General features: G+C 42.5%; 3 protein-coding genes and 1 long non-coding RNA gene across 9 annotated transcripts in view; 3 read left to right on the top strand and 1 right to left on the bottom strand.

Annotated features, from left to right (window-relative positions):
- Nucleotides 1-18,407, top strand: part of htt (huntingtin) — a 70,790-nt gene extending 52,383 nt beyond the window's left edge. For 2 of the 6 annotated variants that reach the window (XM_034187618.1, XM_034187616.1), the window contains 20 exons: nt 583-790; nt 1,015-1,160; nt 1,685-1,862; nt 1,999-2,100; nt 3,119-3,303; nt 3,411-3,537; nt 3,620-3,723; nt 3,918-4,072; nt 4,156-4,295; nt 4,372-4,454; nt 4,945-5,075; nt 5,466-5,598; nt 8,199-8,354; nt 8,481-8,671; nt 8,847-8,961; nt 10,401-10,614; nt 15,600-15,813; nt 15,940-16,102; nt 17,534-17,694; nt 17,792-18,407. In XM_034187618.1, the coding sequence (XP_034043509.1) occupies nt 583-790; nt 1,015-1,160; nt 1,685-1,862; nt 1,999-2,100; nt 3,119-3,303; nt 3,411-3,537; nt 3,620-3,723; nt 3,918-4,072; nt 4,156-4,295; nt 4,372-4,454; nt 4,945-5,075; nt 5,466-5,598; nt 8,199-8,354; nt 8,481-8,671; nt 8,847-8,961; nt 10,401-10,614; nt 15,600-15,813; nt 15,940-16,102; nt 17,534-17,694; nt 17,792-18,005 (3,120 nt within the window). In that variant the 3' untranslated portion in view covers nt 18,006-18,407. Of the gene's footprint in view, nt 1-582; nt 791-1,014; nt 1,161-1,684; nt 1,863-1,998; nt 2,101-3,118; nt 3,304-3,410; nt 3,538-3,619; nt 3,724-3,917; nt 4,073-4,155; nt 4,296-4,368; nt 4,455-4,944; nt 5,076-5,465; nt 5,599-8,198; nt 8,355-8,480; nt 8,672-8,846; nt 8,962-10,400; nt 10,615-15,599; nt 15,814-15,939; nt 16,103-17,533; nt 17,695-17,791 lie in introns of all 6 variants that reach the window. The other 4 variants (XM_034187617.1, XM_034187615.1, XM_034187619.1 and 1 more) reach the window with 3 other exon arrangements.
- Nucleotides 18,408-28,102: 9,695 nt separating this feature from the next.
- rgs12b (regulator of G protein signaling 12b) lies at nt 28,103-113,948 on the top strand. The gene is given in 20 exon segments (XM_034187632.1): nt 28,103-29,175; nt 29,316-29,555; nt 32,475-33,455; nt 47,843-47,962; nt 85,423-85,444; nt 100,691-100,860; nt 101,818-101,911; nt 102,037-102,179; nt 103,272-103,454; nt 104,430-104,580; nt 104,758-104,852; nt 105,059-105,265; nt 105,743-105,816; nt 109,241-109,367; nt 109,456-109,552; nt 109,645-109,715; nt 111,685-111,854; nt 112,146-112,278; nt 112,280-112,379; nt 112,382-113,948. Coding segments are annotated over 20 exon segments (4,572 nt in total). The 5' UTR covers nt 28,103-28,119; the 3' UTR covers nt 112,720-113,948.
- LOC117525704 lies at nt 34,830-54,131 on the bottom strand. The gene is made up of 3 exons (XR_004565125.1): nt 54,121-54,131; nt 41,328-41,341; nt 34,830-34,949 (listed from the first exon to the last, which is right to left on the bottom strand). It is a non-coding gene; the product is annotated as an uncharacterized LOC117525704 (long non-coding RNA).
- A 10,355-nt stretch (nt 113,949-124,303) lies between the features above and the next one.
- dok7 (docking protein 7) lies at nt 124,304-142,051 on the top strand. The gene is made up of 8 exons (XM_034188728.1): nt 124,304-124,738; nt 125,344-125,432; nt 125,590-125,740; nt 126,779-126,979; nt 137,805-137,924; nt 139,773-139,880; nt 141,098-141,912; nt 142,013-142,051. Exons 1-8 carry the CDS (start codon nt 124,543-124,545, stop codon nt 142,049-142,051), a joined length of 1,719 nt encoding a protein of 572 aa, XP_034044619.1. The 5' UTR covers nt 124,304-124,542.
- The last annotated feature ends 2,128 nt before the right edge of the window (nt 142,052-144,179 follow it).

Here is a 144,179-nt window from a genome sequence, read left to right as displayed (position 1 = left end):
GGCCGGCCCGGTACATAAACATATACGTATATGAAAAGCAAAACACGAGGGAAAAGGAGAAAATGAAACCCTCATAGCCGCTGCATTACACAGCAGCAATGAAGAAAAAAATCCCCATCAGCACAGAAAAACAATCGCACAGACAAAAACAAGGACACAGGCCGACAACCGAGATTTGAAAAGGTCCAGTTTATCAGAACACTCCGGAGGCAGCCTGTTTGGCGCCGTCAACGGCCTTGTCCGACAATCCTGGAGGGGGGAGGGGCAGCCCTGAGCAGTCTGAGCTGTCCTAAACAGTCCTGAGCAGTCCAACGTCAGAGCTGGAGAAACTGAGGGGAGGGGGGAAGACCAGGGAGCAAGGCTTAAGTGTTGATCTTCTGAGGAGGTTTTATCACAGCGACCTTGAAGTGCAGCTGTATTTGGGGAAGCCAAATGAATAGCCAGATTAGCAGACGCCTGAAAGATTCCACAGTTCTGAGAACAGAATGGCTCTCAATGCATCTGAATGTGAATCTGAATCTGAATAAAAAGAGAATAGAGGAAAAAAAAAAAATTAAAAAATCAAATGTTCTCTTTTGTCAGGGGTTCAACATCAGCCTGCTGTGTCCATGCCTAAGTGTGGGGGTGCAGCGGTCAACCCGGGGTCAAGGGTCTTTGCTGTTGGAGACGACCTTGCATGTGATGCTACATCAGATTACCAAGGTTACGCAGTCACTTCCTGTTCCACACCAGTCCTTCCTGCCACCCTCTGTGTCACAGCCCTACTGGGACCAGCTGGCTGATGTGTACGGTGAGTGTTAGAAAGATTGAAAAGGAACAGATTGTATAGTTCTATTAAACAGAAGTTTGGTAAATTCCAAATTTCTTCATTATGTTTGTCGTCATTTTGTCTCATGTTATTTTTGTCTCATGCAGGGGAAAAAGTGAGTGTGAGTTAAACGGTAATAAGTTGAGTGCTGGTCTCAAACGAAAATGAAGCCTCCTGTGTATTGTGGTCTGATTTTTGCCTTTCAGATGAGCCTAGCTTGTACCACACGGTTTTGTCTCTTTGTCGAACACTGTCCCAGTACCTCCTGAGCACACACCAGTTGCCATCCTCCCTTCATATCCCAGCTGATAAAGAACACCTCATCACTGTTTTCACCTGCACTGCCACTGAGGTAAGACAGCCATTTTTAGCACTCCCCCAGTATGAAATTTTGGGGGAGGGGGGGGATAGCGATCAGCATGTCAGTCTCTCTGCTTTTTCATTGAAACTGTCCAAACCAGATGCCAGCAGAGAGAACACATTCATACATACATAAACATAACATGATCTTAAATATAACAAGAAAATTCACCAGACTATGAACATAATAAACAATATAAACCAATAACAGAAGAAGAAGAAGGAAAAAAAAGTTAAAAACATTCGTATAATAGCTTAAAAATAAAGTAGTGACAGTGGGTATAAAAGAGTTCTTTCATGGGTTGGATTTATCAATTTCTCTCGAGTTGAGTCACCAGAATGCAGTGCTGTGTACGTATGTTCATGCATCTCTTGCAGAAAAAGAGATCAAAGCTTTATATAGACTTTTAAATAAAGCTTTGTTTGGCTTTTGCATTTTCATCATCTGCCCTTGGAATCTGCTTTCTTTTCACTCTTTACAGCTTTGCCTTTTTGCCCTCTTCTTTCATCCAAAAGGTGTTGGTGTGGCATCTGCTCCAGGACCAGCTGCCCCTGAGCATGGACCTCCAGTGGGCTCTGTCCTGTCTCTGTCTGTCCCTCCAGCAGCCCTTTATCTGGAACAAGCTCTCCACACCCGAGTACACTACACACACCTGCTCCCTCATCTACTGCCTCCATCTCATCATCACTGCAGGTAACACAACAAAAAACAAACGAGCAGGATCTTTATGTGACCTAATAAAGACAACTGCTGAGCTCATTAAGCCTGAAAATTTCAGATGAATTTCATACTTATGATAGCCTCTCCTCTGATACCTTTGACTCTTTAGTGGCTGTGAGTCCTGGAGACCAGCTTCTGCATCCGGAGAGGAAAAATGAAAAGGCAGAGCGAGACTCTGAAGGAGACCAAATGGACTCACCACATGCAGACTGTGAGCACTTCACCACAGATCTGTTTTATATTCTGTGTGGTTGGTGAAAGAATCTAGTGAGGAAAATCCAATATAGCATGCAATGTGCAAGATTTCAGAATCAGATCAGTGGGATAGGAGATGGACAACCAGTATGTGGTCAGGGGTTCAATTCCCGGTCATGCTGCCTGTCTGTGTCCTTGGGGAAGACACTTAATCTGCATTGTCTGTCCTCTGAGCTGTAAATGGGTGTTAGCCACAGCTGGGGAAGTAACCTGCATTGGCCTGGCCTCCTGTCCAGAGGGAGTTGTGGGCACTCAGCGAGTTCCCTCTGTGGAATTCCTGTTGTAAGTGCGGTCAACAATGTGTTTCTGGGCCTATTTAGGACTTACTGACTTGGCTACATTCAAGAGCAGAAGACAAACTAACACACTTACTTCAAGTAAGAAACAAAAGATTTTCCTGAAATGAATATTGCATCTACTGCGTTGCCTAGATGGCATCATACAAGCAGTTTCTGTGGTAAAATTGTACACAAACAAATGTTATTTCCAGTGTGATTGGGCAGAATGGAAAAACCTGCACCTTTGTTTGATAAAGTCCATGTGTAGAGATGCTTAATCACAAGACGTCTTCATAACGTGTCATATCAGTTTTGTAAAATCTGGTTTTTGTATCATCTGTTTCAGGTGGTAAGTTGAGACGTTCACCAGTTGTTCGAGCATGAAACAAGCTTTTGCTTTTCCTTGAAAGCTGATATTTGTAACATTAGGCTGCTAACCAGTTAATGACCAGTGGATTTTAATCTGCGCGTACACTGACAACACAATGGTGGGGACACACATGGCGTCCTTAAAGCATCAGGTTTCCAGTCCCGCCCATTTTCTTAGTGACTCAGTAAAGACTCTGCACCTCTTCACTGGATGTATTTTTGTCACCGCTTTGCTTTTTTGATTCTGAATATGTGTCAGGCTTTGAGGTTTGGTGTGGAGAAAGCTTTGGGGGCTTTGTGACGTCACACTCGCTTCTCGTGTTGCAGACATGTGCAAGTGGCATGCGTGCGAGATCATGGCGGAGCTGGTGGAAGGCCTGCAGAGCATCCTGTTGCTGGGTCACCACAGAAATGGTGCAATTCCCGCTTTTCTCACACCAACCTTACGCAACATTGTGATCAGTCTCGCTCGACTCCCTCTGGTCAACAGCTACACCCGAGTGCCTCCTGTGGTCAGTGTGTCTTTTTTTTTTTTTTTTTTTTTTTTTTTTTTTTATAAAGACTTGCACAATTTGAAAAATGGTCGTTTGAAATCCTGCTTTCAAACGGTGTGTTTTAGGTTTGGAAAATGGGCTGGTCCCCGCAGCCAAAAGGAGAGTTTGGCACCACACTGCCGGAGATTCCCGTGGACTTCCTGCAGGAAAAGGATGTGTTCAGAGAGTTTCTTTACCGCATCAACACACTGGGTAGATAAACAGCTTCATGCATGTGCATCTTGTGATGTTTCTGCAGTGTACGAAGGTATTGTCTGTGTTGCTGTGTGTTCAGGCTGGAGCAGCAGGACTCAGTTTGAGGAGACCTGGGCCACTCTGCTGGGGGTGCTGGTCACCCAACCCATCACTATGGACCAGGAGGAGGAGACTCAACAGGAGGTAAAAACACAACAATTAAAGTTTAGCATACGTATCAACATTAAAACCCAGAAGTTTTGAAATGATTGTTGCCACGTCCTTCCAGAATGTCTGAATAGAGGGACAAGATCAAAAACCGTGGGCAGGATCCACAGTCTTTATATCTGAAAAGTTGTGGATTACAAATACTTTATCATCTCTTGGTTTGTTCTAAGGAGGACTTGGAGCGGACGCAGTTGAATGTCTTAGCGGTGCAGGCCATCACCAGCCTGGTGCTGAGTGCCATGACCCTGCCCACCGCCGGCAACCCTGCAGTCAGCTGTCTGGAACAGCAGCCCCGCAACAAGAGCCTGAAGGCTCTGGAAACACGGTAGTCAACCAGTATTGTTTAACTTCTCTTGTGTCAGTGCCAACAGTAAGCAGTATTTAAATGTGTGTTTGTGTGTTTGCCAGGTTTGGTAGAAAACTTGCAGTGATCAGGGGTGAAGTGGAGAGAGAGATTCAGGCGCTTGTCTCTAAGAGAGACAACGTGTGCACTCATCACCCGTACCACACATGGGGCCCTGTACCCTCGTTATCAGCTGCTTCTGCTGGTAAGACTCCATCAACATGCACGACGTCAGTGTTTTAGTGCTGTAGTTACACCACAATTGAATTGTGTTTCAGCAGGAATTCTGATCAGCCACGAAAAGCTGCTGCTTCAAATCAACACGGAGCGGGAGATGGGCAACATGGAGTACAAACTGGGACAGGCAAGAAATGCATGAAAGGAGAGGAAGCTTTTGATAAGCAGAAAAAAATGTGTTTTCTACGACAACAAAAAATGTTTTAATTGTCTACAGTGAAGTATGGGGCGCCTCAGGGTTTGGTTCTTGATCCACAGTTATTCTCTTTATGTTACACTTTTTGGTCAAATTACACACAGTTTGGAATTAATTTTAAGCTACCATTCATCCAGAAAGTATTCACAGCACTTCACTTTTTCCACATTTTGTTATGGTACAGCCTTATTCCAAAATGGTGTAAATTCTATTATTTTATTTTTTTTCCACATTGTCATTGTGGGGTGTTGTGCTTAGAGTTTTGAGGAAAAAAAAATAATTTCATCCATTTCATCCAGTGCTGTTTGTGAAGTGAAGTGTGTGTTTTGTGTATATTATTATGAAACACTGCTGGGAGATGCCATTAGGTTTTCAGCATTCTAAAGCTAACAGGTTATTTACATGCTGTTCTTCTCTCCAGGTGTCTATTAACTCGGTGTGGTTAGGTAACAACATAACACCTCTCAGAGAGGAAGAATGGGGAGAGGATGAAGAAGATGAGACGGACACTCCAGCTCCCAAATCTCCACCCATGTCTCCTATCAACTCCAGGTATGCTTGTTTATTTTTATTTTAAAGATCTGGTTCATCTATACACAAGTTTGGACAAGATTTCTGATGATTGAAAGATTCCTTCACTCACAGTGTAAAGTTACTTTATCTCCATCTTCTTACCTCAGAAATTTTATGAATAATATTTTTTATATTATTTAATTCATTAATAGTAGTTATAGCTCGATTTCTCAGACTGAGTTTGAAACATACGGGAACAGACTTAATAGAGTAAATGACTCTGTCTCCTTAGAATGTCAAACCTCTTCTCTGTATCCAGGCACTTTGTTTTTCCAGAAACGTTCACCCTTTGACATTTGAAGTTTTAATGGATAAACAGTCAACTGTGCGGATGTGTCCTGAGTTACTGGCGTCCTCGTGCTGTTTCAGGAAGCATCGTGCAGGTGTGGACATTCATTCCTGTTCCCAGTTCCTCTTGGAGCTCTACAGCCAGTGGCTGATCCCCGGCTCCCCCAGTAACAGGAGGATCCCAACCATGCTCGTCAGTGAGGTGGTGCGATCGGTGAGACATCCATTTGCACTTTGCTGATTATAAGTCGCTTTTAATTATGTGGTTGGAAAACAGACACTGATTTCTTTTTTCCGTCATCAGTGATTCTGTGCATTTTAAAATCTGAGTTTTTCATTCATGGGTCAGTACAATAATAATAATTTATTTACAGTAGTGTTCAGAATAATAGTAGTGCTATGTGACTAAAAAGATTGATCCAGATTTTGAGTATATTTCTTATTGTTAAATGGGAAACAAGGTACCAGTAGATTCAGTAGATTCTCACAAATCCAACAAGACCAAGCATTCATGATATGCACACTCTTAAGGCTATGAAATTGGGCTATTAGTAAAAAAAAAAAGTAGAAAAGGGGGTGTTCACAATAATAGTGTGGCATTCAATCAGTGAGTTCGTCAATTTTGTGGAACAGGTGTGAATCGGACATGCCCTTGAAATGGGTGTTTCAACAAGACAATGACCCCAAACACACTAGTAAATGAGCAAAATCTTGGTTCCAAACCAACAAAATTAATGCCTCACAGATGTGAAGAAATCATGAAAAACTGTGGTTATACAACTAAATACTAGTTTAGTGATTCACAGGATTGCTAAAAAAGCAGTTTAAACATAATAGTTTTGAGTTTGTAGCGTCAACAGCAGATGCTACTATTATTGTGAACACCCCCTTTTCTAATTTTTTTACTAATAGCCCAATTTCATAGCCTTAAGAGTGTGCATATCATGAATGCTTGGTCTTGTTGGATTTGTGAGAATCTACTGGTACCTTGTTTCCCATGTAACAATAAGAAATATACTCAAAACCTGGATTAATCGTTTTAGTCACATAGCACTACTAATATTCTGAACACTACTGTATATACACTCAACAAAAATCTAAACGCAACACTTTTGGTTTTGCTCCCATTTTGTATGAGATGAACTCAAAGATCTAAAACTTTTTCCACATACACAATATCACCATGTCCCTCAAATATTGTTCACAAACCAGTCTAAATCTGTGATAGTGAGCACTTCTCCTTTGCTGAGATCATCCATCCCACCTCACAGGTGTGCCATATCAAGATGCTGATTAGACACCATGATTAGTGCACAGGTGTGCCTTAGACTGCCCACAATAAAAGGCCACTCTGAAAGGTGCAGTTTTATCACACAGCACAATGCCACAGATGTCGCAAGATTTGAGGGAGCGTGCAATTGGCATGCTGACAGCAGGAATGTTAACCAGAGCTGTTGCTCATGTATTGAATGTTCATTTCTCTACCATAAGCCGTCTCCAAAGGCGTTTCAGAGAATTTGGCAGTACATCCAACCAGCCTCACAACCGCAGACCACGTGTAACCACACCAGCCCAGGACCTCCACATCCAGCATGTTCACCTCCAAGATCGTCTGAGACCAGCCACTCGGACAGCTGCTGAAAAAATCGGTTTGCATAACCAAAGAATTTCTGCACAAACTGTCAGAAACCGTCTCAGGGAAGCTCATCTGCATGCTCGTCCTCATCGGGGTCTCGACCTGACTCCAGTTCGTCGTCGTAACCGACTTGAGTGGGCAAATGCTCACATTCGCTGGCGTTTGGCACGTTGGAGAGGTGTTCTCTTCACGGATGAATCCCGGTTCACACTGTCCAGGGCAGATGGCAGACAGCGTGTGTGGCGTCGTGTGGGTGAGCGGTTTTCTGATGTCAATGTTGTGGATCGAGCGGCCCATGGTGGCGGTGTGGTTATGGTATGGGCAGGCGTCTGATGTGGACGAAGAACACAGGTGCATTTTATTGATGGCATTTTGAATGCACAGAGATACAGTGACGAGATCCTGAGGCCCATTGTTGTGTCATCCAAGAACATCACCTCATGTTGCAGCGGGATAATGCACGGCCCCATGTTGCAAGGATCTGTACACAATTCTTGGAAGCTGAAAATGTCCCAGTTCTTGCATGGCCGGCATACTCACCGGACATGTCACCCATTGAGCATGTTTGGGATGCTCTGGACCGGCGTATACGACAGCGTGTACCAGTTCCTGCCAATATCCAACTTCGCACAGCCATTGAAGAGGAGTCACAATTGATAACCTGATCAACTCTATGCAAAGGAGATGTGTTGCACTGCATGAGGCAAATGGTGGTCACACCAGATACTGACTGGTATCCCCCCCCCCCCCCAATAAAACAAAACTACACCTTTCAGAGTGGCCTTTTATTGTGGGCAGTCTAAGGCACACCTGTGCACTAATCATGGTGTCTAATCAGCATCTTGATATGGCACACCTGTGAGGTGGGATGGATTATCTCAGCAAAGGAGAAGTGCTCACTATCACAGATTTAGACTGGTTTGTGAACAATATTTGAGGGAAATGGTGATATTGTGTATGTGGAAAAAGTTTTAGATCTTTGAGTTCATCTCATACAAAATGGGAGCAAAACCAAAAGTGTTGCGTTTATATTTTTGTTGAGTGTATGTGTAAGGATCCAGTGGTAACGTCATGTGTTCCAGCATAAAACTGTCTCATTATTTTTGGAGAACCTTGTGCTTCTAATTTAAAATAATTACTCCTGGTCAGTTTTTCACTCATCCTTTTGTTCTCTGTAGCTGCTGGCGGTGTCGGACCTCTTTACAGAGCGCAACCAGTTTGACATGATGTTCTCCACCTTGATGGAACTCCAGAAGCTCCACCCACCAGAGGACGAGATCCTAAATCAGTACCTGGTGCCTGCCATCTGCAAAGCTGCTGCTGTTTTGGGCATGGTGAGCAGCACAGCTGCTGAGATGATCTGATGTTTTCTGGGGCTTACAGTTCTTTAGATACAGTGTAACTTGTTAAAGCGTGTGGTTAAACAGACGTGTAAGGCCGTTATCAATGCCGTTTTCCAGGACAAAGCCATAGCAGAACCTGTGTGCCGCCTGCTGGAGACCACCCTGCGCAGCACCCACCTGCCCAGCCGCATGGGCACGCTGCACGGCGTCCTGTATGTGCTGGAGTGTGACCTGCTTGATGACACAGCTAAACAGCTCATCCCCATCGTGTCTGAATACCTGCTGTCCAACATCAGAGCTGTCGCTCAGTGAGTCAAAGACAACAGGACACATCACAAAGACACATTATAGAGGGATACTTAGCTCGGTTCACTTTAGCCTCTGTAATAAGGGTGCAGTACATCACCTTGCCACCGGGTGCTGCTCTTCATGTTTCGTCTCTCCTGAAGCACGTTTTTGTTGCCTTCCTTGTCTGTCTTGCAGCTGTGTGAATCTACATAACCAGCAGCATGTGCTGGTGATGTGCGCGGTGGCCTTCTACATGATTGAGAACTACCCTCTGGATGTGGGCTCAGAGTTTATGGCAGCAGTTATTCAGGTAAACATTCTTTCTTAAGCCCCTTTCACACCGGGGCTGCTCCCGGTTGCTCCTGTTTGCGCCGTGCGTCATTATGACGACGCCGCGTGGAAGCAACTCAGTGCCCAGACAGCAGCTCGGCGCCACAACAGCACGAGGGGCGCAAAGGAGGAAGCAAGTCGGGCGCCAAAAAATTTAACTTGTTTAATTTTTTTGGCGTCCTGTGCTCGACGCAGAAAGGAAGTGGTTCCAGTGCAAGTCAGGGCAAAGAGGCGTTACCCGGCGTGACTTGGAGCCAATTTGATTCCTGCTGTTCCATTGTTCCTGCAGTATAAATCACACAGGATTGTTTTTATACCATGTACTCAATGCAGTAAAAACTACATGCTGAAAAAAAAAAATGCAGACTGATTTCCAGAAATATCCAGTAAAAAGTCCGGATATCTCGAGTCCACTCATGGACGTTCGTTCACGCGCGCACATGTGAACAGTTAAAAGAAAAAAAAAAAGTCTGGCTTCAGGCATTATTTCCTTGTTCTCTGCTCAAACTCTCACATCACAGTTAAAAAAAAAAAAAAAAAAGGACAAAAAAGGACATAAGTCCTGAGACAGGACATGTCAACATCAAGTAGAACTCCAGACATCTCTGCATTGCTTGACGGTTCGCTCACGTGCATCTCGCGGTCAAAGGAGGAAAGAAAAGAAAAAAAAAATTGTCTGCAGGCAGTTAGTTCCTTTCTCTCATCACAGTTAAAAAAAGACATAAGTCCAGGACATGTCAACATCAAGTAGAACTCCAACAATCTCCACATTTGCTAAAGGATGGTCCGTGCATGCGCACATCTTGTGGTCAAGGGAGGAAAGATAAACTATAACAGAACTCAGAGCGCAGCCCTGCAGCTCAGCACAACAAGCAGAAGAGAAGTCAGAGTGCACAGTCTGTCTGCAGCCAAACTGTGCACTCTGACTTGTCTGTGCAGAGAACCTGCAGGCTGTGTTCTCACCTCTTCTCTGCCCCCTGCTGCGCGCACCTGATGCAGAAATTCCTGCGTCGTCATGACACCACAGGGAGCAACTGGGAGCAGCCCCAGTGTGAAAGGGGCTTTAGTGGGGGTTGTAAAGTCTTGACCAAATTGTGTAAAACACTGGTTTTTGGTGGTGTTTTAAGGATGTCAGAAATGTGCAACTCTAAATATTCAACAAAAACTGTCAATTGAAATGTAAAACCTGAACGCAGCATTCATTAAAGTGAAATTTAAGCTTCTGATCCCCAAACAGTTTATGGGCTTTTTTTCTTCTTCTTCTCCTCACCGTGGTCTTATTTTTTCACTGTACCTGGAAGTGCTACACCTCAATGAAAACAACACAATCATGACTCTAAAATTACCAGATCACATGAGAAGAAAAAATGTTGCTCTGGTAATTTTTTTTGTTTTATCTCCATCTTTGTTTCGTTCCAGTTGTGCGGCGTGATGGTGTCGGCCAGTGAGGACTCGACTCCTTCTGTCATCTATCACTGTGTTCTGCGTGGCCTGGAGCGCCTCCTACTGTCAGAGCAGTTATCCCGCTTGGACGGAGAAGCGCTGGTCAAACTCAGTGTGGACCGAGTCAACATGCCGTCTCCTCACAGAGCTATGGCTGCACTGGGACTCATGCTGACCTGCATGTACACTGGTAAGTCGAGCAGTTACCGTGGCGTCCGCTTTACTGTCTCTTACTAAATGTTATGTTTCATCACTTGTAAATGTGTTTGTGTTCATCCCTGTGCTCTGACCCCAAACCCTCCTCTTCTGGTTTTGTTTTTTCATTACATGCACGGGGATTAAAGTTCTCCGTCCCTACGATGGATTTCTGTCAATTGGGCTGCTAAAAGGCAGCGTTCTCGCTGTGCCTTCCCGATGCAGAATCTAGGCTGGGCGCAAGATATAAAGTTTACCGCATTCCTGGGACATGTGTGCTGTGTTCAGAATGTTCCAAAATCGATTTTTAGAATGTCGTTTTTTTTTTTCTTCCGTTTGTTTTTTTTCTGCTCACACCGAGTCCTTGTTTGTTCCTCTGTGGAACGACGCAGAGAGTTTTGCAAACATATTTTAAGCTTTTCTTTCAAAGTCTGCTCCGAGTCTCTTTGTGAGTGTCCTCGCTGTGGTTAAACTAAAAACAGCTGCGGGTGCATTAACAACTAACGCTTTTCCTCCCAAAATACATCTAAAATCTCTTCCTGAGGACAGCATGACATAAAATACGCTCATTAAACCTCCTTACCTCAATCAGGTCGCACTTTCCACATAAATACACAAATTCCTGATTGTTTCTGCTCAGAGACTGCAAACCAGAGGAACATCCAGATGGAAAGAGGGTGTTGGGGGGGGGGGGGGGGGGCACACAACGCCCCTTGATTAAAGGTCTACTTTTGAAAACATTTTTCATGCTACTACTTATAATAAAAATTTTAACAACTAAAATGTTTAAGTCAGTATCACTCTGGGCCCAAGGTTGACTTTAGTACTGGAGTTTAATCGATGAGTCATCTAAAAATAAGTTTAGTTAATTTAACTTTTTTGCATAACCTAAGTGGGATATGGAGCTATAACTTTTTTTTTTTTTTTTATGTAATATCTAAAATCAGCATTACTGGGTCTGTTTGGAGTTCCAGCTTTAAAATCAAAAGGATACCGGTTCTTGTGGTTCATAATCTTATCAAACAGTTGTCAGTTGTGATATCAATTTTAGTTAAAGGCAAAGAAAAGGTGAAAATGTGCAAAATAAAATGCAAATACACATTAAGCAGAACAACTACATTGGGAAGGATCAGGGTGAAAAAAATAGTCATCAAAAGAAAGATTCCATTTCAGATCAGGCCTGAGGTTTTATTGGTGTTGAATGAAGGAAAAGTGTTGAATGATGGAAAAGCTGTCCCCTTAAAATGCTTATCCTGAATTATTTTAAATTATGTGCATGTTAAAGTCTTTCTATAATATGACGGTTAGTGAGTGAAATACAACCCCTGGCAATAATTATGGAATCACCGCATCGGAAGATGTTCATTCAGTTGTTTAATTTTGTAGAAAAAAATCCAGATCACAGACATGACACAACTAAAGTCATTTCAAATGGCAACTTTCTGGCTTTAAGAAACACTATAAGAAATCAAGAAAAAAAAAATTGTGGCAGTCAGTAACGGTTACTTTTTTAGACCAAGCAGAGGAAAAAAAAATATGGACTCACTCAATTCTGAGGAATAACTTATGGAATCACCCTGTAAATTTTCCTCCCCATAACTAACACCTGCATCAAATCAGATCTGCTCGTTAGTCTACATCTAAAAAGGAGTGATCATACCTTGGAGAGCTGTTGCACCAAGTGGACTGACATGAATCATGGCTCCAACACGAGAGATGTCAATTGAAACAAAGGAGAGGATTATCAAACTCTTAAGAGGGTAAATCATCACGCAATGTTGCAAAAGATGTTGGTTGTTCACAGTCAGCTGTGTCTAAACTCTGGACCAAATACAAACATGGGAAGGTTGTTAAAGGCAAACATACTGGTAGACCATGGAAGACATCAAAGCGTCAAGACAGAAAACTTAAAGCAATATGTCTCAAAAATCGAAAATGCACAACAAAACAAATGAGGAACGAATGGGAGGAAACTGGAGTCAACGTCTGTGACCGAACAGTAAGAAACCGCCTAAAGGAAATGGGATTTACATACAGAAAAGCTAAACTAAAGCCATCATTAACACCTAAACAGAAAAAAACAAGGTTACAATGGGCTAAGGAAAAGCAATCGTGGACTGTGGATGACTGGATGAAAGTCATATTCAGTGATGAATCTCGAATCTGCATTGGGCAAGGTGATGATGCTGGAACTTTTGTTTGGTGCCGTTCCAATGAGATTTATAAAGATGACTGCCTGAAGAGAACATGTAAATTTCCACAGTCATTGATGATATGGGGCTGCATGTCAGGTAAAGGCACTGGGGAGATGGCTGTCATTACATCATCAATAAATGCACAAGTTTACGTTGATATTTGGGGATGATATCATTTTTCAAGATGATAATGCATCTTGCCATAGAGCAAAAACTGTGAAAACATTCCTTGCAAAACGACACATAGGGTCAATGTCATGGCCTGCAAATAGTCCGGATCTTAATCCAATTGAAAATCTTTGGTGGAAGTTGAAGAAAATGGTCCATGACAAGGCTCCAACCTGCAAAGCTGATCTGGCAACAGCAATCAGAGAAAGTTGGAGCCAGATTAATGAAGAGTACTGTTTGTCACTCATTAAGTCCATGCCTCAGAGACTGCAAGCTGTTATAAAAGCCAGAGGTGGTACAACAAAATACTAGTGATGTGTTGGAGCATTCTTTTGTTTTTCATGATTCCATAATTTTTTCCTCAGAATTGAGTGAGTCCATATTTTTTTCCTTCTGCTTGGTCTAAAAAAGTAACCGTTACTGACTGCCACAATTTTTTTTTTCTTGATTTCTTAGTGTTTCTTAAAGCCAGAAAGTTGCCATTTGAAATGACTTTAGTTTTGTGTCATGTCTGTGAGCTGCTTTTTTTTTCTACAAAATTAAACAACTGAATGAACATCCTCCGATGCGGTGATTCCATACTTTTTGCCAGGTGTTGTATAATCTGTTCAGCAGACCAGTTTGCACTTTTCTTAGCTGTCTCCACCTTGTTTTAGCTTAAGCTCTAGGACACGGATCACAAAGGGTTTCTAAGAAAAGGTCAACGGTCAAAAGCAGGTATAGAAGCAGGATCAGGTTTTTCCTCTCATGCTCTCATTGGTCTTTATCTGCAGTTTCAGTTGAGGTCTTCACTCATAATCAGTGGCATCTTGGTTATTTGATCTCTACCACTCAAAGCAGTTTTTGAAGGGCTCTAAACTGATGGGGATTATCAAAAACAGGAATCATTTAGCCAGAAAAATAACACGGTTAAGAAAAATTGTACCTGTGGAGCAGGTCTGGTATCAGTCCACATGTTCAGTTTGTTACTGGTTTGACACCAGATCCATCTGGAAGTGTACACAGAGGACAGGGTGCACTGCCTGTCCAGACATCCACCAATGAGACTGTGTGGCCACATTAATATGAACACACCTTGAGGGTGAATCCAGGAATTTTATTCGTCTTTCTGTCACTACCCAGACTTGAAGCTCGTCGTTGAGGGTTCTAAAGAGTATGTTCTGGTCATCAGATGCAGGTTACGTCTCCAGCCAAGACCGGTCTCCATTTACAGAGAGTGAACTGAGATACAAACAGGTAGCCTGAAGTAAACCCTGGCCTCTAGGTTGGTAGTTCAGCTTCTGTGCCCCGGCTCCACCTGCTGTCTCATGAATGACAGCGTAGACTAAAATTGAAAACTAGAACCTTCACCTTCTGACTTCACTCAAAGTAATTCCTGTGTCACTGCGGATGCCGCCTCATTCAGTCTGCTGGTCTTCTGCACCTTTTTTCTCTGTCCTGAACAGTGGACGTGAACCTAAACTCCTTCATGAGGGGCAGCAACCTGCTCCCAAATCGAATTGTACGATCCCTCAAAGCCTGGACGTCAAACTGCTGTACGTTTAAATAACTGACTTTATACACAGTGTAGTCCAGGTCTGTACCTGAACTACACTGATCCTCGGGATTCCACCCAACCATGTGTCACACACACAGAAGTGATTGCAGCGTATGCCGCCCCCCCAACTTGGACTTTAGAAACTTTGTAAAGAATTCGGGGTACTTTGCTCCTTGTTTTTTTGTTGCTGTGTCATAACTAACACATTTGTTTAATTCTGTCTGTTTTAATTGATCCTGTTTAAACCTCCTGCTTGCTCTCTGCATGTAATGTGTATTTATATTTCTATTTCCTGCCTCTAACCCTGACATCCGACCAACTAACCCTGTTAGCACGTTGTTGCTCTTACGCTCGCTGAATAGTGCATCCTTTTTTTGCTCAGAGCTAAACTGCACATTTTTTTAATGCAGGCTCTTGCAAATAAAAACCTCAGTTTTGGTCTTTATATATTTGGAGATTAAAACTTTATAAATGTGAGCTTGTATTGTTTTTTTTATTATTTCATTAAAAGCTTGACAGATAAAAGTTGCACAGTGGATTCAAAGTGTCTGTTGTAGTTCAGGTGCATCAGTCATTACGTCAGGGACTGTGGCTATAAGTTAGCTTGTAGCTAAATCTGGTGTAAAGCGTCTAATCTCTGTTTTGAGATTAATGCATTTTGCACATAGTCGCTGAAAAAGTGAACTTGATAAAGTAAAGTAAGAAATCCAAATATTATGATACTGTTGTAAACCAGTCAGTAAGTCATCAAAACATCTATGATGCCTCTGAAAGAGTGAGGAGCTTCATGGTCGTGTACAGAAGTGAAGTCTGCACAGTGCACTTCTTTTTTGTTCCAAAATACTGTGATAGACGTCTTGAAACTTCAGTCTTCAGATATATGTGAACCTAACTGTACTGACTTCAATCCAGTGCAACCATAAAATGACCCTTAAAAAAAAAAAAAAAAAAATTCTGAGGAATCCGTCCCCGAAATTTCTCATATTTCTGTTGAAGTCAAGAAATTTTGAAGTGACTGACATCTTGTGATGCAAACGCTTTCTCTGACTTGGACCGGCGTCCCCCGTCTCGTCCTCTCAGCGGTGCTAATGTCGGGTTCGGCGGTGACTGGGGTTAGAGGTCAGGTTGACTCCGGCTCTGCCGAGGCGGTGGGCGTCACGGCCGGTCATGTTGGTTTCTCCTCAGGCAAGGAGAAAGCCAGCCCTGCCAGCCGCCCCGCCCACTCCGACCCTCAGGCCCCAGACAGCGAGTCCATCATCGTTGCAATGGAGAGGGTCTCTGTGCTCTTCGACAGGTACAGACACACACGCCAGACCTCATCTCACTTTGTTCACCTTTAACCTGTGGGTTTTTAGTGATCAAATCTTTTTTTTTTTTTTTTTTTTGCTCCACGTCCACACGTGCCATTTGACCTTTGTAGAATCCGGAAGGGTTTACCCAGCGAGGCCCGCGTGGTGGCCAGAATCCTGCCCCAGTTCCTCGACGACTTCTTCCCGCCACAGGACGTCATGAACAAAGTCATTGGCGAGTTCCTGTCCAATCAGCAGCCTTACCCACAGTTCATGGCCACTGTCGTGTATAAGGTCAGCAGCAGAGACGCCGTGTTTCCGGGTCGTCACGCGTGTTTCCATGACATTTTGTTAATAATGATTTCAGTGCATCTGCTGCACTCTGATCAGCTGTTAAGGTTGTTCTAATGAATGATCATTAAGGCTTAATGATCGTTCGTTAAAACAACCGCTGACCTGTTAAACATGTAAAAATGTTAGTTTTTCCATCCAAGTCTTAACATTCAAGGAACAGAGTTTAAAATGAAATTTGTTTTGACCAAATGAGTATTATTACGAGTAGTATTAAAGGGCTCCTGTTGAACCAGATTCCTTTTTATCTTTATTTATTTTTTACATTTTATTGTTTTATGTTTAATGTTCACCATCTAGTTCTGTTTTTGCAGCCATTTTTCTGCTTTAAACATCACTTTGGCCTGACACAGCTTGTTGGAGACCTCTGTGAGCTATGTAACACAAGTACCAGCAAGTGCTTTAATTTTACCTCAGATTTTTAAGAAAGACTTTAGAAGACTTAAGACTTTAGAAATTTTTAATCCAAAATATAAAAGTGAAAATTGCGACACCACCTTTACCAAGGTGATACAAATATCTGAAAATTCACACATGCTCAGTGTATTTATGATTGCATTTTTAGAGTAATTGTACTGTAATTTCTTTTTAATGTGTAGATGTTTTTTTATTTATGTATTTATTTTGCTCTTTGTTTTTGTGTTCCTTAATGTCTCGAGAGTTTTATTTCTTAAAGTATGTGTGATTTATTTAGAATTGCAAATCTTATTACATATAATAATGAACCAAACATTGAATATTCAGAGATCTGTGTGTGTATGAATACAATGGAACCTCAGTTTTAGAACTTAATTGGTTCCTAAATATTCTTAAACTGAAACCAGTTTTCCCATAAGAAACAATGTAAAATGGATTAATCAGTTCCTGGCCCCAAAAATAACACTTTTTTATTTTTATTGTTTTATTTTTGTTTACCTTTTTTAACAGCACTTCATGCATAAAAGGCAGACAATATACAAAATATGCATAGCATCTTATACGAAATACTTCATAGTAATTCTAATAAAATAGGCCATTTAATTTCACCTTGAGAGGAGACCATAAGAACATCAGCTAACTGAACTTCCGAACGGATCAGCAGTGAAACTCTGGTCTGATTTAATGTTGTATGTTAATAGCATTAGCACTTTTAGATGTCGGTAGCTTCACCCTTTAGCGCCACTTAATGTATGATTTCTTTCTTGCTTCTTCTGGTGGATTGCAACCTAACGCTGTGCATTACCGCCACCTACTGCGGCAGAGGTGTTTGTGAACCAAGACTTTGTTCGAAAAGTGATGCATTTTTTGTTCAAAAAATATGTTCTTAAGCCGAGGTTCCGCTCTATTTGTGTGTTTGGAGAAGTGTCTCTACCTGGTCTGTCTCACCTCCCTCAGGTCTTCCAGACACTTCACGCCACAGGTCAGTCATCCATGGTGCGAGACTGGGTGCTACTGTCTTTGTCCAACTTCACTCAGAGGACACCGGTGGCCATGGCGATGTGGAGCCTTTCCTGTTTCTTCGTCTCCGCCTCCACGTCCCAGTGGATCTCGGCCCTGTATCCTTACATCGCTCTTGCTCAGCAGTGGGATTATAAACTATTATTTTAACAAACGCTATCAGTTTTTCCCTTAACCACCCTGTGTTTAATCCAGACTGCCGCACGTGATCAGTCGGATGGGCTCCAACGAGGTGGTGGACGTCAATCTGTTCTGCCTGGTGGCTATGGACTTCTACCGGCACCAGATTGATGAGGAGCTGGACCGCAGGGCTTTCCAGTCGGTCTTCGAGACCGTGGCGTCACCAGGAAGTCCATACTACAAGCTGCTGGGCTGTTTGCAGTCGATCCACCAGGACATGACGCTGTGAGGGCGGCGGACTCGGACTCACGTTCCTTCACGAGCAGAACGATCGACCAGAAGTTCAAACCGCGGCCGCATTCCCCCCACGGATCATTCCTGCGGACCGTCGCCGGCACCTTCAGCACTTCTCTCAGCACCTTGATCCATGTATAAAGCAAACATTAATCATCCGCAGAAATGGGGAATTATTTTGTTCTGAGAACTCACTTAAATATTGTGATGTCACTGAAGTAAATTATAGAAAATCCATAGTATAAATACTGCGTTTTCTAAATTATGATTGCATCTATTTTTAGCAGGTTTTGTTCAAGTTAAAGGTCAAAAAACGTGACGTGAGACAGAAACGCCATCTTAATGTCTATAATTTGTATCTTCCAGGAATTTTTTTTTTTTTTTTTTCCTTGTGGGTAAAAAAAAAAAAAAAAAAATAGTATAAAAGCAAATGATTGTTGAAGGCTGCAAGTTTATTTTCATGCAAATTGTTTGCACACCATTTCCAACAACTTCTTACAAATTTTTTTTTTCTTTTTTTCATTAACTGACCAAACCAGCAGGGGTGGTGGCCAAGTGGTTAATGCGCTTGGTTTCAGTTCAGAAGGTTCCGGGTTCAAATCCCACCCCTGCCACATTTCTCCATGTAATGTGGAGTTGCGTCAGGAAGGGCATCTGGCGTAAAACTTGTGCCAATTCAACATGCAGATCCACCTTGGATTTGCTGTGGCGACCCCAAGTGCAAACAAGGGAGCAGCCGAAGGGACTTACCTTTTTACCAAACCAACAACTTGGTTATTGACTGAGAGATGTCGTATAGTAAATACAAAAATCACTTAAAATAATATTATTCATGTAAATTTAACTATTTACAAGAGGCCCGATAGTGACACCTCAAAAGTTTCAAGCAAGAAAAAAAATACTAAGTTTATTTTTATTTTAATAAATTTATGGATCGATGGTGTGGATTATTTAATGTGGATTATATCTGTGCCTACAACAAGCACTCCCTGTCTTGGTTTTTACATGTTTTTATTGTGTTGATGTCAAAAGAAAAAAAAAGTCTTTATGCAATTTCAAAATGTACTGAATGTTTAAACTGCAAGATGAGCTAAATTAAATAAATGTATCAAATACAGAATATTTCAGTAATTATTCACGCCTTTTTAATCTTAAAGAAAATCACGTTTACAGCCGGTGGGAAACGAGAACATCTGTGAAAGGCAGAAGTAGAAACTGGAAAAAGTTTTGAACGGCTTCTCCAATCACAGCCGCCGACGCCCCGTCTCTGACCAGCTTTGAGTTTGAGGAGCTGCTGCTGCTGTCCAGATTAACTGTCCTCATTCATGAGCGGTTTCACTCACGCTTTGCTCAAGATGCTGCCAAACTCAAATTTATTATGCACGCTTGCCTCAGAAGTTACTTCTATTTGTTGCCTCGACTCCCAGCGTCATGTCTTTGCAAAAAACGGTTCATGCTGCAACTTCACGAATACACAAAGAATGCAAATGTATCACAGGAACGAACAATTTAACTAATTAAAACGCATTGATATCCTTACCATCTAAACAGTCGCTCTGATGACGTCACTCTGATAAATCTGAGCAAAAAATCCAACCTGATGTTTAATTTTGTTATAGTAATTTTACGAATTTATCATTTTACAACCATTGATGAACACAGCATGAGCTCCACCTTATTGTATCTGGCTGTAAAAGTGACTTTAGTTATGTTTAAAGAGGGTGTGTACTTCTGCATTTTTGTTTTAAGTGTATAAAAGCAGAAATCGTATCTCTAGGCAGTGCATGTTTTGCTGACGCAGCTGAATAATTCACTTTTTCTTGTACTTAATTTTCTTTAAGCTCAGGATGTAAAATGCAACGGTTGTTGTAATCAGACTGGAAGTAACTGTTGTCTTTGAAGCTGCAGAACTGTAAAGTACCATGAACAGAACTGTGTACAGAGTCAGAACCTCGGTGGCGTGTGTGGGGTTTTAGGATTTTTTTGGTCGTTGTGGGGTTCTGTGTAAATACCCGTTTCCTTGGATACAGACTGAACACGTGTCTGTGCTGAAGCATGCTTAGCGTTACTGTAGGCTTCTGGAAATTTATTTCTGTGGGTCCGGTTGCAGTGATTATTGTGCAGAGACACAATCCAAAGGGTGCATTGTCACCATGGTGACCAACAGCTGCTTTGACAAATCAAAGGAGGAGGAAGTTGTAGCACAGGTGATGCTGTTTTCTGTCCAGCTTTAAGTACGGTTCTGTTCAAACATCGTCCGTTGTCTGTGCACAATATTAAATCCATCTAGCACTTAAAAACTTGAACAACTTATGTGGATGTTAGGTGCGAAGAGGTCGTGTGACTAGGTTTCCTTTTATTGATCAATAAATGCTGTTGACAGTCGGAACATCTCTTCATAACTGCTTTGGATCATTTTATGGTGAGTAAAACAGCTGTGACAAAAAAAAGCGACAGTATGCAGGATTGAAGAATGTTTGCCAGAAAAGGAATGGAGCCTTTGTGTCAATCACCTGCAACATCAAATCTGTTTTTATTTTCATGTCCACATGAGAAGCTGACACCCCCCCACCCCCGTGCAGGCATGTTGCACCACCATGTTTATTATGCATTAGTTCAAAACAGACATACTGAGTCCCCCTGCCACCAAAAAAGCAAAATGGTGACACCATAATGCAAGTTGCATCCTCACCACTAGATGGCACTGTTGTACACATTGTAACTTTAATGATGGTGTAGTGAATTCTGTCTCAGGAACAACGAGGAGGTGCCCTGCTGAAGTCAACGTGGTTACCCATAAATCCTCTGACGTGGACAAATGTCCTGCTTGACCACTTTAACACGATTCTGTTTGACTTTATTGTTACAAATTTTGACTTAAAAAATATATAACTATGAAGATAAAAATGTTGTGGGTAGTCCTGGCTACTTCTGGGATGATATAACCTAAAACTCACAACATGCGTGTGTGTGTGTGGGGGGGGTGTACACCAAACATGATTGAAATCTTGTGGAGGCTGTGAATAATCCCTAAATCCTCACACACCCCTCAGCCTGCTTGTTTTTCCCCTCAAACGTTTGTGTGTTTGTATAAATTAAAAGAACATGTGAAGTTAATCACTATGTTGTAGAACTAAAGATGTCATTTGTTCATTTCCTCCCAGAGATTTCTAAATAAAATGCCTGAAAATGCTTTGAGTGCAAACTTATCAGAGCTTTTTTCCTATTTTTATTTAAAAAGCCACAACAGTGTGTATGAGAAACGCAATATAATACTTTTGAGACTTTGTAGTTTTGTTGATTTTTCAGCAAATGCTTCACGTTTTGTTCCACCCATCTGATAGACGCCCCCCTCAAAAAACCCAGCTCAACTCACACATGACCCAAACGTTAAAAACAAAGATTCTAAACTGTCATTTTTATTATGAAATTTTATTTTAGACTTGAATATATAATAATGTAGTTATATGTATACAATTAACACACTGTCTCATGGTGCTCCATTAAGGTGAATTTATCTCGTTTTTCTGTGTCCTGATGATTTTTGCCGTATCTTACTGTGGATAAAGTCACCACATTTGGTCCGTCTGCTGCAAATCCGCTTCAGTTTTTGGAGGACATTAAGATGTTTTCTTTTAATTAACACCATGGTAAACCATAGGATTACTCTGCAGCTGCCATCTGCCTTAAAAAGCCAGACCCCCCCCCCCCCCCCCCCCCCCCCGAGCAGGGCTTCCAAAAAAAAAACAAAAAAAAAAAAAACTGAATGAGGGAAGCCACCAAAACAATTTTGGAGAAGACAAGCTTGAGTTGCTGTGACTGGAGAGACATCATCAGTCACAGCTTCAGGTCGAGTCGGGAATGCAAGACTTTGTTCAAAAGAAAAGTAGGAAGCCTCTTTTTGGTGCTCCCACGTGCCTTCTAGCAAGCTTTACTGAACAAACTTTGAGACAGTAATACAAAAAATGTTTGTAAAATGTATTTTTGTTAGGTCTAATTTAATACTTTTTGCTCTGTGTTTTAAGGTTAGTGTTCTGATTTTCAGAGACCAACTAACTGGACAAATATAAACATTTTAAATAAATCATCACTTTTACATCCAGTTTTATTCAGGGGATGGATACATGAACATTTTTTGGACTTGATTTCTATCATTCATTCAGAAAGACAAACTGATGCTCTCTGACTCCTTCCTCTCCTGCTCCCCGACTCCTCCCTCTCCTGCTCCCCCTGACTCCTCCTCTCCTGCTCCCCGACTCCTCCTCTCCTGCTCCCTCCGACTCCTCTTTCTCCCTCTGACTCCTCCTCTCCTGCTCCCTCTGATTCCTCCTCCTGCTCCCTCTGACTCCTCCCTCTCTTGCTCCCTCTGACTCCTGCCTCTCCTGCTCCCCCTGACTCCTCCTCTCCTGCTCCCTCTGACTCCTCCCTCTAACAACTCCTCTCCTGCTCCCTCTGACTCCTCCCTCTCCTGCTTCCCCTGACTCCTCTTCTCCTGCTCCCTCTGACTCCTCCCTCTCTTACTCCCCCTGACTCCTCCTCTCCTGTTCCCTCTGACTCCTCCTCTCCTGCTCCCTCTGACTCCTCCCTCTCCTGCTCCCACTGACTCCTCCTCTCCTGCTCCCTCTGACTCCTCCTCTCCTGCTCCCTCTGACTCCTCCCCCTCTGACTCCTGCTCTCCTGCTCCCTCTGACTCCTCCTCTCCTGCTCCTTCTGACTCCTCCCTCTCCTGCTCCCTCTGACACCTCCTCTCCTGCTCCCTCTGACTCCTCCCCCTCTGACTCCTGCTCCCTCTGACTCCTCCCTCTGACCCCTCCTCTCCTGCTCCCTCTGACTCCTCCTCTCCTACCCCCTCTGACTCCTCCCTTCCTGCTCCCTCTGACTCCTCCCCCTGACGCCTCCAGATGGTTCTTTTGTTTACTGGTGAAGATCGGTGACGCGTTCACGGACCCGCAGATGATGTTGGACATTCTGGCGGAATGAGCTCATCAGGAACTTTACAACAAAGACCACAAGCAGCTGTTGGAGCCTTTTTTGTTTTTCGTCAGCAATAAAGTAACGGTCGGTACGTGTATTAACTGTAGCCGTCATTATGATTTATTTATTTTAGATACCCGTGGAGACTCTCGAGTCTTCGTTTGTGATGTCTCGAGCGAACTTTTATCAAATTATCCACGTTTGGATTTTTTTTATTGACATCTGGAAGAACCAATCACAGCAGGCAAAAGCCGTGTTGCCAGGTCTGTTTATAAGCGGCTTAAGACTTAGTGTAAAACATTTATCTTTTTTGTTTTTTATGTTAAAGAATATATTTTGTATGAGGAATATAGATTTTAAAGTTCCACACAGTATGAGAAGGTAAACAAATCTAAATGGCCATTTCCAGAAGACTAAGGCAATGTCTCAGTTGCTTAGCAACCTTGCATACATACTATTTTCTCTTAAATGATTTCAGATTAGAGGTTCATTTCTCTGAAATGCAGCAAAAGTCTAAATTTGAGTACTACTTCCACAATTGTGCTCTGCTCACTTCTGAATATCTTACACAGTTTCAGAATTCCTATATGGTCCAGTTTTAAAAAACCAACAAACCAAACCGAATGAGTGTGCACTCGTGAGGGAAGCCACCAGAACAAACCTGCAGCTGCTTTCTTAACTTCTGAACATTTTACACAGTCGCAGCATTTCTGTATGGTCCAGGTCTAATTCTGGAATTACCCACCTGGTCATACCACAAGACCCAACAGATACACCCACGTTTTAATTCTGTGCATTAACATTATTTTCTCTGCTGAAGACCTCATGTTGACTGATTTTTATTTATTGTTTAATTAAAGGTTGGCCCAAAGATTTAAATATTTCTGAGAATTGTCAGATTTACGTCTGTCAAGTTCGTAGCAAATGTTATGTTTTTACTTTGAGCGTTTGATGACTGTTAACATTTAAAGCAAACACTAAACCAGTATTAGCTTCTAGCAGTCATGCTACCCACGTCCCAAACAGTTAGCTTCAGGGGTTATCGTCAATAGCTAATGGTTAGCATCATCGCATATGCCAATTGTAATTGCCACACGTTGCTCCACATGCTAATCTCACGTTTTCACATTAATACAACCCAACAGTCGTCAAATGTTGCGCATCATTGCAACTTTACTCTTTTCTCCCAGAAATTCACAGAACCCCCCCCGACAGGTGTGACTGCTTTTTTCAAGCATCAAACCTGGCAACATGCTACAAGTCCGTGTGCTCCGCGGTTGCCATAGTTACACAACCGACATTCCACAGATGTGGAGGAGCAGGAGGCGGGGCTTAAAGCGAGCAAGGATGGCTGCGCGTATCAACAGTAAGTCACGACAAAAAGTAACTTTAGAACTTTTTCTAAGCAGGACTTTTTAAAGCACACGCTCTTTATAAAGTGACTACTGCCTGGTTTATCGTGCGCTGTAACGCCGACTGTCTGAATTTGGTGCTTATTTTTGCCCGCACGTACGATGAGAAAGCTCAGTGCTAACAGCTAATCTCGGCTAACTTCTCAGTGAATTTAACGGACTCTGTTAGCTCCCAAAAAGTTACTGAAAACCGGGAGCCACAATGATGTAAAGCGAATGTTAGTTTGAAGTTAGTGTTAGGTTATTGCTAAGCACAGGTGTTGTGGGCGTGTTTATCTGCGTCCAGGTGCTTTAATAGCAGTGTTGCCAGATTTCATCAAAGAAACAAGCGGCCATTTCTGTGAAAATTAACCCCAAAACAATTTATAGCTAAATAAATTTTGAAACCATCAAAATTAAACTTTTATACACATAACAAAAGTAATACTAATGGTATCTAAATGTTTAGCAACTATTTGAAATACTTTTACTCAAGAGAGGAGTCAGTGGGACCAGGAGTTCGGTCATTATTCAGTGCAATGTGCAAAGGTGGACAAACTCAGACAGTTTTGCATTCACAGTTTTGCAAGTCTGATTGAAGATTATTTTCTCTGAAGTTGGGGTATTTGGACATATTTATGAAAGACATGGGAATGGACGCTGCAGAGGTGTAGACTGCAATGCAAGACAGAATGCTTTGGAGAGCTATTATAGTTCCAGGACATTACCTCAAAGAAAGAACTTTTGCACAACAACCCCTTGAAAAGCTCTCTCCTGCAACATCAAGTAATTACAAAACAGACTTAAGTTGCTTTCAATAAACAGACATGGCAACACATAAACTCATGCAGCTGTTCTGACCCTGCCTTCTTCAGGTGTTGCCTGTTGCAACAAAATTATGCTTTATGACTGATACTTTCAAGCACATAGTGAACCTTAACCCTGAAATTTAAAATTATTCACCAGTGGGTAGGTTGAAGTCAGAAAGGAAACAAAGCAATCATATCTGTGAGGGAAAGCTAAAAAGAATGTAAAAAACAAACAAAACTGGCAATATCTTTATACAACTTTAAAAAATAAACATAACAAACGTGTACACACCACCTGGCAACACCGACAGCAGCGTACCTCATAATAAACTGAAAGTGTAGGTGACACCAAAAAATGTGCACAAATAATCACTAAAAATGATGAAATATTGATATTTAAAAAAATCCTGAGCAATAAAAGTTGATACCTGCGCAGGGGAAGGATAAACAGCAACTGTCTGAAGCCTGCGCTCTATTTAAGCCCTCAGCCGCGGCCATATTGTTGCTACGTCATCACAAGAACATCACCTGCTGATTCAAGCCCAAGTCAGTTCTAAACACAGTGGAGGTTGAGCTGTTTTCAGACAGTTTTTTTTTTTCTAGTGTGGAACTTTTTTTAAGTCCAGTCTGAAGGTGTGTCTGAATAAGCTGTGGAGGACACAGCCTTATGGTTTTGAGCCTTATTTAGACCACAATGAGGGAGAGTAAACCTTGGAGGAAAAGCTTCAGTCTGACAACAGTGAAGATATTGGCAGAGTTCAGAACACAGAATAGTGATTGTAAAATAAATAAATAATGCATTCAGTTTCGGTATGCGGTTGGAGATGATACTTGTTTTTTTGCCAGCTCTTTGGTTTAATCAACTGATTAAAAAATATATATATACATATATAGCTTTACTATCTGTGACATCACAAAAAAGTGATGGTGTGGATTTTTTATTTGTGATTTTTTTTTTCTCTCTCTCTGACAAAAAGGTACATTCAAATCTGAAACATGTCTCGAGGGACTGAAAATAGCTATTTTTAAAATATTGTTTCCTTCTTGAATACAGTTAGTGTACTGTACGTTAGTAGCGTAACACGTTATTATTAAATATTAGTACCATTCACACAAGGAGAAAATAATATAGTCTTACCTGTCCGTTTCAGTGAGATCATCTTCAGTCTGATGAAAACGTCTGAAAATAATTTAATGTGTTGTCCTGACTGAAGAAAAGTCCATGATGGTTCGAGTCTCTGCTAGGGATGGGTATTAAGATTTTATCTGTCAATGCCATTATCGATTCCGCTTATCGATCCGATTTCTTATCGATTCCCTTGTCAAAAGCATTTCCTTTCAGACATTAATGGCATGAATGTCACTCCATACCTCAGAGCTCAGCTCAGAGGTATGGAGCAGAATAATTCAGATGCATGTCAGCATCAATGGCATTCATAAAGAACACAGGACGTCTCATTTTGGGATGAAGAAACGTTGTAGTTTGTTGCCTGTGTTACAGCGTTTGGAAAGAGGTGTCATTTGATTTAAAACGGTGATTCACTTTGAAGTTATTAATTCCGGATGGACTCTAACTTGACTCGGCAGAGAGCCGCACAGCATTTGGAGCTGTGCGAACGGAACGGAGGACGAGTCTCATTTCTTGCCTGCAACAAGACAAAAATCCCAGTTAGTGACTTTTAATCTGCACAAAAGTGACTCATGATTGACATCTTTAAATGGCTTTGAGAGGGGTTAAGAAGCAGACTTGCCGCTTCTGAAAAGCATCGAAGCAGTGAACCAACAAAGCAGCAGGTTGGAACACTGCTTCGTTGGTTCAAGCTTCAAAGTGGAGACGTTACAGAAGTGGTTGATTAGAGACCCGCTGCAGGGTCTGCACTCAACGTAGAGAAATGATCATTTTCCCAACAAACACCCTCAAAAACGACGACTGCTCTGAAGGAGCATTAAGGGAATCCTTAGCAAAAAGGCTATTGATGTCGGTGCATTGAATCATTTCTTAACGATTCTCGAAAAGAAGCGGTACTTGATACCCATCCCTAGCCTCTGCTGTACTGATCTGCAACCGGCATGTCAACTGCAGGTGTAATCTGTTCATTGCGTCTGTGGCTGATGGTTGGAGTCTCTGCTGTGAATGGATCCACCTGTTCCACCGCGAGCCTCTTTGTGCTGCAAGTTAATATTCGCAGCTCTTCATCTGCTTATAATGTCTCAGTCTGCACACGAAATTATCCCATAATCCACAAAACAAGAAAATAAAGTGAAAATAGTCAGTTTTGCCTCCATGTGGAGTGGAGAATCCGCACGACACCGTGCGTACACTCTCGTCAATATAAGTGTTTCCACCTGCCAATCAAAAGGATTCTGCCGGCGAGAATTAACTGTTCTGACACCGAAAACATGGTGCAACTCTGACCTGAACCACTCGGTGGAAAATGTGCTGTCAGTAGCCTGTAAAAATCCATAAATTAATGGGGCTATTAAGGTAACTTCCAGTGCTGTGATCACTTTCTTCTTCTTCTCTGATGTTGGGACCAGCCAGGAAGTTACTGGTTTTTAGTGGGGTGCGGTTCAAAATCCAAATATTTCTCTCTTCAGTAACTGCGCACCAGGAAAGGATAAATTTCAAACTGTTGTTTAATTTAAAAAAAATTACATATCGTGTCACCTACACTTTAAGTGTACGGTCTTTTTATGGTTGTGTTTTACTGCAGGTGACTAATGGTGGGGAATTGGTGACGTGGAGACGAGATCGCAAGCAAACCTGTGCCACAACTGAGCCTGTCCTTCATTTTCAACTTCTGCGTCTTTCCCCAGAACAGCTGGACAGGAAGCCAGACGTTGAATGTTTCCTGTGTTCTTACGAGTGCACAGTCTGTGGGACGGGGATCTGCTGACTAATGAAACGAAGGACTAGACAAAGTTCCCGCTCGCCATGTTCAGGCCAACAGATGCATCATCCAGGAGACACCCATGTGGTAGAAGCGGGCTGAACTTGCCCCAGGTTCCCCTGTCATCTTCAACGTCCAACCAGCAGGGTCGGACTCGAGCTGTGGAGGTGGTGAGAGGGAGGACAGGATATGGCTTCACGCTGTCAGGTCAAAGCCCGTGTGTCCTCAGCTGCATCCTGAAAGGGAGTCCTGCAGACTACGTGGGTCTGCGATCTGGAGACTACATCCTGTCTGTCAATGACATCAACGTCTCCAAGGCGTCGCACGAAGATGTGGTCAAACTGATCGGGCGATGCTCCGGAGTCCTAAAGTTAGTTATCGCTGAGGGAGAGCGGCGCCGACGCCACAGTCACCAACATGGTGCCGCTGCTGGCCGTCACCACAGCAGCACCGCGATGCCGGCGTCCTACCTGGACTCAGGCTCCAGTGATGATGAGTTGGATTGCTTCTATGGCAACAGCATCAACAACAATAACAATCGAACTGCTGGTGGAGCCCGGGGGGGTTGGTACAAAACCAAACTGGATTCTAAGCAGCTGGGCATCAACCGAGCGGAGAAGGTGGTTGCGGAGCTGCAGTCCGGAGGGATCTTTAACATGATCTTTGAGAATTCCAGCCACTCCTCCAGCAGCTCTGACAAGGACCGGCCCAGTGCGAGCCGCACGTCTAAACCACGCCCACTGTCTGATCCGGAATTCTCTCCATATCGGACCTCCTGTTCCCATAGCGACCCCAACTTGCTCTCTGAGGAGGAGATGGCCCAAGTGCTCAATGATGATTCAGTCTTCCTGGACTCAGACTTCCATCATCTCCACCTTCATCACCTGGAAGAGCACGGGGTGGATGTTGGAGATCAGGGGGATTTGGGACTGGAGCCCAGTGATGGGATCTTGAACGTGGGCATGATTGTTGGCTATCTGGGCTCCATTGAGCTGGCCTCCACGGGGACCAGCCTGGAAAACGACAGTCTGCAGGCCATCAGAGGCAGCATGAGACGGCTCAGAGCTGAGCAAAAAATCCACTCCCTGGTCCTGATGAAGGTGTGACACTAGCTTTTAAATAACTTGGTCACTGTTTTCTCACATAATTAGTACATAACTTGTTCCCGCTGAACGTCCAGTCCTATGATTATTACTTTGTAGGGTCGGTAACATGTGTTAACTAGCGTGTGTCTTGTCAGGTCATGCACGACAGTGTGCACCTATGCAGCGACAGAGGTCATGTACTGGCAACCTATCCTGCAGAAAAACTAGCATTCAGCGCCTGTTGTCCTGATGACCGGCGGTTCTTCGGCCTGGTGACGATGCAGGTGACGGACGGCCAGGATGATAGCCATTACAGCAGCGGACGAGAGGAAGAAGGCGGTTTGAGGACTTCGTGTCACGTTTTCATCGTGGACCCTGACCTTTGTCACCACCAGGTACAACAGAAATTGATCGTTTATCACGCCGTTACACGACGTACTGTGTAGAAAATGTCAAATATGATATAATGTGGTGTTTTCTGTTTATTGCTGCCAAATTTAATTGTTGTTTTGTTGGCACAATTTTTTTACGAAACTTAGAGAGGCTGAAATAGAATCTGTAAAATTTTGGGGGTGTCTGCTACAGGTATAGACTAGTCCAGTGGTGTCCAAAGTATTCCAGAAAGGGCCAAGAGGAGGCAGGTTTTCCTTGCAGCCCCTGACTCCAGCAGGTGATTTTACTGATGAATTCATCTCATCTGCTCCAAATGATGTTAATCACTAAAATCACCTGCTGGAGTCAGGGGCTGCAAAGAAAACCTGCCCCCCTTGGTCCTTTCTGGAATAGTTTGGACACCACTGGACTTGCCAGATGTGGAGTCCCGTGAGGCTTTGGTAAAAATTTTGCACAGCAACAACATTTTTATTGGACTTAAACGGATCATTTTTTGATCACAGTGGCTTTTTAAGCACCATGTATACTCGTACATATACTACATTTACAGGTTTGCTAAACGGTGCATAAATATGACAATCAAATGTTTATAAATAATACAAAAAAATGTGCACATGTGAAAAGAATATTTTAAAAGTAAACTAGCCAAGTAAATATTAAGAACGTAACATAATAGTCTTCAAACAGCATTCTGAACACATCAAAACCAGATCAGCACAAATACTAAATTAATCATGATACTGTAAAAAAAAAAAGACACAAAGCTTTTACCAACCCCCCCCCCCCCCCAAAAAAAAAATAAAACTGGCAGAGTAATTCAGTTAAAAATACAGTAAAAATATATCTAAATGTTTTTTTTGTTGTCGACGGGCTTCCTTGAGGTTAGCGCTGGCCTTCAGCACTAGTGATTTCCACTGTGGTCTGTTGCTGCCATGTTGTTCCAGGACTTTTGGAGTTACATCACACAGATGGTTTGCTTTGACCTCTTTTGGAGCGACCCTGCTTTCGTCTGCCACACACTAGTCCACCATACAGCAGGTGTCTAGGCATCTGGTGCTCCTCCATGCAGATGATGTGTCCTGCCCATCAGAGTTGGGCCATGACAAGCATGGATTCAACACTGATTGTAGTTTGCACAGTTGAGGAGCTCGAGATTGGTGATGAGATCTTGCCACTGCATGCTGATAATGGAGCAGAGAGCATGCATATGGAAGTTGTCCAGCTTCTTGATGTGCCCGTGATACAGTGTTAAACACTGCAAAAAAGGGGGGTCTAAAAACAAGATAAAAACACTAAACCTGAGGGAAATTATCTTGCTACCTTCACAGATAATTTCACTTAAATGGTAAATGGACTGCATTTATATAGCGCTTTTCCATCTGCATCAGACGCTCAAAGCGCTTTACAATTATGCCTCACATTCACCCCTCACATTCACTTGAGAAGATGTTTTAAATTAAGATTGTTAAATCTAGAAATAAACATGTGGAACACTTAAAATAAGAAATTAACTCTTAAAACAAGATAAATGATCTAACACTTCTAAATTGAAGTGTTTTTTTCTTGGTAAGAACCAAATAATTTGTAGGGCATGATTCACATCCATAGAGGAGAGAGAGGAGAACCACAGCGTTGAACAATTTTGAGTTTTGTTATCAGGCCTACGTTGTGCTGATTTAGGACTCTACTATGGAGCCTCCCTTGTGCCTGACTTCCTTCACTGATGCGGGTGTCAGTCTCTCTGTTGAGGGAACCATCGTGGGACATTGTGCTACCCAGGTACTTGAAGCTCTGGATGTTGGAGAGCTGGTTGCCATCGACTGTGATAGGTGTTTGGAGCAGGTTGATGGAGCGCTTCAGTCTTGCTGAGACTGATTGTCAGGCGGAACAGCTTGGAGGCTTCTGAGAAGAGGTCCAGCATGAGCGGCATGTTAGAGTCTGTATGGGCTAACAACACACAGTCATCAGCAAAGATCGCTTCCTGATTGAGGTCATAGCGGAACATTGTTTTAGCGTTGAGGCGGCGACTATCATGTCTACCGTGCTTCTGTTAGGTCTAGAGCCACACTGTCCTTCAGGGAGGATTTGTTCAGAGATGGTGATCAGTCTGTTGACCCGAGCAAAGATTTTTCCAGCGATGGACAGGCGTGAGATGCTCCTGTAGTTACTGCAGTCTGCTCTGCTTCCGTTGTTCTTATACAGGGAGATGATGAGGGCATCACGGAAGATGTTTAGACTATTTAGTTTGAAACAGACATGATTTTTTTCAGAACTCCTCATATTAACATGCGCTGGGCAAATATTGTGATATTTATATGATATACAATTCATTATATTTTTAAAGTAGTTCCTGTTGTGGAAACAGTAACCATGCTGCCTCCCAACAACATATACCAGGTTCAAGGCTGCCAGAGCCCCGTTCTCCTTATACAGCTGGAGTCATGTTGAAAAACCACAACAACATGTGGATCTTATGCCAAACCTCCTGTGGCGGCCCGGCGCAAAATGGGGGCAGCACAACTAAATCTCATCGAATGATATTTATTGTACAATAAGTAAGAAACACGTGTAAATGATTAGTTTAAAAACAATATCATAATGTTAATTTAGAATTTTCTTGTTTTTGGTTTTACTGGTTTAAAATGTACCTTTTTTGTTAATTACAACAGCTTATATGGTCAAACTTACAGGTTGTGTAAATGTATTATTTACATATTTTACATAAGTTTTTTATTTTGTTAAAAGGTTGATAATACAGATTTTTAACTACTTTTAACTACTCTGAGTTTACTGTTTAAACAGTGTTGTCTTGATAAACTCGTAGTTGCACGTTACACAGGTGGTAATAATCCTGTGTCTGTCTTGTTGTAACACGTGATGGTGCATTGACTGGTCTTATGTGGCTGTCGGTGTTTGCTCAGGTCCATTTGGGCGTGGCCCGGAGGTTCGGCTTCGAGTGTACCCCCGACCCAGACACCGGAGGCTGCCTGGAATTTCCTCAGAGTTCTCAGCCACTCCTCCACTTCGTCTCTTGCCTGTACCGAGACATGGGGGATAACATCGAAGGTGTCCGGGCTCGTGCCTTCCATGATCCAGACAACGACGCCCAACAGAACCATAGCACCAGCAGTAACAGCGACAGCGGAATCGGCAACTTTTTACCAGAGGAGAAAAGCAACAGAGTGCTTTTAGTCGACCTCGGAGGTCCTCCAAACCACAGTCACATGTCCGGGCCACGCCAGTGGGACAGTCCACCTTCTTCCCAGCAGGCCTGGAGCCCCACCTTTGGCGCTGCAGTTTCTTACCCGCCTCCCCCTCCGCCCACCCTCAGAAATGGCCAGTGTTCCTACCGCCACGACCCACATTTGGCTGACCTCCCCCACCCTCTCCCCTTGTCTCACCCTGATGTCCCTGGCCGGCACTCTCAAGGAGGTCACCCACACCTACATCACTACTCAGCAGGCAAAAGGGGAGGAGCTGTGGGAGGAGGAGGAGGAGTGGAGCCACAGCGCTGGTTGCCAGTCCATGTGCTGAGAGACTGGCGTCAGCAGCAGCACCACAGCAACTTCCAGGGCCGGAGCAGCGACCAGGAGTCCTACGCCGAGTCCACCGACGGCTGGTCATCGGCTAACTGCAGCACGCTACCGCCGCCCATGAATAAGATCCCAGCCGACCGTTACCGGGCGCCACTAGCCCCCGGAGAACACCTGCCACAGTCCGGAGGGAGCCAGCCTCCTCCTCCTCCTCCTGTGCCTCCTCCTCCCTCCCACACCCACCTGGTGGCTGTGCAGAGAGAGGAGTGGGCCAGGAAGCTGTTTGGTTCTGGGGACAGGGAGAGGACCAGAGCCGAGGGCAGTGAACGAGAGAAGAAAGGAGGCAGTGCCAAGGAGGGAGAGAAAAAGGTACGTTCAACTTTTAAAAGTGTATGTGTGTGTTTGTTTGTGTGTCTTTGCTCGCGTACTGATCACGTGTTTCTACCTTTTAAGTGAGTGCGGTGGTTATTACAGTGTTATTACCTCATGGGCTTCTGCAAGAGTTGCTAAAACTGACCGTGAGCTGAGAAGCTTGGCCTCTGGTAGCTTCCCCCATCACACCTCACTGCTGTGGAAATTTACTCTGATTGGAGTGTCTCCATGGTGACAGTTTATTGATGCTATAAATCCATTTGCATTCACTCTCTTGCACTCACATGCCAAAGTTTTCAGTCACTTGGATATTTCTGACGTTCTCCCAAGTTAGCATACTCACATTGTAGAATATGGAGCACTGTGGTGACCACCCGACTTGGTGTAAGTGGATAAGTGCGTTATTTATCCTCGCCGCTCCAGTATCAGGTCATCTATTATGTAAACGTCAGGCATCAGCCTGAACCTGGAAACCACCTGTTTCCCCGAGCCGACAACCACAGTGAGTTTTAATATGACATTCACGCACTTCGAGCAGAGTTTATTAGCAACATGTCAAACTGGTAAGTAAACGCTGCAGGTAAATATCTGGTTTTATGAGTTTAAATTTACTGCTGATCTGTTGACAGAGTTGTAGATAAAAGAAGGGAGGAGGATGTATGGTAGAAAGAGTGTCAAAACAGTCTGGTTTTTTTTTGTTTTTTTTAAAGCCACAAAATCATGTCTTTAAAAACGCAAATTAAATGTTCACTTTAGGGTCCGGGCACACGGCGATAACTGGACGAAAGATAAAAAGCCAAAAAGTCAGAAATCGTTGAGAAAAGGTGGACGAAAGATCCTGCACTTCTCACATCACCGAAACGCCTACAAATAAAGAGTGTAAAAGGAACAAAACAAAAACAAAACTAACGAAAGAAAAATGAAGCACACATCGACCTCGACGCTTTAAATAAAATCAAAACGAACCGAAAGCAGGTATAAAACTAAGTACAGCCAGCCCTGTGCTCATGTCCGCAGTTTGTCTTCACAACAACGTGTCTACGCACCAGGGTTGTATCCACAGTGGGTGGTACTAGGCGAGCTCCCCCCCCCCCACACACAGGCTCTGGGGTTCAAATTGGCTGTGCCACCCAGCACAGAATTTCTGAAAAATGAACTGAAATGTTCCTGAAAATATACCAGTTCAATCGTATTTCAAGCTTATAGACTCATAGTTTTACCATTTTAAACCAATAACTAGAGTAATAAAATATATTTCTCATTTTCTTCATATCAAATCTCAAACAGCAAAGATCAGCATCAGCGCGTTCTGTGGCCACAGAGCAGCTGAAAATAGCATCTCTGCTCTGAGATGAAGGAAAAAAAAAAACACCAAGAAAATTCTACATTTAATAATCCAGAGGTCCTTCTGTGTTCGTATGTGATGATACATTCAAAAATTTACAGTTTTATTTTACAGTTGAAAGGCTTAATGTTTTCAAAAAACTTGAACTCAAAGTACAGCACACACTCTGTCTTTCAGCCGCTGGTGTGCACAGATAGTTGTAGCAACAGGTGTACGAGGCGTTTGATGCAGGGACGATTTTACACGTTTTGCACATGGTTCCTGCTTTGTGCACATTTCAACCAAACTTCACACTATGTGTGAAGGGGGCATGAGGAAAAATATTGTGTAAAGTCATGTTTTCTGAATAATTTTTAAATAGCCTTATATTTGGACCATCAAAAATGTCCTCTGACCACCAACATGTGTAATTTGGTGTTTTTTAAAAAAATCATATTTTTATCATTAGAGTTTAACAAATGTTTTTAACTGCTTTCAGAATTTTTTTTGAAGTATAATGTAACTGTTGGCTTGTTCCTTTTTAAATATATTTGTTTGTTGTTGAGTTTTGGTGTTTCCTCTCAGTAAAGGTCTTGTACACACAAGGACCGCAGCGGACAATTGTAGGAAGTATTTGCGAGGCCAACGTGGGAGCTCGTGGGGGGGAGACGGTGACAGGAAGTGAGATGTTAACGTCTGAGAGGCGGTGGCACGGCACAACATGAGTCCAGACGCTGATTCAGCTGTGACTGCCTCTGTGAAATCATTAATTTCTCTTCATTGTGCATTTTGATTCAGCTCGCTGTTGCTTGTCACGTTGTGCCACATGGTGGCGGTGTTCCACCACCTAAAACTGCAGCCTGCAGTCCTGAGAAACATATTGTGGATTTTGTAGAACAAAGACTGTATTTGTTCATAGGTAACAGATGTGACTGTAAAGCAGATTTAAAATAATTTCAAAATAGCTGATTTTTAATGTAAAAGTTACTAAAAATGGGATCATTTTGGTAATACGGGGGCTTCCGGGAAGATGGCAGGGGAGAAGGTTGTGTAGTGAGAGCTCTCTGCAGTCGGTGAACTAAAACCTCACAAATCTAAAAGAACTCGATAAAAATCTGACACAATAGTGATGAGAAAGAGTGGCACTCGAAAAGGACGTCTAAGAAACAAAGTAATGGAGAAAGAGCCTGGCATTCAAGACGAAGGTGAATACGAGGACAACATGGCGCAAGAAGCAGCACAAGAGCACCGGGAGGATTGGCAAATAGCATTAGCCAAGATTAGCGAAAATATAGATAAACTTCCAACAACTTTCCGGGCCGAATTACGCACACTTGGTGAGGAACTGAAAGCTGACATAAAACAAGAAATGAGCACACTTAGACTCGAAATGGAACAAAAACTCAAAGTAAGCAACAAAGAGCTGGAAGAACAGTGAGCGAGCTTAATTGAGGCTCAAACCCGCATCAGAGCTGGAGGACATGAACGCGGATGCTAATGACTCGATACAAAAGCTGCTAACTCACACACGTAATATGCAGGACAAGCTAACAGATCTTGAAGCAAGATCACGAAGAAATAATATCCGCATCTTTGGATCACCAGAAGGCAGTGAGGGGGACTCGGTACCAGGTTACTTGGATAAACTTTTTAAAAAGGAACTAGATATTCCCGAAGACGCCGAGCTACAAATACAGCGCACACACAGAATGCCACCATACAAACCCAACCCAGGTGACAATCCGAGGATGATTGTGGTCAACTTTTTAAAGTTTGAAACAAAAGAAATGATTCTGAAGAAAGCGTGGCAGAAAAAGATACGTATAGCAGAAAGGTTAATCCAGTTTGATCACGACTACCCCTCAGAAATAGTGAAACAGTGGCGTACATACCTGGGAATTAAGAAGACACTGAAAGAATGCGGCATAAAATTCCAGACCCCATTCACCAGAATACGCATCCACTGGAGTGACGGCGTCAAGACCTACGACAGCGCAGAGGATGCAACGCACGCAATGAAAGCGAAAGGGCTCCCCGTAACGCCATCTGACGGCGGTGACGGATGGCAGCAAGTGAGCGGGGGATCTAACCGGGAGACGGCTCAACGCGCACGGGAGAGACTGAGGGAGTATGAGAGGATGCCCAATACAGAAAAGTGAAAAAGGTAAAAACCTTCAAAAGACTATGCTAGTGTCAGGTGTGTAAACTTAATAGAAGAAGAAATAAGGGGACTGTTATGATTTTTTAGTTAATATATTTTATAATGTCGATTCAATAATTTTATAGTAACAGCCCTATCAGACTATTTAGATCTCTTTTATTTTATTTTTGTGGGAGTGTGATGACCTTTAAAATAACAAAAATGCCGACTGAGAGACTCTGGGGAAAGATGTTGGACTTTTCTAGACAATACTAATCCATCTGTAAGGTGTATTTATGGTGTCTAGGGGCAGACCCTCAAGGTTAATGAGGGACTTACAGCCCACCCACCAACAGGGGAAGATGGGTGGTTTAGGATCCACTCACAAGTGGAAGTTCTTGTTCAGGAGTTGTGTGATTTGGTTCTTTGTTCTGTTCTGTTTTATTTGCCCGGGACTGTATTCTTTATAGAAATTAACAAATTAATATGCACAACAATATAAGAATTCTTTCACTGAATGTGAATGGTCTAAATACTCCCATTAAGAGAGGAAAAATTATAACAAAATTGAAGAAGGAAAAAATACAATTTGCATTTCTCCAAGAAACTCATCTAGATAATCAGGAACACGAGAAAATTAAAAAATTTGAATTTAGGAATACATTTTACAGTTCTCATTCATCAGGCCGTAAGAGGGGTGTGGCGATACTTATATCCAATTCAACAAAATTTATTCTAGATAAGGAGATAAAAGGGAAAGAGGGACGATATATAATAGTAAAAGGGAGGCTGGAAAATCAGGTAATTACATTAATAAACGTTTACGCCCCCCCCAAAGCAATAAGCAATTTTTCAAATCATTGTTTAGTGAAATAGCTGCAGAGGCAGAGGGAATACTGATTTGTGGGGGGGACTTTAATATAATCTTAAATCACAAATTAGATACAACAAGCACATGGAAAAATAAATTACATTTAACGAAATATTTAAAGTTATCAATAGAGGAAATGGGAATGATAGATATATGGAGAACCCTTAACCCACTAAAAAGAGATTATACACATTACTCTGCAAGCCATGATGTATATTCAAGGATAGACTATTTTCTGATTAACAAACTAGATGTATATAGAGTGACGGAATGCAAAATTGGATGTGCTGATATATCAGATCACAATGCCCTATACATACAAATTAATATTAATAGTTCCAAAAGACACGTTATGGCGACTAAATGTGGGAATTTTTAACAACGAAAAAGTAGTAGAAGAAACAAAAAAGAAATTAATCAATATATTGAACAGAACAATAATGGAGAGGTAGAACCAATAGTAGTGTGGGATGCGATGAAGGCGGTGCTTCGAGGAACATTAATCTCCAAAACATCATGGTTAAAAAAGAAGAAAATGCAGACATATGAAAACTGTTCAGTAAGATTAAAGGAACTTGAACAACAGTTTCTGAAAAATAAGGAAAAAGAAATCTACTTGCAGATCCAAGAAACTAAAAAGCTAATAAATAATATTTTAATTGAGGACATGAAAAAAACATGTTTTATAAACAAAGTTACTATGAAACAGGACCCAGAGCCACAAAACTGCTAGTCATGTGAATAAAAAAAAGGCAAACATTAAACACAATAGATAAGATTAAAGAATCAGAAAATGGGAAGTTAACCTACAACCCAGAAAATATAAAAAGAGTTTTTGTAGATTTATATAGACAGCTTTACTCACAACCCCCTGCTGCGAATGAGGATGAGATCAGACAATTTTTAACAACTAGATTTACCAATAATCGGACTGTACCAAAATAATATATTGACAGCTGATATCACAAGAGAGGAGATTAAAAAAGCTATAAAAGCACTTAAAAATAATAAGTCACCTTGAAGCGATGGCTTTTCAGCGGAATGGTACAAGATCTTTACAGAGGAACTTATGCCTATTCTCCACAGCGCTCTGAATTGGACTCTAAAGGAAAACAAAATGCCGGCTTCATGATCAGAAGCAATCATCTCGGTTATTCCTAAACCAGGTAAAGATAAGGAGTACTACAGACCTATCTCAGTACTCAATATAGATTATAAAATTTTTACATCCATCATCTCTAAAACGCTTAATGTATTCCTAACAGAAATAATAGACGAAGATCAAACAGGATTTATACACGGGAGACAAACGCATGATAACATTAGAACTATTCACATAACTGAACAGGCACAAAGGGAGAATAAAAATTTAGTTATTACGAGCATAGATGCTGAAAAGGCATTTGACCGTGTTAATTGGGAATTTTTATATTTGACACTAGAGAGAATGGATTTCAATAACAAATCAATAAATATTATTAAAACAATATACAAAGACCCCAAAGCCAGAATAAAAATAAATGGTGATCTTACTGAACAGTTTACACTTCATAGGTCTACTCGACAAGGGTGTTGCCTCTCACCTAGCCTCTTCGCAATTTATATAGAACCATTGGCACAAGCAATACGACAAAATCAAGACATTAAAGGAGCAACGATAAATGGAGAGGAACATAAAATTGGACTTTTTGCAGATGATGTTTGTTGTGTGGGCCGCCAGAAGAGGAGGTACTGCTGGCCCATCACCAGAGGGCGCCCTGCCTGAAGTGCGGGCTTCAGGCACGAGAGGGCGCTGCCGCCCCACAAGAGCGGCTGAGGTGACAGCTGTTACTCATCGGCTATGACAGCTGTCACCAATCATCTACGCCTCACCCCTGATAAAAGCAGGACGACACCTCCACCACGTCGCAGAGATATCGTCCTATCAAGGAGGTAATTTGTTCTCAGCCATTGTTTTGTCTACCACAGACAGTATTTGCTTGTGTTATTTTTGCAGTAGGTTTTGTGAGTGCTTGTAGCTGGAGGCTGGGTTTGGACTGACGTCTTCACTCCAAACCTTTGATAAGTACACTTACTACTGCACGTGCCAGCTTTCTGGTGTTAAGGTGGAGGTGTTTTCCCACCTGACTTGCTGACTGTTTTTGCTCTTCGCCAGCAGTACCAGATCCGACACGCGGAGACGGTGGCCACCTGGGGGAACTCGGGACTTGGCGGCTCCAGTATTCTCCTGGTTCGGTGGCGGAGGAAATCGTGTGGTTCCGGTTCTTCTCCAGACGGACGTCTCCTATCGTCGAGCCTGCCCACACGACACCTTGATTGATTGACTTAGTATTCGTTCTGAAATCTGCTGTGTGTAGTTGTGGCATTCACAACAGTAAAGTGTTCAGATTTGACTTTTTCTATTGTCCGTTCCTTTGCGCCCCCTGTTGTGGGTCCGTGTCACTACACTTTCACAACAGATGTTATAGCCTTCCTCGAGCACCCAGATACATCACTTCCCAAGTTGATAGAGATGATGGAAAGATACGGTTATTTATCTGGATACAAGATTAACATATCAAAAACTCAAATACTTAAATTCAACTATACTCCCTCTGAACACACAAAAAATAAACTCAATTGGAAACTTAAAGCTATCAAATACTTAGGGGTAGAAGTAACACAGAACTTTAGGGAACTTAACAACAAAAACTATACTAAAGTGCAAGAGGAAATACAGAAAGATATAAAAAGATGGAATACATTACCTTTAGATTTTAGCTCACGAATTGAGATTGTAAAAATGAATATCTTGCCGAGATTTTTATTCCTATTTCAAGCATTACCAGTAGAGGTCACTACATTGCAATTTATAACATGGGACAGGATTATCTCCGGATTCATCTGGGGGGGGGGTAAAAGACCTAGGGTTGAATATAAAACTCTCCAGCTGCACAAAGACAAAGGGCGGATGTCATTACCAAAATTAAGAGAATATTACTATGCTTCACAAATAAAATATCTATATTATTGGTGCAAAACAGACTACTGTGGAAAATGGAAAGATATTGAAACAAAAATATTAAAACAGCCCATCCAAAGTATCATTGGAGATAGAGGAATGTTTGAGAAGAATAAAATATATCTAGATTCTATAACCAAACATACACTCTTTATATGGTTTAAAATAAACACAAACATCAGAAAAGTGCATCAAAACTTAAATGGATAGCATATGATGTAAACTTTAAACCCGTTTTATATGACAAGAATTATAAACAGTGGACATTTAGAGGGATAACAGCGTGGTGTGTTTTAGAGAAGAATGGGCAGCTGGACAGTTTTCAACATCTAATGCAGAGATTTGAACTGGAGAAACAAGACTTTTTTCGTTATCTTCAAATGAGAAATTTCCATAAAACTGAAATACAGGCGGCCTCCTCCATGGAAGAGAGTGAGCTAGTTGAAATTATGACAAAGGCATATGGGGATACTAATCTGAAAATAATATCATTATATAAAGCCTTAACAAACATAGACAAAAATACAACTAACAAAGTGAAATGTAACTGGGAAAAAGTTACAGATAAAAATTGGGGACACAGAATGGCAAAAAATGTGGAAGGTCCACCACACAACAACTAGCTCTCGGACATGGAGGGAGTTTGCCTGGAAAAACCTCATTAGGTTCTTCATCACCCCAAGAATCAAAAGCAAACAGTTAAAAAAACATCAAAAATGCTGGAGAGGGTGTGGAGATATTGATGTAGACCATTTACATATTTTTTGGAAATGTACAAAAATTTGCAAGTTTTGGGAAGATGTTTGGGATGTTTTGACCTCTGTGTTGGGATATAAGGTACCACTGGAACCTGTGTTTTTCTATTTATGTAATTTTTCTGAAGGAATTATACATGAGAGTGACAAATACTTAATCAAAACGATGCTGATAGCTGCAAAGAAGGCGATAACAAGGAACTGGGGAACAACAGACATACCAACAAAGGACCAATGGATATCGATAGTGGAAGACATATATTTAATGGAAAAGCTGACATACAGATGGAGACTACAGGAAGCTCAAATGGACAAAAAATGGGGAAAATGGCTTAAGTATTCAGGAAGCTGAATGACAAGACGCCACCCAGGCAAATGTGTTTATGTTCATGTTCATCTGAGTGCTGTATTTTGTTTTGTATTGTATTTGAAAAATAAATAAAATCATGAGTGGAAAAAAATGGGATCATTTTGATTTATTCCATGATTTATAATCAAGATTTATGCTATCAGTGGTACATTTTGGCACGTTGTAAATCAGACTTAATCCTCGTGGTTGTTTGTTTGCTTTTAGAAAGAATCCGTTGCTTGACGTCGCTTCCTGACAGCTGTGTGACATAAACAGGAAGGACGCCCTTTTTGTGGTTATTGATAGTTTGTCTAAAACAGACTGCAGATCAGCCAGAGTGTTCCAGTAAAACTTTTTAAAATATTTCTTTGAGCAGATTCTGGTGGCACTGATCCAACAATAGCCTCAGCTCACTTTATCCTTTTCTCTTAAAGTCCGGGTTTATCTCACAGAATTGCTCGCCATCTGCATTACTGACACCTTAATCTCTGCCGTGTGGGCGTGTCTGTGAGGTGACACACTTGTGGAGTCTTGTAGTCCATGGCCAGTGACGGTTTAATAGTTTATTTTAAACTGTCAGACGCACACACACACTCAGGATGGTTTCAGTATCCAGGCAACCACTGACCATCTCCTGATGAAACGCCAACACCTGCTGTTCATCAGCCAATCACAGTGGACCTGTGTCATGGTGTGTCCTCTGCAGCCCATCAGCATTAATCAATTATTAGGCAAAGAGATATCATTCATAGAGCACTGTGTGAACGTTTGACGCTCCCCAGTGTTCTCTGTAAAGGTTTTTCAGTGAAAACGTGAAATACTGAAATGTAAATATAAAAAAGATATATAATTTTATTGAAGAAAATTAAGAATAAAGAAAAGGTGTGGCTGTGGTTGGACGGTTACTGTGTTGCAGCAGCGCTGCTGGCAAAGTCACAGGACTGCACACGCCTGCTTCTCACGTGTGGAATTTAACATTTAAGTGAAAAATGAAGACTGGTTTAAAGAGGAAAAGGCATGTGTTCACACCCTTTGCTCAGTACTTTGTTGATGCACCTTTGGCAGCAATTCCAGCCTCAAGTCTTCTTGAATATGATGCCACAAGCTTGGTGCACCTATCTTTGGGCAGTTTGGTCCATTCCTCTTTGCAGCACTTCTCAAGCTCCATCAGGTTGGATGTGGAGCGTCTGTGCACAGACATTTTCAGATCTCTCCAGAGATGTTCAGTCGGATTCAGGTCTGAGCTCTGGCTGGACCACTCAAGAACATTCACAGAGTTGTCCTGAAGCCACTCCTTTGATATCTTGGCTGTGTGTTAGTCTGAGAGGCCTTCAAGTGTCTTTTGACAAAATCCAGGCAGGCTGCCATGTTCCTTTTACTAAGGAGTGGCTTCCGTCTCACTACTCTAACAAACAGGCTTGATTGGTGGATTGCTGCAGAGATGGTTGTCCTTCTGGAAGATTCTACTCTCTCCACAGAGGAATACTGGAACTCTGACAGAGTGACCATCAGGTTCTTGGTCACCTCCCTGAGTAAGGCCATTCTCCCCCAATCGCTCAGTTTAGATGGGTGACCAGCACTCGGGATGATGGAGGCCACTGTGCTCATTGGGACAAAATTACTCATAACCATCCCAAAGACATACCGTTATCTTTGGCTGCTTTCAGTAATGCTGGTATTTGGTTAGACTCTTTCCCTCCGATTGTTCTGTCTGAGTTATTTTCATTAGTCACTTCCTCCAAACCATCAACATGTCTATTAGACCCCATTCCTACCAGGCTGCTCAAGGAAGCCCTACCATTAATTAATGCTTCAATCTTAAATATGATCAATCTATCTTTATTAGTTGGCTATGTACCACAGGCTTTTAAGGTGGTAGTAATTAAACCATTACTTAAAAAGCCATCACTTGACCCAGCTATCTTAGCTAATTATAGGCCAATCTCCAACCTTCCTTTTCTCTCAAAAATTCTTGAAAGGGTAGTTGTAAAACAGCTAACTGATCATCTGCAGAGGAATGGTCTATTTGAAGAGTTTCAATCAGGTTTCAGAATTCATCATAGTACAGAAACAGCATTAGTGAAGGTTACAAATGATCTTATGGCCTCAGACAGTGGACTCATCTCTGTGCTTGTCCTGTTAGACCTCAGTGCTGCTTTCGATACTGTTGACCATAAAATTTTATTACAGAGATTAGAGCATGCCATAGGTATTAAAGGCACTGCGCTGCGGTGGTTTGAATCATATTTATCTAATAGATTACAATTTGTTCATGTAAATGGGGAGTCTTCTTCACAGACTAAGGTTAATTATGGAGTTCCACAAGGTTCTGTGCTAGGTCCAATTTTATTCACTTTATACATGCTTCTCTTAGGCAGTATTATTAGAAAGCATTGCTTAAATTTTCATTGTTACGCAGATGATACCCAGCTTTATCTATCCATGAAGCCAGAGGACACACACCAATTAGTTAAACTGCAGGAATGTCTTACAGACATAAAGACATGGATGACCTCTAATTTCCTGCTTTTAAATTCAGATAAAACTGAAGTTATTGTACTTGACCCCACAAATCTTAGAAACATGGTGTCTAACCAGATCCTTACTCTGGATGGCATTACCCTGACCTCTAGTAATACTGTGAGAAATCTTGGAGTCATTTTTGATCAGGATATGTCCTTCAATGTGCATATTAAGCAAATATGTAGGACTGCTTTTTTACATTTGCGCAATATCTCTAAAATTAGAAAGGTGTTGTCTCAGAGTGATGCTGAAAAACTAATTCATGCATTTATTTCCTCTAGGCTGGACTATTGTAATTCATTATTATCAGGTTGTCCTAAAAGTTCCTTGAAAAGCCTTCAGTTAATTCAAAATGCTGCAGCTAGAATACTGACGGGGACTAGACGGAGAGAGCATATCTCACCCATATTGGCCTCTCTTCATTGGCTTCCTATTAATTCTAGAATAGAATTTAAAATTCTTCTTCTTTCTTATAAGGTTTTGAATAATCAGGTCCCATCTTATCTTAGGGACCTCTTAGTACCATATCACCCCAATAGAGTGCTTCGCTCTCAGACTGCAGGCTTACTTGTAGTTCCTAGGGTTTGTAAGAGTAGAATGGGAGGCAGGCCTTCAGCTTTCAGGCTCCTCTCCTGTGGAACCAGCTCCCAATTCAGATCAGGGAGACAGACACCCTCTCTACTTTTAAGATTAGGCTTAAAACTTTCCTTTTTGCTAAAGCTTATAGTTAGGGCTGGATCAGGTGACCCTGAACCATCCCTTAGTTATGCTGCTATAGACTGAGACTGCTGGGGGGTTCCCATGATGCACTGAGTGTTTCTTTCTCTTTTTGCTCTGTATGCACCACTCTGCATTTAATCATTAGTGATTGATCTCTGCTCCCCTCCACAGCATGTCTTTTTCCTGATTCTCTCCCCTCAGCCCCAACCAGTCCTAACAGAAGACTGCCCCTCCCTGAGCCTGGTTCTGCTGGAAGTTTCTTCCTGTTAAAAGGGAGTTTTTCCTTCCCACTGTCGCCAAGTGCTTGCTCATAGGGGGTCATTTTGACCATTGGGGGTTTTCTGTGATTATTGTATGGCTTTTGCCTTACAATATAAAGCGCCTTGGGGCAACTGTTGTTGTGATTTGGCACTATATAAATAAAATTGATTTGATTTGATTTGATTGGGACCTTCAAAGCAGCAGAAATATTTCTGTACCCTTCCAGACCCTTCTGTACCTATTTGTGCCTTGAGACAATCCTATCTCTGAGGTCCAAAGACAATTCCTTTGACTTCATACTTGGTTTGTGCTCTGACTATCAACTGTGTGGTACATGGTAAAGGCTGTGAATACTTATGTACACATGACTTGTTTTTTTCATTCATTGTGGAATAACACTCTACGTAACAAAATGTAGAAAAAGTGAAGTGCTGTGAATGCTTTCTGGATGCACTGTATTCTCCTGATTGTTCCACGCTGCAAAAAAATCAAGCGCTATGACACCAGACGTGACGTCATGATGACACACTTTGTAGCTAGCAAATGTTAAAACATCTGTATGGAAGTTGTGTAGGAGAACGACATTTTTCCAAAGAAACAGCTGATCGGCAACCAGTAAATAATCAGATTGATGAGCAGAATCGATCATGGCATTGATATCGTTAAATGTTCTGAGTTGTCAGAAACCACAGTTTTTTTTTTTTTTTTTTCTTTTTCTGTGAAATTGGACAGAAACGATGCACAGTGATGATGGATCGAGACAAATCTCTTCCGTCACATCCATAAGCACCTACATATTACCATGGTGATCTCAGTGCTCATCGTCAGGTACTTAGAAATGGAAAGTATCTTCATTGAACTGCATTTGCACTCGTGTTCATGTAGTGACATATAAGAAAGCACAGTCAGAACTCCAGCCTGAGTTATATGGAATTTTTGAGTGGGCGTCGATACCGTTATTAAGGAGAAAGAAATTTATTATACCTATGTTTATGCTAATATTTACATAAAAAATGGAAATAATTCCTCATGTTTCATTATCAAACTGTTATGACAAAGAAATGTAATTGAGCCTTGATGTTTCATATGAACTTTATTATTCATTTTTTTATACTGGCTTACTTCAGTCAAGGGTCATGGGGGGCGCTGGAGCCTTTCCCAGCAGTCATAGGGTGTGAGGCGGGGTACACCATGGACAGGAAATTTTATTATAAATAACTCTAAATATAATCACAAGCAGCCAAACGTATGTGACGCTGCCCTCACTTGAATCGGCAGTTGCCATGTTCCATCACTCAGCATTTACATAAAATAGACTTCTCGTCCATTTTGGCCCCGCCTAGCTCGTAGCATAGCCACCGGTTGTCTGTTGTCACTGTGAAACACTCACTCTGATTGGAAAATGAATGTAGCTAATGAGACCAAGGGGTGATGAGGGTCCCAGCCATGCTTAAACAAAGTTGTCAGAGCACTTTTTACTGGGGAAACTACATAATGACACAGTTTCTAACAGCCAAAACATGTTTCTGTACAGTTTATGCATTCACATTGACAAAAATAACGCTGATACTGTTCGTGGATGAGTCGGCCAATCGAGGCATCAATTGGGTTCTAGCCAGAATCTTTATATGTACCTTTGTGTGATTTTACCCTGAGCCTCCTCTATTTGTTACAAATAATAAACTCAGATGTGTCTGAAACTCCAAAAGTAGTGGTCCAATGATACACGTGTCCTGACGCTGCCATGTGCTTGCAGTTTGAAAACGTATAAGTTGTTTTGAAATGTGTTGCACGCCTGATTTATTTATTGATGTATTTATTTTCTCTTTCTAAATCGATACATGCCTTGTCTGTACTGTAAAAACATGCATTAACCGGTTTTATATGCTGGTCCAAACTGGCTAAAGCTCAAAAAATTCCATCAGGATATTAATGACCATTGCAGACCAGTAATAATTATAATAATAATAACCAGTAATTTTGGTGCAGTAGGTTCCTGGTTCAAATCCCCCCCCCCCCCTGTCACATTTCTCCATGTAATGTGGAGTTGCGTCAGGAAGGGCATCAGGTGTAAAACTTGTGCCAATTCAACATGCGGATCCACCTTGGATTTCCTGTGGCGACCCCGAGTGCAATCAAGGGAGCAGCCAAAGGGGCTTACTTTTGCATTACCCACTCCAATACCCACTGTGGACAGTGTTTGGATTTCACAAAAGAACAGAACCAGAGTCACTTGGAAGCCAAACCAGGAGGTGGTGGTAAAGTTCTGACCCCCTGTGAGATGGTTTGGCTTCACCTACAAAAACTTCAGGGTTAGCCCTGAACTGAAGCGTGCGGGTGACTGCAGCAGAGTTTGTTTGAAAGATGTCTCCATGTTTCTAAAGCTGCTGTCGCACCACGTCTGTGTTCCATGTCAGCTGAACGTGTGCATCTCCCACAGGGTGGCCGCTTCCGTGGCCTGGCCATGGGGTTCCCTCCTCTCCCCCAGCGCTCCTCAGCCAGGCGCTCCTTCAGACGCTCCACACGCCTCAGCATGGCACGCTCCCTGGATGATCTGGAGGTATGACACGCATGCGCACAGAGTTTACCGAGAACACAAACCTGCCACCAGAGTGTTAACTCTCAGTGCTGTTGTCACATTGTAGCCTCACGTGCAACATCCATCTCTAATAATAGCTCACTGCGCATCATACATCCTCACATGACGCCTCACATCGCTGTGGCAACATGCATACAGTCATGGACAAAGAACACTGAGAGGAAAATGTCTGTCCAGCTGTTAAGGTTGTGATGGCAGATAAACATCAAGAGCTGAGCGTAGTGTTACTTATACGAGATCATGCAGTCAGCTGTGTCTTCTGCTTGGGTGCAGGATAACTCCTTTCTGTGAGGGGAACAAAAAAAAAAATTCTGTTTAAATTGTAGTCATGGCAACTGCTGTAAATGTCCTTGAGGCTCGCACTGGATTGTGTTTATGTTGAATATGTTTTGGTCGTATTAATTTTCTGATTTTTGCTTTGATTTTCCCGTGTGAACGGGGTAGAAGAAACAATTCCTATTTATAAGATGACACGTTAAAAAACTGTCCTTTGCTGCTGTAGTTGTGTTTTAGCTTGTCAGGGAGACAAAGATTTTTTCTTTTGCTGAGATTCAGAGCTTTGGCTTCAATCTCATCTGCTTTCCTAAGATAGACATCAGAAGAAAGCTAAATGTTTCCGCCGTTTAGTGGCTTGCTGGGACACACAGCAGATAAGCAGATTCCACACTTCAATCCTGAACTCTCGAAGGCCTAAAATCATGACAGGATTTCAAAGTAAGACCTTAAATGATGTTAAAATGTCTTAAATATAAGTTTCAAAGGGTTTAAAAGATTGCACATACTTGCAAATCAAGACGTTTCTGTGTCTGCGTGGCGTTAGCTGTTAGCGCGCTCATCTCCCAACAAGACGGCTGGCAGTTCAAGGCCACCTGTGCCCTGTTCTGCTTGAACATGTGGAATTGTTCTAAGGTAAAACCTGTGGACCAATCCATATTGGATCTCTTGTGGCAAAATGAGGGAAGCCAAAAGAAGAAAACCAGCTGATGGCAGAGCACAGCTGACCAATCAGAATGCCGGACTGCTACAGAATGTCTGCGGTTAGGAGCCCCGCCCTTTCTCAGCGTGAAAATTATGTTTTTTTTCTCTCTGCTTTCATCATCGAGAGGCTTTAGGTTTGACTCGAAGATGTTTTTGAACCAGTGAGTTGCCAGCACTCCTGAAAGAAGCAACAACACAAATTACTGGGGAAGTCTCTTTGTGTTGTTCTCTCACTCTGAAATGTGAACGTGATCACGTCACGTTTTCTCACGTACAGCTGCACTCAGCATTTCCCCCAAACTTTATTTCACACTCCATTTATTTGATGATTTTTGCATGACAGTGAGGCAGCAGCACGTTGATTTATGCGTCATTGTGTGTTTTGCAGTGAGGCTAAACGTGTGATTGTCGTCTCCTCCCACAGTGGGAGCTCTCCTCTTTTCTCCCCCTTTTCTCCTCTCTCTTGTCCCTTTTTTCTACCTTTTTCTTCCGGTCGTTAGACCTTTCTGTCTTACTGCACATGCGGTGATGACAACAAACAGAGAGGGCTTTGTGTGTGTGTGTGTGTGTGTGTGTCTGTGTGTGTGTGTGTGTGTGTCTGTGTGTCTAATGAGCTCCGACAAGCAGTGAGCTCACATTCTGCTCGTTAGTGAGGCCTGGAACACAAAAGTGCCGACAAACCCGCACTACAGCTTCGAGCCAGTCACTTAATCACACATTTAATAACAACACAATTACACACATGTGCACGTGCACCATGCATGCAGCTAACCTGTCAGCTGATTTCTTCACATATTTTAGTGTGTTCATCAACTCGTACACACAGTAACTGTGCGTGTGTGTGTGTGTATGATGCCCTTTGTGATTGGTCTGATTGTGACACACAAATAAATGGGTGATTCTTTAACTACGGGCACTATTGGCCTTGTAAATGTAATTTCCACCACACCATTGCCTTACAATATAAAGCGCCTTGGGGCAACTGTTTGTTGTGATTTGGTGCTATATACATGTGCTCTGATGTCACTGTTTATCTCCATAGAAACTACCCAAACAATCTTTCATACAAACTGTTTAAAGGGACATTACAGTGTTGTGATGTAAATTACGGCAATAGTGTGGGACAACTACATTTTGTTTAAAAAAATCACAACAGTTGTATGACATTGAATACCCCAATTATGTTTTGATTATTTTACTGATATTTTATTCAGAGATATTTGAAAACATTAGAAAAAACGTTTCTTTACCATTCATTTTTATCAGTGAAGATCAAAAGTCTGGGTGAGGGACAAGCACAAAATGGCAATATTTGCATATAATGATGCTGAAAAAAGGTGAAAAAGTCATCATAGACTACTAGAACAAATTTCTTAACACACTTTCATTGTAAAGATAACTATAAAAGTGTGAAATTTCCCCTTTTTTTCTGTTTTTCATACAATATGATCAAAGGACATAAGTGTCCGTAGTCTAAGAATCACCCAAATATTACCTCTGCACTAATTAATCAATTTATTAATTGAGTATTAAATTAATCAACAAGTATTTTGATAGTTGGTTAACTGGTTTGAGTCATTTAAAAAAAAAAAAAATCCAAATTCTGTGATTTCAGTTTTTAAATGTGAATACTTTCCTTTGTATTTTATGAGCTGTTTAATTTCTATCTGCTAGTAAACTGAGTATATTTGGGCCTGTGGACAGAATAAAATATTTGAAGGCCTCATTTTGTGCTCTGGGTAACAGTGACTGACATTTTTAACTTATTTTTGTAACGTTTTATGAACCTAACACTAATTGACTAATTGAGAAAATAAGCAGTGTTGTATGGATTATGAAAATAATTTAATTGGAGCCCGAATTAATATATTACAATATCCTCTTGAGACCCAGCAATGCATTTTTGTCCTCTGTAGGGGACAAATGTTTCACAGCTTTATTTCAAAATAATTATTCAGTTAACACATGTTTTTGATCCATTGTCTACTGCAAAGGGGTCCATAAAATAGTTTCTGACAGTGTTAAAAAATATATTGCAATACTTTTATTTCTCAGGGTCTCAGAACAATATTCCTGAAATCAAAGGTATTTTTTGCAGTGTAGATTAATTCTAAACATGGTGAAGTTGTGTGTTTTCTTCAGTTGAAAAGTAAATGTGTTATTGTTCTGTTTGCATATAACAGAATGACTTTCAGCAGAGAAGTTAGCTTTTTTAAAATAAAATATAAGCTATTTGTTGTTTACCTTGTACACAAGCAAACTGTCCATTCCCCATTCATCAAAACTATGGCAGGAAGAGTAAAAGTATTATACAAATAATGAATGTTTATAAGTTCAGTGGTACTACTATAATATTTGCCTCGTTAAATGGTATGTTCTAGGTAAAAACATTGATTATTTGTTTTATATAATGGCTAAAATCGATTCTTGCCATTTAATATTTTATTAATTTATGTACACCAGAAAAGAACTTACATTTTGGTGTGTCACTGCTGCTAAAGTCCAACACGAACTTTAAATAGGAGTCCAGTTTGTGATGTGTGGTCCAGTGATGCTGTGCACTAACTTCGTACTTCCAAAAAAAAAAAAAATAGGAACAACACAAAGTTTTGTGTTGTTCCTCAGTCCAGCAAAAAAATCATGTCAGCTTTTCATCCAAACAGCTCTTCTTGCCTCCAGACGGCTTATAGCGAAGTGGATTTTGTGTGTGTGTGTGTGTGTGTGTGTGTGTGTGTGTGTGTGTTAGAAGAACAAGCACCGTCAATTAACTCTTTCAAATCACCGTCCATCAACAACACAAACTCCGCCATGTTTGTTTTGAAGCTAAGCGCCGTCCCGCTTGTGTGAGCGCACGCACGCTCACACAAGCGGGACGGCGCTGGTGGTGGAAGCATGCTCTTCTTTTCTTCTTCTTTCGGCTGCTCCAGTTCGGGATTGCCACAGCAGAAGCATGCAATGGTACCAAATGTATGGAACCAAATTGCACTGTAAATTTAACAATGGGCCAAATAATCCATGTCATGTGACATACAAAGCACCAATCAAATGACAAGGATCTACTCAGCCGTAAGATTTCTATATTTAAGATGGGCAGCACTGTTGCCTCACAGTGAGAAGGAAGGTCATGGGCTCGATTCCCACCTGTGGCCTTTCTGTGTGGAGTTTGCATGTTCTCTCCATGTTTGTGTGGGTTCCCTCCGGGTGCTCCAGCTTCCTCCCACATCCAGTGACACGTGGGTTAGGTACAGTAGTGTTCAGAGTAATAGTAGTGCTATGTGACTAAAAAGATTAATCCAGGTTTTGAGTATATTTCTTATTGTTACTTAGGAAACAAGGTACCAGTAGATTCAGTAGATTCTCACAAATCCAACAAGACCAAGCATTCATGATATGCACACTCTTAAGGCTATGAAATTGGGCTATTAGTAAAAAAAGTAGAAAAGGGGGTATTCACAATAATAGTAGTGTGGCATTCAGTCAGTGAGTTTGTCAATTTTGTGTAACAAACAGGTATGAATCAGGTGTCTCCTATTTAAGGATGAAGCCAGCACCTGTTGAACATGCTTTTGTCTTTGAAAGCCTGAGGAAAATGAGACGTTCAAGACATTGTTCAGAAGAACAGCGTAGTTTGATTAAAAAGTTGATTGGAGAGGGGAAAACGTATACGCAAGTGCAAAAAATTATAGGATGTTCATTTACAATGATCTCCAATGCTTTAAAATGGACAAAAAAAAAAAACAGACGTGTGGAAGAAAACGGAAAACAACCATCAAAATGGATAGAAGAATAACCAGAATGGCAAAGGCTCACCCATTGATCAGCTCCAGGATGATCAAAGACAGCCTGGAGTTACCTGTAAGTGCTGTAACAGTTAGAAGACACCTGTGTGAAGCTAATTTATTTGCAAGAATCCCCCGCAAAGTCCCTCTGTTAAATAAAAGATGTGCAGAAGAGGTTACAATTTGCCAAAGCACACATCAACTGGCCTAAAGAGAAATGGAGGAATATTTTGTGGACTGATGAGAGTAAAATTGTTCTTTTTGGGTCCAAGGGCCGCAGACAGTTTGTGAAACAACCCCCAAACTCTGAATTCAAGCCACAGTTCACAGTGAAGACAGTGAAGCATGGTGGTGCAAGCATCATGATATGGGCATGTTTCTCCTACTATGGTGTTGGGCCTATATATCGCATACCAGGTATCATGGATCAGTTTGGATATGTTAAAATACTTGAAGAGGTCATGTTGCCTTATGCTGAAGAGGACATGCCCTTGAAATGGGTGTTTCAACAAGACAATGACCCCAAGCACACTAGTAAACGAGCAAAATGTTGGTTCCAAACCAATAAAATTAATGCCTGGCAGATGTGAAGAAATCATGAAAACTGTGGTTATACAACTAAATACTAGTTTAGTGATTCACAGGATTGCTAAAAAAGCAGTTTGAACATAATAGTTTTGAGTTTGTAGCATCAACAGCAGATGCTACTATTATTGTGAAAACCCCCTTTTTCTACTTTCTTTTACTAATAGCTCAATTTCATAGCCTTAAGAGTGTGCATATCATGAATGCTTGGTCTTGTTGGATTTGTGAGAATCTACTGAATCTACTGGTACCTTGTTTCCCATGTAACAATAAGAAATATACTCAAAACCTGGATTAATCTTTTTAGTCACATAGCACTACTATTATTCTGAACACTACTGTAAATTGGAAACTTTAAATTGTCCGTCGGTGTGAATATGTTTGTTTGTCTGTATGTGACCCTGCGACAGACTGGAGTTCTGTCCAGGGTGTGCCCCGCCTTGTGCTCTATGACTGCTGGGATAAGCTCCAGCCCACCTGCGATTCTTAATTGGACTAAGCGGTTGAAGATGAGTGTGTGTGTATATTTAAGACTTGAACTCCTTGATCACAAAAAGGCAAGAACTACTATCCAAATTGAATTTTTACACAGTCGATAGGTAGTGCAACTGTTTTTAGTTCCTGCTTATTTTTGGGACGTTTTGCTCTCAGTGAGTAAATTGCATCAGTTGTGCTTTGTGTCCTGGTCATTGTGGGTAAATGTGAGACAACAAAATACCCCTCACCACTTCTCAGAATTCAGTCACATCATCTCAGGAACCGGTTCTGTACATTCACTGACTGGGACTGTGCCGTGTTTCACAGATGAGCCCGACATGCTTCAGGTCACGAGCAGCTTCTTCCTTTCTCTTCACATCCTTTAGACAAGAGCTGATCTTTATCTCTTCTGTCTGTAACGCTGTTGTCCCGGAGCTGTACTTTTATACTGTCCTTACTTTTCAAGGCCTGCTGGTAGTTTCCATCCTCTTTTAAACCATCTATAAATATTTACATTGTGAGCTCTTTTCTTATTGAGAGTGTTCTTGATCTGGCCAATTGCCATGAAGGAATATTTTTACGGGTTTATTTATTTATTTTGCCATATGATGCCTGGTTTAACTGTGAATGGAAATAAATTGTAAATGGACTGCATTCAAATCACGCTTTTCCGTCTGCATCAGACGCTCAAAGCACTTTACACAAAAATGCCTCACATTCACCCCGATGTGAGGCTGCTGTCATACAAGGTACTCACTACACACCGGGAGTAGCTAGGGGATTAAGGACCTATATGACCATGTGACCCTCATCCAGTCGGGCTGAGATTTGAACCGAGGATCCTCTGATCTCAAGCCCAATGCTTTACCACTAGACCATCACCTCCCCAAGTCTACAACTTTTATCTGCTTACTAGCAAATGAAATAGTGAGTGATGAACACACACACATACAGCTGGTCACGTTGCATTATTACCAGCAGGTTAAACCGCCTCACACACTGTTAACTGCCCATTTGAGAGGAAACACACATTTCTGTGGCGCTCTGGAACGTTGAACACTAAATAGCGAGGTCACTGTGAACAAGCTGGATCTAATCTACATGACTCAAAGTCACAAAGTCTACAGACTCACAACTACATACCATAAGTCGCACAATGAGCTGATCGCTTCAGTTTCCCCAGAAACTGCAGAATAGTGATCGCTAGAATATGATGAAATCTCTCCAGCACAGCTATCGAACAAATGGATATCTGCTGGAAACCAGTGCAGGCGGTCGACTCCCTGCATTTTGAAGTTGCCAGTTAAATGAGAACAGGAACTGCGAGTAGGTGAGGATGTCTGGAGGGAGCGCATTTAGAGGATCGTCTCCTCACAGGGAATTCAGAGGTTTAGTTCCTACCAGATATCATCATAATTTAAGTACAGTTGTATGTAAAAAATTTGGGGCCCCCTGATGATTTCCATGATTTTCCTTTATAAATCACTGGTTGTTTGGATCAACAATTTCAGTTAAATCTATCATATAGAAGACAAACACAGTGATATTTGAGAAGTGAAATGAAGTTTATAGGATTTACAGAAAGTGTGCAATAATTCTTTAAACAAAATTAGGCAGGTGCATAAATTTGGGCACCCCAAGAGAAAAAATACATCAATATTTAGTAGATCATCCTTTTGCAGAAATAACAGCCTCTAAAGCTTCCTATAGCTTCCAGTGAGAGTCTGGATTCTGGTTGAAGGTATTTTGGACCATTCTTCTTTGCAAAACATCTCAGTTAGTTGGTTTCTGAGCATGGACAGCCTGCTTAAAATCACACCACAGATTTTCAATAATTTTCAGGTCTGGGGACTGAGATGGCCATTCCAGAACATTGTAGTTGTTCCTCTGCATGAATACCTTAGATTTTGAGCAGTGTTTAGGGTCGTTGTCTTGTTGAAAGATCCAGCCCTGGCGCAACTTCAACTTTGTCACTGATTCTTGAATATTGTTCTCAAGAATCTGCTGATATTGACTGGAATCCATGTGACCCTCAACTTTAACAAGATTCCCAGTACCTGCACTGGCCACACAGCCCCACAGCATGATGAAACCACCTCCAAATTTTACTGCAAGTAGCAAGCGTTTTTCTTGGAATGCTGTTCTTTTTCAGCCATGCATGCCGCCTCTTGTTAGGTCCAAATAATTTCAATCAATTTTAGTTTCATCAGTCCACAGCACCTTATTCCAAAATGAAGCTGGCTTGTCCAAATGTGCTTTAGCATACCTCAAGCAACTCTGTTTGTGGCATGTATGCAAAAAAGGCTTTCTCTGCATTACAGCATCATACAGCATCTCTTTGTGCAAAGTGTGCTGTATAGTTGAACGATGCACAGAGACACTATCTGCAGCAAGATCATGATGTAGATCTTTGGAGCAGGCCTGTGGGTTGACTATGACTGTTCTCACCATCGTTCGCTTCAGCTTATGAGATTTTTCTTGGCCTGCCACTTCGGGCCTTAACTAGTACTGTGCCTGTGGTCTTCCATTTCCTCACTATGTTCCTCACAGTGGAAACTGACAGCTGAAATCTCTGAGATAGCTTTTTGTATCCTTCCCCTAAACCATGATGTTGAACAATCTTTGTTTTCAGGTCATTTGAGAGCTGTTTAGAGGCTCCCATGTTGCCACTCATTAGAAGAGATGCAAATGGGGGAAACATTGTAAATGGCCACCTTAAATACCCTTTCTTATGACTGGATTCACCTGTATAAGGAGGTCAAGGGTCAATGAGCTTACCAAACCAATTTTGTGTTCCAATAATTAGTGCTAAATGTATTCAAATCAATAAAAAGACAAGGGTGACAAATTGATTCACCTGCCTAATTTTGTTCAAATAATTATTGCACACTTTCTGTAAATACTAAAAACTTCATTTCACTTCTCAAATATCGCTGTGTTTGTCTGCTATATGATATATGAGGTCTGTTAGAAAAGTATCTGACCTTTTTATTTTTTCAAAAACCTGATGGATTTGAATCATGTGTGCTTGCATCAGCCAACCTTGAACCTTCGTGTGCATGCATGAGTTTTTTCACACCTGTCGATTGCGTCATTTGCTTGTAAGCAGCCTTTGTGTGAGGATGGGTGTCGTCTCTCGTCGGATTTTCTTTGCAAGGAAATGGCGGAACAACTGGAGCAGCGCGACTGCATCAAATTTTGCCAGAAACTGGGGGACAGCCAATGGAAACCATTCGGATTATTCAGACGGCTTTCGGTGACGATGCTATGGGCATCACACAGATTAAGGAGCGGTACAACCGGTTTAAAGACGTCTGCACAACGGTGGAGAGCGAGCCACGCTCCGGTCGGCCATCAACATGCTGAAATGACTAGATCATTTCCAAAAGCGCCTTCGTGTTGAAGTCTCACAGGACATGTTGTGACATGCCCACCTCTTCCACAGTTTCTCGGATAGTCACACGACTGAAAAGCCACTGAAAGCCATCTGAATCTTCCGAATGGTGGAAGAGCAGGGCATGTCACAACATGTCCTGTGAGACTTCAACACGGAGGCGCTTTTGCTGCACCATCAGCTTTGTGCCAAAGCCATCAGCATGAATTTCGCTGCAACTCTTTTCATGGCAAAATCTTCTGTCACAGTGGAATCTGCCGAAAAAGTGCTGATGTCCACCTCTTCCGCAATTTCTCGGATAGTCACACGACGGTCCCACATCACCACAGCGTTCACTTTGGAAATGATCTGGTCATTTCAGCATGTTGATGGCTGCCTGGAGCGCGGCTTGCTCTCCACCGTTGTGCGGCTGTCTTTAAACCGGTTGTACCGCTGCTTAATCTGTGTGATGCCCAGAGGATCGTCGCCGAAAGCCGTCTGAATAATCCGAATGGTTTCCACTTGGCTGTCGCCCAGTTTCTGGCAATATTTGATGCAGTTGCGCTGCTCCAGTCGTTCCGCCATTTCCTTGCAAAGAAAATCCAACGAGAGATGACACCCATCCTCATACAAAGGCTGCTTACAAGCAAATGACGCAATCGACAGGCGTGAAAAAACTCACGCATGCGCACGAAGGTTCAAGGTTTGCTCATGCAAGCACACGTGATTCAAATCCATCAGGTTTTTGAAAAAATAAAAAGGTCCAATACTTTTCTAACAGACCTCGTATTTAACTGAAATTTCTGATCCAGACAACCAATGATTTATCAAGGAAAATCATGAAAATTATCAGGGGTGCCCAAACTTTTGCATACACCTGTACGTACACTTAGTTATGCAAGTCTTTATTTGTTTAGGCTGCTGATGTCTCAGTTTGATTTTTGTGACCTTAGGCAGCATGTGCCATGTTATCCACCCGGCTGCCCCAGCCAGCCCGTTCTGATCTTGCCACTCTAGATGATGTTTGTGGTTCCACCAGCAGTGCTGTGGCCCGTTTCAGGTGCATCACAGAAGTGGCTCTCTGCACCACCACACTGTGAAGGTGCAGAAAGTGAAAATCTATTTTTGACAGATGCAGCTTCTGGTATGTGTTTTCCCATCTTTCCATCTGATGGCTACGGTTTATTTTCAACAAGTCAAACACAACAATGAGTCTTTGATCTGTGGTTTTGAACTTTATGAACTTTGAAGTACAGCACAGTAATGCAGGAGATAACATTAAAGGTGGGTTTCCTTGACCCTCCAGATTGCGCAAATAGAAGTAGAGAATTGAAAATATGTTGTATGGAAGCATCTGTTTTTTTTTTTTGTTTTTTTTACGAAAACTCTCAAATATCACAAAAAAAAAAAACTTTATGCTCGCCTGAGGTGGTTTTTCAAGCAGTTGGAAAAAGTCATGTCACAAAACTTAAATGGAAACAGCTTTTCTGCTATGACAGCTCACATGACGCATAGAAAGCATCACATCTTCAATAATACACAGCATGGTACGTGTGGACGCAGTAAGAGATGGTGAGCTTACGTTAGAGATGACATCACGACAGTACTGGGTAAAAAAAGGTAATATTTAGTGGGACTTACTCATTTGTCGCCATGACGATTCTCCTGAGTCTCTTTAGAATGACAGAAATCACAGCAGAGACATTTAATAACTCCACGGAAACGCTGTCACTTTTTTGTTATTGACATTCTGAAAGTTTTGCTAAATCTTTCCATAAATCTGTAATGGAAACCCAGCTGCAGAAACGTGGTCACTGCTGCTCAGTGTGGCCGAGGTTTCTCCTTCTGTCCTGACCTCTGGACCAGAAGAAGACGAGCAGGAATTGTTTCCCTCTGATTGTCTGAGCACAGCTTGTTGCTTCACGTTAGCCTCACCGTGTGCAGATGTTTCTGCTTGTGTTGACTCTTTTTGAGACACTTCTCCAAGTTGACCTCCATGTTCACGAGTGGAGGCTAACACCTCCATGTAATGTTGATTTTTTTTTTTATGAGCTGGTGGTCCGTTCCTCAGTTGCAGGGGTCTCCGTGTGCAGCCGTGTGTATGTGTGCGTGTGTTTTTTTTTCTCAGACCGCAGCAGTGTGGGTGGAATAGGAATCACACAAGGGTGGGTGGAAATGCAAAAAACGAGGAGGGGAGCAGGAAAGAAGATAGAGGGAGGAGGAGGAGGAGGTGCGGGGGTGAGAGCGAGCCAGACAAGTGCAATCCAGCGACATTCTGTAGCAGTTTGGACATTTCAAGTTGTCTTTGGCGCTTTGTCTCCACGACAGACGTGCGCACTCTGAGCAGCTGATGACGATGCGCGCTGAGCGGAGCGCTCGCATGCAGTGCCGCTGAGGATCGCTCCCCTCTGCCTTCATGGAACAGCAAACTTTGTGTGTGGATTCTGACTCGGCCGCTGCACGCGTGAGTAGCGAGCGTTGGGCGTGCACGTGCGTGCACGTTTGATACGGACTGATGATACAGACTCGCTGGTTTCAGTGTGTGTGGTGCCGTCGTGACTGTTTTATAGTGTTGCTGATCTTTGAGGATTTTCTCCTCAGAGTGAGACCTCATGACTCAGATTCTGCAGCTTGTTTGAGTTGTGCGTGAAAAATGAATCGAGACGAGTATTTAATGCAGGCTTGTTGGTTTTATTGTTTGTGTGGACCTTAATAGAGGGGTCTGTCTCTGGAATGACAGATCATGTGACCTGGACAAGCCAATCATCAGCCTTCTTTTGACTCTTTTGAGTTAAAGGGAAACCTGTTGATACTTTGCTTTTCACTTTGCTCAGCTCATTCCATCATGATGTAAAATAAGCGAAAGCACCAGTTTTTGTTTTATAGCTGCAGGACTGCAACCAGCAGCAATTTTCATAATCTTTAATGTGTCATTTAGTTCCTAAAATGTTGGTCACACATCCTCAGATTATTTGTTTTGACCAAGTAGTAAACAAATCCAAAGTATTTAGTTTTGGAAAACCAGTTTTAATTCTAGTTTTGATGATATTCATTGGTTTATACCTGTTTAAAATTGAATTGAATTTATTTATTTTGGCACACAAACTCGACAATAACAAAAACTGATACACAAGACAATTCCACAGTGACGTGTGACCAAAAACTGCCAGTTAAAGCTTAAAATAGTTTTGAAGGTACTGTCAGTCTGTCCTGGGTGTGTAGAAGACATTAAAATCCAAGTATAGTCTCCTGCCAGTGGAGCAATAAAGACAATTTTTTTACCATCACGCTCTTATCGTTGACTTTGATATAGATTTACTTTAAATCACAGCAAAATGGATCCAGGTGCAATGCCACGTATCCCTCTATGGATTACTACTGTCTCTCTCTCTAGCTTTATCTCTCTCTCTCTCTCTCTCTCTCGCTTTATATATATATATCTCTCTCTCTTTATCTTGCTAAATCTATGTCTCTGTATCGCTGAAATAAAAGAAGCAAATGCTGACATATTTAAAAGTGGACAGTGTTTGAATAGTTATTATTTAGAGTAAACAGTGAATCAGTTGGTGCATATGTTCCCTTTTCATGCGGGGTCACCACAGCAGATTGAAGATGGATCTGCATGTTGATTTGGCACATTGTTTTATGTTTAATTCTTTTAAGTCAGATGGCCTTCCTGACACAACTCCACATTACATGGAGAATGAGCAGGGGGCGCCTTGACCCGGGAACCTTCTACTCTGGGATCAAATGCAGTAACCACTTGGTTACCACTGCTGTTATTAATTTCATTTTGCAGACATCTAATTATTTTGCACCGACCTGTAAATGGGTACTAGCTTTTGCTGGGGAGGTAACCTGTGTTAGTTGGAAAGTTCGTAGACTCATTCACTTCACGCTATGGAATCTGAAGAGGCTGACATATATAGCACTAACTTGGTTGTGATGGTAATGTGTGGCCGCCAGTATTGATGGCAGTGTGTCCGTAATATTTTTTTTGTTATTTATTTATTTATTCATTTTGTATGTGTGGTCAGTTGTCGTGTCCTGTGGGCCTGTTGTAAACTCTGTGCTTTTGAATTTTGATGGAAAGCAGCACCTGACATTCTTCCAGTAAGAATAGAAAGAAATTAAAAAGGCACACAGACATCACCTAAAGACACCAGCACATCTCAGAGTTCTTTTTGTGCGCCTTGTGACATCCCCTGGGAGCAGAGTGGTCCGGGGAGGGAACATCAGATGATAAGGTGTCATCAACGCTGCTCTGTGTTTGAAACACCTCAGGAGTCACATCGGCCCTGGAACCCTCCAAGTTCAATCGAACAAAAGTCATATTTTATCTTCATCTCGTGCCAAACGGCTGAAGTTTGCCACAATCAGCAAAACTGAGATGTCATGTGAGAGATTACAGCTAAAGTAGCTGCACAGTAACCTACGGGCTTTCCGTTCATAAATGATCCCATCAGACATGTTGGTGACATCACAAATTAAATAAATAAAATCCATCCATCCATTTTTTTTATGAGCAAAGATGGCCAGAGGCTTTCCACAAATATGTGAGAAAATCATTGAAATGTTTAAAAACAATGTTCCTCAAAGGAAACTAGGAAGGGATTTGTATGTTGCTCCCTTTAAATGCATAATATTATTTAATGATTGAAGGAATTTGAGTGCATAAAGGGCAATGACGCAAACCTAATTTGGACACCTAAGATCTCCAATCCTTCAGATGGCACTACATAAAAATACAGTTATTCATCAATAGCTGATATAGCCACATGGGCAAGGGATTACTTTGGGAAACCTTTGTCAATCTTTGTCATCTTTGAATTTCAGTTTGGTAAGAGTTCAAAATTATCCAAAAAAATTAATGAATTTTTTTTTAAATGGCATTACAATAATAAATCAGACACTTCAATTACATATTACATGTCATTACATGTTTTTTCTGAAAAATTAAATCATCTGCCAACAGCTCTCAACCAATCAGTATTTAATTCATAGTATAAAATCTAAAAACTAGAGAAGGAACCAGAATAAATGTGGAATATTTCCTTTGCTGTACTGCAGCCAAATAATATATTCATTGTTTTTGCGGTTAGTGCGTTTGTTTCCATAACAGAAGGGTCGGTGTAAAACTTAATTAACATCCATATCTGATCTACTGTGGCGAACCCAAGTGAAAGAAAAAGGAGAAGCTGAAGGGACTGACGTCTACTGCCATCAGGCAGAAGGTACAGGACCATTAAAGCAAGTACCAATAGATTGAAAAACAGTTTCTACCCAACTGCTGAATGCCACTGGAAACAAATAGCCAGGTCACATGCCACACTTGAAATGAGTGCAATATTTGTTAATGTGCAGTAGTTTTGTACATACTTCTCTCTCTCTCTCTCTCTCTCTATATATATATATACTTTTTTTTTTTGCTACTACTTACCTATAGTTTTTTAATTTTTAAATTTATTTTGCGCTCTGCACATACCTTTTTATTCTGTTCAATTTTATGTTTCTTTTCTTCTCCAGACCTTTCAAGTCTGTGTGTGGTTTACTTAGGTTTATTTTTGCACTTTGCAGCCTTGCACCTTACCTTTTATTGTACTGGTTACAAGGACAATAAATCTGTATCTGTTGTTTTAGTTTATTTTTTTTTTTTACTGTTAATTGATTTAGTCTGCAACATGGCAGAAGTGGTCAAAAATGTCTTTGATCGAGTGGAGATGACCTGAAATTACTTGTTTCATCAGTTAAATATTTTAAAATCCACTTAAAAAATAATAAAATAAATAAGCTATTCAAAACCAATTTAAATAATTTTGGTATTTTGAGACATTTTGTCGTTCTTTAGTGGTCTCTGCAACCTGAACAAAATTGGACATTGTTTGAATGAATCCACTTTGTCATTGTGTTGAACAAAATAGGAGTAAATCTGCACAGTTGGCTTTTTGTTTAGTTTTGTTTTTTGATAAGGTCAATGGGACCCTCACACTTCACCCACACACTTATTTTCAAGGTGTGGGGATCTACTGGTTGTCTGCCTGGGTGGTTCTGGAGTGACGTGGATGCGGTGAACTGCGACACCAACACATGCTGTCATATTTGAGTTGATGTAAAACTGGGACTGCCTTTTTATTGTCCCAGAATTCTGGGACTGCCTTTTTATTGTCCCAGAATTCCAGATGTTTCAGAATTGATATTCCTAAAGAAAACTTGCTTTATCCAGAACAAGATGATTCAAAGTGCTGGTATCTTGAATAAAAACCAGCAAACGCAAAAGATATCCTCCACGCTAAAGATATCACTGATGGATGGGTCCAATCAGCTGTTGTTTAGCCATGGCAACAGGCACAGCTGTCCTGTGTGTAAAATATGGCAAATGACTGATAACGTTTGATGAACAAAACAGACCCTCTGTTTGCTCAATTATTTTGATGTTTTCATCATTGTTGAACTCGAGTGTGTGAACCCGATGGCAAATCCTTTTCCTGTAATTATAAAGATGTTAATATCATCTGTTGTAGTGTAACAGTCCTTTCCTTTCTCCTCCATTCTGTCAGCAGAAAGGACTCAGAAACACCCAGAGGCCATACAGGCTTTAACGACCTGTTTGCAGATTATCCTTCTGTTGTTCCACTGTTTCACTGGAACACTGGTTTACTAAAAAAAAAAAAAAAAAAAAAAAAGAGTTTTCAAGGAAACTTCAAGCAAGAAAATCCCAGAGTTCAGATGGTGTTTTTGTTGTGTTGGACGGTTTGTGTTGCTGTGATTTTTCTAAATATAGTTGTTGTGGTTTTCCCACCGTGAGGTGAGGCGTTAAAGTTTCTGCTTTCGTCATTAGCTGTCCAGGATCAGTACAGTTCATTAATTAAAACCGGTCTGCTACTGAGTGAGTGCTTCACAAACCGTTTCAGTCACTACAGCTTAAAGACTGAGGTTCAATTCCCTCTGAGACAGCCTGTTAGAAGACACTTTATCCACATCATTCCAGTCCACCCAGCTGAAACAGATCCTGGGTATGACTGGGCAAATATAACCTGTGATAGTCGTATACTCTCATCTGTTTCATGTTACGGTATCCGAGGATATGCGGCGGCCTCAGGACCTGTATAGGACTTAATTAATATTCTTCCCTTTGGACACACACACATAAAAGCGGTGTCGTTCCTGCCTCCGGACCTGAGCAGTCAGATTCATTACTAATTGTTGATTAGTGGCAGTTTTGATCACATTGTTTTGGTTTGATTTCCCAACCAGGACATTTTCTGTAGAATCTGCTTTGCACCACTCAGTGCTTCACCTCAGTGTTAACAGCAGAGGGCAGTGTTGTGTTTTGTTGGATGTAGTTGACGGACAGGGAAGTTGGTTTGTCCCTCTGTCTGTTGCTGATTGGACAGCCAAATATGTAAAATAATGATAGACTACATTTATCTCACTTTAATGTCCAGCATCATCCACCTTGCTTATATTTTTTGTTTATATTCATTTATTGGAGTGTTTTTGTGTGTCATTATGCTGATAAGTATTTATTGTTATGCTGAAGTTCTCATTTGCATTTGATATCATTTATTCCATACAAGTCATAAACAAAAACATATGACTAATACAAATTCCTGGAATTTCCAGGATAACACAAAAAAGTCACACGACTTATTTCCATTGTGGTTCTTCCCTAAAACAACACAATTGGCAACAAGATAAACTCAAAATAAATAAAAATAATAAAAAACACATTAAATAAAATAAATAAAAAACTAAGCAGCAAATAAAATACAGTTACACAAACTGGCTGGACTTACTTTCTCGAATGCTGTTGAGCAGAAATGACTTGACCATTCTCTTAAAGCAGTTCAGATTATCACAACTTTGCACATCTGACGAAAACTGATTCCAACTAATAGCACCAATATATTTAAAAGAATTTTTACCAACATTTGGGGTGTATCTTGGAATGAATAATGATGAGTGACTAGATCTAGATCTTTTGGTGTGTACATCATAAATGTAACAAAAGTAGTTTGGAAAATGTTTGGGACAGTTACCATGAACAATGTGATGAACATTATACAATTATAGACTTTTGATAAGGCCTCGGTGAACCCCATCCTGACCAGGTCCGCATAATCACGGATACACCGAAATCAAAAGTCTGTAACTGCTTTATTATATGGTAAACAAGAAAATTGGTAGTTTGTCCAACATACTAAAACTGAAAAATCAATCTCAAGTTTCAGCTCATTATTATTACTGTCATACTGCACCAACTGATACCTCATCGATTGACTGGAGATTGTTGGGAAAGTGTAGGTACACGGACCCACAACAGGGGGCGCAAATGAACGGACAATGGAGTAGGTCAAATAACAACAATTTACTGTTGTGAATGTGCACAACAAATACAACAGATTGCAACAATAGACAAGAGTCAATTCACAAAGGTGTCGTGTGGGCAGGCTCGAAGATAGGAGACGCCTGTCCAAAGCAGAACCGGAACCACACGATTTCCTCCGCCACCAGACCCCGGGAATACTGGAGCCGCCAAGTCCCGAACTCCCAGGTGGCCACTGCCTCCGCGTGTCGGACCTGGTACTGCTGGCGAGGAACAAAAAAGCAATTAACTGAGGATGCGTTTGCACCCAGGAATCAGTACGGCAGGAAAGCTACCTCCACCTCTCGTTGGAAAAGCAGTCCAGAATATAATGCACAAAGTCACAAAGGATACTGTCAAAACAGTCAGCTGAGGTACGTTACCTTCCAGGTAGAACGATATCTCGGCAAAGAGGTGGAGACTTCGTCCTGCTGATGTACCCCTGCTGATCAGATCTGATTGCTAACAGCTGTTGCAGGTGATGTGTGACAGCTGTCACCCTGGCTGCTCCTGTGAGGCGGCTGCGCCCTCTGGTGCCTGAAGCCCGCACTCCAGACAGGGCGCCCTCTGGTGGTGGGCCAGCAGTACCTCCTCTTCTGGCGGCCCACACAACAGAGATGCCTGTTAAGTCCGTGACGAAGAGTCATCAGGCTTGTTTTCTTATAAAGTTCGCTATTCGCCTGTCTAGCTTCTGCATAAAATCGACCGAGTACTCTGTCAAGCATCCGTCTGTCATAAGTTTCAAAGTTGGGCGCATGTCCCTTTTCAGTGACGTACTTGCGAAACAGGTTGGCTACTGACTGTGTATTTCTGCGGGTGTTCTTCGCATCTTTTTTGTGTAAAATTCGTTTTAAGTTAGCGTTGCTAACAGATGGAAACCTGTCTTCTGCCATCTTGTCAACAAACTGACAGCCAAAGTAGGCGTTGTATCGTGTTATCTGATTGGTCATTATCAATAGAAGGCGTCGCTCGATTAGCTAGCGCTATGCTGCACGCGAGGTGTACTCGTTTCACACGCGCGGTCTACTCGGCTCCACCAGCGGTCAACTCGGCATGTGGTACAGCTCAGAAAGTGGCAAATGGGCCAACCAGAAGTCGGCAAAATCCCATACCATGTAATAATACGTAAATTAAAGTGAGTTACATGCTTTGCTACCGGTAACCAATTGATAGGGCTGAACCGGGCACTTGTTTCAGACGAGTATCAGGATAAAGCATTTTTGACGAGTATGAGCATGATACGAGTAAAACTCATCAATATCCTTGCTCGTACTGAAGGAAAATCCTCATTGGACTGATAAACTTAATTGTTTTTTTTGCAAATAATTGCTCATTTTGAAATGGAATAAAGTTTATCAGTTTGAACATTAAATATCTTGTCTTTGTGGTGTATTCAATTGAATATAGGTTGAAGAGCATTTGCAGATCAGTGTATTCTGTTTTTATTCAGTGGTCAACAGCAATTCTTTTTTCTTTTTATTTTCTGCCGCTCTTTCAGGCTCGCTCAACCCCAACCAGCCTGCACTCTCCTCCACACTCTGCAGCACTGTGAAACGTTGACACCAAGTATTTAAACACATCCTCCTCTACTCTTTGCCACCACATTCTTTTATCATTCAGGCATCATCTGTCTTGCTCCTACCAACTTTCATTCCCACCTTAGTCCCACAGCAGACTTCTAAATTTAGCCTCCATCAACTGATCCTTGGTTCAGCCTCACACTGGGACACGTGTGAGCTGGTTCACGCTGAGGGAAGTGCACCACATGTCCATGGTGTTGTAGCTGAAGCTGACTGTCCCTCACAGAGAGTCTACCAAAGGAATCACTTGTTTCTCACTGAGTCAAATTATTTATTGGTGATTAGTCCTTTTTGGTCCATTTGTTTCTGATCTTCATTGAAGATTCGTCTCTGTTCCTGAAATCTGTTCAGGACCTTCCAATGAGCAATTTCGTCGTCACCAGTCCAACAAAAACAAAAATTCCGGTGACAACATATCCCCTGTAATTATCCTGCGATGTCTTCTTGGCTTCAAGTTCCTTGAATAATCTTTCCTCTGTCTTCCAGCTTCTTCTGAAGTCTCTCCTGCTGGTCTTTGCCACCACATTCTTTTATCATTCAGGCATCATCTGTCTTGCTCCTACCATACCAACTTTCATTCCCACCTTAGTCCCACAACAGCCTTCTAAATTTAGCCTCCATCAACTGATCCTTGGTTCAGCCATCCTAATTGTCCTGAGATGTCTTCTTGGCTTCAAGTTCCTTGAAGAATCTTTCCTCTCTGTCTTCCAGCTTCTTCTGAAGTCTCTCCTGCTGGTCTTCCAGCTTTTGTTGGAACTCCTTCTCCATGGCTTCAAACTGTTTCTGGTAACCCTCCTCTTGGACCAGCAGCTCTTTTTGAAACCGGTCTTCTTGGGCTGCCAGCTCCTTTTTGATGAAGTCATCTTTGGCCTTCATCTCTTTGTCGTGGTTCTGCTCTTGCTCCTGCAGACATTTGTCCTTGGCATCCTGCATTTTTCTATATTCAGACGTTATGTCTTCGAGCTCTGTGATGAACTGCTTCTTCGTTTCTTCCAGCTCCTTTCTAAGTCCCGTCACCTGGAGTTTTTCTTTGAGCAAAGCGTCATTGCTGGTCTTTGCCTGTTCTTCAAACATTGTTCGGAAGTTCCTGAGCTCCTCATAGCTCTGCTCCAGACATTCTGTTAACTGGTTCATCATTTGCTCATCTTTCTCCACTTCAGTTAGTTCCCTGAGGATCATCTCTTCTTCAACTTCCTCATACTTTGGAAAACAGAAAAAATAATAATCAGTGATAATGAAGCACAGGTGCTCTGAATGCATCACTTTAGTGTCTCCACCCTGGAGCTGCTTGGCAGCACCCAGGCAGACTAGCGGTCCATCCTCAGTTCCTCAAAGTAGCATCAATCTGATGTTATCAGTAAGCATGTGGCAACTGCACAGATGATACAGGCCAGTATAAAGGAAAAGCTGTTTGAATAAGGCATTTTGATGGATTTGATGGGTGGATTTCCTGTAGGATTTTGTTCGATGCATTAAATGTCCTTCAAAATATCTGAATAGCTAACTCGTAGACAAACAGCAATGAAACCATAGTCTCCTTGGTGGAGAAAATAATCAATTTTTCAATCCAGTCAGACCTGAGAAATTTTGAAAAATGTCCTTTTTTTTTTTTTTGGAATAATTGCTTGTAAACATAAAGGTTTGTTATGACCTTTTTAATCTCTATCAGACACCAAATGCTGTTTAATGTGGTGACACTGATCCCAGGTCAGCATCAGGGAGGACGCAGTAAGGAGAAATCAGAGCATGAGAGAAGCACTGTGTTGTGATTGGCAGGCCGATGTTTGTTCCCACCTCTTCTCAAGAGCTGCAGCCCAATGGGGGGCGTGTCACTATGGAAACAGCCGCCCGTGCGTCTGCGAGAGAATGAAACTTCCCAGTCTGTCGTCTGTCTGCTGTCTGTGTGGAGGCGTGTGCGTGAGAGACATGTGTACTCTGTAGTAAGACAGCAGTAGTATGCTCATAAGAAGTATGTCTGAGTACACGCTGTTTAGTACTTTGACAGAGAGTTGAGGATGACCATGTGACATGACTCCACACGGGCCCTCTGTGTGCGTGGACAGTGTGCCTGTCGAGCGTGTGAAGCAGAGTTGGTGTGTCGGGTATGTAGCATGAGCAGCGAGCTGGTTTCTCTCTGAGAGGAGATCAGGATGAGCCTGAGGAAGAGGCTCTCCTTCAAGCGAGTCTGGAACTTCAATGCAGTGAGTAGCACACGTGCACAAATTTCTCGCCGCGCTTTCTCACACAGAAACACACAAACAAATTTAGCTGAAGTCGCTGCCGGACTCAAATATTTAAACATTTAAAGATTAAACTGGTACCAGTGGGGAAAAGTTCCCAGTTGCAACAAGAACTTAACAGCACTTTCCACGCTGGCAGGCGCCAACGCTGCTCTCTGACTTTAATTTGCCTTCTGGACGGTTAATGAAAAAAGTCAGAGCGGGAAGGAATGTGCAGAATGAGCGCAAGAAATTCGTAAAGTGCACGTCAGTGTTTTTCTGCTCACGGCGTATGAGAATGAGGGACATATGGAGGAGAGAGGTGGAATAATGTTACCTACATGGAGAACATTCACACCACGGCATCCAAAAAAACAAGCAGAGACGGAGGTGGACGCGGGCGCATAACTCTGAGCGAGGTTTGAAGACAGGAGGTGGACACAGAAAGAAGCAGGAGAACAAGTCGGCTTCAGCCTGTTTCCTCTCTCAGCCAGATGTGTTTGGGTTCAGACAGACGGTGAACGTGTCCACTGAAGGGTTCTGTCGCGCGTCTCTGTGTCGTTTGTGAAACAGCTGTGTGACAGGCAGGTTCGAATGTGTGGACAGATGTTCTGGCAGGTATTTGATCAGATTGTGTGGTTTCTGTGTTTGTTTCCTCTTCTGTCTGCAACGGAGCTGCAAGGAGCCAAGAAAACCAGACATTTATCATCAGCCTGTGAGTCACGGCCTTCACATGTGGGTCTGAACACACAGTTATGCATATTCCATTATTGTGCACACAGTAGACAATAGTTAATGATGAATTCAGCAAGTGGACACAATCTGCACAAAGTGGAGCTGTTCTTGATCCTAGTGCATGTCGCTCAGGTCTGTCTGCGACTCCACCACACCACGGAACTGCACCAGGTCCTGAACAGCAAACAGCCGGTTGATCCACCCCCCTTCTCTCTAACTGCTGTGTTCAGGTGAAACCTGGTCCTGGGCCTGTTCTGGTTCCTCGGGTCCTTACCCCTGAGGCACCTGCGTGTTGGATCATGCCCAGAGAAGCTGAAGCTGAGGCTATTAAACCAGAGCAGGATGATGCACCCTAAAGATAATTTTAAACGTTCCTCACACTGTGGGTAGCTTAGTGGGAGGGGATTTGGGCTACCACTGTGTAGACCTGGGTTCAATTCCAAGCTATCAGTGTGCATCCTTGAAGAAGGCATTTCATCTGTATTGTCCCAGTCTGCCCAGCTGTAAAATAGGCACCAGCATTCAATGGGGAAGTAACCTGCGTTGGACTGCCGTCCTGTGTAGGGGGAGGACTGTGAGGACTACATATACAACCCCTGGCAAAAATGATGGAATCACCGGCCTCGGAGGATGTTCATTCAGTTGTTTAATTTTGTAGAAAAAAAGCAGATCACAGACATGACACAAAACTAAAGTCATTTCAAATGGCAACTTTCTGGCTTTAAGAAACACTATAAGAAATCAGGAAAAAAAATTGTGGCAGTCAGTAACGGTTACTTTTTTAGACCAAGCAGAGGGAAAAAAATATGGAATCACTCAATTCTGAGGAAAAAATTATGGAATCATTGAAAACAAAAGAACGCTCCAACACATCACTAGTATTTTGTTGCACCACCTCTGGCTTTTATAACAGCTTGCAGTCTCTGAGGCATGGACTTAATGAGTGACAAACAGTACTCTTCATTAATCTGGCTCCAACTTTCTCTGATTGCTGTTGCCAGATCAGCTTTGCAGGTTGGAGCCTTGTCATGGACCATTTTCTTCAACTTCCACCAAAGATTTTCAATTGGATTAAGATCCGGACTATTTGCAGGCCATGACATTGACCCTATGTGTCTTTTTGCAAGGAATGTTTTCACAGTTTTTGCTCTATGGCAAGATGCATTATCATCTTAAAATGATTTCATCATCCCCAAACATCCTTTCAATTGATGGGATAAGAAAAGTGTCAAAAATATCAACATAAACTTGTGCATTTATTGATGATGTAATGACAGCCATCTCCCAGTGCCTTTACCTGACATGCAGCCCAATATCATCAATGACTGTGGAAATTTACATGTTCTCTTCAGGCAGTCATCTTTATAAATCTCATTGGAACGGCACCAAACAAAAGTTCCAGCATCATCACCTTGCCCAATGCAGATTTGAGATTCATCACTGAATATGACTTTCATCCAGTCATCCACAGTCCACGATTGCTTTTCCTTAGCCCATTGAAACCTTGTTTTTTTCTGTTTAGGTGTTAATGATGGCTTTCGTTTAGCTTTTCTGAATGTAAATCCCATTTCCTTTAAGTGGTTCTTACAGTTCGGTCACAGACGTTGACTCCAGTTTCCTCCCATTCTTTCCTCATTTGTTTTGTTGTGCATTTTCAGACATATTGAAACATATTGCTTTAAGTTTTCTGTCTTGACGCTTTGATGTCTTCCTTGGTCTACCAGTATGTTTGCCTTTAACAACCTTCCCATGTTGTTTAGACACAGCTGACTGTGAACAACCAACGTCTTTTCCAACATTGCGTGATGATTTACCCTCTTTTAAGAGTTTGATAATCCTCTCCTTTGTTTCAATTGACATCTCTCGTGTTGGAGCCATGATTCATGTCAGTCCACTTGGTGCAACAGCTCTCCAAGGTGTGATCACTCCTTTTTAGATGCAGACTAACGAGCAGATCTGATTTGATGCAGGTGATTCCATAATTTATTCCTCAGAATTGAGTGAGTCCATATTTTTTTTCCCTCTGCTTGGTCTAAAAAAGTAACCGTTACTGATTGCCACAATTTTTTTTCCTGATTTCTTATAGTGTTTCTTAAAGCCAGAAAGTTGCCATTTGAAATGACTTTAGTTTTGTGTCATGTCTGTGATCTGCTTTTTTTCTACAAAATTAAACAACTGAATGAACATCCTCTGAGGCCGGTGAGTCCATAATTTTTGCCAGGGGTTGTACATACATACCCAATTCCATTGAAGTTGGGACGTTGTGTAAAATGTAAATAAAAACAGAATACAATGATTTTCAAATCCTCTTCAACCTATATTCAATTGAATACACCAGAAAGACAAGATATTTAATGTTCAGACTGATAAACTTTATTGTTTTTGTGCAAATATGTGCTCATTTTGAAATGGATGCCTGCAACACGTTTCTAAAAAGCTGGGACAGTGGTATGTTTACCACTGTGTTACATCACCTTTCCTTCTAACAACACTCAATAAGCGTTTGGGAACTGAGGACACTAATTGTTGAAGCTTTGTAGGTGGAATTCTTTCTCATTTTTTCTTGATATACGACTCAGTTGTTCAACAGTCCGGGGTCTCCGTTGTCGTATTTTGCACCTGCACTCTTACTACGAAGCCACGCTGTTGTAACACCTGCAGAATGTGGCTTGGCATTGTCTTGCTGAAATAAGCAGGGACGTCCCTGAAAAAGACGTTGCTTGGATGGCAGCATGTGTTGCTCCAAAACCTGGATGTACCTTTCAGCATTGATGGTGCCATCGCAGATGTGTAAGTTGTCCATGCCATGGGCACTAACACACCCCCATACCATCACAGATGCTGGCTTTTGTACTTTGTGCTGCTAACAATCTGGATGGTCTTTTTCCTCTTTTGTCTGGAGGACACGACGTCCATGATTTCCAAAAACAATTTGAAATGTGGACTCATCAGACCACAGCACACTTTTCCACTTTGCGTCTGTCCATTTCAAATGAGCTCGGGCCCAGAGAAGGCGGTGGTGTTTCTGGATGTTGTTGATGTATGGCTTTCACTTTGCATGGTAGAGTTTTAACTTGCACTTGTAGATGCAGCGACGAACTGTGTTAACTGAGCCCACGTGATAAGATCCTTTACACAGTGATGACAGTTTTTAATGCAGTGCCACCTGAGGGATCGAAGGTCACCGGCATTCAGTGTTGGTTTTCAGCCTTGCTGCTTACATGTAGAAAGTTCTCCAGGTTCTCTGAATCTTCTGATTATATTATGGACTGTAGATGATGGAATCCCTAAATTCCTTGCAATTGAAAGTTGAGAAACATTGTTCTTAAACTGTTGGACTATTTTTTTTTCATGCAGTTGTTCACAAAGTGGTGATCCTCGCCCCATCTTTGCTTGTGAATGGCTGAGACTTTTGGGGATGCTCCTTTTATACCCAATCATGACACTCACGTGTTTCCAGTTAACCTGTTCACCTGTGGAATGTTCCAGACGTGTTCTTTGAGCATTCCTCAACTTTCCCAGTCTTTTGTTGCCCCTGTCCCAGCTTTTTTGAAATGTGTTGCAGGCATCCAATTCAAAATGAGCAAATCTTTGCACAAAAACAATAAAGTTTATCAGTTTCAACATTAAATATCTTGTCTTTGTGGTGTATTCAACTGAATATAGGTTGAAGAGGATTTGCAAATCATTGTATTCTGTTTTTATTTACATTTCACACAATGTCCCAACTTCATTGGAATTGGGGTTATATGTATGTAGTCTCACAGTGTGTTCCGGTCTGCTCCCAGTTGTTATGACCAGGACATTTCCACAGGGAATATTAATATTCCCAAACCCCTCAATGTGAAGAAGCAGCAGATCTACTCAGGGGTCTTCCTTGGTGTCTGAGCTCCTCTGGATGAATCTACCTACCCTGCAAAGGAAAATCATTTTGATAGCTATGACACATGACCTCTTACTTTTGATCATGCGCCAAATTTCAGGTGAGGGCTAGAACATAAAGTGATCGGTAACTCCTGAGCTTTGCCTTTTGACTCAGTGCTCTGATTAAAGCATCCCTATAAATCCACAGATGTCACAGTGGCACCTGTGTGTGTGTGTGTGTGTGTGTGTGTGTGTGTGTGTGTGTGTGTGTGTGTGTGTGTGTGTGTGTGTGTGTGTGTGTGTGTGTGTGTGTGTGTGTGTGTGTGTGTGTGTGTGTGTGTGTCTTTAGCAACCATGCCTAAGAAGTGAGGGTCCATGACCCAGATCACAGATGGAATCCAGAATCTGTGACCAGAGATTTTCTTCTTCTATTCCTAAATATTTCTTCACTTTTTCAGCTTTGTCTCACATTGTTTGAAGGAAGTCACCTTCAGTTTGTGCAGATGCCTGTGAAGCCTCCTGTGACTCCCTTTTAGATCAGCCAGTCTTAATCAGATTACAGAATTCCGCTCATCCTGTCCTTTCAGACTAAAACAGAGCTAAGCTCAGCGGGTTCATGCTTTCCAGTCCTGGCCGAGGGACTCTGTCTCCTCAATGCCGGCCACTATTCACCTCATATTCAAAAGTAAATATACAGGCATGTGCACGTTGAGACCGTTGGCTCAGCGGCTTCCTCCTCAGTGGGAAGTGTGTGTGTGTGTGTGTCCAGTTGGGGAGTCTGGGTCATGAGTTCTAAGGACACCATGTGTGCATTAGTTGTTCAGTTGTAGGTGTGCCTGTGTTTCAGGCGAAGAAGCTGAAGGTGTTTGTCCAGCTTTTAGTCATCTTTCCTTGCACACACACACACACACACACACACACACACACACACACACACACACACACACACACACACACACACACACACACACACACACACACACACACACACGGGGCTGGGGGAGGGTTCTCATTTCTCGCCAAAGGTGGCAGTTACAGCCCCTGTGACGGAGCCAGGATTAGCTTCCTGTGGTGCACACAGTGTTGTCTTTGTGTGTGTTTTATCCTTGACAGTTTCTCCCACAATTACAGTAAATATCTAAGCTAACTCTCGCTGATTAGTCTGTGACTCGTCCTCTTCTTTTTCCTCGAGTCGTTCCCCCTCATTGGTGCACAAGCAGACGGAATATTTGGGAACCTTGAGGTTGTTCTTTACTGGCTTTTAAAGTCTTGGTATTATGATAACAGTGTGTTAAGCCACAGTTTGAACCCTGTGCTGTGTCTCTGTAACAGTAGGTGTCAGCCATTTCTTCCCCACCAGTCACAGCTAATAAAAGGACCTGCGTGTGCACGCACGCACGCACACACACACACACACACACACACACACACACACACACACGCGCACACACACACAAACTGTGACTAACCACCACTTAAACCCAACATAGACACTGTGACGTCACATTGAAAGTACGTTCACACCAACAAACATGTTCTGACCTGCACTTTAATCCAGCAGTGTTTTCACTGGTGGAATGAAGCAGATTTCTGTTATGGCATTTAATGACAATAAATTATGCTTTGTCCATTGGAGTGTGTGTGTGTATGTGTGCATGCGTGCGAGGGTTTATTTAGCCTACAATACATTAGCTGCTTATTTTTGTAAGGACACGTAACTCTTAGCCGAGACAGAAGGAGGCATGGGCACAATTTGGTGTGGGATAGGGGTCATGTCTCCCCCAACTTTTCAACTAGGGGGGACAGAATATGGTATGTCCCCCCATCTTTTGACATATACACTCAACAAAAATATAAACGCAACACTTTTGGTTTTGCTCCCATTTTGTATGAGATGAACCCAAAGATCTAAAACTTTTTCCACATACACAATATCACCATTTCCCTCAAATATTGTTCACAAACCAGTCTAAATCTGTGATAGTGAGCACTTCTCCTTTGTTGAGATAATCCATCCCACCTCACAGGTGTGCCTTAGACTGTCCACAATAAAAGGCCACTCTGAAAGGTGCAGTTTTATCACACAGCACAATGCCACAGATGTCGCAAGATTTGAGGGGGCGTGCAATTGGCATGCTGACAGCAGGAATGTCAACCAGAGCTGTTGCTCGTGTATTGAATGTTCATTTCTCTACCATAAGCTGTCTCCAAAGGCGTTTCAGAGAATTTGGCAGTACATCCAACCATATTCACAACTACAGACCACGTGTAACCACACCGTCGTGCCGTCCAAGAACATCACCTCATGTTGCAGCAGGATAATGCACGGCCCCATGTTGCAAGGATCTGTACACAATTCTTGGAAGCTGAAAAGTCCCAGTTCTTGCATGGCCGGCATACTCACCGGACATGTCACCCATTGAGCATGTTTGGGATGCTCTGGACCGGCGTATACGACAGCGTGTACCAGTTCCTGCCAATATCCAGCAACTTTGCACAGCCATTGACGAGGAGTGGACCAATATTCCACAGGCCACAATTGACAACCTGATCAACTCTATGCGAAGGAGATGTGTTGCACTGCATGAGGCGAATGGTGGTCACACCAGATACTGACTGGTATCCCCCCCCAATAAAACAAAACTGCACCTTTCAGAGTGGCCTTTTATTGTGGACAGTCTAAGGCACACCTGTGCACTAATCATGGTGTCTAATCAGCATCTTGGTATGGCACACCTGTGAGGTGGGATGGATTATCTCAGCAAAGGAGAAGGGCTCACTATCACAGATTTAGACTGGTTTGTGAACAATATTTGAGGGAAATGGTGATATTGTGTATGTGGAAAAAGTTTTAGATTTTTGAGTTCATCTCATACAAAATGGGAGCAAAACCAAAAGTGTTGCGTTTATATTTTTGTTGAGTGTATGTGTGTACTTGAAACATGCTATGCCAGTCTTATGTGCAAACCATGTCAGAATAGTATTTTTGTATTTTTAGCAGCATTGACTTGTTTCCAACACCTGTTTCTTGTTTGTCACATTTGGAATTTTGTGGGACTGCATTTGCCCAGATTTGAAACCAAAAATAGTTGCCTATAGGGACTAGTGTCTACATATATGCTAATTTACTAAATTCTGAAAGTTAGATAAGGAAATCAGAAAAGCTATCTGGGACCTCAGAAAGCCCATCTGCAATTATTGCTTGACCTCCAAAATCAGTCTACGAGGTTTGTGAGAAAAGTATCGTACCTTTTTATTTTTTTCAAAAACTATATGGATTTGATTCATATGTTTTTACGTCAGCCAAGCTTGAACCTTCGTGCGCATGCGTGAGTTTTTCCACGCCTGACGGTTGCGTCATTCGCCTGTGAGCACGCCTTGTGGGAGGAGTGGTCCAGCCTCCTTGTCGGATTTTCATTGCGAGGAAATGGCGGAATGATTTGGGCTTTTTTTCCATCAGAATTTTTTCAGAAACTGTTAGAGACTGGCAGCTGGAAACCATTCGAAAAATGTATCTGGCTTTCGGTGAAAATTTTACAGACTTCACAGAGAATAAGGAGTGTTACTACAGCTTTAAGGATGCCCCACAATGACGCACGGCGCGCCGCGCTCAGAGCCACCATCGAGAAGCAGAAAACACCACATCATTTCTAAACGGATCGCTGTGTGGAGCCGGGACCGTTGTGTGCAATTTCTCTGGTTATCACAAGAGCTGGACATCAGCCATTTTCCAGCAGATTTCACTTTTAACAAGAGATTTTGTCATGGAAAGCCGCGCGGAGGCTTCGCGCGTCACGACCGATTCGCTGATCGAGCAAGACGAAGGAACACCTCTGTTTCGGAGTGCCAGGGGACAAGTTAGGACATGCCCAGCTCTCCACAATTTCTCTTATACTCACTGGGCTGGTAAGCATTGAAAGCCGAGATCTCTTGTTAAAAGTGAAATCTGCTGGAAAATGGCTGATGTCCAGCTCTTGTGATAACCAGAGAAATTGCTCACGACGGTCCCGGCTCCACACAGCCATCCGTTTTGAAATGATGTGGTGTTTTCTGCCTCTCGATGGCGGCTCGGAGCGCGGCACGCCATGCGCCATTGTGGGGCGTCCTTAAAGCTGTAGTAACAGTCCTTATTCTCTGTGAAGCCCGTAAAATTTTCACCGAAAGCCAGATAAATTTTTCGAATGGTTTCCAGCTGCTTGTCTCTAACAGTTTCTGAAAAAATTCTGATGGAAAAAAAGCCCAAATCATTCCGCCATTTCCTGACAATGAAAATCCGATGAGGGGGCTGGACCACTCCTCCTACAAGGCGTGCTCACAGGCGAATGATGCAACCGACAGGCGTGGAAAAACTCACGCATGCGCACGAAGGTTTAACCTTGGCTGACGTAAAAACATATGAATCAAATCCATATAGTTTTTGAAAAAAATAGAAAGGTCCGTTACTTTTCTCACAGACCTCGTATGCAAGCGAAATTATGTTCAGTATGAGTGTTGTCATTAGTGCCACTTCGAAAATTAAATTCATGATAAGTAATTTATCCTAAACTTATGATCTGTTGTTTTTTCAAACTTAGGCAAAAACAAATCTTGAGGAAAAAAATACTGTATGCGATAGTTAATAATTATTAAGAGCCTGTTCTTTCATATTTATGAATACATTTTACCACATTGCAGTTGTTTTTTAATGAAAACTCAACCTATCATTCCTTTTAGTTCTACACATGTGGTGATACTTTATTTACACAAGGATGTTAATAAAATCAATGCTGGCTATTCTCAGAATAAAGTACTTATATCCACAGTTTCAAATTGCATAAGTCAAATGGTGTCCACTTTATGGTCTTCTCAAAACATTAAAATTACTGCTTTGGATGCCCAGAATGCATCTGAGCTTATCTAGAAATCGTTGGCTTCTGGGGGCCTAAAGCGGCCCCCAGACCCCCGGCCTATGGGCTTTGGCCCTGCTGGCCTCACACTTTGTCCCCCTCAATTTCTAGTTATAAATTGCGCCCTTGGAAGGAGGTGGAATTAGTTTGGAGCAGCAGTAAAATGTGTGTTTATTTTCTATGTCGAGGCACTCGCTGCTTCTTAACACCTGAGCAAAGTTTTCAGCTGTGCTGTAGCTCGACTGCAGCAGCTACTGTGCAGGTCTGGAAGAATAAGCGACAACTAACTGTCCTCATCATCCAGAGCTGAGGACTCCTCACATCATCATGGGACTGTGGTCCAAAGTTTGAGGCAAGATCTGCTGAACGTTACATGACAAATTAGAAGAGCACTCGGAGTGCGTGCTTGCACCACTGTAATAATGGAAAAAATCTTTTTAGCTTCAACAATCAGAGTGCAGTCAGAATTCTTTTTTTTTCTTTTCATATTTTTCTGATGCCATAAGGCAAAAATGTTAGACATAAAAAAATAATCTGAGACAAATCTGGATGACCAATAACTCTCTCTTGACCATGGAACCATATAAATAAATAAATATCATATTTACGTGCCAGAGAAATGTACAGTGAAATTATGCCTCACGTCACCTCCTGCAGTCCGCAGCTGCATGAGGTGACGTGAGGTGTGGCCATTTTTCAATGCTAACCACACTGACAATATAATTTTACTCAATTGAAACATTTTGCACTGTGTTATATTAAAACTGGAAAGTCTGGCTCTGATGGCAGCTTCAAAGGTTCCTGCCTGTTTAAAACCCTCTTGACTTGCTACACTTAAATAATCCATTTCTTTTTTCTTTTTTTTTCTTGTTAAAGATAAAGCATCCATTTACCATAGGAGAGTTCAATTTTTCCACCAGACTCTCTCTGATTATAGTGAAACATCCACATTGTTCTGCCCCTGACTGCTGACATGTGAAGACTGTTTTATCTGTGCTGTTCATCTTCTGTTCGTGTCCAGAAGTGCTGCACAACTGCGTTCGATCCCAAGCATCATAACAGTCACAAAGCTAACCACTACAAAACACTTCCTGTTTTGTAGTTCAAGTGTCTTTGATAATATGAGGACATTTCAACTTAGTACACTGATGACATGGAGGAGATGAGATAAACATCATGAAAACTTTTTTTTTAATGATGTGTTGGGGTCACAAAATTCAATTATTTTAGGGTGGGCTTTTAATAAACTTTAATACAAAATTATTTAAAATTATTTATTTAAATTATTTAATTTTGGGTGGGTATTTAGCCAACTTTCTTCAAAAAAGGGAGTGGGCTGATGCTCGGCCAGGCCCAGTGCGTAGACTAGTCTAGGACCTAGCTTAGACATGTACGCACATCATTTAAGAGCGGATAACTCAACTGTTCTAGACTAATATGACCCCAATGAACAACTTGGGCTATGTGCCAAAAATGTCTATAACAGCCCAAAAATGACCACACCCTTTTAAAAAATGACCACGCTCTTTTTTGTCCCAAGTGCGGCTTCAAATACAGCTGCATTTTCTAAACTGCAGCAGCTACAGATTTTCTAAGATATTCAAAAAAGCTAGGTCCTTTACTAGACAGGGTATATGCCAAGTATAACTGGCACATAGAAAGGAGAAATCCATAACCTCCATCCCTCCTCTGTCTGTTGGTGTAAAAAAAAAGTGTGGTAATGATGTTGTAGAATTCTGCAATTGCAGTGCTGTCCACTGAAATGTGAGAAAATGATTTGACCACTGACTGTTGCACATTATAACTGACACTTTCTGCACAGTGATAAAGAGCAGTTGGGCAACAACAAAAATCCATGAGATGATGAGAAGAGTATTATTGGTGTTTAAATGTCATGTTAAGTAAACTATCGGCTCCAATCATCTTTGTATGACATCTGTGGGCCAGATCCTAAATTTACAAAATTTGTAGCCACATTCTGGGGGTTTCATGGAATTTATTTTCCTCTCAGAAACGCAGCCGATTACAAATGTGGAAAACGTGGTCGTGGCCATCAGTCATGTGTTGATGTGTCATTGTTTCAGTGCAGTTGCTGCATAAAAAACCCATAACATCTGCGGACAATCAACTTTATCCGAGATATATGAGATATAGGGTGAAGCAAATCTAGTTCACACACATGAGATGTATGATGTTTTCATGTAAAAAGGAAAAAAAAAAGCCACTGTTGGCTGCTGAAATAGAGAGAACTCTACTTTGAAAGAAATGCATGCTGGGAGCAGCACATATGGAATCTATGAAGTATCTGGATATGAGCTGCGAGAGATTTGATATTATGATTGTCTGTTATCAAAAGGATTATTATTTTTTTCCAGCAGCATGCATCCCTGTGGATGGGGTTTTTGGGAGAGAAGCTTGTGGAGGAACGAAAAACCACATTCACGCCCTGTATGCTGGAAGAGGAGGCAAGGGGATGGCCGCCGGAATGATGGAGTGAAGAAGAGGAATGACTGAGAGGCGGAGCAAGGGAGCAGTGAAAGGAGATCAGTTGTTGGAGGGAGAAGAACAGCCAAAGGGAGGGAGTTTGAAAGCAGATTGAGAGTGCAGAGGAGGATTTACAGAGGAGGAGGAAGAGTAGGAACCTGGATCAGGAGCCAAACCACTCAGAGCCGGAGTGCGTCTGGAAATGATCATGGTGAAGTCGAGGCCGTATGAGGGTGAATACACATGTGCACAAATGCAAAAGAATGAACTTGACAGCCAAGAGATGTCTCAAACAGATGCAGCCCACATGCACGCATAAACGGCGTTCTGTGTCAGTGCACAAAGTTACTCGCAGACAGATTTACGCTGTACATGTCGAGTGCTGTGATTAGCCTGTCAGCTAACCATTTTCCACTGGTGATGTTTATTCTTCACTCCTTTTCTCATGTCCTCTGATTGTTTGGCAACAATCAACTTCTATGAAGTCCCATCAGATTGGTCACACGCCAGCACCGACCTTGTCTTCAGTTCCCGATTGTTTACACAAATCGGCCCACGTGTATGAATTTTCTATAAGCCATACTGTTAGATCATTATTTTAGCGGTCTTTTATTATAGAATTACAGTTCTGTTTAATTATTATTCATTCATTCATTTTGAGCTGCTTATCCGGGGCTGGGTCGCAGTGGCAGCAGAGCGAGCAGCTCATCCCACACTTCCCAGTCCTCTGCCAAGTCCTTGTAACTCTTCCCAGGAGATCCCAAGGCATTCCCAAGCCAGCTAGGAAATATAATCTCTCCCGGTTGGACATGTTTGGAAGACAACCGGGGAGCATCCTCACTAGATGCCCGAATCACCTGTACTGGCTCCTTTCGATATGAAGATGTAACGGCTCTACTACAAGTCGAGCTTCTCACCCTGTCCAAGAATGTAAGCCCAGATACCCCATGGAGAAATCATATTTATTCCGCTTGTATCCGCAATCTTATTTTTCAGTCATTATCCAAAGTTTATGACCAGAGGAGTGTAAATCCACTGGTAAATTGAGAGCCTCACCTTTCAGCTCAGCTCCTCCTTCACCATGATGGTTGTGTACAACGTCCGTAAATTTTCAGACACAACCCCAATGCGTCTATCGCTCCCGCTCTAATTTACCCCAATCATGAACAAGACCCTGAGATACTTAAACTCCTCCACTTGGGGCAGTACCTCTTCCCTGACCCAGAGGGGACAATCCACCTTTTTCTGACAGAGGGCCGTGGGCTCAGATTTGGAGGTGCTGATTCTCCTCCCACTTACTTCACACTCTGCTTCAAACCTGCTCAGTGCGCATTGGAGGTCACTGCCTGATGAAACCAACAGAACCACATCATCTGCAAAAAGCAGAGATGCAACTCTGAGGTCACCAAACTGGACACCGTCCGGTCCCTGACTGCACCTTGTAATCCCGCCTATGAACATCACAAACAAGATTGGTGATGAGGGGCAGACCTGGCAGAGTCCAACTCCCACCAGAAACAGGTGTCGAGAGTGTGGACACAGCTTCTACTTTGGACATATCCTCCTGACTACCAGGACACACACATATATATATATATATATATATATATATATATATATATATATATATATGTGTGTGTATGTATGTATGTCCTGGTAGTCAGGATGATATAGAGACCGCATAGCACGTTGCAGTGAATCCAGTACCCCGTACTCCCACAACACCCCCACAGGATACCCAGAGGGACCCAGTCATAAACCTTTTCAAAGTCCACAAAACACATGTAGACTGGTTGGTCATACTCCCAAGACCCCTCCAATATCCTTGCGAGGGTAAAGAGCTGGTCCATGTTCAACAACCAGGACAGAACCCCCAGGCTCCTCCTGAATCTGAGATTCAACTAACGGTCTAAGTCTCCTCTCTTGTACTCTGCGATAGACTTTCTCAGGGAGGCTGAGAAGTGTGATTCCTCTATAATTCGAACACACTCTCCAGTCCCCTTTTTTTTTAAGATGAGGACCATTGCCCCAGTTTGCCCGTTTAGAAGTACTGTCCCTGACTTCCATGCATAAGGGTGTCAGCCATGACAGTCCGACAACCTCCAGACTTCAGCAACTCGGGACAGATCTCATCCGCCTCCGGCCACTTGCCACTGAGGAGTTTTTTTGACTACCTCGGTGAGTTCCGCTGGGGTACTGGCACCACATCTGCCCGAGTCTTCCATCCCTGCCTCCTTGATGGAGGCCAGGTCAGTAGGGTTGAAGAGATTCTCCAAATTTCCTCAAAGAACACTTTGATCACTTATTATGGAATTAATATGAGGATATTTTGGCTTCAACACCACCTGCCTGGATTTTACGTTCACATCTGGTCCAATGTTCACACACAGTTGTGTCTGTACATCCTTATACGAGTAGTTCTGTATCACCAGTGGTTCTTAAACTATTTGAAAATGCAGTGTTGAGGAAGCCTGAATTTTCTGTGTGATGAACCTATATCAAATATAAGCAAATATCAAACTCCTCAATTTTCTTTATTTTATTCCAGTTCATAGCCGTTGTGCAGCAGAGAAGATAATATTTTTTTGATTTGGTGGCGGTGCATGTGTGTGATGTCTTCAGTCATATAATATGGCCTGAGGGTGGATGAAGTGTCTGTTGAAAAACAAAGGTTGTCAATCTGTTCAACATTATTACACCGGTTTCTCTTGATTATTGTTGAAGTCTACCTGTCTGGGTTGAGGGATATTTTGTTGAACAAATTGACCTTGTTGGAGACTCTTTCTCCCCTAAGGTGAAAAATTGGCTATACCACACAATCTTACCTTTTAAAACTGAAGAAGTCACTTGGAGGTGTATCCAGAATCAACTTTTAGGTATTTCTGAAGCTGCTCTCACATCCGGCCAGGTTTTCCAGAGCAGTGTCTCTACATGAATCGTGTGTGTCTCGCGGGGAGGTTTTCATGTTGGGCATAGGTCAGTGCAAGTCGTGAAAGGTCTGTTGAACCCTCCCAGTTTTGAACATATTCAGAGATTTCTGGAGTTTGGCCAAACTCCCAGTGCTGTTGGTCATCTCACGTTTGGCTCCAGGTGCCCTGGTGCCCTCAGCTCAACTCAGCATCCAGTACTCACCCCGAACACAGAAATAATTACCTTCAGATATCAACAGTTGAGGAAGGAGTGTCCACCAAGTTTTCCTGTAATTGCACAGGGATTGCTTTGGGTCCTCCTGAGCAGATTACAAATGGGTCCAAGGTGGCTATGGGTCCACTGAGATCGGGGGGGAAACGTGACTTTTCCAGACTTTTGCTGAGTTGTCTGCCTGTTTGAGAACTGTTTGTGGAAACCAGCTGATGTGCATTTAGGTGTAACTTGGCCCTTTATTGTGTGAAATTTGCCAAAATTCAGCCAAGTGTGACACATGACCTGTTTAATCTGGATGACTGAGACCTTTCGTTGACTATAGTGATTGTTTACATCAGTCATGACGAATATTATGAGGCCAACATGGAGATGGATGAAGAACTGAAACGTTGAAAGAAGAGGGGCTGCGTGGGGTGACGGATCAGGTCCAGGTTCTGCTGAGAAAGTCAGCCAGATGCATCAATCCACATGGAAGAAAAAGGATGACAGATAGAAAGTATCTGAGTGTAAAATACTGATCGAACAAAAGACCTGCTGAAGATCAGATCATTGAATCACTTTGTAAATGATTTGTGCAGCAGCACACTGAAGTCTGTTTTAAACTGTACTTGTGTGATTAAACAAGCAGATATTTAATGTGAATTGGGGCTCAGGTCGGTCCGCAAGATCCCCTGCTTCTCAACAAGCTCCGCCCTCAACAAAGAGGTATTACTTGCAGAGCAAGCAAATCCAGTTCACAGATGATCACAGTTCACACCCACATGAAACACAATGAGTGTGGGCGCTAACCTGACTGATGCATTAAGTGTGCAAGTGGGCTACACGTGACAATAAACCTTTCTCATAATGCCACCAGAGCATGCCCAGGCGTGTGCTCTGCAAGCTCATGTCAACTTATTGTGTCTGTGACTCGGACGAATCTTAATCCATGTCTTTCTGTCCTTTCTTACAGTCTGCTGCAGTCTCCGATGGAGGTGAGTAGATTTGTCTTTTCGACAGCTGACATATATTGTTTAGATGTTTTTATCTTGTACCTGCTGCCCTGTGATCTCCTGATCTGCACCTCTGACTTTTGCCACTTGCGCTGAGTAATGGTTCACTTCAGTTCTGTCAGTCTCGGGTGGAGGATTGTGGCCGCGGTCACAGTGAACATGCTGCTGCTTGCTTTCACTAAATTTATAGGATCAGTCTGGTTTGACCTGCTCAGCGTCTGCCCCACCTCTGCCTGCTCCGCTCCTTTTGACGGGCTTCAGTTAGTTTTGAAATTTGTCAAGAAATTACCTACACACCACCGGGTTAGTCTGTCAAGTCTTAAACATGTCACATCTGTCAAGTCTTAAACATGTCACAAAGTGTGTAAAACATTAGCTAATCAGGTCCGTCCTTGTGTTGTCCTCCTGTGCTGGACGTGGAGCTCTATTTGTAGCTCAGGATACATTGCAGGTATATTTTCAGTTGGTTCCACAAAACCTTGTAAGCAGTCCAGCAGCCTGGCACCTCCCCAACCCCGCAAGGCGTCATTAGCATATGACAGCATTAGCGTCTGGGATTTAGGAGACATCCAATGGTGCTTTAACGTTTCACACCTGCACACGAAAAGCTAAAAACTAGGGCAGAGAAGAGATAAAAGGAGGGACAGAGAGAGTAGGAGGAGGACGAGGAGGTGAGAAACAGGTCCAAGGTGGTGTAGAGACATGTCGTCTTCTCACACCGTTTATGCATAGATGGAGAGCATGCTGTTCATGAGCTTTCTGTTGTTGCACACTGAAAGTTGTTGTTAAAAAGGTGTAAAAATACACATAAGGATAATAACAGTTTGAATAATTGCAACATGCATAATTGATTGATTGATATAGAACAACATTAGAGCGTGAAAGCTGGCCACAGGGGGGCATTTGTACTCCAACACGGTCCAAGGCCCGAGGCATTTGTACCTTATTTTTATTTGAAAACACATTTATTGTCACTTTAATTTATGTCTAAATTTTCATTTTAGGGTCTTGTGTGTAGAATGTAGAGGGGAAAAAAATTAACTCCATTTTGGAATAAGGCTGTAACAACAAAATGTGAAAGGAGTGAAGCGCTGTGAATACTTTCCAGATGCACCGTATGCACCTTGCAAATGTTTGTCTAGACTTTATTATTTACACGCCGGTCTGTCGCTGTGTACGTTTTGTCATGTTCAGCTGATAGGTTTTTTTTTTGTTTTTTTTTGTATTACGATGATCCGTGTGCAGGTTCGAGTAGCTGTGGTTTGGTTCCAGGCCTCATTAGGCTCAGTGTTGGCCTTTCTTTAACAAGCTCGCCATCAATACTGCAGCATTTGTCCCTCAGCTTTGAATTATTCATCATCTCACGGCCTGTGTGCGCTGGTATTATTTACCTGCCTGGAAGCTTATCGTGGAGTCGGCGTGCATGCTGTGATGGTTGCTTTACCAAGAACAGCCTGCCTGCCTGTGTGTCTGTGTTTCTCCTGGTTTTTACCTGCTCTGATTGTGTGAGGGCTGTATGTGTGTGTGAGAGATCTGAGGTGCTCTGACAGGCTGAGTATGGATGGAGGGGCTCGGATGCCCCTCAGGATCCGCTGGCACCACACCGGCTTCTACCAGCTCTGCCCAGGTGAGGAGACCATTTGTGGCAAAGCTGCTTTTTTTCCAACCCTAAATTCAGTTTCTGCTGCACACGATTCATGAAAAAAATAGGCAGCAGATAATTTGATGATCATCTCTTGACTTGATGCTAATTTTAAGAGGAGAGCAAAAAGAGCTACAAACGGCAGAGTGGAGTGTCGGATGATTTTTTTTTTAAAACCCGTCTGTCTGTCGGGATATCGTGGTGAGGCTTCAGTGTTCATACTTCTGTTTCCAAATTTAATTTTGGCTTGATGGGGAAATTACCTTGAGAGTGCAGGAATGACAACTGTGGTGGTTTAAATTGAATTTTAAAACATGACAATAATCATTTTCCCTTTAATTGGGTCTTCCTTTCCTGCTGCTATTCTAATCCATCTGTCACTGAACCCTGCAGAGTGTTTGAATGTTCCTTCACACTCTCACTGTGCACACGTCTTATTCTGAAAAACAAGAGGATGCTGTAAACAGTATCCTTCTCCATGGAATTGCTTTCATATGTGTAAGTTCAGAATGCTTGAAAGTGAAACACTGTGCCAGCTTTTAATTATGTAACACAGTAGATCTACACTCAACAAAAATATAAACGCAACACTTTTGGTTTTGCTCCCATTTTGTATGAGATGAACTCAAAGATCTAAAACTTTTTCCACATACACAATATCACCATTTCCCTCAAATATTGTTCACAAACCAGTCTAAATCTGTGATAGTGAGCACTTCTCCTTTGCTGAGATAATACATCCCACCTCACAGGTGTGCCATATCAAGATGCTGATTAGACACCATGATTAGTGCACAGGTGTGCCTTAGACTGCCCACAATAAAAGGCCACTCTGAAAGGTGCAGTTTTATCACACAGCACAATGCCACAGATGTCACAAGATTTGAGGGAGCGTGCAGTTGGCATGCTGACAGCAGGAATGTCAACCAGAGCTGTTGCTCGTGTATTGAATGTTCATGTCTCTACCATAAGCCGTCTCCAAAGGCGTTTCAGAGAATTTGTCAATACATCCAACCAGCCTCACAACCGCAGACCACGTGTAACCACACCAGCCCAGGACCTCCACATCCAGCATGTTCACCTCCAAGATCGTCTGAGACCAGCCACTCGGACAGCTGCTGAAACAATCGGTTTGCATAACCAAAGAATTTCTGCACAAACTGTCAGAAACCGTCTCAGGGAAGCTCATCTGCATGCTCATCGTCCTCATCGGGGTCTCGACCTGACTCCAGTTCGTCGTCGTAACCGACTTGAGTGGGCAAATGCTCACATATTGTTCACAAACCAGTCTAAATCTGTGATAGTGAGCAATTCTCCTTTGCTGAGATAATCCATCCCACCTCACAGGTGTGCCATATCAAGATGCTGATTAGACACCATGATTAGTGCACAGGTGTGCCTTAGACTGCCCACAATAAAAGGCCACTCTGAAAGGTGCAGTTTTGTTTTATTGGGGGGGTGGGGGGGGGATACCAGTCAGTATCTGGTGTGACCACCATTTGCCTCATGCAGTGCAACACATCTCCTTCGCATAGAGTTGATCAGGTTGTCAATTGTGGCCTGTGGAATGTTGGTCCACTCCTCTTCAATGGTTGTGCGAAGTTGCTGGATATTGGCAGGAACTGGTACATGCTGTCTTATACGCCGGTCCAGAGCATCCTAAGCATGCTCAATGTGTGACATGTCCGGTGAGTATGCCGGCCATCCAAGAACTGTGACATTTTCAGCTTCCAAGAATTGTGTACAGATCCTTGCAACATGGGGCCGTGCATTATCCTGCTGCAACATGAGGTGATGTTCTTGGATGTATGGCACAACAATGGGCCTCAGGATCTTGTCACGGTATCTCTGTGCATTCAAAATGCCATCAATAAAATGCACCTGTGTTCTTCGTCCATAACAGACGCCTGCCCATACCATAACCCCACCGCCATCATGGGCCACTCGATCCACAACATTGACATCAGAAAACCGCTCACCCACACGTCGCCACACACGCTGTCTGCCATCTGCCCTGGACAGTGTGAACCAGGATTCATCCGTGAAGAGAACACCTCTCCAGCGTGCCAAATGCCAGCGAATGTGAGCATTTGCCCACTCAAGTCGGTTACGACGACGAACTGGAGTCAGGTCGAGACCCCGATGAGGACGATGAGCATGCAGATGAGCTTCCCTGAGACGGTTTCTGACAGTTTGTGCAGAAATTCTTTGGTTATGCAAACCGATTGTTTCAGCAGCTGTCCGAGTGGCTGGTCTCAGACGATCTTCGAGGTGAACATGCTGGATGTGGAGGTCCTGGGCTGGTGTGGTTACACGTGGTCTGCGGTTGTGAGGCTGGTTGGATGTACTGCCAAATTCTCTGAAACGCCTTTGGAGACGGCTTATGGTAGAGAAATGAACATTCAATACACGAGCAACAGCTCTGGTTGACATTCCTGCTGTCAGCATGCCAATTGCACGCTCTCTCAAATCTTGCGACATCTGTGGCATTGTGCTGTGTGATAAAACTGCACCTTTCAGAGTGGCCTTTTATTCAAAGGTTCAAAAGGTTTATTGTCATATGTACAGTAATCAATCAATTCAATCAATTTTTTTATATAGCGCCAAATCACAACAAAGTTGCCCCAAGGCGCTTTATATTGTAAGGCAAGGCCATACAATAATTATGTAAAACCCCAACGGTCAAAACGACCCCCTGTGAGCAAGCACTTGGCTACAGTGGGAAGGAAAAACTCCCTTTTAACAGGAAGAAACCTCCAGCAGAACCAGGCTCAGGGAGGGGCAGTCTTCTGCTGGGACTGGTTGGGGCTGAGGGAGAGAACCAGGAAAAAGACATGCTGTGGAGGGGAGCAGAGATCGATCACTAATGATTAAATGCAGAGTGGTGCATACAGAGCAAAAAGAGAAAGAAACAGTGCATCATGGGAACCCCCCAGCAGTTTACGTCTATAGCAGCATAACTAAGGGATGGTTCAGGGTCACCTGATCCAGCCCTAACTATAAGCTTTAGCAAAAAGGAAAGTTTTAAGCCTAATCTTAAAAGTAGAGAGGGTGTCTGTCTCCCTGATCTGAATTGGGAGCTGGTTCCACAGGAGAGGAGCCTGAAAGCTGAAGGCTCTGCCTCCCATTCTACTCTTACAAACCCTAGGAACTACAAGTAAGCCTGCAGTCTGAGAGCGAAGCGCTCTATTGGGGTGATATGGTACTACGAGGTCCCTAAGATAAGATGGGACCTGATTATTCAAAACCTTATAAGTAAGAAGAAGAATTTTAAATTCTATTCTAGAATTAACAGGAAGCCAATGAAGAGAGGCCAATATGGGTGAGATATGCTCTCTCCTTCTAGTCCCCGTCAGTACTCTAGCTGCAGCATTTTGAATTAACTGAAGGCTTTTTAGGGAACTTTTAGGACAACCTGATAATAATGAATTACAATAGTCCAGCCTAGAGGAAATAAATGCATGAATTAGTTTTTCAGCATCACTCTGAGACAAGACCTTTCTGATTTTAGAGATATTGCATAAATGCAAAAAGCAGTCCTACATATTTGTTTAATATGCGCTTTGAATGACATATCCTGATCAAAATGACTCCAAGATTTCTCACAGTATTACTAGAGGTCAGGGTAATGCCATCCAGAGTAAGGATCTGGTTAGACACCATGTTTCTAAGATTTGTGGGGTCAAGTACAATAACTTCAGTTTTATCTGAGTTTAAAAACAGGAAATTAGAGGTCATCCATGTCTTTATGTCTGTAAGACAATCCTGCAGTTTAGCTAATTGGTGTGTGTCCTCTGGCTTCATGGATAGATAAAGCTGGGTATCATCTGCGTAACAATGAAAATTTAAGCAATGCCGTCTAATAATACTGCCTAAGGGAAGCATGTATAAAGTGAATAAAATTGGTCCTAGCACAGAACCTTGTGGAACTCCATAATTAACTTTAGTCTGTGAAGAAGATTCCCCATTTACATGAACAAATTGTAATCTATTAGACAAATATGATTCAAACCACCGCAGCGCAGTGCCTTTAATACCTATGGCATGCTCTAATCTCTGTAATAAAATTTTATGGTCAACAGTATCAAAAGCAGCACTGAGGTCCAACAGAACAAGCACAGAGACGAGTCCACTGTCCGAGGCCATAAGAAGATCATTTGTAACCTTCACTAATGCTGTTTCTGTACTATGATGAATTCTAAAACCTGACTGAAACTCTTCAAATAGACCATTCCTCTGCAGATGATCAGTTAGCTGTTTTACAACTACCCTTTCAAGAATTTTTGAGAGAAAAGGAAGGTTGGAGATTGGCCTATAATTAGCTAAGATAGCTGGGTCAAGTGATGGCTTTTTAAGTAATAAGTAAGAAACGTATTTCCCTGTGCAATGAAATTCTCTTCTTTGCTGCTCTCACCGGGTGTCTATAATAATAGTCAAAATAGGCATTAAAAAAAGCATTAAAAAAAAGCATTAAAAGCATTAAGCATTAAAAAGTAAAGTAACAATAAAGGTGCAGTTACAGTATGAAGTGAAATGAAATAATGTGCAAATAGCAAGATTCAAGTATTAACAGTTAACAGTAAAGTAACAGTAAGGTGCAGTAACAGTGTGAAGTGACCCCAAGGGGGTCTGCTCAGTCCTTAGCAGCATTCAGCAGTCTGATGGCAGTGGGGTAGAAAGAGTTTTTGAAACGGGTGGTTTTGCATTTCACACTCCTGAACCTCCGTCCTGAAGGCAGCAGTGTGAACAGTCCGTATTGGGGATGTGTAGGGTCTCTATTGTGGACTCTCCAATGGTAGATGCTCTGCAGAGATGGTAGTGGCGTCCTCGTGATCTTTGATGCGGTCTTCACTACTCTCTGCAGGCGTTTGCGGTCATTCACCGTTGAGCTGCCATACCACGCAGTAATCGAGGTGGTGAGAATGGACTCAATGATGCAGCTGTAGGAGTTGCTGAGAATCTTGGGTGACATGCCAAATTTCCTCAGCCTCCTCAGGAAGTACAGCCGCTGCTGAGCCTTCTTTACCACCTGTGTGGTGTTGAGTGTCCCAGTGAGGTCACTACTGATGTGGACCCCCAGATATTTAAAGCTGCTCACTCTCTCCGCCTTGGATAGACAGTGGCTGATGAGGTTCCCTCTCCCTCCTCATGTCCACTATCATTTCCTTGGTTTTATCTGTGTTCAGGGTGAGGTTGTTGACTCCACACCATGTCACCAGGCCTTCCACCTCCCTCCTGTAAGCTGCTTCGTCTCCGCCGGTGATGCGTCCAATCACAGCAGTGTCGTCAGCAAACTTTATGATGGTGTTGTCGGGGTGAGAGGCGGCACAGTCGTAGCTGAAGAGGGTGTAGAGAATAGGGCTGAGGACGCAGCCCTGCGGGGTACCGATGTTGGTGGTGATGCTGGCTGAGGTCCTATTCCCAATCTTGACAGACTGTGGTCTGCCAGTCAGAAAGTCCAGAAGCCAGTCACAGAGGGTGGGGTGGAGTCCAAGGACAGACAATTTGTAGGTGAGTTTGTGAGGGATGACCGTGTTGAAAGCAGAGCTGTAGTCAATGAAAAGTGCTCTGATGTAAGAGTCTTTATTTTCCAGGTGGGAGAGGGAGGCGTGCAGGGCGGCGGCAATGGCATCCGAGGTTGACCTGTTGTGCCTGTAAGCGTACTGCAGGGGGTCTGTGATGTCCGGTATGCAGCCCTGAATGTATGACAGTACCACTCTCTCGAAACACTTCATAATGATTGGAGTGAGTGCCACTGGCCTATAATCATTCAGGCAAGATGGGTTTTTTTTTTTGTTTGCGCACATTCTCTCCACATTCTCTCTTTACAACATTCATTTGATGTTGTAAAACGTGCTTTACAGTGTGCGAGATGATTTTTCATGCAGGAATTTTTTTGGACCAAGTTTCAGGTTAATCGTGCATCCTGCATCGTGTAGTGTTCATGGAGTATCAGCTGCGGTCAACATCTGACGACCACCTCCTGATCGCCGATCGTATGGTCGAATGAGAATCAAACCTGTTTGATATATTATTGTGGTCGGCCGTCGTGAGGTTATCCTGCTGCTGAAAGCTACAAGCAGCATCCAACCGTTCGCACTGTGCCTGTGCAAACACTGCAGAGCTGTCTTGTAATAATGTTGTTATTATTATTATTATTATTTTGCAGTTGTTTTGTTTTTAAACTTCCTTTGTAAAAAAAAAAAAAAAAGCCATTTGCAAAGCAAAAAAGTTGATTTGACAATCATCTGACATAACCGGGGTCAAAATAAATAGAACACTGCCATCTACTGGTTCCCAGACACTGCCATGAACACTACTGGCCAGTAGATGCTAGATGGCAGTAGAGGCTTTCAAAACAAATTCTAGATAATCCCTGTCTGCTCACATTAAAAATGCGTGGAATTTAACAAATGCAATTAAAAAAATCAATGTCTATAAATGCAGAGAATATATTCAAGAGAGTTTTAGGCACTAAAGTTTAATGCTGTTGTCCGTGGAGCCTGAACAGAGTGTCTGAAATGCATTTGTCCTGTCGTGACGTACTGAGATTACATCATCCTACCCAAAATGCACTGCGGGGCAGAGCATGTGCTCACAAAACCTTAAAAATTAGCACATTACTTTAAAACTAAAACATATATCTGATATTTTACTTTATGAAACTTCAGACATGACAGTAATTTTAAATAACTTGTCCAAAATTAGTTTGGTTAAAATTTGAACCATAAGTTAAAAATGTATGCCTCTGGATGACTTAGGTCATATTGCCATCATATCGGTATGATGTTAAAGGAAATGGTTTTTTTTTCTTTTTCCTTTTGGGGCTGTTTGTCCTTTGTTTGCAGAGGATTGAGATGCTTTTTATACAAGCAGTTCTCTTCTGTTTGCAAAGGTTATAACTATGCGTCTGTTACAAAACTTTTAACAGGTGGGTGCTGAACTAATTTTAAAAATGCTTGTCGCTGTTCAGCTTTGTTTATTTTGTTTATCGGTTTAAAAGTTATCAGACAAAAATTAATCAGAAGATAATTGGTCCGATAATGGTTTTTTAAGTTATCTAAAAAGATAATCTGATACTGAAAACATTATCTTCGATAATTATCTGTTATCAGATTATCGGAAGTGTGCCCACCACTGGTGAAGATTAAGTAAATCTGATTTGAAAATCCAACTCTGCAAGCATGAGAAACCAGGATGTGTATTTTTCTTTTTTTCCCATACTTTTTTCCTTTCTTTTTTCCTTCACTTTGGGGATGGGTGGCTCGTGGGGTGAATACAACCCCCCCGATCCATCCCTTGTGGCTGCAATTCACGTCGCATTTTTTGTGAATCTGTTTTGGTCCAAACACTCAGTTTGGATTCCGTGTGTGTTTTGCTACATCTGTAATGGCTCATGCCCGAAACACACTGCACCTCACGTCACATGTGCTTGTATATTTATACCTAGCAGTGTTTTGGCTGCTGCTGAATTACTCCACATCACTTGTCTTTGTTAAAACCTTTTATTCCACACTGCATTTCATGTCAAAGGAAATCAGGCACATACCAGCTGACATGATTGGACGAGTCATCGAAAATTTCAACGTTCGTGTTGCTGCAGTTATTCGTCAAAGAGGAGCCTGGATAGAACATATCAACTATTAAGGACAGACCACCAAAAATGTTTCAATTTCTATCAAATTTGAAGGACATAATCTCCCATCATTCTGCTAATGTTTGGTGAAAGAATTTTCAAAATATCTCATCTGAGTAATAAATGAGATCAAAAAGAAAATAGGGCTTTTTTTTTTTTTTTGACCACCCTGTATATCCCTTGAATGAGAAGGCCTAAATTATTGTGACAGAAATATGATTGAATAAATGGAGGTTCCGTAAAACAGATTAAAAATATCTTCAGACAAAAAGATGAAAAATTAACACCCAAATTATCTGCTAATTAAAACAAATTGTAAAAAGTTTTTAAATGTAGTTAAACACTTCCACCAAATGTGACTGTGTAATATTTGTATGTATTGAGTGTTTGTGAGCATTTGAGAATGACTTTGTGACAGATGAACAGACAAATGCAAATTTATGAGTCGTTTTTGGACTGTCACAGGAGCAACTTGTTGTTACATGTCTATGTGATAGTAACACCAGAAGTTCCAGGCTTGATGTGCAATTCACAGTTGTCAGAATCATCAATAAAAGTATTAATTCTCATGGACAGTCCATGACAGCAACCATCAAACCTGCATCCAGATAATTCCTCTCCTAGTTGTTGGTGCATCTTTTGCGGTGCACTGCTGTATTACTGACTGACAGATGTACACTCATCTGGTCTCATGATGGAAGCACTTTGTGTTTTTCAAGAACAGAATCAAAAAACAGAGCTGGGGTCCACAAAATCGTCCCAACAGCCAAGGGCTGTGAGCATGGACCGGGCCACCGGGCCACCCACCCTCGACCGCCACCCAATCCTCTCTGCACCCGACCCCCATGGCCCCCTCTGCAGGTGGTGAACTCACAGGAGGGTGGGCCCATGTCGCTCTTTCGGGCTGGCTGAGCCCGGCCGGGCCCCATGGGCTAAGGCCCAACCACCAGGCGCTCGCACACGAGCCCCGACCGCGGGCCTAGCTCCAGGGTGGGGCCCCGGGTCCGCCATACCGTGCGACGTCTCGGTCCTTGATTTTTTACTAGGACTTCATCCACCTGGGGTGGATGAAGTCTGTCCTGAGTACCTTAAGTCTCTGGATGTTGTGGGACTGTCTTGGCTGACACGCCTCTGCAGCATCGCATGGAGATTGGGGACAGTGCCTCTGGATTGGCAGACCGGGGTGGTGGTCCCTCTGTTTAAGAAGGGGGACCGGAGGGTGTGTTCCAACTATAGGGGGATCACACTCCTCAGCCTCCCCGGTAAGGTCTGTTCCAGAGTACTGGAGAGGAGAATTCAACCTATGGTCGAAACTCAGATTCAGGAGGAGCAGTGTGGTTTTCGTCCTGGTTGCGGCACACTGGACCAGCTCTACACGCTCCATCGGGTGCTCGAGGGTTCATGGGAGTTCGCCCAACCCGTCCACATGTGTTTTGTGGATCTGGAGAAGGCGTTCGACCATGTCCCTCGGGGCACCCTGTGGGGAGTGCTCCGGGAGTACGGGGTCCTTTGCTAAGGGCTATCTGGTCCCTGTACGACCGCAGCAGGAGCTTGGTTCGCATTGCCGGTAGTAAGTCAAACCTGTTTCCAGTGCACGTTGGCCTCCGCCAGGGCTGCCCTTTGTCACCGGTTCTGTTCATTATTTTTATGGACAGAATTTCTAGGCGCAGCCAGGGTGTAGAGGGGGTCTGGGAACCACAGAATCTCGTCTCTGCTGTTTGCGGACAATGTGGTTCTGTTGGCTTCATGAAATCAGGACCTTCAGCGTGCACTGGGGCGGTTTGCAGCCGAGTGTGAAGCGTCCGGGATGAAAATCAGCACCTCCAAATCCGAGGCCATGGTTCTCGACCGGAAAAAGGTGCTTTGCCCTCTTCAGGTTGGTGGAGTGTCCTTGCCTCAAGTGGAGGAGTTTAATTATCTCGGGGTCTTGCTCACGAGTGAGGGACGGATGGAGCGTGAGATTGATAGACGGATCGGTGCAGCATCTGCAGTGATGCGGTCGCTGTATCGGACCGTCGTGGTGAAGAGAGAGCTGAGTAGGGGGGCAAAGCTCTCGATTTACCGATCGATCTACGTTCCGATCCTCACCTATGGTCATGAGATTTGGCTCATGACCGAAAGAACGAGATCGCGAGTACAAGCGGCCGAGATGAGTTTCCTCCACAGGGTGGCTGGGCGCTCCCTTAGAGAGAGGGTGAGGAGCTCGGTCACTCGGGAGGAGCTCGGAGTCGAGCCGCTGCTCCTCCACATCAAAAGGAGTCAGTTGAGGTGGCTCGGGCATCTTTTCCGGATGCCCCCTGGACGCCTTGCTGGAGAGGTGTTCCGGGCACGTCCCATTGGGAGGAGGCCCCGGGGAAGACCCAGGACACGCTGGAGGGACTACATCTCTCGGCTGGCTTGGGAACGCCTTGGGGTTCCCCTGGAGGAGCTGGGGGAGGTGTGTGTGGATCGGGAGGTCTGGGCAGCTTTGCTTGAGCTGCTGCCCCCGCGACCCGATTCCGGATAAAGTGGAAAAAAATGGATGGATGGATGGGGTCCACAAACTCAGACCGCGAGTTAATAAGGTTGACCAAAAACTTTATAATCATCTTACCTTGCCATATTACAATAGTTTTGACCACTTGAAGCGCAACTCCTTCCTGGATGGTGATGATTTCTTCATCTGGAGTGGGTTTGGGATCTTGTTCATCCTCCTCCAGCTGCTGCACGTCAGTGATGAGGGCTTCGTCAGTGCCGACGATTCTTCAAAGTTTTTGGACGTGACTCTTTAGATCAGGGGTGCCCAACCTTTTTTGAACCGAGATCTACTTTTAGAGTTGACAGTGTATCTAGATCTACCAAGCCATATGGAACGCCACAGCGTAGCTGCAATACAGTAGTGTTCAGAATAATAGTAGTGCTATGTGACTAAAAAGATTAATCCAGGTTTTGAGTATATTTCTTATTGTTACATGGGAAACAAGGTACCAGTAGATTCAGTAGATTCTCACAAATCCAACAAGACCAAGCATTCATGATATGCACACTCTTAAGGCTATGAAATTGGGCTATTAGTAAAAAAAAAAAAGTAGAAAAGGGGGTGTTCACAATAATAGTAGTGTGGCATTCAGTCAGTGGGTTCGTCAATTTTGTGGAACAATCAGGTGTGAATCAGGTGTCCCCTATTTAAGGATGAAGCCAGCACCTGTTGAACATGCTTTTCTCTTTGAAAGCCAGAGGAAAATGGGACGTTCAAGACATTGTTCAGAAGAACAGCGTAGTTTGATTAAAAAGTTGATTGGAGAGGGGAAAACTTATACACAGGTGCAAAAAAGTATAGGCTGTTCATCTACAACAGTGGTCTCCAAACTATTGTAGAAAGGGCCGAGAGGGTACAGGTTTTTTTTTTTTTTGCAGCCACTGACTCCAGCAGGTGATTTCACTGATGAACTCATCTCACCTGCTCCAAGTGATGTTAATCAGTGAAATCACCTGCTGAAGTCAGTGGCTGCAAAGAAAGCCTGCACCCTCTCGGCCCTTTCTGGAATAATTTGGAGACCACTGATCTACAGTGATCTCCAATGCTTTAAAATGGACAAAAAAAAACAGAGACGCGTGGAAGAAAATGGAAAGCAACCATCAAAATAGATAGAAGAGGTTACAGTTTTGCCAAAGAACACATCAACTGGCCAAAAGAGAAATGGAGGAATATTTTGTGGAGTGATGAGAGTAAAATTGTTCTTTTTTGGTCCAAGGGTCACAGACAGTTTGTGAGATGACCCCCAAACTCTGAATTCAAGCCACAGTTCATAGTGAAGACAGTGAAGCATGGTGCATGGTGCAAGCATCATGATATGGGCATGTTTCTCCTACTATGGTGTTGGGCCTGTATATCACATACCAGGTATCATGGATCAGTTTGGATATGTCACAATACTTGAAGAGGTCATGTTGCCTTATGCTGAAGAGGACATGCCCTTGAAATAGGTGTTTCAACAAGACAATGACCCCAAGCACACTAGTAAACCAGCAAAATCTTGGTTCCAAACCAACAACATTAATGCCTCGCAGATGTGAAGAAATCATGAAAAACTGTGGTTATACAACTAAATACTAGTTTAGTGATTCACAGGATTGCTAAAAAACCAGTTTGAACATAATAGTTTTGAGTTTGTAGCGTCAACAGCAGATGCTACTATTATTGTGAACACCCCCTTTTCTACTTTTTTTTAACTAATAGTCCAATTTCAAAGCCTTAAGAGTGTGCATATCTTGAACGCTTGGTCTTGTTGGATTTGTGAGAATCTACTGAATCTACTGGTACCTTGTTTCCCATGTAACAATAAGAAATATACTCAAAACCTGGATTAATCTTTTTAGTCACATAGCACTACTATTATTCTGAACACTACTGTAAATTGTGCACCAATACAATAACACAATTTTCTGGCAGGTTTTAACAATAATAATGCATCATTGAAGTAAATGTGCATGGTGGAAAAGAATAAGCACAAGTAGGCCTAGGACTGGCCTCAAGTTGGAAAACTTTTTCCCTACCTTAGTGGGACTTCTGGCCCAGAGAGGAGGAAGCTGGTCTCTCCTCGTCTGGACAGTAGGAGCTGAGTGCAGCCGTAAGCAGGCACTCAGGCATTCTCTGTCTGCATTAGATTCCACATTTGGACATTCATGTGAGGTTTTGCTCTGGATTTGAGCTCAATGTCATTTTTCAGTGTGAGGATCCAGGTTGAAGAGTGATGCTACTTTGCACACTATACAGTCCACATCTATATTTTCCCCAAATGGAAAACAGAGAAAACTGACAACAGACTCTTTGAATGCAAAGTCAGTGAAGCGCCTTTTCAAATTCTGACAAGATGCTCTGCAAGTGATCATCATAATGCGCACTCTCAGGCTCCGCCTCGTTTGTGTCCATGTGTGGAAAGTTCTGCAGGTCACACTGTTGCAACTTGCTTGATAGCACATGTAATTTGCTTTTAAACTTGCTTTCAAATCCAAAAGCTGTGCATATTCAGCATGGTTTGAACATTTCAAAAATTATTTAATTTCAGGCAGAAGACCGTTCCAGAAATGTACCTCTGCTGAACCACCTAACGTCTGGGTGCAGCAGATGTGCGTCTCTTCCAGCTCTGAACAGAATAAATGTGTCCTCAGACTCCTGGCCTGAACAGAACACCGCAGTCTTGTTTACCACATTCATCACTCTTCATATTTATGGACCCTGAATCATTGTGCTGCTCGCCAACTTTTCAGTTCCTGGACTTTTCGAGCAAGCAGAGGGGATTTAGCCGGGTTAGCACTAGATGTTAGCATTGTATTTCTTGTGAATAGCCTGAAATGCCGCTCCAAATTCCCTTTCTCCAGTAAAGCGACATTTATAATACAGATAAGACAGATGGATTTGCCATTTGAATAAATGGAAGAATAATACAGGATGAAAATTATAATTTATCCACCATAGAAGCAGAGTTCTTCTTCTACTCTGGCGTTTAATGGCAGCCGGCATCCTTGTTGCTGCATCAGTCTGTTATAGCAGCACTAAGTTCTCCCGACTTAGTCCAGTGACAGATTTTTTTTTTTTCATGCTATCGACCGGTAAATCGCGATCGAGTGGTTGGGCACACCAGCTTTAGATCCTTACTGCTGGTTCAGGTTGGGCCGGAATTTACACACACGCTTGACACAGGACGATCGCATCCAAAAACTTTGAGACATCTAGAATTGTCTGCACTGATGATCCTTCCCAAAGAGGATGTTTATACAGTAGTCTAAATTTCTGGGGTTCAGAAATCAACCACGAATAAAGCCGGAACGCGCGTTAACGAGGTTTACCTGTACTGTTTTTTCTTTTTTGAAACATTGCACGTTGAATTGCATTGCGTTCCTGACGTGCAGCCCTGCGGATGTCACATTAATGTTCGCATATTGTTTCTTTGTGTGTGTGTGTGAGCAGAGCTGAACAGCGTGGAGCTGCAGGGCTGCAGCAGTGACAACAGTCTGAACAGTAACGCCAGTCTCCCCAGCGTCCAGAGTCACCGGCACCACAGCGAGCGGAGGGTGGCCAGCTGGGCCGTCTGCTTTGAGAGGCTGCTGCAGGACCCCGTGGGAGTGCGGTACTTCTCGGTACTGGACCAGTACATGACTGGTGTTCCCCAGTAAATGCACCAGTGTCGCCAACTGAACGGTCCCCACTAAGAATCGGTCCGCCCCTGCCATCACTGCGCATGCGTCATCAGCCATGGTTCATGGATTATCACCTTGTTTTTGCTTCAAACTGCACTCCAGTCATCATCTGTCTCAGCCACAGATATCTGAAGCTTTTGTACAACAATCATTGCCACATAAATTCAGCATTAGTCATAATAAAAGACGATGAAACGAGCAGAGTGGCACGGCTACACGAGCTGCGTCGGGTCATTTCAAAGCGTCACTGAGTTTCGCCTCGTTTCTGCGTAAAACAGCCTCTTTTCTGCTTAAAACTGACTTTAGAATGAGCTGTAGAGGTTTTACTTTGTCATCTGATGGCTAATAATGTCATTAATCCATTTGATCATGTGAAGACGAGCTGCTGAGCTCTGAAATGATGCATGTGCAGTGGAGGCGGGGCAGACCGTTAGGTCTGCGACACCAGGTAACAATAATATAAATGTTTATTCTTTGCAGCTGCTGCTGCTGCTGCAAAAACTTTTTGTCAACTCATCCAAATATGAAGATTCAGAAAAAAACAAAACAGATTGTGTGTTTTGTAGAAGTTGCTGCCATCTACTGTTGACTATCTCTCAAAACTTGATTTGACACGAGACAAATCACTGAAATGCATTTTCCAGATCTCCATTTACCTCATTAGAGAATGTGCATGTGGAAAGTCCATGTGTTGAGACACACACGCAGAGTGTTCATACCTCCTTTTATTAAACAGTTTGGTGGTGATTATTGGACTGTTTGTTGTCTTTTCATCGTATGAATTTGATCAGTTCTGTAATGCCACAGTGACATTTGTCTTTGTGGTTAGTTGATTAATTGGTCAGATTTTTTTTTTTTCTGTACTCTTAATCCCCATTAAAATTGTTTGTGCTGCAGGAGTTCTTAAAGAAAGAGTTTAGTGAGGAGAACATCTTGTTCTGGCAGGCGTGCGAGTTCTTCAGCCATGTCCCCGAAAATGACAAGAAGCAGGTAGTGATTGACTTCACTCACACACACACACACGCACACACACACACACACACACCACTGTAATAGAGATCGGAAAAACTGTTCACTCATTCTTCCGTGTCTCCGACGCTCACCCATTCTGCAGCTTTTCTCTACGGGCCAAAGAGATCTATAACAGCTTCCTGTCCAGTAAGGCCACCACACCCGTCAACATCGACAGTCAAGCTCAGCTTGCTGACGACATCCTCAATGCTCCCCGGCCTGATATGTTCAGGGAGCAGCAACAGCAGGTATCATACCTCACACACATCTCAGTAACATATCTTTTTTCTAGGGTCTTTTCTAAATTGATAAAAACTGATGAGTATACTTCTAGAGTTCGTTTCATAATGTCTCAAAACGTACTAGGATCCGTCAGTCTCTTGGCTCTTCACATTTTTCATCTGATGACTTCATGAATTTGTTTAGAGAGTCACCCTTTATCTCCAGCCATGACAGCAAATCTGTTATTTCCAGATGGGGCTTCGGATTGGTACTGTAATTGAGATTATGACTGCGCTAGATGTGCTGCTTGTCTTCTTGATGCATTGCTAGTCAGGCTTGTGACGATGTTTGGTGAACACCGGGCCCACTTGTTGCATATGTTCTAAACCTCCTGCTCACAAACGAAAGCAACAGCTGGAAGCTTAACGCTACTTGATAAAATGTACGAGGTTGCTGGTGAATTTTAGCCAAATTTCCATTTGTTCGTTGTTTTTATTAAAAAATTTGCAGAAAAGTGGTTGTTAAGCAACTTTTACACATTTGTCAGATGATCTTTTGAGTCTTTGCCAGTCCACATTTAGGGTACGCTCTTCAGCAGACGTGCCTGTCGTTAAAGATGGGAAGGATTGTTGCTGGATGTGGAATTTGATTCCACGTCATCGGTGTTGCTGGTTATAAGCGCAGCTGTTGAAACAATTGACGGACTGAATTGTGTTGGAAGAGGACTAAGAATTATTTTGGCATTTTTGATCAGGTACTTTCATGGTTAAGATCGTACTTATTAGGTCGATTACGTTGTTTGTTGATTCTTCACATGCTTTGGATCTCAAATTAGATACGGACTAAATGGAACCGTATTCCTGAGGTGGATAGTTAAAATGTTTAAGTTTTAACTTTTCTAGTTGTCCTTTTTGAGTTTTCTCCTCCTTTTCTTGTTTTCTTTATGAAAGTTGTTCCCCTGCTTCCTGATTTGTTTGTTCAGTTCATGTTCTGTCTTTACTCCTTGTTCGTCCTCTTGCCATTATGTTTTTTGTCCTCGCTTCCTTATTTGCTTCATCTCTCTGTATTTTCCCCCTTCATTTGTTTCAGTATTTTCTTGTGCTCTCTCATTCTTTTAGATCTTCAACCTGATGAAATTTGACAGCTACACACGGTTCCTCAAGTCTCTGCTCTACCAGGAGTGTATGCTGGCGGAGGTGGAGGGTCGACCTCTTCCTGACCCCTACCACATCCCCAGCAGCCCCACCTCCAAAAACAGCACCACAGGCTCCGAGCGCTCCAATGTCTCCACGCCAAAGAAGGTAACGCACATAATGATATAAAGGAATAAAGGGAAACATGTCAGAAAAACTGAAATTATGTCTTTCTTTGAATTAAAATGCTTCATTAACCTCCGTAAATCTATCCCTGTGTTTCAAACATTTGTCACTGCTTGCATACTGTACACTAGGGGGCCCTGCAGACCCTCTTGAATGTTTGACAGCATCAAACATGGTTGAAGTTGCATTAATGTAGCTACTGCAAAAAAGTCAAATATTTGATGAGTAGATAAATAACGTTCTTCTTATTCTTATTCTTAATGGGTGTTCATGGTGTCCTTTTGCCTGGGGATGTGTCTCGCTAGATCTTTGGGTAGACTGTCCCCGTCATTTCTGGTGGTATTGCTCCATTTTGTCCATATCAATAAGTTTTCAGAAAACTGACACAAATACAGACAAAGTGAAGGCAGAAGACAGATTGAAGGCTCTGTCTTTGTCCGTATTTAAAGTTGAGCCATTAGAATTCACCATTCACAAGTCATTATCGACACAGCGGTCGGTGATGTTGAACTGTTACTGAGAACTCGGTGATCGACCAAACTGAATCCAGGCACTGTGAGTTCACCTTTATACCACACCAATATTCCCTGCAGCAATTGTTCAGAGCAGATCTTTAATGTTGTCTTAAACTAAAAAACAAAAAACCTCTTCCACACATGGAGCCAGTGACATTCACAGAAGACAGTCGGCCCAGCAGCGGCTGAGACGGTACTACTGCGATGTGTATTTAAAGATGAATATTTACACATGTTTTTGATGAGGAGAATTTCTGTGTCACTCTGTTCATGTGGTCTCCAGCATCGTGACTATGTTCATGCCATCGTCTCTCCTCTGTGGGCTTTCTGTGGGTTTTCTGTGGTCCGACGCAGATGAATAAATAGTTGTATTAAGACAGACATTGGCAGGATGAGATACTTCTTTGCCTGCATTCAGCTATTGATCACTTTTGTCTGATAGGACGATAAGAAGAACAAGTCGGGCCGTTCGTTGAATGACGACAGTCGAGATGACACAGTAGACCGACGGAAGGGAATGTTCTTCTCGTGGTCTCGCAACAGGAGCTTTGGAAAGGGTCCAAAGAAACGAGATCTGGCCGACTTCAACTACAGTCAGTACTGTTTGTTGATTTCAATGCGTTTGTTCTGTTAAAGCAGTGTTTTCCAAAACTGGTCCTCATCACCCTCATCAAAGTAACGCATATTTTAAATGTGTCATAAATGACTCAAAGCAGATCACATATTCTTTGTCCTTCTAGTCTCTATTGATGAAGTGATTTATGTTTCAGACTTCTCTGGCACCAATGGCCGCCGCGAATCCCAGGGGTCTCTGTCTTCAGGTGCCAGCCTGGAGCTTGGACCATCAGGATTGGGGAGGAACGAGGTCAGTGTGCAAATAACGATCACGTGCACAGCGAGCACACAGTCTGAGGAAAAACAAGCTTCCTCGTCCCGTCATTTAACTTAGTTCATCTCATTTTAAAGTCCGTTCACTTCCAGCACACGAAGAGTCTGTTTGATCTTCTCTGAATTTCCATCTGGACTGTCCCTGGACTGTTTTTCACTCTCTCCTTCTGTATCCTCTTGCAGGGTGATGTTTGCCGCGGCACAGTCTCAGTGGAGCGCGGTGGGATTAGCGCCCCTCTTAGGCAGTGCAACATAAGCATGCCAGATGGCTCGTGCTGTTCTGTGCCGCTGGGGGCGGGTGTGTCCATCAGGGATCTGCTGCTGGGTCTCTGTGAGAAGCTCTGTATCAACCTGGCAGCTGTAGACCTCTTCCTGGTTGGAGGCGACAAGGTACAACATGCAAAACTGAGTACAGATCTGAAGAAATACCACACATTTGTAATGAAACAGCGCAGCAGACAAGTGGCCAATTACAACATGCTAAAATTCTGACTATTGTCCAAATACATATGGACCCAACTACTTCAAAATCTTCTCCGGTCACATCAGCTCAGTGCTCCGACAGCTCCACCGATTACTGCCAAACCACTAAACCTGTTTACAGCATAGAGAAGGTAATAAGAGTTTATAACAGTTTGGTCTGTAAATATTTAGACACAGAAGAATTTACTGTCACATATCACAGATCACCTGGTCTGCTGTCTGTTAACCGAAGGGTCGGAGGATTGATGCCCAGCAGTTGGCATTTTTCAGTTGTTTCACATTACTCAGAAACAGTCCGTAACCATGGCAGCACTGATCGACAGCCACATTAAACTTGACCAGCAGACTGAACATCTTTCTGGTTTCCTGTCTTTCTCATCACAGCCACTGGTTCTGGACCAAGATTGTATGACTTTATGCTCTCGGGACCTCAGACTAGAAAAACGCACTCTTTTCAGGTACATTAACATGAAGTGTTGTTTTTGTATTTGCACATTTGTATTGTGTATTGCCATTAATTTTAAGGTGGCAGTAATTAAACCATTACTTAAAAAGCCATCACTTGACCCAGCTATCTTAGCTAATTATAGGCCAATCTCCAACCTTCCTTTCAAAAATTCTTGAAAGGGTAGTTGTAAAACAGCTAACTGATCATCTGCAGAGGAATGGTCTATTTGAAGAGTTTCAGTCAGGTTTTAGAATTCATCATAGTACAGAAACAGCATTAGTGAAGGTTACAAATGATCTTCTTATGGCCTCGGACAGTGGACTCATCTCTGTGCTTGTTCTGTTAGACCTCAGTGCTGCTTTTGATACTGTTGACCATAAAATTTTATTACAGAGATTAGAGCATGCCATAGGTATTAAAGGCACTGCGCTGCGGTGGTTTGAATCATATTTGTCTAATAGATTACAATTTGTTCCACAAGGTTCTGTGCTAGGACCAATTTTATTCACTTTATACATGCTTCCCTTAGGCAGTATTATTAGACGGTATTGCTAAATTTTCATTGTTACGCAGATGATACCCAGCTTTATCTATCCATGAAGCCAGAGGACACACACCAATTAACTTAACTGCAGGATTGTCTTACAGACATAAAGACATGGATGACCTCTAATTTCCTGCTTTTAAACTCAGATAAAACTGAAGTTATTGTACTTGGCCCCACAAATCTTAGAAACATGGTGTCTAACCAGATCCTTACTCTGATGGCATTACCCTGACCTCTAGTAATACTGTGAGAAATCTTGGAGTCATTTTTGATCAGGATATGTCATTCAAAGCGCATATTAAACAAATATGTAGGACTGCTTTTTTGCATTACGCAATATCTCTAAAATCAGAAAGGTCTTGTCTCAGAGTGATGCTGAAAAAACTAATTCATGCATTTATTTCCTCTAGGCTGGACTATTGTAATTCATTATTATCAGGTTGTCCTAAAAGTTCCCTAAAAAGCCTTCAGTTAATTCAAAATGCTGCAGCTAGAGTGCTGACGGGGACTAGAAGGAGAGAGCATATCTCACCCATATTGGCCTCTCTTCATTGGCTTCCTGTTAATTCTAGAATAGAATTTAAAATTCTTCTTCTTACTTATAAGGTTTTGAATAATCAGGTCCCATCTTATCTTAGGGACCTCGTAGTACCATATCACCCCAATAGAGCGCTTCGCTCTCAGACTGCAGGCTTACTTGTAGTTCCTAGGGTTTGTAAGAGTAGAATGGGAGGCAGAGCCTTCAGCTTTCAGGCTCCTCTCCTGTGGAACCAGCTCCCAATTCAGATCAGGGAGACAGACACTCTCTCTACTTTTAAGATTAGGCTTAAAACTTTCCTTTTTGCTAAAGCTTATAGTTAGGGGCTGGATCAGGTGACCCTGAACCATCCCTTAGTTATGCTGCTATAGACGTAGACTGCCCGGGGGGTTCCCATGATGCACTGTTTCTTTCTCTTTTTGCTCTGTATGCACCACTCTGCATTTAATCATTAGTGATCGATCTCTGCTCCCCTCCACAGCATGTCTTTTTCCTGGTTCTCTCCCTCAGCCCAACCAGTCCCAGCAGAAGACTGCCCCTCCCTGAGCCTGGTTCTGCTGGAGGTTTCTTCCTGTTAAAAGGGAGTTTTTCCTTCCCACTGTAGCCAAGTGCTTGCTCCAGGGGGTCGTTTTGACCGTTGGGGTTTTACATAATTATTGTATGGCCTTGCCTTACAATATAAAGCGCCTTGGGGCAACTGTTTGTTGTGATTTGGCGCTATATAAAAAAATTGATTGATTGATTGATTGATTAATTATTCCCTCAATAATGAAACTCATTAGTTTTGGGCACAAATTGTATAAGTGTAGTGTTGCTTGATTTTAATTTACTTCCAGATGCAAAGTGTTGCTGTCAGAATTTCTAACAAAATATTATATTCAATTGACTCCATTCGCCCTATTGAGGTTTCAAATCCCGCAAAATCTCGCAAAACGTCAGAGAGGTCACCACGTCAGTAACATTGACAACTGCATTGAGATGCTCTGATCAGGCTGCACTTTAACCATTGCACACAGACAACAGCATGAACATCGCAACATAAAACTCTTTGTATATTGTGCCTAAAACTCTCGAGAATATATTCTCTGGGTTTTTAGACGTTATTGTGTTTGTTTTATGTAAATATGCTAGAAGCTCAAGTTGTCTCTCCGTTATTTTCAGCAGGAGTTGCTGTGAGCCGCGATCGCTTCCTGTTCATGTCATTCTGGGGGAAAGTGAAGTTTGCTCTTTAATGTCCTGATATTGTCGTTTACAGCACCGTTTGTCCTCTTTGTTCAAGAGTATTATATATAAGGTGTCTGAAATTCAGTTTATTAAATTCCACGCAGATTAAACATAGCAGACAGGGATTATTTGGAATATTTGTTTTACCAAGTTTTCAGGTTCTCATGCAGCAGTCTCTTATTAATGTGATGAAAAGCAGAAAAATTTTGGTAGTTTAATGTTCATTTGCAATTGTCGTCATGTGGATTCTCTATGTTGTTTAGACCGCAGCAACTCTCTGGCACGCAAGGGATTATGGGATATCTCAATAGGGCAAATTGTACTATATGATTTATTTATGTGTCACGTTTCATTATTCGGTGAGGAAACGCTGTACATCCTAAACAATATGATGCATATTGATGATATGCGAGTTATGATGTGATTCAAGGATGATACTTTTTATTATGGAACCACAGAATCTGATACAGTTCTTCTTTGTTTAGTGTTGACGTTTATTTTCCACGATAAATTAGAATAAGCTAAATTGCCATTGCTTACCTTCAAATACACAGTTTATACTGCAGTGCTGCTGCAACTTGGCACTGCCCCAACTTGGCACTGCCCCTGCTTGCCTTTTGTTCATCACTGGGGGCAGCACCACATACATTAGCAGAAAGAGCAGCATAGAAGAAGTGGGGAGCAGCTGTTCTAGGCTGTTAGCATAGCATACATTTCCTTGTGCTGAAATTTGTCTTTTTTTAATGTTTAAGCTCCTCATTTTTCTTCTTTATTTTGTTATTATTCAAGTCCGTTGTGCAACGTGCTGATGTGCAGCAGTGCAGAAGTAAAAACAGGCACTTAACAAGCGCTTAAACTGACGTGCTCATGCTGAACCCACAAGAGTTTGACCTGTGGATGTTGCAGAGGATTTGAAGATGAAGAAGTTGCAGCATAGCGGCTTCACTTAACTGATTCACAGTCTCAAAATCGGACCACCGACTGGTTCATAGCACAGTTAGACTGAACCAGTGGTCCATGAATCGATGTAGATGTATCATTTACTGTAAAAACAATTTCTGATTTGTGTTGTGTTACACCTCCTAACCCATGTTTGAGTCCCAATTCTGTTCTTTCTTTTTCCAGACTAGACTTGGTTCCTATTAACCGGTCAGTGGGCCTAAAAGCAAAGCCAACCAAACCGGTGACTGAGGTCCTGAGGCCTGTGGTGGCCAAATACGGGCTGCACCTCTCTGATTTGGTAGCACATATTGTAAGCCCACACGAAAGCGATCTGCTTGGAACCACACAGAAATACGTAACGAGCGTGGCTGATGAAGATTCTTTTCTGTGTGTTGCAGAGTGGCGAGTCGGAGCCGTTAGATCTCGGTCTTCCTATATCCAATCTGGATGGGGTTCGAGTGGTGTTAGATGTAGCGGAAAACATTCCAGGAAAAGGTAAGAAAACCAGAAATGGAAAACCAAAACAGTTCTTTTTTTGGACCAGTTGAGTGACATTTGTCCCACTCTGCTTCCTTTACTTCATCCAGCAGACAAACAAAAAGTAGCTCCTTCCAGAAGTCAAGTTCTGGCCTCCACGAGTAGGAACCAGCCGCCCACAGTAAGACCTCGTCCACGGGCTGCTTTCACGTTTCCTTCTTACCCTGAATGTTGCTTAACCCACTGAATGTGTCCACCTCTTGGTTGATGATGTCACACTACTAAGTGTCTGCCTCGCCATCTTCAGTGACTCCCATCTGTTTGTATTGTGTTTAAAAACGTGCACACTCGACGCCTGTTGTGTGGGTTTATGTGCATTATTGCTGCGGAGCCTCAACCCTCTCTCGAGGTTCCTAATGTCCTCTTACTGTGGTCTGCCTGTGGCTGAACACTTCCTTCACTTTTCTTTCATGGTTTGCTGGTTCTCTTTCTTCCATAACAAGCCCACTAGCCAGGCGAAAGAAGCCCCGCCTCCTTCTGTGGCCTCAGGGACTTAGGAGGGGCTGTAGTTGGTGGCGGTGATGTTTTGGGGTCCTGACAGGGTTTTATTGTTATTACTGGGATTTTACTGGTTTGATGGCCACCTTAAGAGGTCATTAATTGGTATTTTTGTAGAGGACTGTCTTAGATGGGGCTGTAGTGTGGTTCTAAGTTGTAGTTCTTTTTGGTGTTGGGTGTGTGCGAAGCTGATGATGACTTGGTTCTCACGGTGTTGGACAGTGTGGTTGTTTGACTGAGACTCCATATTCTTCTTCCTCTTATTTAATGCCACTGTGTCACCTTTTCTCATTGAAATCAGTTTTCTTTTATTTATCTTAAAGAACTGTTCTGGCCATTTTGTATGTTTTAACCCAAAATATAAGAGTAACAAATGCCTTACCGCTGGATCTACAAACTGGAACAGTGATGTTTAAAAAAAAAAAGCAAACGCTCTTGTTTCCTACCTTTGATAAATGGATTGGTATGTTATTAAAATCAACTTGAGATTTTAAATGTTGTAGTACAGGCAGGTGGCCACCAGGCCGAGGCTTTGGGAATGAAACAAGCAAACTCATTTCAGCTACATTCATACAGAATCCTTCCTGCAGGGTTTTGTGGATTTTGGCTGTTATTTGCATTTTAGAACATAACCACAGATGAAACCATCGTGACTAAAACGGACCCCATTCACTCTCTGCCTCACTGGACCACCCACCTCTGTTTCATTTTCTGTCTTTGGTAAATAGTAAATGAAATGGTAAATGGACTGCATTTATATAGCGCTTTTCCATCTGCATCAGGTGCTCAAAGCACTATAATGCCTCACATTCACCCCGATGTCAGGGTGCTGCTATACAAGGCGCTCACTACACACACCGGGAGCAACTACGGGATTAAAGACCTTGCCCAAGGGCCCTTAGTGATTTTCCAGTCAGGCTGGGATTTGGACAGAGGATCTTCTGATCTCAAGCCCAACACCTTAACCACTAGACCATCACCTCCCCTAAATCCAGATAAAATCCCTTCTGCAGTGTTGTGTGGAGTTGTAACAGTTTTAGAACATCACCAGTATGAAACAATCAGAAAATAGCTGCTCTCTGTTTTAGTTCATTTTTGTGCAGAAACTCTGTCACTCTTCTGATTTCAATCATCCCACCCAGCAACCAATAACCATCCAGCAGGTGGCAGTGTGGAGCAGGTAGCAGGCAGGCCTATAGGATTTTCCATAAGCAACGCAAAGTTGCTTGTTCAGTTGAAGTGGTGTTTGCAACATCACCGTTCCAGTTGTGTGTATGTGTTGGGACACAGTTGTCCATAATGTGCTGTGTTTGCTATTTGCATATTTTGGGGTCAAATATGCAAAATTACCTTTTTAAATTGTCTTAATTAAGCCAGTGAATTGTCAATCATGCACTTCCCATTCCACGCTGATGCAAATTGCTCTCATTGTGCAATTTGTCACCGTCGCCTCCATCAGTGCTGTAGGTCGTAAAGTTTCAGCAAACAGACCTGATCTTCCGTGTCGTAGCTTGTGTTCCCGTAGTCGAACCATCATGACTCCTGATCATCGGGGCCCTAACGCCCTGCTCCGCTCTCCTTGTGGCCCTCAGGGGGAGGACAGGCCATCAGGCAAAGCCGCTTCAGCCCACCCCCACGGGGAAAACGGCAAGGCTGGGCCCAGCCCGGACCCAAGCATCCAGCTCTTACCCACCCACTCTGTTTCCCTCCATAAGGCTCCAGAGAAAAGAAACCAGAAAAAGATTAATATAGACGAAGCTGAAGTAAAGAACAAACAACCTCTTCCTCTTCTTTTTTTGTGTTCTTTGTTTTCCCTGTAGCTGTGTTGCAGTGATCACACTAACCCTTTTGCCTGTCTGCGATTCTGCAGCAGCAGCACCAACGCTTTCAGAGCTAGCTAGCTACACATAGCGCAGTCACCTCTGCTCCTGCTAGCTGTGACTTGCTCTGCTGCATGATTCCTGACTGACTGAATGCATTTACTGGCATTTTACTGGGCGTGGTATTCATTTGTGCCTGTGTGTGTTTGTGTGTCTGACGTGCTCACGCCTGCAGAGTTCTTCGACCTCATATCCAAAGCTCAGAGCAACCGAGCAGACGACCAGCGAGGCCTCCTAAACAAAAGTCACCTGCAGCTCCCAGAATTCCTGCGCCTGTCCCCGGTGTCTCGTCCCTACAACCCCGAGCCCCAGCTGCTCCACCCCGAATTCTCAAAAATCCCACCAACGGCAACTTCCCGAGCAGCAGTTGCCGGGGCTACAGGTCAACAGCAACAACAGGGGAAGCGGCTCCACCTGCTCAACGCGAGTCATCAGTCGCAGAGTTTGGACTCAGCACTGGGCACTGAGAGAGTAGGTGGGAGGAAGTCCAGGCCACCTTTTCCCGGAACGCTCTCCCCCATCCAGCCACCACAGGGCGCTTGCCACGGCCTCCTCCAGGAGAGTGGCAAATCAGTTCAGATGCTGGAGGAGGACGCTTTGTCTGATCTGACTCTGGTGGGTGAAGGAGACATTAACAGCCCCAGCCTCACCTACGTCACGCCCTCACCTCTGCCCTGCAAGCCCCTCCCCCGACCCCAGCAACAAGCACAGGACGGTCCACCTACCTCAGGTACTCCTTCCATCTGAACCCCCTCGATCCTTTGAACTTTCACCTGCAAGTGGTACTGGATGCCGTCGCAGACAGTTTGAGGTTCCTGTCTCCTGACCTTTTTGGGTCAGTCCTCAAAAACTGATTGGCTGCTCCCAGAATGCATCCTGGTCTCCTCCCTTCTCTTTATGTTGCTTCACCGAGAAATCTCTGTGACTCCATAAAGTCCAGTTGTTGGTAAATTAACAACATAAAAAAACTGTTTGAGTCAAATTGGTGATCTTGTGAGTTGAGATGAAACTCGTAAATTTTCACCACATGAAGGGAGGACAACCGGATGCAGGAAACGTGAAAAGGACTTGCAGCTCGTACCTGCGTGATGTGGATCTGTGTGAACCTTTGAGTGGAAGTGCTGTGGATTGTTTTTTTTTCCTTTTCAAGGCCCCAGGATGAGCTCAGAATAACGTGATGACCAATGCCAAACTCTCACCAGCACCCCTAGTGTACAGACTCTAATGATGCACTTTAGCCTCATACACACAACTCTCCACATTTTTACATCTTTTGTCTTTTCTCTGTTGTTTTTGTACTTCAAAACTTCCCGCTGACACTAAAGTCCATGAAGGTGTTGTGAGCTGCAGATCTGCTGCGTATGTGGTGCGATCTGTTCTGTACATCCAGAGAGAGAAAAGCCATACCTGTATTGGAAAATGTATTTATTTTCTCACAATTTTAGGCTCTACAACAGCGCCCCCTGTTGTTACACACAGCGGTCAGAATGTTGTTGATTCATTTTTCATGTAGGCAAAGAATTTACTGCTGTCGTTGGTTTACCGTGATGCAAACAGCTGCTTTCGGTTGTTCTGTATTAAACATGAGCAGCTGTGACATCTCGCCGAGTTCAGAGGGTTTTCCGAGGCCGGCATTCTGCTGAACACAGATGATCACAACTTGGGACAACTTCTTAAAATTGTGTCTGATGTAAATATGGAGCTCTGTGCACAGCACCAAATGCAGAAAGGAGGAGCTGCTGTGGAACAACCATCAGAGGTGCAACAAGTTAACGTCGCGGCACAAAATGGCGACAGGTGTGAGAGCAGCTTAATATTCTACCACTGGGAAAAATAGACCCTACAGTCACATTAGCTTTAAGCAACAGCGGCAAAGTGACGACTTATCGATCATTTTCAATCACAACGGGCATTTTTGCTAGTGACAAAAGATAATAGTTGCTGTGCCGCCAGCTAGGAGGAGCCAAAATAGACCAGAACTCCTACTTTATGTAAATGCTGAGCGATGCGACATACCGACTGCCGATCAGAGTATAAAAGGCAGAGTGACGTCAGCTAGCTATTCACGCGAACAAAATAAGCCAAGATGGTGGAAAATACTTGGAAGCAGCTTATTTCTGTTTAAATCTAATCTGTTTGGTATTTTTTTCCTCATATATGGGAGAAATAAACATTTCTAAATCTAAAAATGCTGTTTTTGTAACCAGATAACACCTCTGAAATGATTTACAAGACATCTTACGGTGATGTTAGCATGCTAACTAGTGGTACAGGAACGTTGAAAGGTGTTGGACTAAAACAAATGACACAAACTTCAGTTCCGTTAATCTGTCAAGTGTGAAGTAAAAACTCATCGCGACAGTGTCGGGTTTTTCTGTCGTTTATAATAATTAAACATCATGCGCATTAACACTCAAGTAACCACTAGCTAGCCACACCTCCAGAACACCCATCAAGCAACAAACGGTAACTGCTTGTTGCCCTCATTTGTAGTTAATCTGACCATAGGGTAACTCTATAGGTTAACTAATTAGTTGTAGTTGCTAACTAGTAATCAGTCATTTGGTTCGGATCAGTTTATGTTCCATACAGCAGCTAACGAAATGCGTTATGAGCTGTGTTTACATTTGCCTGATGAGCGTGCTCGATGACATGATGTCGCCACCTCGTCTTTTGATGTCAGCTGAATTTCATATCTGTTTTCTGCCACAGGGGGGCGAGCTGTTGTTGATTCACGGTCTGGACATTAACGTGAACCATTTTTCACACCATGCTTTCATGCACACTGTGAGCTGATCACCGTGAACACGTGCGTGTGCTCAGCTGACCTCTGTCGACTTGAACACAGCACCATCTGTGTGTAGCGGCAGTGTTCTCTCTCTCCTCCAGCGCTTCTCCTGTCGCTCTCTTTACAAACGTGCACGCAAGCAAATCGTCCCAGAGATGCTGCAGATGAGCAGGTTTCTATTTCTGTTTTGCACATGTCGGTGCATGCAGTGGCCCGGCCGCATGATTTGGACTAACAAGTGTAACGTGACGTCATGTACAATTTTCTTAAAAATCCTTAAATTATCGTCGCCTTCATGTTTACTGTCTGTTTAAGTGTTAGCTTGTGTGAAGATGGTTTTGTCTCCATTACTGGTGACTGACTTCGAGTGCAGCGACGCTGTTCAGTCGACCGTCGTCTGTAAATAGATCAAATAAATGCTTGAGGATGAACCCTCTCTGGGGGTTCATGAACACTGACGTCTTTCTCTTTTTGGGCTTTCAGTCATTTATTCTTCAGTTTGTCTGTCACTCTGCTGAGCCAGGATCAGCTTCAATCATGGGTTTTTATTTATACGTCACAGGAAAATCAGGTGTGATTCATTTCTCCCTCGGGTCATCTCAGTCAACCAGTAAGGGTTGCTCAATGGTGTTGTCTTTATTCTACCAGCAGAGGGCAGCAAATGTCCAATTCAAAATGTACACTGAACATTTTATGGCCATAAACTGACGATGACATACATCAGCGCGAACATGACACACAGACTTAAATTTAAAATCTGAAAATCTCTTGCTGCCCACCCGAAGCTTTAATTACAAAACTGACAATCAACAATGTTTTTATTTATATACTTTTAATGGCCTCTCACAAGCCACGCATTGGGAATCGCTGACATATGGTAACGTATGTACTGACATCATCCAAAATATGAAAGAAACGCCACCAAACAGCTGCAAAAAATGAGAATAAAGAAATATTGACCAGATAATTTTAGTTTTTGTTTTGATAGAGCACCATGAGCCAGTAGTCAGTTTTGACCTAATCAGTAGCATTTAGGGAGACTAAACAACAGTTACAGTCCAACTTCTGTATACCATCACCTACAGAAATATGTATGGTGGCCATCCCAGAGTGGTGCAGCCAGGTTTGTACAGGGGTCAAAGGTTAAAGTTGTTCCAGTTTTGGTAAAAAGTGGTGCAAATGTTTAGTTGCACCAGTAGGATTAATAAGTGTAATAGTCTTGGTCCCCGAAGTAAAGGTCATACAAAGTCTGCATCTGCTGGGTTCTACAGTAGTGTTCAGAATAATAGTAGTGCTATGTGACTAAAAAGATTAATCCAGGTTTTGAGTATATTTCTTATTGTTATATGGGAAACAAGGTACCAGTAGATTCAGTAGATTCTCACAAATCCAACAAGACCAAGCATTCATGATTTGCACACTCTTAAGGCTATGAAATTGGGCTATTAGTAAAAAAAAAGTAGAAAAGGGGGTGTTCACAATAATAGTAGCATCTGCTGTTGACGCTACAAACTCAAAACTATTATATTCAAACTGCTTTTTTAGCAATCCTGTGAATCACTAAACTAGTATTTAGTTGTATAACCACAGTTTTCATGATTTCTTCACATCTGCGAGGCATTAATTTTGTTGGTTTGGAACCAAGATTTTGCTGGTTTACTAGTGTGCTTGGGGTCATTGTCTTGTTGAAACACCCATTTCAAGGGCATGTCCTCTTCATCATAAGGCAACATGACCTCTTCAAGTATTTTGACATATCCAAACTGATCCATGATACCTGGTATGCGATATATAGGCCCAACACCATAGTAGGAGAAACATGCCCATATCATGATGCTTGCACCACCATGCTTCACTGCCTTCACTGTGAACTGTGGCTTGAATTCAGAGTTTGGGGGTCGTCTCACAAACTGTCTGCGGCCCTTGGACCCAAAAAGAACAATTTTACTCTCATCAGTCCACAAAATATTCCTCCATTTCTCTTTAGGCCAGTTGATGTGTTCTTTGGCAGATTGTAACCTCTTCTGCACGTCTTTTATTTAACAGAGGGACTTTGCAGGGGATTCTTTCAAATAAATTAGCTTCACACAGGTGTCTTCTAACTGTCACAGCACTTACAGGTAACTCCAGACTGTTTTTGATCATCCTGGAACTGATGATGGGTGAGCCTTTGCCATTCTGGTTATTCTTCTAACCATTTTGATGGTTGTTTTCCGTTTTCTTCCACACGTCTGTTTTTTTTGTCCATTTTAAAGCATTGCAGATCATTGTAGATGAACAGCCTATATTTTTTTTACTAATAGCCCAATTTCATAGCCTTAAGAGTGTGCATATCATGAATGCTTGGTCTTGTTGGATTTGTGAGAATCTACTGAATCTACTGGTACCTTGTTTCCCATGTAACAGTAACAAATATACTCAAAACCTGGATTAATCTGTTTAGTCACATAGCACTACGATTATTCTGAACACTACTGTATGACACATGGCCACTATACATGTTTTTGTGAAGGTCAGAGTTCACAGGCTGGATTAGGCTGTCGTTTAGTCCCCTTACGTGGTCCCGAAAACCTACTTGGCCCATGGACTACGTCCACATTTTGGGGCCGGTCATCAGGACAGGATTTGTTACCAGTATCGTACCATATGTGGATCAAACCCACTTCACAGAGATCTGGATCATCCAGCAGAGGTTAAAGTGAAAATGACACATATTGGAGTTAAATGTAAATTCTTTGTGGACAATTTGTAGTTTTATTTTTGACATCCACCAAACTTATAGTGATTTTTTTCCTTTTAGACTCTCTTGATATTCATGTCGGTGTCTGTGTCTCTCTCTGGGTGGCCCTTTTTTGGTGTGAGAGTGGTCGTTTGCAGGACAGTGCTTTGTTTGGCGGTGCAAAGGCTTGTGGGAGATCGGGCCATTAGTGATGCACGGCGCCCCCTTTGCTCAGCGCCCTCGTTAGAGCAGCTTTGTCATGCCTGGTTCTTTGGTAACCGGCTCGTTTCGTCACCATCCTTGGATGTGTCGGCTTTTCCAGTTTATAAAGATGCCAACGCAGCACCAACACCCGTCATATGGCGACATTAACGACACCAGTCACACGTCATCATGGATGTGATTGTCCTTTGACTTCACGTGGCGTTTGTTTTAGTGTGACAGTCCGGCTCGGTTTTTGTTGTGTTAATTGCGTGGGAAACAGAGGATTACCAGGATCACAAAGGAGCTTCTCATCTTGAACAGCGCCATCTTCTGGTTGAAGTGGAAGCCAAAATAATGTCCACACACTTTGATAATTTGATTTTTTTTTTTATTCCAGCTTCTCCAGTATGACGGCGTGTGTGAAGCTGGCGTCACGTGACATAAATGAGAAATCAAAAGCACTGTCACATTTTTTTTTCTTTTTTTTTTTTGCTTCTTAGTTTTTGCTCCGCCCACCTGGGATTCTGCTCCTGTGTAGCAGAATGCAAAGCAGCAGATGGATGGATTATGTTTGGGTGCAGGAACTGGCTCTTCAGTTCCCACCAAACACATTCTGAGCGTGTGCTTAATCCTGAACACATTTTCCCTTTAAACCAAGTCTCACACTTCAAATGGTTTAAAAACTAAACCAGAACAGCACTCGCTAGAGCAGATATCACCTCCTTCTTCCTGATGACTGAACTTTGACCATGAATCTTGAACTTTAATCCTGATTGCTGCTAATTAATCACTTAACTTTGAACTTGTTCACTGACCTTTGATCCTGATGGCTGCTATTTCATCATAGAATATTGATGGTGATTTGCTTCTATTTGATCACTGAACTCTGATCCCCAGTGCTGAACTGACCATTGATTCCTCATCATAGATCTTGCTTCCTGATTGCTCTTTTGATCTGTGTCAGCACCAAACCTTTCTTGCCCCTTGGCCCATCCACAACCCTTTGGTTCCTTAGTTTGTTTGTTGTTGTTGTTATTTTTTTTTTTTTGCCTAATCTAAAAGAAACTAACAAAGAAACAAATAAATGCTGATGAAAACAGTACAAACGTCGAACACCGACACAACATTTAATCAACATAATTGTCCGAATGGCTTCGTTGATCAGGATGCTTTAGTTGTGCAAATATAAACATTGCCTCTTCAGATTTGAACATGAATAACTTTATTATTCTTTGCTGTTACACGTCCACTGAAACTCTGCTGTGTGGCCTCCAGCTTATAATATCTTAGTGCTATACATGATTGACCACTAGTTGTCACTAAACTCTATTCTGCTGTTCGGTGAGGCTTCAAGCTGAAGGAACTGACTGGAAGTCTCATTGAACTGCTTCAACATCATCAAGTTCTTTTTTTTTTTGTTGCCCGTTTGGTAAAGTTGGGAGCATTATGTTTTTATTAAAATATAAACCCTCAGAAAAGAGATCTTGATCTCAATGGGACTAAACTAGTTAAATAAAAAAGAATTACATTATCATTATCTCTGTGCAGGCGTCTGTCTGTAAACTTGTGGTTTCCACACAATAACTAAGTTCTCGTTGAAGGTTAATACACCACATAGAAGTTGTAAAGCCGCAATCTTTCGCTGCACAATTAGACCACCATCTTTAAAGCACCAGTCTTCCTCGATAGAAATAATTCCCAGATTTCATTATCGCCTCTACTATTAAACATATAAACGCTAAGTTCACATACAGCACACAGGGGGCGCTGTAGCCCACGGTTTGCATTTCTCTTGATTTCTTTGATTTATCTTCTCCAGCCATTAGATGGCAGCAGTCCAGCAGCCATTTTCACTTCCATGGAACCGAATCACAGTGAGCTCCGTGTACCTCTTTTCCCATGATGTCACAGCCAGGAGCAGCCTGGGATTATCTGTCACATCCACTCAGTCCGCCGCTGCGCGTCAGCTCCGAGTGTGCTCCAGTATCTGTGGTGCCGGTGCATTTGGCTCCAGGCTGTGACCAGCCTGGAGCCAAATGCCAAATTTGACAGAATGTGAATAATCTAATAATAAACTCTTGTGTCCTTGACAAAACAAATGAGGGATGAAGACGTCTCACAGTTTAAGCTCGCCATCTCAGCTCTGTGGGGTCTTTGTGTCCTCGCTGCACCATGAATGCAGAAGGTCTTTGTTTTTGGGATTTGTGCGAGTGGCTCTCTGCATGTGGGCTGGTTTGCGGTGATCCTGAGTGTTTTCCTTTATGGTTGATTCCATCCGGTTTTCTGATCTCATTTTACAGTTTCTTCTTCAGGTAGGAGCAGAGACAGAAGGCGAGAGAAGGAGAGAGGAGGTGCCTTCAGAACACCCAACAGGAGAACATCCTCCAATCTTGTCCCTCCCTCTCCTCCTCAGTCACCTCAACCCCGACCCCGACCCCCCCTTTGGCCACGTCGCAAGTCCAAATCTCCTTCATCGCGCTCACGCCACGTCACTGCCAAACGAGCCCTGGATGTGGACAGAGTCAGATTCTCCTCTGACCCAGAAGACTCTGGACAAACCGGCAGACAATCCAGAGACCTTCACAGCTCCCAGCGTGCCGATCTGAACAGAAAGTGGGACGGTGTGGCCTCGGAGCTACGTTGCCCGTGGCAGTAGGATGCGGTCAACGGTCTACCAGACATCAGACCTGCCGTCCATGGTCAAAGCAAGAGACAGTTGGACCAGAGTGAGAACAAAGACCAAACTGACCGGAACAAACTGAAGGCCACTTTTGTTTGAGCAGTTATGACTTTTGTTGGAGCAACAGACCGACAGCGTCTCAGGGACTCTGACCACACGGAGGACCACCGAAGCAGCTGAAAGATTTTCCAGATGGCTCTGCAGGTGTTCCTTGAACTCCAGACAATTGATAATGAGTTTGATTATTAATTCTCACCACATACATTTCCTTCGAGAACACTCTGGAGATTCATGGCCCATGGAACCAGTCTGCAGGTGTTGATTCCATCTGACACTTGTCCAGTTGAACAGAAGAAAAAAGCTTCAAAAATATCTGAATTCAGACCCACAGATTCAGATTTAAAGAGTCAACTTTTGTGTAATTATGTGGAAATCAGACATTTTCCGACCACACGTTTGTTCCATCCGCCCGCTAAACCAGCTGGGTCTAACGGTTTTGACTCTTCAGGCGGGTCGACGATGACCCACATCTGGAATAATGGTCCAAGTTTACGAGGGTGCATTTGTTGATGGACCCCTCTGTAGTGAAGCACCATGGGAAGTAAACATCCATTAAGTCCAAAATTAATTACAAAAATCCCAAAACTGACCACCACTTCCAGGAAGGTGCTGCACGCTTCTGGATTAAGAATGAGGCTCTAAATTTATATCATACTGCCAGCCTTGCATTAAGGTCAAACTTTAATTTTTGAAATGCACTAAAAGAAATTTGAACAATTCTTCTGGATCTACACAAATATGGATTTATGCATTACCAGATGTCTTGTGCAGTAGCAAAATTCGATATGGTCCGAATCCAGTTCTAGAAGTTTCCACCTTCCTGTACTGCACGGAACCGGACCTTTACTTTGAGGGCAGGAAATCAGCCGGTGGGATTCGTGGGCTATAATGAAAATCTGCCCCCTGGTGGACCTTCACGACACATGGTGGTCGGCAGGAGGAGCTGGATTTATCGTCCTTCTTTGTGACTCGTGCAGAAGACTCTCTAATACAGCGCTACTTTAGCTTTGTGTTAGGAACTAACCTGTAAATTTAATGACAGAATATCAACAACAGTATTAAAGTCACTGAACAACTGTTTTATTAAGATCTTATAATATTTGTTCCTGCAGCAACAGTTTATCCAGTGGATTTTTTTTTCCTTCAGCAAACACTTTGAGAAGCAGGTGACCTGTACACTCGACTGAAACAGGTTAAAAGTGAGTAAAATAGATGAAATATTTCTCAGCGTCGACCAATTCAGGGAGGGAGAGAGGGAGGAACCAGTGTCTCTGATGTATTTCTGATATTATGTGAGTTTCCCACCGTATGACCAACATATATAACAGTGAGAAAAAAATCCAACACCAGGTGGCAACACCAGCATTACTCTGTTGTCATGGTAACTGGTTGTGACCTGGAAGTTCTTACCTTTATTTTAATACGTATCTGGCTGAGGTACATTGACCGCCCTGGCAGACTGCGGTAATTCTGACTTATTGTCTCATGAGGAGCAGGAGGTTAGTTTCTCCTGTCACTGCAGTAATAACTCCACCCTCAGAGGGGCGCTAGCACCCACGTATCCTGTGCTGGGGTCAAAGTTTTTGAGGAGTTGAGGGGAATAAGTCAAACCCAACGCCAACCCCTGTAACAAATAAATACCAAATAACTAGTATAACCCGATAGTTGAGAGAAATACTGACTGAAGTTCACTTTTAAAATGTTGGTATGTGAGTGAGGAAGTGATGTCATAAAGCTTTTACACGTTTTACACATAAAAAGTTTGGAAATTTCAACAGCACTTGTCCATACAGTGCAAGGTGTTGGGCAGTAGCAGAATTCCGATATGAACCAGGTCCATTTCTAGAATAATATTATTCCACATTCTCAGACACACACATGCATTTACACTCCTGATAAGAATTAGTGACAAACATTCATTTTAAGTACAGGATTTAACATATTTTCAGCAGTAAATGCAAATGAGCCATTTTTACTAGTCAAATATTTAATACAATCTTTATTGAACAACAAAACAAATTTCTTATATACAGTGAAATAAAAAAATAGACATAAAATTAATTCTCACTGCAGCAGCCAGTTTCCAGATGATCATCACTTTTACAGCCAGTTTGTTTTCTGTCATTCAGTCTTGATAGCTTTCCTCACCAGTGTCCTTGTTATATGGTCTGTCAGTTTGACAGAAATGTCTCAAGACAACTGCACTTTAAGTTCATGACAGTGTTACAATAACTATCCAGCAATCATTTTATGCCTATTTTTATTTCACTACATCTTTGGGTAGTTTATGTATGTGTGTGTTTTGTTTGTGTGTGTGTGTGTGTGTGTGTGTGTGTGTGTGTGTGTGTGTGTGTGTGTATATATATATATATATATATATAAATAATTTATTTTTTATTTTTTTGCAAACTTCATAAAAAAACTAAGAAGTCTCATGTACCTAAGTATTCACAGCATTTACCATTTAGCTCAAAATTGAGCTCAGGTGCCTCCTATTTCCTCTGATCATCCTTGAGATGTTTCTACAACATAATTGGAGTCTACCTGGGGTAAATTCTTTTGATTGGACATAATTTGGAAAGACACCATGTCACACCTGTCTACATATAAGGTCCCACAGTTGACAGTCAGAGCACAAACCAAGCATGAAGTCAAAGGAATTGTCTGTAGACCTCAGACAAGATTGTTTTGAAGAACAAATCTTGGGAAGGGAACATAAAAATTCTTGCTGCTTTGAAGGTCCCAAAGCCTCCATCATGTGTAAATGGAAGAAGTTCAGATCCACCAGGACTCGTCCTAGAGCTGGCCACCCGTCTAAACTGAGCGATCGTGGGAGAAGGACCTTAGTCAGGGAGGTGACCAAGAACCCGATGGTCACTGTCAGAGCTCCAGCATTCCTCTGTGGAGAGAGGAGAACCTCCCAGAAGGAAAACTATCTCTGCAGTCATCCACCAGTTAGGGGCCTGTATGGTAGAGTGGCCACAAAGGTGACAAAAGACACCTGAAGGACTCTCAGACCAGGAGAAACAAGATTCTCTGGTCTGATGAGACAGTGATTGAACTCTTTGCCGTCATGTTTGGAGGAAACAGCACCATCTCTACAGTGAAGCATGGTGGTGGCAGCATCATACTGTGAGGATGTTTTTCAGCAGTAAGAACTGGGAGACTAGTCAGGATTGAGGGAAAGATGAATGCAGCAATGTACAGAGACATCCTGGATGAAAACCTGCTCCAGAGCGCTCTGACCTCAGACTGGGGCGACAGTTCATCTTCAGCAGGACAATGACCCTAAACACACAGCCAAGATATCAAAGGAGTGGCTTCAGGACAACTCTGTGAATGTCCTTGAGTGGCCCAGCCAGAGCCCAGACCTGAATCCGACTGAACATCTCTGGAGAGATCTTCAAGAGATCTCCCCATCCAACCTGATGGAGCTTGAGAGGTGCTGCAAAGAAGAATGGACCAAACTGCCCAAAGATAGGTGCACCAAGCTTGTGGCATTATGGGGTGATGCAAGTAGAATTTTGAGGAAAAAAATGAATTTCATCCATTTTGGAATCAGGCTGTAACATAAAAATGTGGAAAAATTGAAGCGCTGTGAATACTTTCTGGATTCACTATAAATATTCTGTTGATCAAAAAATGGTTAATTTGCATTTATTTCTGAAGATATTCTAAATTCTGTTCTTACAGTTCAGGACTGTGCAGGTTTTGATTGTTTTCTGCATTTTCTAAGACTTTGATTATTCATTTGGTGTCATGTCTTTCTTTTTGGGCTCAAACGTTTTCATCCAGGTCCAGTTTTATTGAAGTCATTAAACCAGTTTGTTGGTCAGACTGAAGGCTGAACCAATTAATCCACGTGAATCCACGTCTGACCATCCAGCGGCTGAATTCAGCCGCGTGTGTTATTTACGCCATTTTAATTGAATCAGCTCATTTGTAAACAGTAAGCTTTTGAGGCCAAGTGACAGCTGGGAATAACTTGGCAGGACCCCCGGGGCGGCTGGTGTCATGTTCACAGCGCGGCTGCTCTGGGACGTAAAAGCTATTTTGAAAGGTGACGCCCCCCACCCCCCCGGGTGGACGGACACAGCTGCTCGGAAACCGTGACAGAAGATGACGGATACAGTAGTCGTAGAGGGACAAGTGAAGTTTCGAGATGGGAAAAAGGTTAGTTCTGCTCGTTTCTTTTCACCTTTAAAATGTGGATTCTACGTTTCAGCCTCCACGTTTGTTGATTGTGTCTTTATCAATTTCTCCACAGTGGAAGACGTCCGGTGGGTTGTGCTTCGGAAACCGTCTCCGGTCGCAGGTACGTCTGACCGCATTCAAATTTTTTACATTCCTGCTTTTTATTCCTAGTCGACTCCACTTCATTCCTCCGTGTGTGTATCAGATCGAGTCTGATTCAGTCATAGCCTGTCAGTCAGAAATCTGGGTTTAGACCCCACCACCTCAAAGTGTCAAACTCTGGTTTAATCATGAATATGTGTGATCAAGTCATTGTGTTTAAAGCTTGCAAGTTTTCGACCATTACAGGATGTGTGAGATTAATTCTCTCACAGATTTCCACCAGAAAAAAATCCCAAACTATCAGGTTTCTAACAGCGAGTTTGAATTCAGAAAAACATCAAGTGTGAATTTAAAAAATGTAATAATAAAAAAACAACAATAAATAAATGATAAAAATCCATCAACTGTTCACATTAACAACAGCAAAATGTGAAAATATTTAACATTTTTTAAATATAAAAGGATTAAAACTGCACTCCAGCAGCTGCAGTGTCCTTGAGCAAAGCGCTGTGGCACGTCAGGCATGATGCCGGCTGCTCTGTGTTTCTTGGTTGAGAGTTTGACAGCTGTGCAGAGATGAAAGTGAAGATATTTCTGAGCTGGTGGCTGTTTGTTCCGTTTCAGACTGTCTGTCCGTGCTGGTGTTTAAGGGAAGGAAGAAAGGGAAGGAGAAAGGACGCAGCCACAAGGAGAGACTCAGCGTGACACTGGAGGTACGAGCAGAATGTGAATGTGACACAGGAGCACGGCGTCTTACCCGAGCGCTTTAACGTGACGCCTGGTTGCAGTGATGAATCAGACTTCTTCTCTTAAGAGTTGGTGTTCAGTGTTTTTTGTCTGTGATCTCTGTGGACTTTGTTGTCCTCTCAGGACATCTGCGGTGTGGATTCAGGACCGGGGTATGACGGCATGTCCTTCACCCTCTCCATCCTCAGTCTGAGGCGCACACTGGTTCTGGGCTTCCGCTGTTGGGACACCCTGCTGGCTTGGGATGCCAGGATCCGGTACAGCCTGGGAGAAGGTCCGTGTTGAAGCCAGAGTGGGAACTTCAGGAGCCACTGTTCTTACACATCAGAGGGTTCTGGATCCCACTGTTCCTACTGTCAGAGTATTCTGGATCCACTGTTGTTCCGGGTCAGAAGGATAAGGATCCACTATTTTTACTGGTCAGAGGCTTTGGGATCTACTGTTGTTTCAGATCAGAGGGTTCTGGATCCACTGTTTTTACTGACCAGAGTGATCGGGATCCACTGTTGTTACAGGTCAGAGGGTTCTGGATCCACTGTTTTTACTTGTCAGAGGGTTTGGGATCTACTGTTCTTTCAGATCAGAGGGTTCTGGATCCATTGTTTTTACTGACCACAGTGATCGGGATCCACCGTTGTTACAGGTCAGATGGGTTCTGGATCCACTGTTCATATTGGTCATAGGGTTCTGGATCCACTCTTTGTATTGGTCAGAGGGTTTGGGATCTACTGTTGTTTCGGGTCAGAGGGTTCTGGATCCACTGTTTGTGCAGGTCAGACGGTTTGGGATCTACTATTATTTCAGATCAGAGGGTTCTGGATCCACTGTTTTACTGACCAAAGTGACCAGAATCCACCGTTATTACGGGTCAGATGGTTTGGATCCACTGTTATTATGCATCAAGGAGTTCCAGGTCCACTGTTATGGGTCAGAGGGTTCTGGATCCACTGTTCATACTGGTCATAGGATTCTGGATCCACTCTTTGTATGGGTCAGAGGGTTCTAGATCCACTGTTGTTATGGATCAGAGGGATCAGGACCCACAATTTTGTTTTGTGTCAGAGGGACCAAGATCGCCTGCTTGTATGATTTAGAGCAATCCACTGTTCGTACAGCTCACAGGGATCGTGATCCACTGTTTTACGGGTCAGATGGTTCTGGATCCACAGTGTTACAGGACAGATTCAGACTCATATCAGCAAGTGCTTTGTTCCAGACCACAGCAGGGGTTATTGTTTTAAATGAGAGTCAACCACACGACTTGAACGTGCACATACATGCACACTTCTCAGGCCTGTCATTGTCTCTGCAGTCCCCGGTTTCAGCGTCGACGGCCAGCCAGGTACCAGCCTGGAGACAGGCCCCGCCTCCCCTCCACCTGTGCAACAAACTTTTGGCTCTCAGCAGGAGCCCGCCCCCTGTGTCATTGGACAGTGGAAGTTGTCAGCACTACGGCGATACGGCGCGGTGCCCAACGGCTTTGTGTTCGAGGGCGGGACTCGCTGCGGAAGCTGTGAGTAACTCAGCGGATGATTGGACATGTTTTAATGTTGGACTTGTTTTCTTTTGCTGACAACTGAGTGACTTTAACTCCTGTGGAACTGTAAAATATGTCCTGAAACACTTAAAAACAAAAACCTCCTTAAAGTGGTTTGTCTGTTGATGAGTCACTGACGACGAATAAGAAAACGAACAGAGAACCACAACAAATCACTTTAATCTTCAACGCTGCAGCCCAGATTTTAGAAATATGAGGACACGAGGACAAAATTCCGCACTGCAATCAAACATCCCAAAAAATCATGTTTGATTCATTGCCAAAAAAAAAGGTGATTAAAAACACATCCCAGAAAATAATTTAGGCAACAACAACAAAAAAATTATCAAACATGCCAACAATTTTCCTAAACACTAAATTAAATCTTTAACAATTATTGAATTGTTATAATTGTTAATTATTGGCGGCTAAACGAGCTGCTAGCTGAAATCATTTACGCTCTTGCTTGCCTCTACTGGTGGTTGGCTCTCACTGCGGTATTGTATCACTTCCTGTTCCGGAGCACAGCGGTGTTTTTCTGTATCTGTTAGCTGTTTAATCTGCGCAGTTAGATTGATCTAGATAACTAGATAACGATTTGTTTCACAGTGTAATCTTCACGTGCCTTAACTAAAGCACTCCCTCTGCTGAATCACCTCTAAATTATTTACACATTATTCACTTTGCATGTCTTTAGGAATCCGCTAGCTTAGCGCAGCTACTAGCTCTTAGCCGGTTTAGCATGGCGGCTTCTCCTGTCTCTCCCGCACTTTCTGCTCTGGGTGTGAAATGTTTAGTTATTCCTCTGCCTCCTTTAGCAGTAATGGTACTTGTAATAAGTGTAGCTTATTCGTAGCTTGGTAGGCCAGGCTGGGCGAATTGGAGACTCGGCTCCGCACCTTGGAAAATCCTACAGCTAGCCAGGCCCCTGTATCGGTGCGGACCAAGTGCTTAGCCGCCGTTAGGTTCCCTCCGCAGATCCCGAGCAGCCGTGAAAGCAGGGCCGCTGGTGACTGTGAGGAGGAAGCGTAGTCCTAAACACAAGCCCCGTGTACAACCGCCACACCTTCACATTTCTACCGTTTTTCCCCACTCGGCGACACACCCGCCGAGGATCAAACTCTGGTTATTGGCGACTCTGTTTTGAGAAATGTGAAGTTAGCGACACCAGCAACCATAGTCAGTTGTCTTCCGGGGGCCAGAGCAGGCGACATTGAAGGAGATTTGAAACTGCTGGCTAAGGCTAAGCGTAAATTTGGTAAGACTGTAATTCACGTCGGCAGTAATGACACCCGGTTACGCCAATCGGAGGTCACTAAAATTAACATTGAATCGGTGTGTAACTTTGCAAAAACAATGTCGGACTCTGTAGTTTTCTCTGGGCCCCTCCCCAATCGGACCGGGAGTGACATGTTTAGCCGCATGTTCTCCTTGAATTGCTGGCTGTCTGAGTGGTGTCCAAAAAATGAGGTGGGCTTCATAGATAATTGGCAAAGCTTCTGGGGAAAACCTGGTCTTGTTAGGAGAGACGGCATCCATCCCACTTTGGATGGAGCAGCTCTCATTTCTAGAAATCTGGCCAATTTTCTTAAATCCTCCAAACCGGGACTAGCCAGGTTGGGACCAGGGAAGCAGAGTTGTAGTCTTACACACCTCTCTGCAGCTTCTCTCCCCCTGCCGTCCCCTCATTACCCCATCCCCGTAGAGACGGTGCCTGCTCCCAGACCACCAATACCATAAAAAAATCTATTTAAGCATAAAATTCAAAAAGAAAAAATAATATAGCACCTTCAACTGCACCACAGACTAAAACAGTTAAATGTGGTCTATTAACATTAGATCTCTGTCTTCTAAGTCCCTGTAGGTAATGATATAATAATTGTCAACATATTGATTTATTCTGCCTTACAGAAACCTGGTTACAGCAGGATGAATATGTTAGTTAAATGAGTCAACACCCCCGCAGTCACACTACTGCCAGAACGCTCGTAGCACGGGCCGAGGCGCTGAGATTAGCAGGCAATCTTCCATTTCCAGCGTATTATTAATCCAAAACCCCAGACAGAGCTTGAAGTCATTTAAGAAAGCTTGACTCTTAGTCTTGTCCATCCAAATTGGAAGTCCCAAAAAACAGTTTTATTTGTTATTATCTATCGTCCACCTGGTCGTTACTGTGAGTTTCTCTGTGAATTTTCAGACCTTTTGTCTGACTTAGTGCTTGGCTCAGATAAGATAATTATAGTGGGCGATTTTAACATCCACACAGATGCTGAGAATGACAGCCTCAACACTGCATTTAATCTATTATTAGACTCAAATGGCTTTGCTCAAAATGTAAATGAGTCCACCCACCACTTTAATCATATCTTAGATCTTGTTCTGACTTATGGTATGGAAATTGAAGATTAAACAGTATTCCCTGAAAACTCCCTTCTGTCTGATCATTTCTTAATAACATTTACATTTACTCTGATGGACTACCCAGCAGTGGGGAATAAGTTTCATTACACTAGAAGTCTTTCAGAAAGCACTGTAACTAGGTTTAAGGATATGATTCCTTCTTTATGTTCTCTAATGCCATATACCAACACAGGGCAGAGTAGCTACCTAAACTCTGTAAGTGAGATAGAGTATCTCGTCAATAGTTTTACATCCTCATTGAAGACAACTTTGGATGCTGTAGCTCCTCTGAAAAAGAGAGCCTTAAATCAGAAGTGCCTGACTCCGTGGTATAACTCACAAACTCGCAGCTTAAAGCAGATAACCCGTAAGTTGGAGAGGAAATGGCGTCTCACTAATTTAGAAGATCTTCACTTAGCCTTGAAAAAGAGTCTGTTGCTCTATAAAAAAAAAGCCCTCCGTAAAGCTAGGACATCTTACTACTCATCACTAATTGAAGAAAATAAGAACAACCCCAGGTTTCCTTTCAGCACTGTAGCCAGACTGACAAAGAGTCAGAGCTCTATTGAGCCGAGTATTCCTTTAACTTTAACTAGTAATGATTTCATGACTTTCTTTGCTAATAAAATTTTAACTATTAGTGAAAAAATTACTCATAACCATCCCAAAGACGTATCATTATCTTTGGCTGCTTAGTCAGTGATGATTCAGTAGTTGGTTAAGACTCTTCTCTCGTCGATTGTTCTGTACTGAGTTATTTTCATTAGTTACGCCTCCTCCAAAGCCATCAACATGTCTATTAGACCCATTCCTACCAGGCTGCTCAAGGAAGCCCTACCATTAATTAATGCTTCGATCTTAATATGGATCAATCTATATTTAGGAGTTGGCTATGTACCAACAGGCTTTTAAGGTGGCAGTAATTAAACCATTACGTAAAAGGCCGCAACTGAAGCCAGCCTATCTTAAGCTAATTAGAGGCAATCTCCAACCTTCCTGTTCTCTCAAAAATCTTGAAAGGGTAGTTGTAAAAACCAAGGCTAACTTGGGAGCCATCTGCATAGGAGTGAGTCCTATATTGAAGAGTGTTCAGTCAGGTTTGAGAATTACATCATAGTAACAGAAACGCATTAGTGAAGGTGACAAAAATGATCTTCTTAGGGCACGTCGAGACAGTGGCTCATTTCTGTGCTTGTTCTGTTAGACCTCATGGCTGCTTTTGATACTGTTGACCATAAAATTTTATTACAGAGATTAGAGCATGCCATAGGTATTAAAGGCACTGTCGCGGCGGTGGTTTGAATCATATTAGTCTAATAGATTACAATTTGTTCATGTAAATGGGGAATCTTCTTCACAGAATAAGTTAATTATGGAGTTCCACAGGTTCTGTGCTAGGACCAATTTTATTCACTTTATACATGTTTCCCTTAGGCGTATTATTAGACGGCTATTGCTTAAATTTTCATTGTTACGCAGATGATACCCAGCTTTATCTACCCATGAAGCCAGAGGACACACACCAATTAGCTAAAACTGCAGGATTGTCTTACAGACATAAAGACATGGATGACTCATTTCCTGCTTTTAAACTCAGATAAAAACTGAAGTTATTGTACTTGGCCCCACCAATCTTAGAAACATGGTGTCTAACCAGATCCTTACTCTGGATGGCATTACCCTGACCTCTAGTAATACTGTGAGAAATCTTGGAGTCATTTTGATCAGGTATGTCATTCAAAGCGCATATTAAACAAATATGTAGGACTGCTTTTTTGCATTTACGCATATCTCTAAAATTAGAAAGGTCTTGTCTCAGAGTGATGCTGAAAAACTAATCATGCATTATTTCCTCAGGCTGGACTATTGTAATTCATTATTATCAGGTTGTCCTAAAAGTTCCCTAAAAACCCTTCAGTTAGTTCAAATGCTGCAGCTAGCGTACTGACACGGGGACTAGAAGGAGAGAGCCATATCTCCACCATATTGGCCTCTCCTTCATTGGCTTCCTGTTAATTCTAGAATAGAATTAAAATTCCTTCTTCTTACTTATAAGGTTTTGAATAATCAGGTCCCATCTTATCCTTCGGACCTCATAGTACCATATCACCCCAATAGAGCGCTTCGCTCTCAGACTGCAGCTTACTTGTAGTTCCTAGGGTTTGTAAGAGTAGAATGGGAGGCCGAGCCTTCAGCTTTCAGGCTCCTCTCCGTGGAACCAGCTCCCAATTCAGATCAGGGAGACAGACACCCTCTCTACTTTTAAGATTAGGCTTAAAACTTTCCTTTTTGCTAAAGCTTATAGTTAGGGCTGGATCAGGTGACCCTGAACCATCCCTTAGTTATGCTGCTATAGACTTAGACTGCTGGGGGGTTCCCATGATGCACTGAGTGTTTCTTTCTCTTTTTGCTCTGTATGCACCACTCTGCATTTAATCATTAGTGATTGATCTCTGCTCCCCTCCACAGCATGTCTTTTTCCTGGTTCTCTCCCTCAGCCCCAACCAGTCCCAGCAGAAGACTGCCCCTCCCTGAGCCTGGTTCTGCAGGAGGTTTCTTCCTGTTAAAAGGGAGTTTTTCCTTCCCACTGTTGCCAAGTGCTTGCTCACAGGGGGTCGTTTTGACCGTTGGGGTTTTTCCGTAATTATTGTATGGCTTTGCCTTACAATATAAAGCGCCTTGGGGCAAGTGTTTGTTGTGATTTGGCGCTATATAAATAAAATTTATTTGATTTGAATTGAATTATTGCTGTTTCTACCCCATAATTCAAAACTATACATTTTTAGACTCTTTATGATCAGACTAACAAAGTGGTATACTTTTTAGTATGATTGGAGCATTTTTAGAATTTTGACCTCTATGCAGTGTGTTTTCCAGAGTGTTAATCATATTTTTTTTTTCTACTTTGGGAAGCCCTGCAACTTATACTCTGGTGGGGCTTATATACCAAACAAAAACAAGCTTTTGTCATTAATAATAATTATAATGACTATTTATATCGGACTTGTCCATGAATCAAAGAATTCAACAAAATAAACCCTAATAATAAAAGAATAAATGTCAGTAATAGAAAGTACACCCTAACAATGCAGGAAAAAAAAAAACCCAAATTAAAGAGCTGTAAATACAGAAACAGGGTGTGACTTATATGTAGGTTTTCCCTCTTCAAAAGGTGTTTTCTAACAGCTGCAGTTTATACTCTGGGAAATATGGTCATTCTTCATTGACCCTCTAACTGGCTCCAGCTGTCACCCTGGGATGGCCACCAGACATTTTAGTGGAGCTCATGGTACACTGAGGCTGGATCGTTAGTCTAGTTTATTCCCCTTAAGTGGTACTGATTAAGTCTAACTTGTCTGGCTGGCTCATAGACTAAAAAAGCAAAATAATACCGTCGTGGAGAAAATCCACATTTTATCAAGAAAATGGCACTTGGAGAAAAAGCTTTTTTTTCGTAGGTAAATGGTAAAATGGTAAATGGACTGCATTTATATAGCGCTTTTCCATCTGCATCAGATGCTCAAAGTGCTTTACAATTATGCCTCACATTCACCCCAATGTCAGGGTATTGCCATCCAAGACGCTCACTACACACGGGGAGCAACTAGGGGATTAAGGATCTGTCTGTGTCTGCAAGATGCAGTCTAATCACTGCAGAGATTTAACTGCAGCAATAATTTACTATTTATGTGTTTGATATTAACCTGATTTACAGTAAATTCACTTTTCCCCTCAAAATTCTACTCACAACACCCTATAATGAAAACATGAAAAAAGTTTGTTTTTCTTTAATGAATTTTTGCAAATTTGTTAAAAAAAAAAAAAAAAAAGAAATCACATGTACATACGTATTCACAGCCTTTGCTCAATACTTTGTTGATGCACTTTTGGCAGTAGTTACAGCCTCAAGTCTTCTTGAATATGATGCCACAAGCTTGGTGCACCTATCTTTGGGCAGTTTGGTCCATTCCTCTTTGCAGCACCTCTCAAGCTCCATCAGGTTGGATGGGGAGCGTCGGTGCACAGACATTTTCAGATCTCTCCAGAGATGTTCAATCAGATTCAGGTCTGGACTCTGGCTGGTCCACTCAAGGACATTCACAGAGTTGTCCTGAAGCCACTCCTTTGATATCTTGGCTGTGTGCTTAGGGCCATTGTCCTGCTGAAAGATGAACTGTCGCCCCAGTCTGAGGTCAAGAGCGCTCTGGAGCAGGTTTTCATCCAGGATGTCTCTGTACATTGCTGCATTCATCTTTCCCTCAATCTTGACTAGTCTCCCAGTTCCTGCTGCTGAAAAACATCCCCACAGCATGATGCTGCCACCACCATGCTTCACTGTAGGGATGGTGCCTGGTTTCCTTCAAACATGACACCTGACATTCACACCAAAGAGAAGAGAGTTTTGTTTCTCCTGGTCTGAGAGTCCTTCAGGTGCCTTTTGTCAAACTCCAGGTGGGCTACCATGTGCCTTTTATTAAGGAGTGGCTTGTGTCTGGCCACTCTACCATACAGGCCTGATTGGTGGATTGTTGCAGAGATGGTTGTCCTTCTGGAAGGTTCTCCTCTCTCCACAGAGGAATGCTGGAGTTCTGATAGAGTGATAATTGGGTTCTTGGTCACCTTCCTGACTAAGGTCCTTCTCCCCCGATCGCTCAGTTTAGATGGGCAGCCAGCTCTAGGAAGAGTCCTGGTGGATCTGAACTTCTTCCATTTACAGATGATGGAGGCCACTGTGCTCATTGGGACCTTCAAAGCAGCAGAAATGTTTCTGTACCCTTCCCCAGATTTGTGCCTCCAGACAATCCTGTCTCAGAGGTCTACAGACAATTCTTTTGACTTCATGTTTGGTTTGTGCTCTGACTATCAACTGTGGGACCTTATATGTAGACAGGTGTGTGTCTTTCCAAATCACGTCCAGTCAACTGAATTTACCCCAGGTGGACTCCAATTAAGCTGCAGAAACATCTCAAGGATGACCAGTGGAAACAGGAGGCACCTGAGCTCAATTAAAAAAAAAAACCTTTTTCACATTGTCATTATGGGGTATTGTTTGTAGACTTTTGAGGAAAAAATTAATCCATTTTGGAATAAAGCTGTAACATTAAAAAAATGTGTAAAAAGTACAGTGCTGTGAATACTTTCTGGATGCACTGTAATTCATCTGACATCTGAAAAGTGTAATTAGTGGTCAATCAAATGAAGATGAACTGATGAATTTATCTAGTTATAAAACAGTTACAACATACGAGCCTGAAAAAAGATCCAATTTTTTGCTGCATGTATCAGGAATCAGATTATGGATTACAGTGACTTTTTTGCCATTGGATTATTAGCTAATCCATGTCCGTGCATCGCTGCACGTGCGAGTGGCAGAAATACAAAAACCCAAAATACGTTCAGACATACTTAAGTTTATCTGTGCTGCTGTAACATTTATAACACATGTAATAAACTGCATCAAATTATTCTTTATGAAAGTTAATTGTTTTTTTTACTTTGGGTGTCATAATGTGCACAATGTGGACTGTTGTTGTGGTCAGCGTTCCTTTGTGCATGTGCACGTGTGCATGCACATGCATGCAGCATCGCTGCTCCTGCAGGCCTACCAGACGTGTGCAGCGTCTGGTTTCAGGGTCCTGTCCAGTGCTATAAATATGCTGTTGTCACCTCTCAGCCAGTCACAGGCTGTTCTTTGACTTCATGCACATATTACCCATCATCACAGGGCAGGGCTGAGTGTTGCCGTGGAGACCTCTCAGTATGTTAACATATTGAGAGGAATTAACATGTTTTGCAAAGAGGAGGGGGCAGGCAGCAGGGCCTACAGGTGTTAAAGGTCAAAGTGTTCTGCTGTCTGAGCTGCAGTCGCCCCTTTAATCCGTCCAGATCAAGTCCTTAAAGTCTCCAAGACAGTTAATTCCAAACACTTTTAAAAGTTACATTTGGCAAAACAGAAGGTCATGGGTTCAAGGCCACTCGTGGAACATTCTCCATAGTGGTGTCAGGAAGGACATCCAGTGTAAAACATGTGCCAAATCAAGATTTTGGATCCATACTGGGTTGGCTGTGGTGACACCGAGCAAAAACAAAGAGAAGCCAAAAGAAATGACTATCAAAGATGAGAAAAAAGACCCCCCCCCCCCCCTTTTTTTTTTTTTTTAGTCATAGAGGTCAGAAGGGGGCGGAACCAATAGCAGTTGTTATGGGTGGGGGGGGGTTGATATTGTGTTCCAACTCCCATTCAACACGATATTGAGGCCGCGGCGTTCTGTGAAGCAGACCTTTGTGTGCACACTGTACAGCACTCACGTGCACTCGCTGTGAACGGATATTGTGTTTCTGCTCCCATTCAACTCTATAATGAGGCGTGGCCTTCTGTGATGGAGCCCAGCTTTGCACAAATGAGCGCGCACACACACACACACACACAGAGGACATTAACACACCCAGAAATAAATGATCCTCTGCAGGCTTTGCAGGACTGTTGGGCCTCGCGGTCTTGGGATAAGGTGCATTAAGCTAACGTGCTATGGCAGGCGTTTTTCCACATCCCACATCATGCACACCCCGGCCTGAGGCACGCTGGCATGTGCATGTGTGAAGGAGCCATTATAGTTTGTGCAGATGGTCAGTGTGCTGCAGACGCATTAAAGGGCCCTTAGCCACAAATACCAAACGGGTTGGGCTGTTGTCACAATTCCATACCGTGTGCATGTTTTTTTTTTTTTTTCTTTTTTTATGCATCATGTTTTATGTCTTGTTGGGCGGAGCCTAACATACTGCAGCCGCGTCCAGCTGTGGAATGGAGCTGGTGTTAGTAGGTGTTTCCATAGTGAGGGTGGTTCTGATCCATATTCTATAATCAGTTGATGCTGAACCCTCACTGGGAAAAGCTGCTGGTTTCGTTCTTTCTTTCTTTGTAAAGAATAAATGACCACGTGCATGTGTGCTTTCGTACACAGCAAATCTTTACAATATATATATTACAAAACCAACAATTCCAGCAAAGATTAATAGTTAATTTCCTGTAGTTTACAAGCTTCAAATGCCAAAGATAAGGCAACCCTGAGGTGCAAAAAACATGAGCAAATCAGAAAACGTGACCCTGGTGTTAACTTCAATTTGTTTTGTTATCCTTCGGGGCCACTGGACAACAGCTTTTCATAAAATGCAAATGCATTTCACAATAACATTTTGTAAAATTCAAAATGAAATAAATTAATACACTTGCACAGCAAAATGTCATAAAATGCAACAAAGAATTTCCCAACAAAAATTTAATCTGTCTAAAAAAAAACAATACCCCCCCCCCCCCCAAAAAAAAAACCCTCACACAATTTAATAACATACAATAAAATTATTCAAAACAACAGTGAGGAAAACAAAGTAGGCAAACCTGAAAACATAACCCTTCCTTTCCTTTTTTTTTTTTTTTAACCTTACAGTCAAAACAAAATTCCCTTCTGAGGTTTATTTCATTTATTACTTATTCAGCACTGAATTTGAATGTAATTCCTTCTGAAATGTTGTTATGATCAGTAGTAGTTCATCCTTCAGAGAGAAAAGAGGCTTTTCTAGTTCCTAGATAATCAACAGATCCTCTGGAAGGCTGAAGGCATCTTGTCTTTGTCACGTTGTGTTCGTTCAGGAGAGTTTTCCCTCAGGATGCCGTTATGCTTATGTTTGTAGAACAAACCGTTTTTTAAAGTCTTTTATCGCTTTGGCGATTCAACTTTTAAATGCTCCGTAGGTCTGGCGTGTTTTATGTATTTATTTGTTCTGGCTGCCCATTTTAACCCCTTAAGTCTGTTTTTACCTGTTTTTTTATTATGAGTTTTATTGTTCTTATATGTTGTTATGTTGTTGTGTTTTTTTACGGGCTGCTCAAATTTAATTGCTCCTTGTGGGATTAATAAAGTTGTTTGATTGATTGCAGTTTACAAAGTCATTCATGTCAAGAAGAAAAAGAAAAAACACTCTGTATATCTGATGTTTAGTGAATAAAATGCAGTTTTCCTCTCTGATCCTCACTGACTCCTGCTTGGACTAAATATTTAGCCTCTTTGAAGCATCTCCCAGATTCTTTGACCTGATGTCTGACGTTTTTTTTTTTTGTGATTCGGCCGTTTTTCTTTTATCAGAAACTGAACTTTGACTTTCTGCTGTTTTCTTTTCAGTGTTTTGATCCTTTGTTGACTTTTTATTTTTCTTCTGTCACTCTGATTAAATGGTTTAAAAGACTTTTTCTGTTTGTTTCTGACTGAATACTTCTGGACTTTGCGCATAAATGAAAACTGCAGTTTTATTTATTTTTTTATAAATGTAGTATTTGTTTTTTGTTTGCTGTTTTTTTTCCCTAACATTCACTGTCCTGACTGCTGATTTTCTCTCCCTCCTCCAGGGGCCGGTGTTTTCTTCTTGTCCTCTTCAGAGGGCGAACAGATCAGTTTTTTGTTCGACTGCATCGTCCGAGGCTTCGCCCCGAGCCGGGCTCCACGCGGCATGCGTCCGGCTCTGCCAGGTGAACACATGAACGCACCACACTGACAGAGGAGGTCAGAGGTCACATAACAAAGTGTCTGTGCGCATGCGGTCCCTCTTAAAATAAAACAAATAATCTGAAATCTAGCTAGATTATCTTGTATTAAGCAAAAAAAAAAAAAAAAAAAACCAACAATCTGCCAATGGGGTAAGAAAAATTTACTTGGTTAGAATTCTCAAAACTATAAAAATGTCTGAATAATCAAAATGTGCCTTAAAACTACATAGAATTCTGATTTTAAGATCAGCCTCTGTCTTAAAATAAGGAAAACAATCTTGTTCCTTTGCTTGGATTATTTTAAATCCATTGCTTTTCCATGTTACTGGTTAAATGCAGCTTGATATTAGCTGGAAAAACTTAAGAAAATGTGACATACATTTTCCCAAAAACAGACACTTTTCTTCTGATGTAAAAAAAAAAAATGCTTGACCAGATTATTTTTCTGTTTAGACAAAAATTAAGTCAAATTTTCTTTAAACAAGTCTTTTTTATTTTTAAGTCTTAGATGATGTTTTTTTCAGTGAGGTCCATCCCCTTTTTGCTGTTTGACCCTTGAACGCCACGCTGGGAATTTCTGTGCTGTGGGGTGTTGTTGCTGTATTTTGACCCACGTGGGCTGAAAGCGAGTTGGAAAAATATTTCCAGAGTCAGACGAGGTGAATTTTAGTCATCCTAGAAATAAAAGTTTGTGCGTCATTTATTTGAGTCCTGAGGAACAAAATAACAGTGGTGCAGAAGAACAAACCTGTTTGACTTAAAGTTTAAAACATCCGAAGGGACGACAGCTTTACCAGCGGGTGGCATTATAAAAGAAATGACCCCAAAGGTCAGTGCGTGGATTTAAAGGCTCGTGTGACTTTTGTTCTAGTTTTGGACATTTCTGAGGTCGTAAAGGTGAAGATCAGGATTTACTAGGAGATGAAACAGTGGCTGTGTAGGTCATGTATGGACGACTTACTCATAAAGTGACAAAACATCCTGCACCGCCAGAATGTGTACGCACACATGCACGCACATCCTAAAGGTTTGTTTGTCACGTATGGGCACAAAAATGAAAGCGCTTCAGGTTCTATTTGTTTCAACCTGCAGACGAACATGTGCAGCGTCTGTGGACTTTAGCATCAAACGCCACTTTGCACTTTTTGCACACAGACCCTTTTTTTTTTTAAACTCCATCTCTTTAGATCCCAGTGACGGAGAATTATTTCACTCTTTTTGTTGCTGATGATCAGCTTTTTGGTGCAGAAATCAACTCTGACAGATTAAACCTTTCTTCAACATGAAAACTGCTTAAAAACATCAAATATGGATTTCTACAGCGGAGCTTCACATAACAAACTGAGCTTTAATGCGAAAACGCTGAATTAATGTGACAGAAGTAAAATGATGCATCGCTGCAGAAGTGATTGGATCAGAACTGATCAATGCAAATGACAAATAGGATAAAATGTTCAGCGCCACTGCAGCGAGCAGAATCTGCTGTGGTTCTTCTAAGCAACTGTAATTAGCTCAGCAACATTAGCAAGTGTTAGCTGACACCGCGCATAACGTAGTGAAAAATCTTGGCATCTGCATGCTGGCTGCCATTCTGCAGCTCCAAGAACTCAGTTCAGTTGTTGACAACTACACAGAAATGGTGCAGTCAACTGTAACGTGCAGACATGCTTCATCTCACGCACACTTTATGCAAAAAAAAACAAACAAAAAAAAACCTATGCACATGTGAGGAGATCATTTGGATGGTTGTTGGTTTAAAACAGTAAAACTTTCAGCAGTTAAGAGGATGCAGGTAAAAGTTGTTCATTGTGTGTGTTGGAATTGCAATAGATCCCAACGCTGACTCGGCCTTGGCGGAGGAGCGGATCAGTCGGGAGGCGTCTGATCTGGAGAAAAGACTGAGCATGCTGTCGCACTGCAGCCAGGCGAGCAGCGCAGGTACACAGCACACTGTAGCACGGGTCGTACAAGGGCCACCGAGTTACGAAGGTGTTAGAGAAAGTTAACCTCATCCTGTTATGTTTACAGAAATGAGCAGAAGAATCTGATTGCGTGAGGATTCGTCTCCAAATTACATGATTTTTGTACGCAAATGTAAGAAAGAAAAACATAGGATGATCAGAACAGATGGTCCCCCAACAAGTGTGGTCTGCTTGAGGGTTCTTTCCATAATCAAAAATGCCTGAGAGGGTTTTTCCTGACTTCTGTCACCAAGCTTGGTCGGGGTCGGGGTGGTTTGGGGGTGGCGAGGTTAGAGCTGAAACACCTTGCAGTGACTTATGTTGTGATTTGGTGCTATATAAATAAACTGAACTGAAGAAAAGAGCTCCAATAATTCTACTGAGTGAAACAGACTAACGTAATGCTGCTGGAGACACGCTGCCTGCAGGGGGCAGTGTCTTTACACCGGTGTAGTAACCTGATCAATTCTCCTACTTCCAGTTGTTCATCACACTTCACGTGGGTGGAACTAGGCAGGCTGAATGTTTCCCCACTCCAGCTGTTCTCCCTCATGGGGGAGTTTTATTATAGAACAGAAACGAGACTGAATTCAGCAATGAAAAAAGCACCAAACTATTATTAGATCACTGAAAAGCTGCCTGGAAGGCCACTGAGACATTTACTTTTTTTTAATTAATCCCATATTCCACCATAAACACTGCTCACTCCCTATCAGGTACTCACATTAAAGTATGAAGGTGGGGAAATAATTTTTCCGTCGTTGTTGTTCATGTGGAAAAGATAAAATGGTACATTTAGGTTTTATTGTCCTGAAGCTGTTATTTTACAGAATTGCAAAAGAACATAACCAGAGTACAACTCTTTACAGATTATAACACAGATTTTGTATATATTTAAATTTCTTTATTAGAAACATGAATTAGGATATTCTTAAAGTAGATTATCCACATGCATGAAACAAGCCTTTTGTTCTGTTCTGAGATTTTCTGTCAGTTGGGATTTGCTTGGTCGGTCAAACAAAGTCTGAATGTGTTCACTCTATGTATTTATTTTTCATAGTTTTGTCGTTATATTATTGTGAAATCTGAAGCTCGACATAATCGAGGTTTGAGTTTAAATGAGCTTTTGTTCATTACATTACGGTGCTTGTTTGTCTTGATAAATTCCGACGGCAGTTCTCTTGCGTTCTTCAGCCTCCACTTACAGCTGCAGCACATCTGTTGCCGGGGACGACCGCAGCAGCATCTCCAGCTCATCCTCCAGCCAAACCGAAGCGAGCTTTGGAAGCAGACTTCCGTTATGGGTGGACCCGGGAGCAAGACTGCACCTGTCCAACGAGACCAGATCAAGCTCCTCCACACTGAAGTGTTTGACGTGTTCAGATGAACGTCTTTACGCCGCCGTCAATCGCCCTTCCTCCGGCCACCTCGGCCCCCGTGGTCTCCATGACAGCGGGCGCCAGAGCTCATTAGACAGCGGAATCGGTATCGCCGCCAGCAGTCAGTCGTCTTACTCTGGAAGCTTCTCCTCGTGTACAGGCAGTCTGGATGTGACCAGTCAGGGTGGAGGGGAGGAGTTTGATGCTCCTCCTGCTGCCACGCCTCCTCCCGCCATTGCTGCTCCAGAGCACAGTTCTGCTGCGTCGCCTTGCTCCTGCCCTTCCAGACCCAGCTCACAAACCTCCTGCAGAAACAGTGACAAGTACCATATCCCCAACCTGCTCAGACCGTGGTATGACACCCCCAGGAGTCTCCTCCAGACCCCATCCCTGTGGGAGCGCTCAGCCCAGGGAGGCGCACAGGAGCAGGCCAGGGGCTGCAGAAGCAGTGGGGACAGGGACGGGAGTCAGGGACAGGAACGAAGCGACCTTGCAGGATCCAGGACTCGGCGTCAGGACAAGCTCCAGCGTTCACACTCCTGGGGCAGTGACAGAGCGCCCCCTGTGGCCAGTGAGGGGAGGCCAACACCCAGGGAGCTGCAGTGTTGCTTAGTTTGTGGAGAAACGCAGGTAAAGTCAAAATCTCATCCTCACTCGGATAATCAATAATCCAGTCAATCGATCAGTGAGACTAAAATCATAAAGAAACGTCCATCTGTCACATTTTCAGAGTGATGCTCGTTACTTGGGTTTTCGATTAAAGCAGTGATTCCAAAAATGTGGCCTGATGCCCCCCGGTGGATGATGACAGTACTGCAGGTCTGCCGCAGTGTGTCATTAAATAAAAAAACAAACAGAAATCCAGCTTAGCACTGTGAGATCGTCACCCAAGGAATATCTGTGTAGAAAATTTCAGAAAAATTAAATGGATAGTTTTTGAGAAAATCAGTGGAAGGTGATTTTTATTTATTATTTTTTAACTCCTCTGGGGGACATGGCAGGCCTTTTAGAATGATTCATTCGTTCATTTTCTGCCACTTATCCAGGTCCAGGTCCTGGTGGCTGTAGACCAAGCAGCTCTTCCCACACTTCCCTATTCAAGGTCACTGAAAGTCTTTCTGTAGGTTGATTCTGATTAAATAAATCAATATGTAGAATTATGGAAAAGGTTACTGAGCAGTCTTTCAGCAAGAAATTGAGAAATGTGCAAAATGTCATGTTGGCTCTTTTGGGGGCCCTTAGAATGATCCAAATAATGTTTCTTCTCTGTCAGCAGCCTCTCAAATAATCTTTATGCAAAATTAGAGAAAACATTATTGAACAGATTTCTGCAATAAATTGAACAATATGAAAAATGCTTTCTTTTTTTTTTCTTTTTTTTTTGCCCAGGATTCAATCAGAAAGTCCTGCTTAGCAGGACCAGACAGTTCCCCAAGAACTGTGTACAAGTTTCAAAAAAATTCATCATACAGGTTTCAGATGGCACATCGCATGTGAATCTTCATGGCAGTCGTCTTATGGACCCTGATCCAAAGGATAAATACACTTTAAGATTTAGTCTTTGAGTTTCAATTTTGTAACAAAGTTTAAAATTACTGTATTTTCTGCGCCTTTTTTCTCTTTATCACTGCTTTAATTTCAGATTTTTTTGCATCCCTGTACTTTATTTTTTTATTAGCACTAAAGCTATAGGGCCTTATGAGGCCTTTCAAACAAAACTCAGACAATTTAGTTTCCACCAAAATCCAAGCATTATAATGTATTTTTATTTCTGTAATATGCTGTAAAATTACAGCTCATTGTAATGAAGAGGACATATTTATCTGGGGAGAAATTCCATAATTATTGTCTTTTTCTTTACCGCTGTCCTGCAGACAAAGTAAAGGAGGAAGTGCGTGTGCACATGCCTGATGTTTTGAGATTACATGTATTCACTTGTATTCACCTGTACCGCGAGGAAAACCCTCACGGTAGCCGGGCTAGTAAGCCTTGTGGCTCTTAGCACCCATCCGCCTTCCGCAGATATTTATCCAATTGCTTCTTGAAGCCGTTAACTGAAGTTGCTGCGACTACGTGAGCAGGGAGCGAATTCCATTGGTTAATAACTCGCTGGCTGAAGTAATTTTTTCTCAAATCAAGATTACATCTTGTCTTTTCCAGGTTCATTGTGTGGCCTCTGGTCCCATGGGTATTAGCTACTCTGCAGAAGAACTTGCCCGATTCAACGCATTCGAAACCTCCCATGATTTTAAATGTCTCGATTAAGTCTCCTCTTGTTCTATGTACTTCTAGTGTAGTCAGCCTCAATTTTTCTAGTCTTGCTTCATACTCGAGGTTCTTCAAGTCAGGAATCATCTTTGTTGCTGCTCTTTGTACTTTCTCTAACAGGTTTATATCTTTTCTATACCAAGGGGACCAAGCTTGTATGGCATAGTCAAGATGTGGCCTAACAAGTTGTTTATACAATTTGCCCATTATGTATGTCGTCTTGTTGGATATGTTACGTCTGGGCATTCCTAGGATCTGGTTGGCTTTCTTCACACTTGCAATACATTGTTGAGTTGGTTTCCGGTCACTAGTTATGATTATCCCCATCCTCTGCAGTAGTAGAATTTAGATTCCATTGAATATTGGTGGTGGTTGTTTTTATTTCCCATATGCATTATCTTACATTTTTCAATATTGAAGACCATTTGCCAGTCTTCAGACCACTTTGTTAACGTGTCAAGATCATTTTGAAGTTGCTGCCTATGATATGGGCTAGGGACGTCCAAGTAAATTTTAGTGTCGTCAGCGAATTTGATTATGTGGGATGATATATTCTCATCGATATCATTGATATATATATAATGAAGAGTGCTGGTCCCAGGACTGAGCCTTGGGGTACTCCACTCAGG

Source organism: Thalassophryne amazonica, chromosome 15 (genome assembly GCF_902500255.1).
Source record: "Thalassophryne amazonica chromosome 15, fThaAma1.1, whole genome shotgun sequence".
Classification (NCBI taxonomy): domain Eukaryota; kingdom Metazoa; phylum Chordata; class Actinopteri; order Batrachoidiformes; family Batrachoididae; genus Thalassophryne; species Thalassophryne amazonica.
This window is presented reverse-complemented; position numbering and strand designations above follow the sequence as displayed.

Excerpts from the sequence above, each read along its gene's own strand:
- dok7 (XM_034188728.1), top strand. The coding sequence starts at position 124,543 with ATGACGGATACAGTAGTCGTAGAGGGACAAGTGAAGTTTCGAGATGGG. Across the intron at positions 124,739-125,343 it reads GAAACCGTCTCCGGTCGCAG|ACTGTCTGTCCGTGCTGGTG; the intron begins GTACGTCTGACC and ends GTTCCGTTTCAG. Across the intron at positions 125,433-125,589 it reads GACTCAGCGTGACACTGGAG|GACATCTGCGGTGTGGATTC; the intron begins GTACGAGCAGAA and ends TTGTCCTCTCAG.